General features: G+C 42.3%; 7 protein-coding genes, 2 long non-coding RNA genes and 1 other non-coding gene across 20 annotated transcripts in view; 7 read left to right on the top strand and 3 right to left on the bottom strand.

Annotated features, from left to right (window-relative positions):
- Positions 1–17,742: 17,742 nt before the first annotated feature.
- Positions 17,743–28,294, bottom strand: LOC100305285 (programmed cell death 6). Its single transcript, NM_001165190.1, is given in 6 exon segments — positions 17,743–18,420; positions 20,939–21,048; positions 21,564–21,722; positions 22,834–22,878; positions 25,627–25,688; positions 28,129–28,294. Coding segments are annotated over 6 exon segments (591 nt in total). The 5' UTR covers positions 28,245–28,294; the 3' UTR covers positions 17,743–18,321.
- A 4,322-nt stretch (positions 28,295–32,616) lies between these two features.
- On the top strand, positions 32,617–38,651 carry LOC110535238. Its single transcript, XR_005034551.1, has 8 exons — positions 32,617–32,871; positions 33,085–33,163; positions 33,240–33,297; positions 34,872–35,051; positions 35,751–35,802; positions 36,661–36,778; positions 37,349–37,424; positions 37,740–38,651. It is a non-coding gene; the product is annotated as an uncharacterized LOC110535238 (long non-coding RNA).
- Positions 38,652–44,776: 6,125 nt separating this feature from the next.
- Positions 44,777–47,795, top strand: si:ch211-196f5.2 (uncharacterized protein LOC556372 homolog). The gene is made up of 3 exons (XM_036934810.1): positions 44,777–45,294; positions 46,160–46,392; positions 47,448–47,795. Exons 1-3 carry the CDS (start codon positions 45,080–45,082, stop codon positions 47,528–47,530), a joined length of 531 nt encoding a protein of 176 aa, XP_036790705.1. The 5' UTR covers positions 44,777–45,079; the 3' UTR covers positions 47,531–47,795.
- A 2,571-nt stretch (positions 47,796–50,366) lies between these two features.
- On the bottom strand, positions 50,367–68,401 carry LOC110535237 (importin-4). 2 transcript variants are annotated; one of them, XM_036934807.1, is made up of 29 exons: positions 68,258–68,401; positions 62,117–62,203; positions 61,884–61,963; positions 61,690–61,731; positions 61,359–61,488; positions 60,995–61,174; positions 60,823–60,888; positions 60,457–60,558; positions 60,259–60,342; positions 59,808–59,963; positions 59,632–59,685; positions 59,305–59,414; positions 58,673–58,911; positions 58,309–58,419; positions 57,961–58,074; positions 57,583–57,706; positions 57,310–57,421; positions 56,942–57,060; positions 56,669–56,746; positions 55,409–55,466; positions 55,174–55,279; positions 53,397–53,590; positions 52,632–52,682; positions 52,420–52,545; positions 51,929–52,155; positions 51,611–51,743; positions 51,204–51,308; positions 51,032–51,101; positions 50,367–50,919 (listed from the first exon to the last, which is right to left on the bottom strand). In XM_036934807.1, the coding sequence occupies exons 1-29, from the start codon at positions 68,327–68,329 to the stop codon at positions 50,789–50,791; spliced, it is 3,261 nt and encodes a 1,086-aa protein (XP_036790702.1). In that variant the 5' UTR covers positions 68,330–68,401; the 3' UTR covers positions 50,367–50,788. The 2 variants fall into 2 exon arrangements, with proteins under 2 accessions (XP_036790702.1, XP_036790704.1); XM_036934809.1 differs by lacking the exon at positions 68,258–68,401 and adding an exon at positions 62,493–62,910.
- Positions 56,462–56,599, bottom strand: LOC118937475. The gene has a single exon (XR_005034814.1). It is a non-coding gene; the product is annotated as a small nucleolar RNA SNORA8 (small nucleolar RNA).
- Positions 67,379–70,432, top strand: LOC110535236 (homeobox protein Hox-B3-like). 2 transcript variants are annotated; one of them, XM_021620115.2, is made up of 4 exons: positions 67,379–67,965; positions 68,504–68,853; positions 68,972–69,088; positions 69,359–70,432. In XM_021620115.2, the coding sequence occupies exons 1-4, from the start codon at positions 67,629–67,631 to the stop codon at positions 69,554–69,556; spliced, it is 1,002 nt and encodes a 333-aa protein (XP_021475790.1). In that variant the 5' UTR covers positions 67,379–67,628; the 3' UTR covers positions 69,557–70,432. The 2 variants fall into 2 exon arrangements, with proteins under 2 accessions (XP_021475790.1, XP_021475789.1); XM_021620114.2 differs by having other exon boundaries at positions 67,384–68,007.
- A 6,780-nt stretch (positions 70,433–77,212) lies between these two features.
- Positions 77,213–82,423, top strand: LOC110535235 (flap endonuclease 1). Of its 2 annotated transcripts, none has more exons than XM_021620112.2 (12): positions 77,213–77,318; positions 77,563–77,657; positions 77,769–77,871; positions 78,044–78,146; positions 78,404–78,467; positions 78,581–78,690; positions 79,997–80,133; positions 80,330–80,396; positions 80,543–80,674; positions 80,880–81,031; positions 81,866–81,980; positions 82,175–82,423. In XM_021620112.2, the coding sequence occupies exons 2-12, from the start codon at positions 77,576–77,578 to the stop codon at positions 82,250–82,252; spliced, it is 1,143 nt and encodes a 380-aa protein (XP_021475787.1). In that variant the 5' UTR covers positions 77,213–77,318; positions 77,563–77,575; the 3' UTR covers positions 82,253–82,423. The 2 variants fall into 2 exon arrangements, with proteins under 2 accessions (XP_021475787.1, XP_021475788.1); XM_021620113.2 differs by having other exon boundaries at positions 77,217–77,329.
- Positions 82,424–86,567: 4,144 nt separating this feature from the next.
- LOC110535233 (B-cell receptor CD22) lies at positions 86,568–100,116 on the top strand. 6 transcript variants are annotated; one of them, XM_021620111.2, is made up of 8 exons: positions 86,568–86,719; positions 87,629–87,703; positions 87,985–88,368; positions 88,498–88,803; positions 88,939–89,205; positions 89,935–90,046; positions 90,160–90,217; positions 90,572–91,440. In XM_021620111.2, the coding sequence occupies exons 2-8, from the start codon at positions 87,655–87,657 to the stop codon at positions 90,827–90,829; spliced, it is 1,434 nt and encodes a 477-aa protein (XP_021475786.2). In that variant the 5' UTR covers positions 86,568–86,719; positions 87,629–87,654; the 3' UTR covers positions 90,830–91,440. The 6 variants fall into 6 exon arrangements, with proteins under 6 accessions (XP_021475786.2, XP_036790689.1, XP_036790688.1 ...); XM_036934794.1 differs by lacking the exons at positions 87,985–88,368; positions 88,498–88,803; positions 88,939–89,205; ... (1 more) ...; positions 90,160–90,217; positions 90,572–91,440 and adding exons at positions 96,675–97,058; positions 97,186–97,491; positions 97,627–97,890; ... (1 more) ...; positions 98,842–98,899; positions 99,244–100,116 and having other exon boundaries at positions 86,571–86,719; XM_036934793.1 differs by lacking the exons at positions 88,498–88,803; positions 88,939–89,205; positions 89,935–90,046; positions 90,160–90,217; positions 90,572–91,440 and adding exons at positions 97,186–97,491; positions 97,627–97,890; positions 98,617–98,728; positions 98,842–98,899; positions 99,244–100,116 and having other exon boundaries at positions 86,575–86,719.
- Positions 100,117–103,150: 3,034 nt separating this feature from the next.
- Positions 103,151–107,952, top strand: LOC110535234. The gene is made up of 3 exons (XR_005034550.1): positions 103,151–103,259; positions 107,389–107,686; positions 107,823–107,952. It is a non-coding gene; the product is annotated as an uncharacterized LOC110535234 (long non-coding RNA).
- Positions 107,953–108,540: 588 nt separating this feature from the next.
- LOC110535230 (B-cell receptor CD22) overlaps positions 108,541–129,616 on the top strand; it is a 23,341-nt gene continuing 2,265 nt past the window's right edge. Inside the window, exons 1-8 of one of the 3 annotated variants that reach the window (XM_036934806.1) lie at positions 108,546–108,831; positions 109,739–109,813; positions 110,110–110,496; positions 110,625–110,930; positions 111,067–111,333; positions 111,755–111,848; positions 111,957–112,026; positions 112,178–112,909. In XM_036934806.1, coding sequence (XP_036790701.1) covers positions 109,765–109,813; positions 110,110–110,496; positions 110,625–110,930; positions 111,067–111,333; positions 111,755–111,848; positions 111,957–112,026; positions 112,178–112,237 — 1,233 coding nt within the window. In that variant the 5' untranslated portion in view covers positions 108,546–108,831; positions 109,739–109,764 and the 3' untranslated portion in view covers positions 112,238–112,909. Of the gene's footprint in view, positions 108,832–109,503; positions 109,814–110,109; positions 110,497–110,624; positions 110,931–111,066; positions 111,334–111,754; positions 111,849–111,956; positions 112,027–112,177; positions 112,910–129,415 lie in introns of those variants that run through there. The other 2 variants (XM_036934804.1, XM_036934805.1) reach the window with 2 other exon arrangements.

Raw genomic sequence — 129,616 nt, 5'->3', positions numbered from 1 at the left:
CTCAACTCCAGCCACTTTAATAATGGGAATTGATGGGAAATTATGTAAAATATATCACTAGCCACTTTAAACAATGCTACCTAATATAATGTTTACATACCCTACATTATTCATCTCATATGTATATGTATATACTGTACTCTATATCATCTACTGCATCTTTATGTAATACATGTATCACTAGCCACTTTAACTATGCCACTTTGTTTACATACTCATCTCATATGTATATACTGTACTCAATACCATCTACTGTATCTTGCCTATGCCGCTCTGTACCATCACTCATTCATATATCTTTATGTACATATTCTTTATCACCTTACACTTGTGTCTATAAGGTAGTAGTTTTGGAATTGTTAGTTAGATTACTTGTTATTACTGCATTGTCGGAACTAGAAGCACAAGCATTTCGCTACACTCGCATTAACATCTGCTAACCATGTGTATGTGACAAATAAAATTTGATTTTATTTGATTTGAAATGATGTCAATTTTCCTATCAGAAGCTTCTAAAGCCATGCTATAATTTTCTGGAATTTTCCAAGCTGTTTAAAGGCTTGTTTAAAGTCAACTTAGTGTATGTAAACAATTGTTGGAAAAATTACTTGTGTCATGCACAAAGTAGATGTCCTAATCGACTTGCCAAAACTATAGTTTGTTAACAAGAAATTTGTGGAGTGGTTGAAAAACGAGTTTTAATGACTCCAATCTAAGTGTATGTAAATTTCCGACTTCAACTGTAGGTGGTGGTTCTCTCCCTGACTATCAGCCTTATCCTATGCATTGCAGGGGCAGTGCATGAGACTGTAACAGTTGCATCTTCTATCCAATGGCTGTGGTTTGTGATACACTGAGTATGAATGCTCTACATCAGATGCAGCCTACTATAACCCACTCTTCGAGTGTTCTATGCAGAGGGAGGTAGTTAGTCACTCAGAGCTCCATTTCGTCACAGCGGAGAGACAAGAGTTATATCAACCATGAGTGATAGGAGCTCTCTAAGCAAACATGACACTTTAGTGCCAAACTGAAGAGTGAAAACCCCAAAGACTTTCAATATAATTGTATGTAGTAACAATAACTACTCAACAAGTGCATGATGATGGATGACTAACTTAGAAACAACTGCTTTTCCTTAAATGCCGCTATACTGGGGAGATGGGCCACTACTATGTACGTAGAATTTGTATCTATGTTGGTCAGAACAATGGCCAGTAAAACAGTGAAGTATTGAACTCTATGAAACAACTTGAGCAGAGTAGACTGATTGTTTCCAGTCTGAACTGAGCTGTACTGGCCATACAGTGAAGTATTGAACTCTATGAAACAACTTGAGCAGAGTAGACTGATTGTTTCCAGTCTGAACTGAGCTGTACTGGCCATACAGTGAAGTATTGAACTCTATGAAACAACTTGAGCAGAGTAGACTGATTGTTTCCAGTCTGAACTGAGCTGTACTGGCCATACAGTGAAGTATTGAACTCTATGAAACAACTTGAGCAGAGTAGACTGATTGTTTCCAGTCTGAACTGAGCTGTACTGGCCATACAGTGAAGTATTGAACTCTATGAAACAACTTGAGCAGAGTAGACTGATTGTTTCCAGTCTGAACTGAGCTGTACTGGCCATACAGTGAAGTATTGAACTCTATGAAACAACTTGAGCAGAGTAGACTGATTGTTTCCAGTCTGAACTGAGCTGTACTGGCCATACAGTGAAGTATTGAACTCTATGAAACAACTTGAGCAGAGTAGACTGATTGTTTCCAGTCTGAACTGAGCTGTACTGGCCATACAGTGAAGTATTGAACTCTATGAAACAACTTGAGCAGAGTAGACTGATTGTTTCCAGTCTGAACTGAGCTGTACTGGCCATACAGTGAAGTATTGAACTCTATGAAACAACTTGAGCAGAGTAGACTGATTGTTTCCAGTCTGAACTGAGCTGTACTGGCCATACAGGCATCTGCACCACTTCAAAGCAAAGCTGTCCATAATGGACTCTCATGAGGCTTAATGCGATTAACTTCGATGCAGATTCGAGATTTCCAGCCATATCCGGACGAGCTGATACGCAGATGAGAACGCGAACTTAAAAGGCGGTTTGACTTTCAAACACTCCCCGACACTCTCCAACTTGGAGAAATATGTTGGGCTTTTCCCAGCACATCATATAAATGTGATGATGTTTTTTGGGGGTGTTTTGTGACTTCATTGTTTGATGAAGGCCTTCCTATAGGCTCTGAAGAAAGCAAAGGACGTCCGGAGAGCTAGTTTAACTCACAGCCAGTGAACCACAGAGACACACAGTGATGCAGGTGCCTCTCTAGCCACTAAAGCCAGATCCTCCAGTCTTAGGGCTTGGATGTAATCTCTCTCTGCTCTCTCTTCAGACTTCTGGGGGCAGGTCCAGTCCAGTATCACACAGTCTCTGGCAGCCGCCTCTCTCCCTACCACCCCAATCCATCTTATTAATTGGGTCTTTGAGCATTTCCGGAGCCAAGGTCCAGAGGTTCTCCACACCATGGTCCAATGACACCCAGGATGTCAGAACTGGACAGCGGCCGTTAAGGTTCTGCATAGGACTCCCTATAGTTAGTTGGACTAACTGTGCCATTCCCACTGCTTAGAGGAGCAGGTGTTCAGCCATGCAGCTTCACCCAGAGGGTTCTGATACTCATGTCATCATTGGCATGTCATCAATAAAAACAAAAAAGTAATTGTAGAATTGTTTGAATGGGCCAACCTGATGTCAGCTTTGTACTCTAAACATGTGGGCTATCCTATGATCCCTCCTTTGGCCTCCTCATATTTCCGCACAAGGCGGGGGCTCGGATGAGTGATGTGACAGGAAGCTGTCACTCACTTGTGGCTTCCATTAGGCCACATCACATAGACATGGTAGGATTTTAGTTTTTCATTCAAACCACCATGGATTCCCTCAGGCTGCTGTTCCCATGTGTTTCTCCACCAAAAAACGCTTACAGATTGTTCTCATCAAAACTGAAGAGATACAGGAAACCTACCTACCAGAGAGATCTGAAAATAAAACTTGACTCCAGAGGAGTAGCGTTACTTTTGATGACAAGCACCTTCCTGACGCACACTCCAGGCAAAAGGAACACGACGTGCTGTACACAGCTGATAAATGGGTATGGTCTGTTGGTTGGGATGAGAACGGATCAGTCAAAATAACAATTACAGTGCTAAACTCACATCCCATGGTAAAATGAGCCACAGTGGCCAAACTAAGCTGAGGAAACGACTGAAAATGTGTTGCCAAACAACCCAGGGGTTTGTGGAATGAGGCATAGCCAACATGAAGAGGTGGCTGAACATAAGCAGCAGGCAGGAAATGTACCTCCGCTGCCAACGGTGTCAAAACCTTTCAACACTCACTGTAACGATTGTCTTCCTCTTCTGATGAGGAATAGGATGGATCAGACCAATGCGCAGCGTGGTAAGTGTTCATGGTGTATTTATTAAACCGAACACAAAAATAACCAAGGAGAAACCACGACAAAAACGAAACAGTTCTGTAAGGTGCAACAAAAACACCATACAGAAAATAACTACCCACAACCCATAGTGGGAAAACAGGCTGCCTAAGTATGGTTCTCATTCAGAGACAACGATTGCCAGCTGCCTCTGATTGGGAACCATACCAGGCCAAACACATAGAAATAGAAAACATAGAACACAAAACATAGAATGCCCACCCCAACTCACGCCCTGACCAAACTAAAATAGAGACATAAAAAGGAACTAAGGTCAGGACGTGACACTCACATGCTCCACTCTGGGCTGCTAAAGGAGATCTGAGGTAGACGCTTAGTCATTCCCCTTTCAGCAATACAATTATTTCAGATCAATGCAGATGAAGGATAGTAGACAATGTAAGGAGCTTGTTGAAGCCACTTAAGACAACTGAGATGTATCTCTCACGGACTCAGCAGGAGTCAGAGGGGGTGACGAAGGCGAGACGCGGTGGCCATGCCCCTGTTACCAGACAGTCTGGAGGGTGGCCATGGCGCGAGTCAGACAAGGGCACTGCCAGGATACTCTGTTAAGTTACAGAACCGCAATGATAAGCCCTGTTTAGAGAAAAGAGACCCAGGATCTACCCGCTGCCAGTAATTATAGTACAGCCGGTACTATTTATAAACATAGAGGTCCTATTTTTTGCCCCGGAGGCAGACTCGTGTGGAGACGGTAGATGCTACATTAGTTTCCTCTCCTTCTGGTCGTCGGGGAGTGCAGCATGTACGGGCAATGCTTTTAAAGGCCACGGTCATTGCTGCTATGGCAGAGTTACGCGAAATCCAAACAGGAGAAAGCTAAAGTGACAGCGGCTTGTAAGGCTACGTAGCTGTGAAACAGGCACTTTGTAACGATATGGACTTCCGCTGGTTGGGTGACGGCTGCAGCCTTACAAGATTGCATGTCACACACTAGGTAATAATGGGAGGTGGACAGGTTCAGGAAGGTGGCCCCTGGTCATCTAGTAGGTGGAATGCACATACTATCTCTGCGTTAGAAGACCCCATGACAGGTCAGCCAACAGAGCCAGCTCCAGCCCTCCAGTCCCAGCGTAGCCCCTGACCGCTGCTACAGTACCTTTTAAATAGATTTTTATTTGGATTTCATGTAATGGACATACACAAAATAGTCCACATTTGTGAAGTGAAGAAAAAAAAAATGTGGTGCGTGCACATGTATTCACCCCCTTTGCTATGAACCCCCTAAATAAGATATATTGCAACCAATTACCTTCAGAAGTCACATAATTAGTTAAATAAAGTCCACCTGTGTGCAATCTAAGTGTCACATGATCTCAGTATATATATGCCTGTTCTGAAAGGCCCCAGAGTCTGCAACATCACTGAGCAAGGGGCACCACCAAGCAAACGGCACTATGAAGACCAAGGAGCTCTCCAAACAGGTCAGGGACAAAGTTGTGGAGAAGTACAGATCAGGGTTGGGTTATAAAAAAATATCAGAAACTTTGAACATCCCACGAAGCACCACTAAATCCATTATTAAAAAATGGAAAGAATATGGCACCACAACAAACCTGCCAAGAGAGGGCCGCCCACCAAAACTCACAGACCAGGCAAGGAGAGCATTAATCAGAGAGGCAACAAGCTCCACAGCGGAGATTGGAGTATCTGTCCATAGGACCACTTTAAGCCGTACACTCCACAGAGCTGGGCTTTACAGAAGTGGCCAGAAAAAAGCTATTGCTTAAATAAAAAAATAAGCAAACACATTTGGTGTTCACCAAAAGGCATGTGGGAGACTCCCCAAACATATGGAAGAGGGTACTCTGGTCAGATGAGACTAAAATGTAGCTTTTTGGCCATCAAGGAAAACGCTTTGTCTGGCGCAAACCCAACACCTCTCATCATCCTGAGAACACCATCCCACCAGCATGGTGGTGGCAGCATCATGCTGTGGGGATGTTTTTCATCTGCAGGGACTGGGAAACTGCTCAGAATTGAAGGAATGATGGACAGAGCTAAATACAGGGAAATTCTTGAGGGAAACCTGTTTTAGTCTTCCATAGATTTGAGACTGGGATGGAGGTTCACCTTCCAGTAGGACAATGACCCTAAGCATACTGCTAAAGCAACACTTGAGTGGTTTAAGGGAAAACATTTTAAATGTCTTGGAATGGCCTAGTCAAAGCCCAGACCTCAATCCAATTGAGAATCTGTAGTATGACTTAAAGATTGCTGTACACCAGCAGAACCCATCCAACTTGAAGGAGCTGGAGCAGTTTTCCCTTGAAGAATGGGCAAAAATCCTAGCGGCTAGATGTGCCAAGCTTATAGAGACATACCCCAAGAGACTTGCAGCTGTAATTGCTGCAAAAGGTGGGTCTACAAAGTATTGACTTTGGGGGGGGGGGGGGGGGGGGGTAGTTTGTTAGTTTCAAAATAACAAATATTTTGCATCTTCAAAGTGGTAGGCTTGTTGTGTAAATGAAATGATACCAACCCCTAAAAATCCATTTTAATTCCAGGCAAAAAAATAGGAAAAATGCCAAAGGGGGTGAATACTTACGCAATCCACTGTATCAACGGCTTGGACAGCATCAGCCGGGAGGGACCCCGGAGAAGGACACGACACACCCACCCTGAGTGAGGCATGAAAGAAAAAAACTCACTAAACAAGGTTGCAACAAAACTTCCTGCACAAACATACGCCTACAACAAGGAAGGACCTTGGCATTTAAAAAAAAATATACAACCTTGAGAAAGACTGGTATTAGAGATTAGAGATGATACATTGTATGAAAGACAAACCACTGATGCATGTACATACAGAGGGGTCAATAATGACAAACAGATGCATTGAAGGGTTGTATGTTATCAGTCAACACTGATAGCATGTGAGGCTGATGTAAAGCCGGATACGTTTTTATTTAGATGCACGTAGCATAGGAGTAGGACTTTTGGAAACATCTTGCTCCAATCTCACGGAGGCAGTGTGATAGACCAGCTCTTTCAGATTGTAACCAGCACAGAAATTCCCTCCTGGAAGAGACCACAAAATGACAAAGTATAGCAGCTGGCAACTGAAAAGGAAGGGAAAATGACGAGGATAGTTTTTTATTTATTTAAGAGGCAGGGCCGCAGAACTGGAAGGAGGAACTCTGGCTTGCTGGCACACAAATGTTTTTCTGCTCTTGGAGTGGGTTCAGTCTCTCTCTACTACACAATGCTCTCATTAAATGGTAGAATAACGCACCCTGACCTAAGCCCCTTCCGTTGGATTAATTTGGTAATTACAACATTACCCATGAGCCCTACAAACACTATGTCACAGACGCTGAGGAGGAGGGCTGTGAAACGGTGTGGCCTCTCTCTTTCTGACTGTAATGAGATTAAGGATGAGAAAAGCAATACTACCATCTGTACATGTCACGCCCTGGCCAGAGAGGCTTTTTATTCTCTATTTTGGTTAGGCCAGGGTGTGACTAGGGTGGGCATTCTATGTCCTTTTTTCTATGTGTTGTATTTCTATGTCTTGGCCTGGTATGGTTCTCAATCGGGGACAGCTGTCTATCGTTGTCTCTGATTGAGAACCATACTTAGGTACCCTTTTCCCCCACCTGTTTTGTGGGAAGTTAACTTTGTAGTTGTTCAGGGCACATAGCCCAAAGCTTCACGGTTGTTTTTTTTTTGTTGGCGTCATTTTTAAATAAAGTTAAAATGTATGCTTCCCATGCTGCACCTTGGTCCAGTCCTTCAGCCAGCCGTGACAGTTCAAGGCTGTATCTGTGTGATTATGTCTTGGAGCCTCCTGGGTTTGAATGAAGCTGAATGACGACATATTGTAAAAAGACTTACATCTCAGGAGACATACGGTAATATTACTGTTTTTAAAACTGAACACCTTATTGTGACTTCATGATGAGTTTAAAGGCCGACTCAGAGAAACAAGCTGGAATCAATGTTCAAATTGAGCACACAGGTCTCTTTAGTTGTTTTTAAAAAGCACTTACAAATACATGTATTACTAATTTACAAATGGGAAAACCTGTGAGAAAGTTGAAGGTACATGGCCATACCTCATGGCTCCAGTCGACTACATTTTATCATACAGTACCAGTCAAAGGTTTGGCCTACTCATTCAAGGGTTTTTCTTTATTTTTACTATTTTCTACATTGTATAATAGTGTAGACATCAAAACTATGAAATAACACACATAGAATCATGTAATAACCAAAAAAGTGTTCAACAAATTAAAATATATTTTATTGAGATTCTTTAAAGTAGCCACCCTTTGCCTTCATGAGAGCTTTGCACACTCTTGAAATTCTCTCAACCAGCTTCATGAGGTAGTCACGTGGAATACATTTCAATTAACAGGTGTGCCTTGTTAAAAGTTAATTTGTGGAATTTCTTTCCTTTTTAATGCGTTTGAGCCAATCAGTTATGTTGTGACAAGGTACGCGTGGTATACAGAAGATAGCCCTGTTTGGTAAAAGACCAAGTCCATATTATGGCAAGAGCAGCTCAAATAAGAAAAGACAAACGACAGTCCATCGTTACATGAAGGTCAGTCAATCTGAAACATTTCAAGAACTTTGAAAGTTTCTTCAAGTGCAGTCGTAAAAACCATCAAGCTCTATGAAGAAACTGGCTCTCATGAGGACCACCACAGGAAAGGAAGACCCAGAGTTACCTCCCCTGCAGAGGATAAGTTCAGAGTTAACTGCACCTCAGATTGCAGCCCAAATAAATGCTTCACAGAATCCAAGTAACAGACATCTCAAATGTTCAGAGGGGACTTCATGAATTAGGTCTTCATGGACGAATTGCTGCAAAGAAACCACTACTAAAGCACACTAATAAGAAGAAAGGACTTGCTTGGGACAAGAAACATGAGCAATGGACATTAGACTGGTGGAGTCCAAATTTGAGATTTTTGGTTCCAACTGCCTTGTCTTTGTGATAAGCAGAGTAGGTGACAGGAAGATCTCTGCATGTGTTGTTCCCACCGTGAAGCATGGAGGTGGTGGTGTTATGGTGTGGGGGTGCTTTGCTGGTGACGCGGTCTGTGACTTATTTAGAATTCAAGGCACACTTAACCAGCATGGCTGCCACAGCATTCTGCAGCGATACACCATCCCATCTTGTTTGCGATTAGTGGGACTATCATTTGTTTTTCAACAGGACAATGACCCAAAACACACCTCCAGGCTGTGTAAGGGCTATTTGACCAAGGAGAGTGATGGAGTGCTGCATCAGATCTGGAATCCAAAAATCACCAAACCTCAACCCAATCGAGATGGTTTGGAATGAGTTGGACCGAAGAGTGAAGGAAGAGCAGCCAATAAGTGCTCAAGACTGTTGGAAAAGCATTCCAGGTGAAGCTGGTTGAGAGAATGCCAAGAGTGTGCAAAGCTGTCAAGGCAAAGGGTGGCTACGTAGAATTCTATAATACATTTTGATTTTTTTAACACTTTTTGGGTTACTACATGATTCCATATGTGTTATGTCATAGTTTGTCTTCACTATTATTCTACAATGTAGAAAACAGTAAAAATAAAAAGAGAACCCACTGAATGAGTAGGTGTCCAAACTTTTGACTGGTACTGTATGTTCTTTACTATGGGGATAATAAGGCCTCATTGAAAGTGCTACAAAAGTGACCTTAGCAGTTATTTAAACTGTTAGCAAACCTTCAGATTCCCCCATCCCCTTACCACAAAAACATAGAAATACGATTTCCGCAACAACATTTTTGCCTTTAATTTTTTTTTAAATAGCCACTCTACCATAATGGTGTGATTGGTTGAGTGATGCAGAGATGGTTGTCCTTCTGGAAGGTTCTCCCATCTCCACAGAGGAACTCTGGAGCTCTGTCAGTGACCATCTGGTTCTTGGTCACCTCCCTGACCAAGGCCCTTCTCCCCCGATTTCTCAGTTTGGCCGGGTGGTTCTAGTTAGTCTTGGTGGTTCCAAACATTTTCCATTTAAGAATGATGGAGCCCACTGTGTTCTTGATGACCTTCAATGCTGAGGAATTGCGTTGGTACCCTTCCCCAGATCTGTGCCTCGACACATTCCTGTCTCCGAGCTCTATGGACAATTCCTTCAACCTCATGGCTTGGTTTTTGCTCTGACATGCACTGTCAACTGTTAGGCCTTATATAGACAGGTGTGTGCCTTTCCAAATCATGTCCAATCAAATGACTCCAGGTTGTGGAACCGCCAATGGAAACAGGATGCACCTGAGCTCAATTTTGAATCTCATAGGAAAGGGTTTGAATACTTAGTAAAAAATTTAGTTTTTTATATATATATATATACACACGCATTTGCAAACACTTCAAAAACCTGTTTTTGCTTTGTCATTATGGGATATTGTGTGTAGATTGAGGATAACAGTTCATTTAGTCCATTTCAGAAAGGTTGTAACTGTCACGATTGTTAGAAGCACACTCGGACCAACGTGCAGCGTGATCTGGTTTCCACATCTTTATTTAGAAATCAGTGAACCACACAACAAAACAATAAAGACTAAACGAAACGTGACAATGACGTGCTAACATGCAACTACACAAACAATATCCCACAAAACACAGGTGGAAAAAATGCTACTTAAATATAATCTCCAATTAGAGACAACGATAGCCAGCTGCCTCTAATTGGGAATCATACCAAACAACCACATAGAACAACTAAACTAGAACCCCACATAGAAAATAATAACTAGAAAACCCCCCAGTCGCGCCCTGATCTACTATTCCATAGAAAAACAAAGGCCGGTCAGGGTGAGACAGTAACAAAATGTGGAAAAAGTGAAGGGGTCGGAATACTTTCTGAATGCACTGTAATTACTACATTTCATGGAAAGTACTGAAACAATTCTCCCAAAATGGAGATGAAAATTATTACGTTTTGGACAAAAATTTTACAAAATGGCTTCCTTATGGCTGTGTAATTTTGGGGCGGCAGGTAGTCTAGTGGTTAGAGCATTGGGCCAGTAACCGAAAAGTTGCTAGATCGAATCCCTGAACTGAGAAGATAAACATCTGTCACTCTTCCCCTGAACAAGGCAGTTAACCCACTGTTCCTAGGCTGTCAGTTAATTAAGAACAAATTCTTATGTACAATAACTTGCCTAGTTTAATAAAGGATAAATAAAAGTTAGTATTTCAGTCTGTACATGTCTAGCTGTCATCTCCACAAGTAGAGGGATTACGAATCATATGTGGTCAGCAATGAAGGAATCCCAGTGCACATTGCCAGATATGTCCTGTACACTGGTCAAAGGCAACCCATTTACACACACACACAGTTTTCAGTTCAGTGTTGAAGCGAGCAACATTAAGCAGCCTGCATTTGGCCGGGATCCAGCTTTGAAGTGTAGAACCATTCAAGTAAAGCCTTTCGGGACAATGCTACACTCTAAGATAGAGGGGGAGAGTTAATCCAGGTCGAACAAATTATTTCAATTGAGGGAGTTCATTTGGAAGGGGAGAGATGATTATTTGGAGAGGTATTAGGAAGTGGGTATAATTCTCGCCCCCTGGTTGACATAGCGCAGAGCCCTGGAAGCTGTGAACATATGTTAATACAGGCCGTGCAGAGGCCTGCCACGGCTGGCACTCAGGACCCTGGTGAAGCCCATCTTCCGGACGCTGTTAAATGAGGGCTAATTAGACCGTGTGAGAGGGGGATACAGAGGAGGAGGAATGGAGAATGTGTTTTCCACTCTAATCTTCTAGTGCCCGCAGTCAGCCCGGCGAAACGCTTCAAAGAGTGTTTGATCTCTCGCCTCAGCTGATTGGGCCCCTGTGTTTCTTTCTACATGCATAATTAAGAATCTAAATAATTGCTGACTGGTTTAGTGTGTTATGGGGAGCCTACCCCCATAATTATATTCTGATGAAATTAAAAGGATATCATGTTGAAGGTGTGATTATCAACACCTTGCTTGGGAGGAATAAGATATATAAGGTTGAAGTTGGAAGTTTACATACACTTAGATTGGAGTCATTATAACTCGCTTTTCAACCACTCCACAAATGTCTCGTTAACAAACTATAGTTTTGGAAAGTCGGTAGGACATCTACTTTGTGCCTGACATAAGTCATTTTTCCAACAATTGTTAACAGACTGTAATTCACAGTATCACAATTCCAGTGGGTCAGAAGTTTACATACACTAAGTTGACTGTGCCTTTAAACAGCTTGGAAAATTCTAGAAAATGATGCCATTGTTTTAGAAGCTTCTGATAGGCTAATTGACCATTTGAGTCAATTGGAGGTGTACCTGTGGATGTATTTCAAGGCCTTCCTTCAAACTCAGTGCCTCTTTGCTTGACATCATGGGAAAATAAAAAAAAATCAGCCAAGACCTCAGGAAAAACAATTGTAGACCTCCACAAGTCTGGTTCATCCTTGGGAGCAATTTCCAAACGCCTGAAGGTACCACGTTCATCTGTACAAACAAAGGTAAGTATGAACACCATGGGATCACGTCAAGAAGGAGACGCGTTGTGTCTCCTAGAGAAGAACGTACTTTCGGTGCGAAAAGTGCAAATCAATCCCAGAACAACATCAAAGGACCTTGTGAAGATGCTGGAGGGAACATATTCACAAGTATCTATGTCCACAGTAAAACGAGTCCTATATCGACATAATCTGAAAGACCGCTCAGCAAGGAAGAAGCCACTGCTCCAAAACCGCCATTAAAAAAAAAACAACTACAGTTTCCAACTGCACATGGGGACAAAGATCGTACTTTTTGGAGAAATGTCCTCTGGTTTGATGAAACAAAAATATAACTGTTTGGCCATAATGACCATCCTTATGTTTGAAGAAAAGGGGGAGTCTTGCAAGCCGAAGAACACCATCCTAACCTTAAAGCACGGGGGTGGCAACATCATGTTGTGGAGGTGACAACAAACCTGACTCAGTTACACCAGCTCTGTCAGGAGGAATTGGCCAAAATTCACCCAACTTATTGTGGGAAGCTTGTGGAAGGCTACCCAACACGTTTGACCCAAGTTAAACAATTTAAAGGCAATGCTACCAAATACTAATTGAGTGTATGTAAACTTCTGACCCACTGGGAATGTGAAGAAAGAAATAAAAGCTGAGATAAATCATTCTCTCTACTATTATTCTGACATTTCACATTCTTAAAATAAAGTGTTGATCCTAACACAGGGAATTTTTTACTAGGATTAAATGTCAGGAATTGTGAAAAACTGAGTATAAATGTATTTGGCTAAGGTGTATGTAAACTTCCGACTTCAACTGTATATCAAAACCTGAATTATTATTCTGTTGTCAATGACAGTAGAAGAAGCTCCTATCCCACCCCCCTCCTACCACCACCACCCCCCCTATAAAAAATAAAATCAAACATCTGTCACACGCGCCGAACACAACAGGTGTAGAACTTAGCGTGAAATGTTTACTTACAAGCCCTTCATCAATGCAGTTTAAGAAATAGAGTTAAAATATTTACTAAATAAACTCAAGTAAAAAATTATCAAAAGTAACATAATAAAATAATAACGAGGCTATATACAGGGGGTACCAATACCGAGTCAATGTGCGGGGGTACAGGTTAGTCGAGGTAATTTCTACATATAGGTAGGGGTAAAGTGACTATGCATAGATAATAAACAGCGAGTAGCAGCAGTCTAAAAACAAATAGGGGGGGGTCAATTGAATAATTGTTCAGCAGGCTTATGGATTGGGGGTAGAAGCTGTTAAGGAGCATTTTGGTCCTATACTTGGCGTGCCAGTACCGCTTGCCGTGCGGTAGCAGAGAGAACAGTCTATGACTTGGGTGACTAGAGTCTTTGACAATTTTTTGGGCTTTCCTCTGACACTGCCTAGTATATAAGTCTTGGATGGCAGGAAGCTTGGCCCTAGTGATGTACTGGGCCGTACTACCCTCTGTAGCACCTTAGGGTCAGATGCCGAGCAGTTGCCATACCAGGCGATGATGCATCTGGTCAGGATGCTCTCGATGGTGCAGCTGTAGAACTTTTTGAGGATATGGGGACCCATGCCAAATCTTTTCAGTCTCCTGAGGGAGAAAAGGTGTTGTCGTACCCTCTTCATGACTGTCTTGGTGTGTTTGGACCATGACAGTTCATTAGTGATGTGGACAATTGGAGAGTGACCATTGCCTCCCTGCTAATTTGCTGTCTACTGTTCTGTATGTCTTGGATAGAGTGACGCTGTCTACTGGTTTGCATGTCTGAGAGAGTGATGCTGTCTACTGGTTTGTATGTCTGAGAGAGTGATGCTGTCTACTGTTTTGTATGTCTGAGAAAAAGTGATGCTGTCTACTGTTCTGTATGTCTGGGAAAGAGTGATGAATGTCATGTTTTGTATGTATAACTGTAGGGGAGCTGTGGAAAGACAACACATCATCAGGTGTTGTCATAGGCTGTTTACACAGGAAGCCCAATTACGATATTGTTCCCACTAATTGGTCTTTTGAGCAATTAGATCAGATTACTGACCTGCTGACCCTTTGTCAGAATTAGTTGATCTCCTGTCTGTAGTCTCCTGTCTGTGCAGGGTCCAGGGTGTCTCACTGTTGCCATGGAGCACCGCTACAGTCAGGTTGGGGTCGCTGTCAAATCAAAATCAAATCAAATCAAATGTATTTATATAGCCCTTCGTACATCAGCTGATATCTCAAAGTGCTGTACAGAAACCCAGCCTAAAACCCCAAACAGCAAGCAATGCAGGTGTAGAAGCACGGTGGCTAGGAAAAACTCCCTAGAAAGGCCAAAACCTAGGAAGAAACCTAGAGAGGAACCAGGCTATGTGGGGTGGCCAGTCCTCTTCTGGCTGTGCCGGGTGGAGATTATAACAAAACATGGTCAAGATGTTCAAATGTTCATAAATGACCAGCATGGTCGAATAATAATAAGGCAGAACAGTTGAAACTGGAGCAGCAGCACAGCCAGGTGGACTGGGGACAGCAAGGAGTCATCATGTCAGGTATTCCTGGGGCATGGTCCTAGGGCTCAGGTCCTCCGAGAGAGAGAAAGAAAGAGAGAATTAGAGAGAGCATATGTGGGATGGCCAGTCCTCTTCTGGCTGTGCCGGGTGGAGATTATAACAGAACATGGTCAAGATGTTCAAATGTTCATAAATGACCAGCATGGTCGAATAATAATAAGGCAGAACAGTTGAAACTGGAGCAGCAGCACAGCCAGGTGGACTGGGGACAGCAAGGAGTCATCATGTCAGGTAGTCCTGGGGCATGGTCCTAGGGCTCAGGTCCTCCGAGAGAGAGAAGGAGAGAATTAGAGAACGCACACTTAGATTCACACAGGACACCAAATAGGACAGGAGAAGTACTCCAGATATAACAAACTGACCCTAGCCCCCCGACACATAAACTACTGTCGAAGGCCGTCAGCTCGTCCCGCAGTGTTACGGGCCGGTCGATCGCCACGGTGACCACTGAACCCCTCCACCATCACAGTCCACCCGGCCACTGCACAACAATTGGAGAGAGACTACAGCACATAGAAAGAAATGGCCCCCAAAACTGTACCTGGGACAGATCATGGCTTGTGACAAAGAGAGTACAGTTGACATGACATGTTTATGGTCTGAACAAGGATCAGTAAGGCAGCTGCATCCAAAAGTGATGGGAGATCCTACATCACCCCAGCCATCCTATAATCATAACCTCAACAGTTAGCCAGCAGCATACCACCCTGCATCCAACTGCTGGCTTACTTCTAAAGCTAAGCAGGGTTGGTCTGTGGAGGGGAGACCAGGTGGTGTTGGGAGGCAGGTTGGGAGGCCCCCTTTCCTCTGGTCTAAAAAAAAAAAAATATCCCAATGCCCCAGGGCAGTGATTGGGGACATTGCCCTGTGTAGGGTGCTGTCTTTCAGATGGGACGTTAAACTAGTGTCCTGACTCTCTGTGGTCACTAAAGATCCCATGGCACTTATTGTAAGAGAGGGGTGTTAACTCCAATGTCCTGGCTAAACTCCCAATCTGGCCTTCATACCATCACAGTCACCTAATCATCCCCAGTTTACAATTGGCTCATTCATCCCCCTCCTCTCCCCTGTAACTATTCCCCAGGTTGTTGCTGTAAATGAGAATGTGTTCTCAGTCAACTAAACCTGGTAAAATAAAAAAAGTTTATGAGCCAAAACACATTTCCACATAATACAATCATGTAGTGTTGTATAAGATTTGAAGTAGTGTAGTCTGTTGTTGTTCAATATTGACTGCAATTTCATAATCCAACTCAAGGGAAGTCAGGGTCAGTAAATTGAGTGCAGAACTCAACACACAAACGCACATGTTGTGATCCATAGGATGTCTAAAATATTATACTAGGCTCCTTAGTCAAACAAACATGCCAAACATGCCACTGCCCCATGTCATCTGGTCTGAAAGCAAGTCGTTGCTGCCCTCTTCTGCCAGAGACATGTCATTGCATATATGAGACAGCTGTGTTGTCCAACGTAGCCAACCTACCTTTCTCTGATTCCTCGCCGGCTGAAGTGTCTCAGAAGACTTCAGAAGACTTCTTGCCGAGTAACCAGCCTAGGGCAGTAGCAGCTTGACAACTCGGATTTCTAGCTAGGTAATAAAACACCATGGCCTCTGACGGGCCATAGATGTGTATTTATTTTACCTTTATTTAACTAGGCAAGTCAGTTAAGAACATATAGAACATGTCATTTTCAATGACAGCCTAGTGGTTTAACTGCCTTGTTCAGGTGCAGAACGACATTTGTAGTTTGTCAGCTTGGTGATTCGATCCAGCAACCTTTTTGTCACTAGTCCAACACTAGGCTACCTGCCGCCCCAAATGTGCTTGATAAGCAAAAATGTGAACTCAAACTGCTGAGCTCACAGAAACTAAATTAATTTAAAGTTAATGTTCTTGTGCATATCTACAAACAAAATACATTAAAATGGCAAACTTTCAAATGTTTACTAACAATGTGCAACACCTCGCAAGTTCCCCCGGAAACTTTGCAAACGTGGAAGGAAGATCCTGTACATAATGGGAGCATGCACTGGTGTAAATACACCAAAGCAGACGGGAGAGGGCAAATCGCGCCATTTCTTGCACTGCAGTGCACATCGCTGTACAGAGGTTCATTTTCTGGAGAAGTGCTTAACCACACGTTAGAAGTACCTTTGGTTTAACCACCTATAGAGTACCACAATACCCATAAAACCTAGCAGTCAAACAGGGAAATGGTTCCAATTGTTGTTCCACCATTCATTTCTCCCATAGGGGATTTTAGAAGCACTTAAAATAAGGGCTTTGTTTCATGTAAGCTTGCCCTGGTGTGATGCTTTGATAACCTTCTAAATCTCTCTCGGACAAGGTAACTTTTATCAATGTACTTATCCCCAACAAATGAAATGCTAATTAGCTGCTAATGTGGCTATCATAAAGAACTACAAATGTATTTGTTTTTTTTATTTAACTAGCCAAGTCCGTTAAGAACAAATTATTTTTTACAATGACTGCCTACCCCGGTCAAACCCTAACCTGGATGACGCTGAGCCAATTGTGCGCTGCCCTATGGGACTCCCAATCACAGCCGGATGTGATTCAACCTGGATGCCTCTTGCGCTGAGATGCAGTGCCTTAGACCGCTGCGCCACTCGGGAGCCCATGATGATGATGATCTGGACGAGACTGCCAAATCTAGACAAAGGTAAGAATCTGTGGATTAACTATCTAATGTTAACTAAATGTAGTAATTAATAAATTGTCAAAATGTACCTGTTTCTTAAAATCCCTATGGGGAAAAATGAATGGTGGAAAAACAATTGGAACCATTTCCCTGTTTTACCATTAGGTTTTATGGCTATTACAACACCTCCACTGTGGGGCTCTACTCCTCTCGGACTAAATCTACCTCTTCACAAATCTTTCAAAGGTTTGTACCATACGATAAATCGTGACAATTTTATCTATGCATCGTATAATATGCCATTTAGCACTGGCTTTCATCCAAAGAAACTTAGGCATGCATATATTTAACATATTGTATGGGTGGTCCCGGGAATCAAACTCACTATCCTGGCGTTGCAAGCACCACGCTCTGCTAACCGAGCTACAGAGGACGACATTGACCGTCTTCCGTCCATAAATCGTATACAGTAATAAGTTACACTGTTGCCTCAACAGCAAAACTGTTTAGTCTTTGTCCACCACACATTCAATTCAGAGCTCACAACTATTTTTTCAGGTTTCTTTTTTAACAAAAGATGTTAATCTTGCATTTATACAGTTTAAGGCATCATGCACACACACAAAAAAAGCGATACAAAAGCATACGCTTATTTTACCTAAAATCCTAATAGGCTCTAACTTTTTTTTTAAATGCATTTGTTGATTAAAAATAAGACTATAGAAATATGGCGTTGGCTGGCATGTCAGTGAATCTAAAAGCAGGCTTTGTGCCCCACCATAACCTGCTGTCACAGTGTTTGTAAACATGGCTTCAGCAAAATAGATCTGAGATAGAGGGCATGCTTTGAACATTGGCAGAAGTCCCCCGGAAGCATGCAGTTATTTGTCCTAAATGATATGTACAATGCAGGTTTACCTTAACACAGATATTCAGGCCTTTACCATTATCAAGATAAGATTCAGATATTAAAACAAACATTATGAACAATGACAGACAGTACGTAATGTTGTTATATCCTAACCCAGAGTCCCAGTCCACTTGTGTTTTGGTCATCTTTATCCAGGAAGACATGTTGTGGAGGTGGGAAGGATTTGGCTTTGGCACAATTGTGTCCAGTTCTGCTCTTGTCTTTACTATACAACGTTGAACACCATGGATAGATACTGTTCATAGGAAACCTGGATCCAGCCGTCTTGGTCCGTGTCGTACCTCCTGAACACGTCGGTCAACCTCTGAAAGGGACAAATGAAAAATAATAATACAAAAATAAGTAATTGAAGATAATATTAGAGTGGATCTAGAGAGACGAAGATCTTGACTTAAAACATACTAGCCAGTACAGATGCCATTTATGTTAATAAACCTTGTTGTTTGAAAAGAGTCTCTAAAATGTAATGTACATAAATGAAAAGATGCCATGTTGAACCAACCCAAAGTCCAATCTCAATATGGGCTGTATATACTGGGCTAACAATGTAGGCTACACAACCAGCGCTACATTCTACAGCGCTACACAACCAGCGGTACATTCTACAGCGCTACATTCTACAGCGCTACACAACCAGCGGTACATTCTACAGCGCTACACAACCAGTGGTACATTCTACAGCGCTACACAACCAGCGGTACATTCTACAGCGCTACACAACCAGCGCTACATTCTACAGCGCTACACAACCAGCGGTACATTCTACAGCGCTACATTCTACAGCGCTACACAACCAGCGGTACATTCTACAGCGCTACACAACCAGCGGTACATTCTACAGCGCCACACAACCAGCGGTACATTCTACAGCGCCACACAACCAGCGGTACATTCTACAGCGCCACACAACCAGCGGTACATTCTACAGCGCTACACAACCAGCGGTACATTCTACAGCGCTACACAACCAGCGGTACATTCTACAGCGCTACACAACCAGCGGTACATTCTACAGCGCTACACAACCAGCGGTACATTCTACAGCGCTACACAACCAGCGGTACATTCTACAGCGCTACATTCTACAGCGCTACACAACCAGCGGTACATTCTACAGCGCTACACAACCAGCGGTACATTCTACAGCACTACACAACCAGCGGTACATTCTACAGCACTACACAACCAGCGGTACATTCTACAGCGCTACACAACCAGCGGTACATTCTACAGCGCTACACAACCAGTGGTACATTCTACAGCGCTACACAACCAGTGGTACATTCTACAGCACCACACAACCAGCGGTACATTCTACAGCGCTACACAACCAGCGGTACATTCTACAGCGCTACACAACCAGTGGTACATTCTACAGCGCTACACAACCAGCGGTACATTCTACAGCGCTACACAACCAGCGGTACATTCTACAGCGCTACACAACCAGCGGTACATTCTACAGCGCTACATTCTACAGCGCTACACAACCAGCGGTACATTCTACAGCGCTACATTCTACAGCGCTACACAACCAGCGGTACATTCTACAGCGCTACATTCTACAGCGCTACACAACCAGCGGTACATTCTACAGCGCTACACAACCAGCGGTACATTCTACAGCACTACACAACCAGCGGTACATTCTACAGCACTACACAACCAGCGGTACATTCTACAGTGCTACACAACCAGCGGTACATTCTACAGCGCTACACAACCAGCGGTACATTCTATACAGCGCTACACAACCAGTGGTACATTCTACAGCACCACACAACCAGCGGTACATTCTACAGCGCTACACAACCAGCGGTACATTCTACAGCGCTACACAACCAGTGGTACATTCTACAGCACTACACAACCAGCGGTACATTCTACAGCGCTACACAACCAGTGGTACATTCTACAGCGCTACATTCTACAGCGCTACACAACCAGCGGTACATTCTACAGCGCTACACAACCAGTGGTACATTCTACAGCGCTACATTCTACAGCGCTACACAACCAGCGGTACATTCTACAGCGCTACACAACCAGCGGTACATTCTACAGCGCTACACAACCAGCGGTACATTCTACAGCGCTACACAACCAGCGGTACATTCTACAGCGCTACACAACCAGCGGTACATTCTACAGCGCTACACTCTACAGCGCTACACAACCAGCGGTACATTCTACAGCGCTACACAACCAGCGGTACATTCTACAGCGCTACACAACCAGCGGTACATTCTACAGCGCTACACAACCAGCGGTACATTCTACAGCGCTACACAACCAGCGGTACATTCTACAGCGCTACACAACCAGCGGTACATTCTACAGCGCTACACAACCAGCTGTACATTCTACAGCGCTACACAACCAGCGCTACATTCTACAGCACCACACAACCAGCGGTACATTCTACAGCGCTACACAACCAGCGCTATGTGCACAGTAGAGCCATTAAAACGGTACATTCTACAGCACCACACAACCAGCGGTACATTCTACAGCGCTACATTCTACAGCGCTACACAACCAGCGCTATGTGCACAGTGGAGCCATTAAAACGGTACATTCTACAGCGCTACACAACCAGTGGTACATTCTACAGCACTACATTCTACAGCGCTACACAACCAGCGCTATGTGCACAGTGGAGCCATTAAAACGGTACATTCTACAGCGCTACACAACCAGTGGTACATTCTACAGCACTACACAACGAGCGGTACATTCTACAGCACTACACAACCAGCGGTACATTCTACAGCGCTACACAACCAGTGGTATGTGCACCGTAGGCCCATTAAAACGGTTACCTGTAGAACAATACAACACTGGATGAAGTCATCGAAGGCCACTTGTCCCTTCCTCTGCCTGTCAAACTTCTCTATGAGAGTATTGTAGAACTGGTCTGAGAGACGATACCCTGGGAGGAGAACAGAGAACAGTCAACATCACAGAAACACATCCTTGTTCAACACCCCTTACCCAATGTGTAACATCCATAGGGCTTTATCCTGCTCATTTCACAAAGGACAAAGCACTACTTTGTTTTAATAATACAAGGACAACAAAAAAAAATAACAATGCATGACTATATCTACACCACAGGTTGGTTGGCTTCTTAATTAGGGAGGACAGGCTTGTGGTAATGGCTGGAGCAGAAGCCGTGGGATGATATCAAATACATGAAACCCATGGTTTCCATGTGATGATACCCTTCTATTCTCTCCGTTCCAGACATTTTTATGAGCCGTTCTCCCCTCAGCAGCCTCCACTGATCTACACAAGCATTTAGGCAAATACAGTAGCTTTATCCAGGCTCATGCATGTTGACTTTACGGACGTGCATTAGAATATCGGGGCTGACCTTGCGAACCACATACATGCAACGGTTGGCCCTCCATCAGTATGGTCAAATAGGGAAAGCATACTGCTCACCGAATCCAGTCAGTGCCTGCTTCAGCTCGTTCTTGTCGATGAAGCCCGAGTTGTCTCTGTCGTAGGTGCGGAAGATGTTCTGCCAGTCCGTGATGTACTTCCACACGCCCGCAAACTCATTGAAGTTCACCCCTCCTTTGTTCTCCCTGTCAAACATGGCTGTGAAAGGGAAGCCAATAGAGGACACATGAGTGAGAGCAAGTAGGGGGGGTCTGTTCAGTACGGTGCAACAATGTAAAATAACACTGACAGAAATGGACTTTGTAGAATAGGTGTGGTTTTTTTTTCTGTCTTATCGAATCAGGCACCATTTCTATCTAAAACATCCTGAATAGGTCTAGACCCCTGAGAACTACAACTAAGAAGAAAGAGCAGCTGGGAAGTGTAGTTCAATGCTGGAACACTGACTAACACAATGGGCTAAGGTCTTGCATCATGTGTTATGACACAGAGGTAAAGAAATCTTGCCTGTTTGAACTCTCCCCTGTGGTTCTATCCAATTACATCCTAATAAAGAGCTTCATCACAAGGAAGGTCTGGATGGCCAATCGAATACAACAGATTTACACAGTAGGCTCCAGTACAGTGGGAAGCAATGGGGGATTATTGTGAGCTTTAAAATAACTTAATAGAAAACTAGTTGTATTTTCTTTGATAGAGATAGATATATATATATATATATATATATATATATATATATATATATATATATATATATATATATATATATATATATATATATCATTCACATTCCACTACACTTCTCAGACTCCAGAATGATCCAGTTGGTGAAGGTGTAATTAAGTTTGTTAACCAATCAAAAAGGTCAGTGGGTGATTATACACAGATATGCCTTTTGAGACAAACAAACACCTCTTGTTTGTGGGAAGGAAATACTCCCTTTTGCTGATAGCTGCATGCACAGGAGGTTGGTGGCACCTTAATTGGGGAGGATGGGCTCGTGGTAATGGCTGGAGCAGAATGGTATCAAAGACAAACACAGGGTTTCCATGGTTTCCATGTATTTGATGCCATTCCATTCACTCCGTTCCCGCCATTATTATGAACCATTCTCCCCCCAGCAGCCTCCACCGACTGCATGCTCCCAATTAACTGGGGAGCCGGGTTGAAACATGTCACTGCACACAAACGTTAAGGTTTGTTGGTTGCTATGGAAAAAAACATCAACAATGCTAGTACGACAGGACAATATAGGCTTGTCGTTGTGCAAGTTTGTTTGTGTGTCAAGGGTCAATGAGAGACTACTCACATATGATTGATCGGACCGTCACTGGGTTGAATGGGGTCCATGTACCTAGAGAGAGAAGATAAGATAGTGGCTTTAATGTCCTCATTTGTTTCACCTAACAGTTAAATCGTACAGGATGACTGCCAGGTTAATAGCTTGAGACTTCAATGAACCAGGCCATTCATAACAGAACAACCAGAAGAGGGAATTAGGCCAAGTGTTAGTGGTGGAGAACTCTGGTGGCTTAAGCAACCGTTATGTTCTTATCTTGGGTATGCTTTGGGTAACGGCAGAACTGCTACCCCGGAGAAAGTGCTGGAGATTTATCAGGGTTCCCTAATGCTTGCTGACTCACCCTCACTGCTCAGAGAGAGAGAGAGAGAGAGAGAGGAAAGATCATCCCGGTTCCTCACCAGGACAAGCCAAAGAGTTCGCAGCTTTTAAATAGTTTAAAGAGAGAGAAAGCTTTGCAGTGAAGTAAACTGAAGTAGTCTGGAGTAGTCTGGTAATACAGCTGGACTGGGTCAGGGCTGGGACCACTCTGGTAATACAGCTTGGGTTGGACTGGTTCTGGACTGGTTTTACAGCTGGGTGGGACAAAGATTCCTCTGTGCAGTACACACACTGGGCCTTCTCACTGTGTTGCCCAGTGCTTTTTTTTTTTTTAAACATACTCTCACTTACTAGGCAGGCTAAAAAACAGCATGTGCAAGGTTGAGCTCGACCTTGAGACAGACAAATCACCCCATCTCCTCTCCGACACCTAGTGGAGGCAGAGTGCTGAGCACGGAGCCACAGAAGCCAGGCAATCTGCCCCTAGACAAACATTTCATTAGTCATTCAGCAGATGCTCTTATCCAGAACGACTTACATTAGTGAGTACATACATTTATCCTACTCTTTCATACTGGTCCCCCGTGGGAATCGAACCCACAACCCTGGCATTGCGTGCGCCATGCTCTACCAATTGAGCCACATGGGACCTAGCCTAATTGGGCATGTTTCCTGTCAAAGCCAGACATGTTTGTTCTGTGTTATTATTCAGTCTGTTCATGGGGCGATTCAGGACGAGTAAATGCAGGAGATAGTTATTAGTAGATGGTCTAGATTTTCTTGGCACGTAGGTAGACCTCCCATTCAAAACTACGCAGCACAGTGAATGCAATGCTGCCGATTTCAGTAACTACTAGAGTGGTGGGCTCCGAAACCCAAAAATTTATCAAAGAACATAAATATCAGTCTGGGTACATTTTGGCAGGTGCTTTGTGCAGACAGAGCAGGTGCTTTGTGCAGACAGAGCAGGTGCTTTGTGCAGACAGAGCAGGTGCTTTGTGCAGACAGAGCAGGTGCTTTGTGCAGACAGAGCAGGTGCTTTGTGCAGACAGAGCAGGTGCTTTGTGCAGACAGAGCAGGTGCTTGGTGCAGACAGAGCAGGTGCTTGGTGCAGACAGAGCAGGTGCTTGGTGCAGACAGAGCAGGTGCTTGGTGCAGACAGAGCAGGTGCTTGGTGCAGACAGAGCAGGTGCTTGGTGCAGACAGAGCAGGTGCTTTGTGCAGACAGAGCAGGTGCTTTGTGCAGACAGAGCAGGTGCTTTGTGCAGACAGAGCAGGTGCTTGGTGCAGACAGAGCAGGTGGTAAGAGGATCGGTAAATATGAAGACCTAGCTAAAAGGCCCCGGCACCTAGAAAAAAAATCCCTTTATTGAAAGACTGGTGATGTACAGCGGGGTGGCCATCACTTTCTCATCACGGAGTTGCACTGAGAAGATTAGAGGAAACAAGGGGGAAGGAGACGATGAGAGTGGGGAGAGACGCCAAGAGAGGAGGATCGATGAGAAGAAAGGAAAGGAGGAAGATGAGCGGAAACAAGTGAAGACGAGGGGGAAGGGGATGATGAGAATTCGGGAGAGGAGTCGAAAGAGGGGAGGATCGATAAGAGAAGAGGTGAAAAGAGCAGTTTTACAAGAAGAAAAGAGAATGAGGAAGAGAACAGTGAGGTTTGGGTGAGGGTCAGATTGACAGTGAGGATCTGAGTGAATATCAGAGTGACAGTGACAACACCATGGGCATGGTCAGTGAAGCGCATGGCCGAGGACAGGGCACAGCTTGCATTCAGTCAGCAGCTTGGTTAGTCACACACAGTCTCACTGGCACAGCCTCATCATGACACAGACCTACTAAATGAACTGGACTGACTATGTGTGTGTGTGAACACAGTTCCCGTCTGCCTTCCACGCGGCCTAGTCATCAGTATTCTGAACCAGGGCTACTGCCAGACAACAGCTTCTTTCATCGCTCCTGACTATTTTTCAGTGTCCAAAAACAGTCAGAAGAATATCCATTCAATCCTTTTCAAAGTCCTCGATCGATTCAAAATGTTGAGGTTCGGAATAAATTCTTATTATTAACATGGTCTCAAAGTTTGCTTTGTTGGAACAAGTGCCCAAAGGTAAACCCGATGTTCAGTCACGTCACTGACTCAATCCTGAGCATCTCGCCATTCAGCCTGGTGGGAAGATTGTCATGTTGCACTCATGGCGTTGGCTAAGCCACTCCTCTCTGTCATATCTCCACAACAAGAGGGTGCCGAGTTGATTATCAGGTGGTAGCCGTCGTCAGACACTTCCTGCCTCATACAGGAAGTACTCTCCCTGTGTCATCAGATGACCTTTTCCCCTGATAGGTCAGCCATTTTGAGGTAAAAACAAAACATTTGTGTGCAGACCACCAACTTTCCTTACCTCTCAGTCCTTTAACCAGGTGTTGAAATGAGAGAAGGAAGCAGTGTTGAGGTCGAGAGGAGAAAGAACGTACCGTTTGATAAGGCCTGCTGCAGCTCTGTGTCTGATATCACGGCGCTCCTGTCCTTGTCCACTCTGGGGGGAAACAAGACAAACGGTATTAACACACAGTAGAGCCCTGTTGAAACCCTACAGCCACGCTGTAAGCCCCTTGTCAGAATCTCAACACTCCATTCAATGAAAGTGTGTGTGGGCTGATCTCGGGACGGGAGGGACGACGGCTTATCGGGGATGGTGACGAGTGTCGTTTTACAGGGACGCCCGTGCCACCATCACAGATCAGTGAAAAGTGAAACCAAAAATAACCAACAGCATACAAACAGCGTGATGATGCGAGTTACTAGTGCTATACTCCTGTGTGATGTAATAGCCAGACTGTTGGCAAGAGGGCTATTATGGTCTGTTTGTGCAGTCTTGCCAGCAATGTTTGGCATGACAACAAGCATAGGAGTTGGGTACAGTGCAGCATAAACAGATCTGGGATCAGGCTAGCTATTATATTTTGCGTGCAATGCCAAAGAAAGGAGGCTTTTCCATTGAGGGAAAATAGATGAGATGCAATGAAGGTTTTCGTTTTGAATTTACAATAGACACAGATATCGTATTCTATTGTAGAATCTCAGAACCCAGAACCCAGCGCTATCTGTCACAGAAGTGTTGCATCACAAACTAATTAGCCTAATTTGTAAAATCATGTTCCAATTGAACAGTATAAGAATGGTACAAGCGTTCTATTTCGACGTGAGAGATGTTTTGTGGGTTGAACATTAACAGAAATAAGAGGCTTTGCCTTCCAGTTCTGGAATAACCTTCTCCTCTGTGAAATGAAGGGCAATCATCCCATCCTGAAATGACTCACATAGCAACCTCTCAAACCCAACAACACGCCAACTAAACCTCAGTCTTTGCATAGCAAGACGGGACAAAACCTGTTTCCACGAAGGCACACTTTTTGACTTCCTACAGACTGTAAGATGATAAAGGTTGGTCAGAGGGGGTACCTAATATTAAACACTTTTAGAGTAGGGTCTGTGCTGTGTCCAACTACACACGGTCTACGTCTTGTTATTCCTCTCTCTACCTCAGGTTAACTTACCTCACTGGATTTTACATAACATGAGATGAAGTGCGAGAGCATCATTACGATTCCTTTTCCTGGCCTGAAGCGGAAGTTGGAACCATCTGGCCATTTGCCGAATGGTGTTCAGAACAGATCCTTAAAATGATCTGTACACAGCACAGCAGCCATTGGAATCTTAACATTTCCCCAATTTTCCTATGAAGCGATTCAAGTTATGACAGGCCTGGCAGAACATAGTCTTCCAATCAAATGGTTTAGCAGTTTATGCCATGCTGGCTCATGGTGGGGGGGGGGGGGGGGAAGGAGTAGCCCTTCTGAATAGGAGACCGGTTTTCAGCCAACATGACCCTAAACCATTGCTTATTCACTAACGGCAGACAGTGAAAGTAATTGTTTGTATCGTCACAGAGATGTTGACCTGGGCCTCGATCCTAGACTGATCCTTTGCTGTTCTATTCGAGGCTGTCTTTGTGGCCCACATTTTTAACATGCCAGTGTGACGGAATCTGATGATCCTATAGGTGGAGAGTGGAAAAGGAACATTCTTTGACACATGCCAAACAGAAATGCTATGAAAGGACCAAGTTGCTAGTGACTCATGCATTTACACTTTGACCACTCAAGTCATATGACCCAGGGAGGGAGTTCCAGGATGGGGAGTGTGTGGTGGAATACAGATAACGAGAACTAGGTCTTATCTGGCTGTTATAAATTATTCAACAAGGTGTTTCAGGTCTTGCGTGCCTCCAGCATTTTAATGTTGAGAGAAAGCAAAACCACCATGGGTCCTCTGCAGTATTACATAACTCAATACTACCACCAGGGAGGGACAAGAGCAACTTCCTATTTTTCTACTACAACCTTATGCCAGCTCTTTCCAGTTATTACTGTATGTAAATTGTCAAGCGCGCTCTTTTGTCAGTTCTTGTAAAATAACGTTCCCTCAAAGCTATTCTCATTGGATAACTGCCCGACAAAATAGAAACCGATAGTAAATTATTCGATTATTTTAATGTGATGCCATTGCCTAAATCAACTCCAAGAAGTCCATTGAACAACATTATGGCCTTGTATGTGTGTCAAGAAAATGTCATAATGCTATTGAGTAAAATAGGAAGTGAGGAAAAAAAACGTACTTATGAGAGACAAATGACAGGCAAAATAAATCCCAATAATATAGAGCCAAATGACAGGCAAAATAAATCCCAATAATATGTAGATTTTTTGCAAATAAAAAAAAAATTAAATTAAAACCAGTCTGTCAAATACATGTCCTCGTGGAACCATGGTTGTAATATGAAAACAATAACTTTGTATGCGAACCGAACATAAATTGTGCTATTATTATCTCTGCCAATTATGCGCCGTGGCAGCAGTTTTCAAAATGAAGCTCAAACCAAAGCGGATAGCCACGAAAGACGTGTTTTCCCTCACCTCTGAAATATATTCCAAAGAAAACCTTGATCCGGTCCCGGCGCTGCGTTGTTGTATTGTTGTTGTTGTTGTTGTTGTGGAGCTCCTCTATACGGACTACCGGAATTATATGCCATTTTAAAACGTTTATAATTTGTGCTACACTACCCTATACTCGTTTTAATCTGACACTGACGTTCGGTCGTCACGAGTTACCACAGCCACCAAGTCTTAACTATGGCTAAACCCCGCCCATTTCTACAATTTATCTTCTTAAAATTGGAATTTAAACCTAACCTTAACCACACTACTAACCTTATGCATAACCCTAAGCATAAATTAAGACCAAAAAGCACATGTTGGTTTTCATGACATTTTACAATAGAGCCAATTTTGACTTTGTGGCTGTGGTAACTAGTGACAACCTGACATTCCTCGCGCAGAGGCGTTGCAAGTAACCACTTCCCATAAGGAACGTGGACACGCCATAGAGCTCCATCCTGAGTGGGTTACTCGGAAATTACTCTACTTTGAAACGTTTTGATTGGTCTTCTGCCCGGCCCAGTGATTTACCAATGAGGGAGTTCGATTAAGCTCAACCGCGGTGGGTACACTGGTCCCGTGACGTCAATGGGTAAAAGCGGAGTTTTTACTCCCAATTACGGAAGGTTGTGATACAGCCTGGAATTGAACCAGGGTCTGTAGTGACGCCTCCTCTAGCACTGAAATCCAGTGCCTTAGACCGTTGCACCACTCGGGAGCCCTAGCCCCAGATAAAATATTTTTATCAAAATAAATCACTTTTGCATGTGAAAACAAAATTAATGCACATTAATCCACGTGTAACCAACATCACTTTTGTTTTGAGCCAACTTCGCTGGGGCACCTGGCTCACGCGCGGAAGGCAATCCAGTTCCACAACAAATGCAAACACTTTTGCTGTATGAATTTCAAAATCCCTTTTTGCTGGAGAAGCACAAAAAGTAAAACACCATGATGTTTTAAACTTTGACAAATCTTTTTAACACCAAGAACAAAAGTAAAGTCATCTGAAAGTAGCGACATAATTAAACGTTTAAGGTTTAAATGATTTCCAATATGATAAATATGATTTTCACTTCTAAGAACTAAAACAGCTGTTTACATCCAAATGCTGTTGACCTGTATTTGCTTTTATGTATTTGCAATCACTCTCCGTGATTGGTCAAAAGCCTAAACGTTGTCAGTCTAAGTTTGGTGCGAATTTCGGTCATGCTCAATGCTGCTCTCTGTGGAGAATCTGAAGCTAGCAGCTGACAATTACCCTTTTCTTGATCTAGCTAGCTAATCAAGATCTGTTTACGTTCTATACGCAAGTTCTAGACACCAAACTAAGAAAAAAAATCTGCAAGAATTGAGGAAATATGTTTTACTATCCAAACAGTCTTCCGAGGCACACTAGCGGCTTTTCCACTATTTGGAGAGTAGTGGGCTAGCTCAGCTAGGCTAACATTCTCTTTGGCAGTGTTTAATATTTTGTATCTTGTCAATCTCAGTCAATGTAATGTGTGTATTGGTCATCATCATCATCAGAGGCTTTCAATTTAGACAAATTCTGGTATTTATTATCATGCTGTTTGACAGCAACCAAAGGGATCAGGATAACATGCAGAGAGCTTCTGAGGGGCAACGTTGGGCAGACATGGTGACAACCAGTAAAAATATTTTTTCTCTAGTGAGTCGTGCACAAAGGATTTACTCCAGATACCCGACCAGGCCCAAATCCCTGTCATTCCCATTAAGAGAAGACGCCGATACAGGGGACGCATGTCCGGGTGCCTTGTGAGAATTTCTCGGCCAGTGAGTAACCTGCCTCTACCATCCATCCTATTGGCCAACGTGCAATCATTGGAGAATAAACTGGATGAGGTCCATTAAAGATGATCCTACCAATGGGACATTAAAAACTGTAATATCTTGTGTTTCACCGAGTCGTGGCTGAACGACGACATGGATAATATACAGTTGGCTGGGTTTTCTGTGCATCGACAAGACAGAACAGCTGCCTCCAGTAAGACAAGGGGTGGCAGTCTGTGTCTGTTTGTCAATAACAGCTGGTGCGCAAAATGTAATATTAAGGAAGTCTCAAGGTTTTGCTAGCCTTGGGTAGAGTATCTCAAGATAAGCTGTAGACCACACTATTTACCAAGAGAGTTTTCATCTATAGTTTTCGTAGCTGTCCATTTACCACCACAAACCGATGCTGGAACTAAGACGGTACTCAATGAGCTGTAAAAAGCCATAAGCAAACAAGAAAATGTTCATCCAGAGACGGCGCTCCTAGTGGCCGGGGACTTTAATGCGGGGAAACTTAAACCCGTTTTACCTAATTTCTTCCAGCATGTTACATGTGCAACAAGAGGAGAAAAAAACTCTAGACCACCTTTACTCCACACACAGACATGCATACAAAGCTCTCCCTCACCCTCCATTTGGAAAATCTGACCATAATTATATCCTCCATATTCCTGCTTACAAGCAAAAACTAAAGCAGGAAGTACCAGTGACTCAATCAATACAGAAGTGGTCAGATGACACAGATGCTAAGCTACAGGGCTGTTTTACTAGCACAGACTGGAATATGTTCAGGACTCATCCAATGGCATTGAGGAGTCACTGGCTTCATCAATAAGTGCATCGATGATGTCATCCCCACGGTAACCGTATGTACATACCCCACCCAGAAGCCATGGATTACAGGCAACATCCACACTGAGCTAAAGGGTAGAGCTGACGCTTTCAAGGAGAGGGACTCTAACCCGGACGCTTATTAGAAATCCCAGGATGCCCTCAGACGAACCATCAAACAGCCAAAGCGTAAATACAGGACTAAGATTGAATCCTATTACACCAGCTCCGATGCTCGTCGGATGTGGCAAGGCTTGTAAACTATTACGGACTACAAAGGGAAGCCCAGCCGCGAGCTGGCCAGTTACACAAGCCTACCAGACGAGCAAAATGACTTCTATGTGCACTTCGAGACAAGAAACACTGATGCATGCATACCGCCCCAACAGATCCACAGATGAAGCAATCTCAATCGCACTCGACACTGCCCTTTCCCACATAGAGAAAAGGAACACCTACATGAGAATGCTGTTCATTAACTACAGCTCATTATTCAACACCATCATGCTCTCAAAGCTTATAGTGCTCTCAAAGACCCTGGGACTAAACACCTCCCTCTGCAACTGGATTCTGGACTTCCTGACGGGCCACCTCCAGGTGGTAAGGGTAGGCAACAACACATCTGCCACGCTGATCCTTAACACGGGGACCCTCAGGGGTGTGTGTTTGGTCCCCTCCTGTACTCCCTGTTCACCTACGACTGCGTGGCCAAGCACAAGTTTTCCGACAACACAAAGGTGGTTGGCCTGATCACCGACATAGATGAGACAACCTATAGGGAGGAGGTCAGAGACCTGGAAGTGTGGTGCCAGGACAACAACCTCTCCCTCAACGCGATCAAGACAAAGGAGATGATTGTGGACTACTGGAAAAGGAGGGCTGAGCACACCCCCATTCTCATCGATGGGGCTGTAGTGGAGCAAGTTGAGAGCTTCAAGTTCCTCGGTGTTCACATCACCAACAAACTATCATGGTCCAAACGAGGTTTGGAAACACTTCCGGTAAATTTCCTGAATTTTCCGGAAATTTTCCATGGTAAGTTAAGCCTGCTTAAATTCATCAAAAAAAGTTAGCTAAAAGCAGCGAACCTTTTTTTGTGGGATACACATAAGGCAATTCTAGGTCTTGTGGCATATTTTGGTTAAACTATCCCCAATTCAATGGAATTGCAACCCTCTGCATGCACAGTGCATTCTTCCATCACATGTACAGCTGATTCTCAAGACACTAATGAGATGCTATTGAGCCCACACTACTACACTTTCTGAGCCAAGGACTACATGCTTTCTGATACGTTTTGATTACAGTACTGGGTGGGGTGAATATATTTTATATGACATACATATTTTTTTTGTTAACTAGTAAATAGTAGCCTACATCAGTGTGTTTTAAATCATTTCTAACTTGTTAACAATTTCTGCTAGCAAGTTTTTGCTACCATGTGGGTTTTAGCTTGCTTGAGCCTGCTAACTGAAGAGTGTTAATTCACCTGTTTTCATACGTTTCATTTTAAAACATTTATATTACAAAGGAGTTGTTTAATCTAACTGCTTAACCATTTATCTGTACATGGAATTGCGTACGGCCCAGTACATCACTGGGGTCAAACTTCCTGCCATCCAGGACCTCTATACCAGGCGGTGTCAGAAGAAGGCCCTAAAAATTGCCAAGGACTCCAGTCACCCTAGTCATAGACTGTTCTCTCTGCTACCACACGGCAAGCAGCACTGGAGCGCCAAGTCTAGGTCTAAAAGGCTTCTTAACAGCTTCTACCCCCAAGCCATAAGACTGCTGAACAGCTAATCAAATGGCTACCCAGACTATTTACATTGACCCCCTCGCCTTTTTTTACGCTGCTTCTATTCACTGTTTATTATCTATTATCTATGCCTCCATACAACCGCAGTTAATTCCGTTGTACACAAAGCTTTTTTCACGACACACTTTGAACTTTACCTACCCTCTTTGAATCACCTCTGTTTTCCTCTCTCTCTCTCTCTCTCTCTCTCTCTCTCTCTCTCTCTAGTAGGTTTAAAATCCTCTCCTGATGCCATTACCCTCAAAGAGAAGGAGAATCTTGTCATCAGTGCTGTAGAGGTGACCTCACTAATTTGTTTAAACCTAGAAAGGCTATATTTCTAAAGAAACCACATTTGGGATTAGACTAACTGAGAATGGTACTCACTTTGCCTAATAAGAGACATTCAACCACGTGAACACATACCAAGCCAACTGTGTGAAACCAAAAGGATCTTTCCTGAGCTTTCAGTCATTCATTATTAACTTCCTCTCCATCTCCCTCACCATCAGTTTGAAGAAGCTGGGCTTCCTTGAGCCACAGGCAAAGAGATTGACATGCTTTTGGAGCAGCAGGACCAATTCCATGATGGTGAGAGAAGATACTTTACAAGTGTTGGAACAGGACAGTCCCTGTTCTCACTGCCTTGTCTGTGCCTCTTCTTCAGCCTCAGGTGTTGATAAACCTCCCTACCCAGAAATTCCTCTACAGCTCACCATCTGGCTGTGAGTATTATAGCTCCTCTCTACAGTGCCCCCTCTGGATGTGAGTATTATTGCTCCTCTCTACAGCGCCCCCTGTGGCTGTGAGTATTATAGCTCCTCTCTACAGCGCCCCCTGTGGCTGTGAGTATTATAGCTCCTCTCTACAGCGCCCCCTCTGGATGTGAGTATTATAGCTCCTCTCTACAGTGCCCCCTCTGGATGTGAGTATTATAGCTCCTCTCTACAGCGCCCCCTGTGGCTGTGAGTATTATAGCTCCTCTCTACAGCGCCCCCTCTGGATGTGAGTATTATAGCTCTTCTCTACAGCACCCCCTGTGGCTGTGAGTATTATAGCTCCTCTCTACAGCACCCAATCTGAATGTGAGTATTATAGCTCCTCTACAGCGCCCCCTCTGGCTGTGAGTATTATAGCTCCTCTCTACAGTGCCCCCTCTGGATGTGAGTATTATAGCTCCTCTCTACAGCGCCCCCTGTGGCTGTGAGTATTATAGCTCCTCTCTACAGCGCCCCCTCTGGATGTGAGTATTATAGCTCTTCTCTACAGCACCCCCTGTGGCTGTGAGTATTATAGCTCCTCTCTACAGCCCCCAATCTGGATGTGAGTATTATAGCTCCTCGACAGCGCCCCCTCTGGCTGTGAGTATTATAGCTCCTCTCTACAGCACCCCCTCTGGCTGTGAGTATTATAGCTCCTCTCTACAGCACCCAATCTGAATGTGAGTATTATAGCTCCTCGACAGCGCCCCCTGTGGCTGTGAGTATTATAGCTCCTCTCTACAGCACCCCCTCTGGCTGTGAGTATTATAGCTCCTCTCTACAGCACCCAATCTGGATGTGAGTACTATAGCTCCTCTCTACAGCGCCCCCTGTGGCTGTGAGTATTATAGCTCCTCTCTACAGCACCCAATCTGGATGTGAGTACTATAGCTCCTCTGCAGATAGTAGTAATACTGTAATATGCTTTAATTCTAAGCAGCTCATAGTTCTTATATCGTAGTATTGTATGTGTACTCCACGTGGGAATCAAACCCATAACCCTGTTGTTGTCAGCACCGTGCTCCACGTGGGAATCAAACCCATAAGCCTGATGTTGTCAGCACCGTGCTCCACGTGGGAATCAAACCCATAACCCTGTTGTTGTCAGCACCGTGCTCCACGTGGGAATCAAACCCATAAGCCTGATGTTGTCAGCACCGTGCTCCACGTGGGAATCAAACCCATAACCCTGTTGTTGTCAGCACCGTGCTCGACGTGGGAATCAAACCCATAACCCTGATGTTGTCAGCACCGTGCTCCACGTGGGAATCAAACCCATAACCCTGTTGTTGTCAGCACCGTGCTCGACGTGGGAATCAAACCCATAACCCTGATGTTGTCAGCACCGTGCTCCACGTGGGAATCAAACCCATAACCCTGATGTTGTCAGCACCGTACTCCACGTGGGAATCAAACCCATAACCCTGATGTTGTCAGCACCGTGCTCCAACCAACTGAGCCACCTCAGAACTGCCACACCGTGAGCATGATGAAGATATCACAGTGAGTCTTTTTTCTAACTATTTGCCCCAACGCAGCTCTCCTGTACCCTGACCTCTTGTCGCTACGGAAACAGTGCGCTGCCCTCACAATGCTCTGCCCTCACAATGCTCACTCGCTCTGGGGAGAGACGCAGAGGGGAGGAGACGGAGGAGGAGGGAAGCTCCGAGCTGGACAGAGAGATGGAGAGGAAGAAGAGGGACTCTGGCATGCAAGAGGTGAACAGGTCTATATTTGCTATGTAACTTTCTGCATTAGTTTTCATTCTGGTTATCAATTGATGAACAATAAAACAATTGAAGCTGTAACATATTCCGTGTCCTTTATAAACAAATGAGGTCATTTGACACCGTGTTCTCTATATTACCAATGCCACCAGGGGACACTTGTGCAGGAAATTTGTAAACATTAGTTTACATAATAAAGACTTGACGGGGAATTCTAACGTACCCAAGGGAGGAGTTGAACAGAAGGACAAGGCATACTGATAATGTTCATATAGCTCCAGCCTGGTCTCATTGACTAGACGTAACATAGTAATTGAACATCCGGGACACGCAAAAAGTATATGTTATCGGGGTGGATGAGTGGGCGTATAACGTGAACGTCTAGCAACCCAAAGGTTGTGTGTTCAAATCTCATCATTGACAACTTTAGCATTTTAGCTAATTAGCAACTACTTATCATGTTAGCTAACCCTAACCATAACAATTCATAAAATATTGTACGAATTGCAATTTGTAACATATCATAGGAAATGGATGATGGACATCCACAAATTAATACATACCATACGAAACGTAAAACAATTTATAGTCTGGAATAACAGCATCTAGTCTACACTGCTTAGTTTGTCATACTGACACTGTAGATGTCTAAAGTCTAGATTAAATGTATTTTCTCTCCTGTATCCCCAGATCCCAGGACAGTTGCTGGAGTCAGCAGCAGCCCCTCCATCTGAAGCATCAGGTCGGACATTGTTTCACTGTCACAGTTACTTCAAATTCTACTTCCAATGACACCCACGGAACTAGAATTAGATTATATTTCTAGAATGACACCCACGGAACTAGAATTAGATTTGATTTCTAGAATGACACCAACAGAACTAGAATTAGATTTGATTTCTAGAATGACACCAACAGAACTAGAATTAGATTTGATTTCTAGAATGACACCAACAGAACTAGAAAAAGATTTGATTTCTAGAATGACACCAACAGAACTAGAATTAGATTTGATTTCTAGAATGACACCAACAGAACTAGAAAAAGATTTGATTCCTAGAATGACACCAAGAGAACTAGAATTAGATTCGATTTCTAGAATACCAGCAACAGAACTAGAATTAGATTTGATTTCTAGAATGACACCAACAGAACTAGAACTAGATTTGATTTCTAGAATGACACCAACAGAACTAGAACTAGATTTCTATGATGACACCAACAGAACTAGAATTAGATTTGATTTCTAGAATGACACCAACAGAACTAGAATTAGATTTGATTTCTAGAATGACACCAACAGAACTAGAAGTAGATTTCTATGATGACACCATTGAATCTGTCATGTGTTCTCTGTTTTCAACGGAGGTTCTTCTGGATGCGTCCCAAAGAGGACAGATCCCTAGAGCAGATGTCTCCCGTGAGCAAACTGAGGAATAGAGAGAAAGAGAGAAACGGATGCTGGGAATCTCGCCCTAGATCAAAGCAGAGACACGGAAAGAGGGACAGAAAGTGGCAGGAAGAGAAGAAGATATATTTGTATAACTGTTTGCAGTAGTAGTTGTCTTGGTTAGATATCTCAGTGTCTGCTCTTTTCAAGTCTCCCATGGAAGAAGCCCCAGTTCACGTGGAGGCTATAGTGGAGGAACATGTGGTTCTACCAGACAGAGAAGAGGAGACTGACTAGAGAGGTCACTGCTGAGGGGCTGTTGAGGAAGGTGTTTATAATTACCCCTCTAGTCACTGAATTACCATCTGTTCTATATCTATCTCTCACCCATCACTGTACTGCTCCATCTATTCTATATCTATCTCACCCATTACTGTACTGCTCCATCTATTCTATATCTATCTCTCCCATTACTGTACTGCTCCATCTATTCTATATCTATCTCACCCATTAATGTACTGCTCCGTCTATTCTATATCTATCTCACCCATTAATGTACTGCTCCGTCTATTCTATATCTATCTCTCACCCATTACTGTACTGCTCCATCTATTCTATATCTATCTCACCCATTACTGTACTGCTCCATCTATTCTATATCTATCTCTCCCATTACTGTACTGCTCCATCTATTCTATATCTATCTCTCCCATTACTGTACTGCTCCGTCTATTCTATATCTATCTCTCCCATTACTGTATTGCTCCATCTATTCTAACTCACCCATTACTCTATGCTCTTTATATTCTATCTAACTGGAACAGTCTAGGCAGTGTTTTAGACATGGCTATCATTCCCTCTCTGCAGCTTTCAGTGTGGTGTCCTCGTTCCTCCTTAGGTTTGGCAAGGTCACCTTCTACTCTCTACTGCCCCTGGAGGCAGTACTGCAGCTCACATGCTCTCCAAACTGCTAGGTGAGAGCTGACAGAGGGAACAAAGAAAAAAAATTGATATTGCATTCCAATATTGTTTTACTTCACTAACAAACATGCATGCGTTTTGTGTGTGTTGTATTGTGACATATGTGTGTGTGCGTGTGTTGTATTGTGACATATGTGTGTGTGTGCGTGTGCGTGTGTTGTATTGTGACATATGTGTGCATGTGTTGTATTGTGACGTGTGTGCGTGTGTTATATTGTGACGTGTGTGCGTGTGTTGTATTGTGCGTGTGTTGTACATGTGTGTGCGTGTGTTGTATTGTGACATGTGTGTGTGTGGTGTTTGTCCAGAGCTGGTGTCTGCTAGGGAGCTGGCTGTACATCAGGCTGAATCCTACAGCCCCATTACCATCATCCCCGGACCATTCAGCACCGTGCACACCTGAGGAACACAGAGGATGTCCACACACACACACACACACACACACACACACACACACACACACACACACGGGATGTGTGCGGCCGTACTTTTAAAACTAATAATGTTCATTCATGTCCCAAATTTCATTCCTGTGAGATCATCACCTCAAACTGTTTTGTAGCACACGAGTCCTCTTGACTTTTGTAAACATTTTTGTAAAACATTTAGTGAAGCCTTTTTATAACAAGTGAAATTACTGAGTTATTATTGAAAGTTAGTTATTCATATTTTTATTTTTTTTATTCAAAGTTGGTATTTATATTATTAAATCTGTTGAGGAGTGTATTTATTATTAATATATTTAATATGATGTATTTAGCAGGGGATATATTTTATTCAAATTTATTTGTCAACTGTCATGAAAGTTGATATTGTTGACAGCAACGTTTTTGGTGAACTTTTCTCAGATGTCTTTTCTATCTTATTGTGGTATGATGTTACTGTCACGTTCTGACCTTTATTTCCTTTGTTTTGTCGTTATTTAGTATGGTCAGGGCGTGAGTTGGGTGGGCAGTCTATGTTTGTTTTTCTATGATTTTGGGATTTCTATGTTTCGGCCTAGTATGGTTCTCAATCAGAGGCAGGTGTCATTAGTTGTCTCTGATTGAGAATCATACTTAGGTAGCCTGGGTTTCACTGTTTGTTTGTGGGTGATTGTCTATGTTAGTTGCTTGTGTCAGCACAGTGCTTATGATAGCATCACGGTCGTTATTTGTTTATTGTTTTTGTACCGTTTTCTTCGTGCTTTGCGTCATCTATTAAATTACGCATTCACACCACGCTGCGCTTTGGTCCGCTTCATACCACGATCGTGACAGTTACTCTGTTCTTACGGTGAAGCATTTATGAGTATCTTATGTCAAGTGTTATTGAAGTGTTGTGGTTTTCAGGTTGACTTGGCACATCTAAAGCCTTTTCTTTTGGGGTGTTGTTATAGGCCACCAAGTGTTAACAGTCAGTAACTAAATAATATGTGTGAAATGCTTGATAGTGTATGTGATGTAAACAAAGAGGTCTACTTTCTTGGGGACCTGAATATTAATTGGTTTTCATCAAGTTGTCCGCTCAAGAGGAAGCTTCTCACTGTAACCAGTGCCTGCAATCTGGTTCAGGTTACTAATCAACCTACCAGGGTGTTTACAAACCCTACAGGAACAAGATCATCCACATGTATCAATCGCATTTTTAGTAATTCTATAGAACTTTGTTCTAAAGCTGTAACCCATTGGATGCAGTGATCTCAATATAGTGTCTATATCCAGGAAAACCAAAGTTCCAACAGCTGGGCCTAAAATAGTGTATAAGAGATCATACAAAAATATATTGCTGTGACTCTTATGTGGATGATGTTAAAAATGGTTGTTGGTCTGATGTGGTTAATGAGGAGCATCCAGACGCAGCACTTGATGAATTTATGACATTGCTTCTACCAATAATTGATAAACATGCACCTGTTAAGAAACTGACTGTTAGAACTGTTAAGGCTCCATAGATTGATGAGGAATTTGAAAACTGTATGGTTGAAAGAGATGGGGCAAATGGAGTGGCTAATAAGTCTGTCTGGCTGACTTACTGCAAATTGAGAAATGATGCGACTAAACTCAATAAAAAGAAGAAAATGTATTATGAAGCCAAGATCAATGATATAAAGAATGATGGAATAAAAATGTGAGGACTTTAAATGAAATTATTGGCAGAAAGACAACTTCAACTCCATCTTTCCTCGAATCAGCTTATTCATCACAACACCATTCGATGTTGCCAATTATTTGAATTATTATTTAATTGGCAAACTTAGGCAGGAAATGCCAACCACGAACAGTGAGCAATTGTAATCATGCATAAAAAAATAATGAAAGAAAAGCCTTGCATGTTTGAATTTTGTAAAGTTAGTGTGGGAGAGGTGGAAAAATGATTGTTATCGATCAATAATCACAAACCTCCTGGCATTGACAACTTAGATGGAAAGCTACTGAGGATGGTAGCTGACTCTATAGCCACTCCTACTGAGGATGGTAGCTGACTCTATAGCCACTCCTACTGAGGATGGTAGCTGACTCTATAGCCACTCCAATCTGTTATCTTTAATCTGAGCCTTGAGGAAAGTATTTGTCCTCAGGCCTGGAGGACAAAGACTTCAAACAGCAAGCAATGCAGGTGTAGAAGCAGGGTGGCTAGGAAAAACTCCCTAGAAAGGCCAAAACCTAGGAAGAAACCTAGAAAGGAACCAGGCTATGTGGGGTGGCCAGTCCTCTTCTGGCTGTGCCGGGTGGAGATTATAACAGAACATGGCCAAGATGTTCAAATGTTCATAAATGACCAGCATGGTCAAATAATAATAATCACAGGCAGAACAGTTTAAACTGGAGCAGCAGCACGGCCAGGTGGACTGGGGACAGCAAGGAGTCATCATGTCAGGTAGTCCTGAGGCATGGTCCTAGGGCTCAGGTTCCCCGAGAGAGAGAAAGAAAGAGAGAAAGAGAGAATTAGAGAGAGCATACTTAAATTCACACAGGACACCGGATAGGACAGGAGAAGTACTCCAGATATAACAAACTGACCCTAGCCCCCGACACATAAACTACTGCAGCATAAATACTGGAGGCTGAGACAGGAGGGGTCAGGAGACACTGTGGCCCCATCCGAGGACACCCCCGGACAGGGCCAAACAGGAAGGATATAACCCCACCCACTTTGCCAAAGCACAGCCCCCACACCACTAGAGGGATATCTTCAACCACCAACTTACCATCCTGAGACAATGCCGAGTATAGCCCACAAAGATCTCAGCCACGGCACAACCCAAGGGGGGGGCGCCAACCCAGACAGGAAGATCACATCAGTGACTCAACCCACTCAAGTGACGCACCCCTCCTAGGGATGGTATGAAAGAGCCCTAGTAAGCCAGTGACTCAGCCCCTGTAATAGGGTTAGAGGCAGAGAATCCCAGTGGAAAGAGGGGAACCGGCCAGGCAGAGACAGCAAGGGTTATCACTCAATTTTGCAACGCCATACCCTGTGGACAGCGCTTAATTGGAGCCAGTTTCCTCCTCCAATAGGACAATGACCCAAAGCACAGCTCCAAACTATGCAATAACTATTTAGGGAAGAAGCAGTCAGCTGGTATTCTGCCTATAATGGAGTGGCCAGCACAGTCACTGGATCTCAACCCTATTGAGCTGTTGTGGGAGCAGTTTGACCATATGGTATGTAAGAAGTGCCCATCAAGCCAATCCGACTTGTGGGAGGTGCTTCAGGAAGCATGGGGTGAAATCTCTTCAGATTACCTCAACAAATTGACAACTAGAATGCCAAAGGTCTGCAATTGCTGCAAATGGGGCGGCAGCGTAGCCTAGTGTTTAGAGCGTTAGACTAGTAACCGAAAGGTTGCAAAATCAAATCCGTCATTCTGCCCCTGAACAAGGCAGTTAACCCACTGTTCCTAGGCTGTCATTGAAAATAAGAATTTGTTCTTAACTGACTTGCCTGGTTAAATAAATGGAGGATTCTTTGACGAAAGCAAAGTTTGAAGGACACAATTATTATTTCAATTAAAAAATATATTTAGAACCTTGTCAACGTCTTGACTATATTTCCTATTCATTTTGCAGCTCATTTCATGTATGATTTAATGGAAAACAAGGACATTTCTAAGTGATCCCAAACTTTTGAATGGTGTCATGGCTTTTCAAACTCAGCTATGAATCCATGATAGGGCAATCTATCTAATTGAACTCAAAGGGGTTTCTTTAACCGAAGCTTCTCTAATGTCAAACATGTAAAGTGTGGTGTACCGCAGGGCAGCTCCCTAGGCCCTCTTTTCTATTTTTACAAATGGTCTGCCACTGGCATTAAAACACAGCATGTGTGTCCATGTATGCTGATGATTCAACCATATACGCATCAGCAACCACAGCTAATGAAGTCACTGAAACCCTTAATGAGTTGCAGTCTGTTTTGGAATGGGTGGCCAGTAGTAAACTGGTGTGGCTGTTAAACAAGTTGAGGAGACTAAATTACTTGGCGTTACCTTAGATTGTAAACTGTCATGGTCAAAACATATAGATTCAATGGTTGTAAAGATGGGGAGAGGTCTGTCCTAATAAAGATGTTTTTTTTGACATCACACTCCAAAAAGCTAGTTCTGCAGGCTCTAGTTTAGTCTAATCTTGATTATTGTCCAGTCGTGTGGTCCAGTGCTGCAAGGATAGACCTAGTTAAGCTGCAGCTGGCCCAGAACAGAGTGGCATGTTCTGCTCTTCATTATGACCAGAGGGCTAATATTAATACTATGCCAGTCTCTCTTGGCTAAGAGTTGAGGAGAGACTGACTGCATCATTTCTTCTTTTTATAAGAAACATTAATGTGTTGAAAATACCAAATTGTTTGCATAGCCAACTTACACACAGCTCTGACCCACACACTTATCTCATCAGACATGCCACCAGGGGCTTTTGCAACAGCTAATGAGGATCCTAATATAATACCAAATATCACTATTTTTTAATAAGCCCCAGGAATCTACAAAATGTAGTTCTATCTGGAGCCATGATTGATACCATTGTTTTCCATTCATTTGGGATCTACTGAAGAGATTGTATTGTTGAACGTGGACTCATCCACACCTGAGCTATGAAAACATGAACATCTGACTAACTTTGATTTTGGGGCTGAACAATCCCTTTAGTTTGCTTTACTGTAGAGTACAATTTAGGAATAGTCTGCAAGGGGACAGTAGGGGGCAGTTGAGGACTAGTAGCTAGTCAGTCTCAGCCATTTAACAGCAGAGATCTATTCTGGACTATGACCTCGTCCCGCTCCTATCTCCCCTTGACGTCATTGTGTCTGGCTGGCAGAAAAATCACATCTGATCTCATGGCATAATTACTCAATACAATTCAACTTGTGGGCAGAAGGAGAGGGGTCTGTGCAGCCTGTATCACACAGCCCAAATGTAGCAGCGGGCTGCAATAAACAAAAGCAAACGAGGCAGAGGTCACTGCTGTGGTACATGGAGTGATGGTGACAGCCTGTTTCTCTGTTGAATGCAGACCAGCCCTGGGGACAAAATGGAAGTGTGACCGAGTGCCCCGGAGAGAGAAGACATATTTCATGTTCTAACCTAGCACTGAACTGGCAGAGAGCTGACATTACCAGTGTAATCTAGCACTGAACGGGCAGAGAGCTGACATTACCAATGTAATCTAGCACTGAACGGGCAGAGAGCTGACATTACCAGTGTAATCTAGCACTGAACTGGCAGAGAGATGACATTACCAGTGTAATCTAGCACTGAACTGGCAGAGAGATGACATTACCAGTGTAATCTAGCACTGAACTGGCAGAGAGCTGACATTACCAGTGTAATCTAGCACTGAACTGGCAGAGAGCTGACATTACCAGTGTAATCTAGCACTGAACGGGCAGAGAGCTGACATTACCAGTGTAATCTAGCACTGAACTGGCAGAGAGATGACATTACCAGTGTAATCTAGCACTGAACTGGCAGAGAGATGACATTACCAGTGTAATCTAGCACTGAACTGGCAGAGAGCTGACATTACCAGTGTAATCTAGCACTGAACTGGCAGAGAGCTGACATTACCAGTGTAATCTAGCACTGAACTGGCAGAGAGCTGACATTACCAGTGTAATCTAGCATTGAACTGGCAGAGAGCTGACATTACCAGTGTAAATCCATCAGCCAAGAGAATAATTGGTCTATTTTACTAGCCTTTTTAGGTCATTTTCAATTTACTTTCCACATCCTGCTAAGGCCAAAAGGTGGAGGTCACCAAAGATCATGGTATATACTGACTTCACCTCTTCCTCTCTGATGTCACTGTGCAATGTGTGACCACTGACCACTGACCAGTACACAACGTGAAAATCAACAACCCTCTGCTATTGTCATTTCACAGAGGGGACTGAACGCATCACAAAATGATCGCTAAAATGTCTTGGCATTGGAAAATAATCGTATATCCATATAGAGTTTATATTGGCTTGTTGGTGTGGTATCTAGGTGATAGAATTTGTTGTGAAACCCTGGTATGTCGCATGGGCCAGTCAGCATGTGTGTTAGTGGAAAAGGAACTCCCCCTTCCCTGGGGAGTGACCACACACAATTATGGAACATGCACACAACACACACAGTTATGGAACATGCACACAACACACAGGCATGCAACCACACGTGCCACACATTCCTGCACACAGGAGAGACTTGTAAGGGTTATTGGGCAAACAGTTGTTTTTTTTAACGCTTACAAATGTGACACCGCACTGCCAATGTTCCGTAAATCGATCACGGCTCATACACACCTGTCACACTGCCAGAGACAATCAGTTACAGTCCAAATATTTACAAGAGGTCAGCCAAAAAGTCCCCCACTGCATATATCACAAATAAGCTATGTCTAATTATTGATAAACATAAATCTGCCAAAAGTGAATTGTAAAATGAAATGTGTGGTAATGTGCACTTTTGACCCTACAGAACAGGTTTGCCCATCAATTTGACATGCAAATAGGATCACCAGGTGTTCACACACACCTGAGAAACCATTCTGAACAGTGCAGACTTTGTATTTTTGACATTAAACACTAACCGTGGATACATTGGCAGTGCTATGATTCCTGAATTGATAGAGCACACACACACACACACACACACACACACACACACACACACACAGACACACACACACACACACACACACACACACACACACACACACACACACACACACACACACACACACACACAAATACAAAGACAGAGGATAATCCCCTGGCAATAAAAACAACATGTCAGTCCATCAGCCAGCCCCTGACGGACTAATAAACCTCACACCTGACCGTCACATTACACACATTCACCCCGACCGTTTAAATCCTCAGGAGGGAGAGAACAAGCCTGCATACAGCACCACACCCACCTTCAGTCTCGACCACTCTGCTCAGAGAGGAAGGAAAAGGACCTGCTTTCGTTCTGAACCATTCACTTGGACTTAGTATCACAGACAAGCCTTTCTATTCTTCTGACCAAAGCAACTGTAGAAGTAACGGAAGACGACAACTGTCTACTGGATAGATACTGAGAAGTCAAATCAGAAACAAACCACAATAACAGAAAGACGGGAAAGTAGCCGTCCCATTTTAGATAGTGGTGTTTTTTTCAGTCAGGCTGGCCAAAGACACTGACATGGCAGAAGAGACAAATCACACCTCGGAGGCCCAGGAGACACAGACCAACGGAGAACAACACAGCCCAAAAGATTCCCCTATCCTGGGGAACATGGTACGCACCGAGCTGGAATGGGACGTGCCCATGAGTGTCCCTTTGCCCATCGAGGTCATCAGTGCTGACCAGCCTTTCCCGTTCCTGGACACGACCCTGGCAGATCTGGGCATCGAAGAGTGAGTCCACCAGTGGCAGGTTTGAGTGTGTGTGTTGTTGTCTACATAACCAGTGGCAGGTTTGAGTGTGTTGTTGTCTACATGACCAGTGGCAGGTTTGAGTGTGTGTGTTGTTGTCTACATAACCAGTGACAGGTTTGAGTGTGTGTTGTTGTCTACATAACCAGTGGCAGGTTTGAGTGTGTGTGTTGTTGTCTACATGACCAGTGGCAGGTTTGAGTGTGTGTGTTGTTGTCTACATAACCAGTGGCAGGTTTGAGTGTGTGTGTTGTCTACATGACCAGTGGCAGGTGTGTGTGTGTTGTTGTCTACATGACCAGTGGCAGGTTTGAGTGTGTGTGTTGTTGTCTACATAACCAGTGGCAGGTTTGAGTGTGTGTGTTGTTGTCTACATAACCAGTGACAGGTTTGAGTGTGTGTTGTTGTCTACATAACCAGTGGCAGGTTTGAGTGTGTGTGTTGTTGTCTACATGACCAGTGGCAGGCTTGAGTGTGTGTGTTGTTGTCTACATGACCAGTGACAGGTTTGAGTGTGTTGTTGTTGTCCACATGACCAGTGGCAGGTTTGAGTGTGTGTGTTGTTGTCTACATGAGCAGTGTCAGGTGTGTGTGTGTTGTTGTCTACATGACCAGTGGCAGGTTTGAGTGTGTTGTTGTCTACATGACCAGTCAGATGATCAGTATGTACTCCCAAGTGTTGCAGGACATTTGCTGCCACATAATGCACAACATGCTGTACATGGACTATGTTGACATGATGATGGATGTTTTCCGTCCATCTACATAGTTTGTATCAGATGTGTGTCGATGTTGATCGGTCAGGGTGAAGTCAGGTTCTGGTCTGAATTGTGAATTGTGTGCTCAGATCCGCAGTGAAGGAGCGGGTGGTGTGGGTGGACACCAAGCGGACGCAGGTGAAGAGCAAGTCAGGCAAACTGAAGGAGAAGGAAATCACCATCTTGGAGGTACGGGTCAAGGCTCAGATCCCCGGAGACAAGAAGACCCAGGAGGTACTCTACAGCACCGAGTCCCACACAGACCGCTCCTTCTGTCGGACCGGAGTGGACATCCTGCCCTGGAAGAGTCGCACACAGACAGGTCTGGGACACACACGTCACTCTCCACACTATATGTTGTCAACAGCTATACAGTTGGATGGGTGTGAGCAAAATTGTGATAGCTCTATGTAGTCTTCATGGAGCTTTTGCCGTATTGCTTTGCACCAATCCAGTTCCTTCCGATGTGTAAACACTGACGGAATAGGGAATAGGGCATGAGGTAAGGATTTGGTTTGGGACCAGACATAGGCCTAGCCTGGTTGTCAGTCTTTTTAGCTACATTCCACTCTTTGTACTCTGTGTTTAGCACATGACATAGTGGAATGTTAGATAAACAGACTGACAACCAGGCTAGTGTAACAGTTGAACTTTAGTCCGTCTCCTCGCCCCTACGCGGACTCGAACCAGGGACCCCCTGCACACATAGACAACTGACACCCACAAAGCATCGTTACCCATCGCTCCACATAAGCCACGGGCCTTGCAGAGCAAGGGGAACAACTACTTCAAGGTCTCAGAGAGAGTGATGTCACTGATTGAAATGCTATTAGCGCGCACCACCGCTAACTAGCTAGCCATTTCACATCGGTTACACTAGCATAGGCCTAGACTTTATTGGCAAACTGAAGGCACCTCCTGTGTTCTCAATATGAATGTCTCAATTTATCAATGCCAATGCCACCCATCCCCTTGCCCTGGTCACGGACCTGACAAATGTTCAGCTGCCGAGTTCTCAAGGTGCTGTGGATTTAGCCATGCACCAGGCGGCAGTGACAGGAATCCAAGATGAGATCATGCTGCATGCCATTGCATCATTAATAATCCACCCAGATATCTCACACTTTGCCCCTCTGGTCTATACAACTTCAGAATGGTGTTCGGTCAGCGGCCATGTGTGGTACTTGGCCCACTTAGCATAGACTTTACTTCATCGACTGTGGTTTCCTATTTGATACGACCTCACATACTTAACCCTAGTACCACATTCCCGAGATGGCAAAGCAAATTCCTCAAGCTGACACTCATTCTGCTCATGGAAATGTTTTGATGTATTGGCATCCCTGCATTGAATGAAGTCTTTTGGGCCTTTTTCAGAGGAGAACGGCTTCCAGCCAGTAGAGATGACCGTGGCCTTGGACATCGAGTCACAGCCCAAACAGGAGATTCGTGAGGTGTGAGGGAACTCTCAGGATCATCGCCAGAAGAAGCTATAACTTAATGATCAGTGCAATTAAACATGGATCAGCCACTAGGGCTTTGAATCGTATAAACATTTAAGCAAAAAAAAAAAAAAAAAAAGACAAAAGCAAAGTTGACCTGTAAAGCTATCTATGAAATGTGGCAAAAGGTCGCAAAGTTCAAGGGGGCCGAATACTTTCGCAAGGCACTGTAGAAACAGAAAACATAGACTGCCCACACAACTCACGCCCTGACCACACTAAATCTGAACCCCTGAAAATGTTGCTGCTTAAAGCAAGTTTGCTGCAATTCTACAGATTCTTTCATAGGGTGGAGAGAAATGTTTGCAGTTTTTAATGAGATCTGAGTGAGACTAACAAAATTCAAAATGTGGGCCCCCCAGATAGTAATTCGACCATGTGTACTACAAGTTTAGATAGCTGGCCGGCTAGATTAAGTTACCAATCTTAAACATTTTAGCTGATATGGGCTAATTGACTGACTATTAGTGTCTGATATATGAGGGAAAACTGTAGATGCACAACTACATTTCAAAATTGCACCTTGCTTATTCTACTATTTAAACTCACAAAAGTAAGTGGAGATCCCAACTGAGGAAATTGAGCCGAGAGCTTCAAAAGGGGGCATGTGGTCCGCCAGTTGCACATCCCTGATCTAAATCCTGCCTTATATATATATTTCTTTCCAAGTATTTGTTGTAATATTATTTCATGAACTTTGTTTGCTATGTAATATTTGGCATCTCTATAGACTTGGTTTGTCTAGCTATTGCTTGTTATTCAGTGTCTTGCAAAAGTATTCATCCCCTTGGCATTTTTCCTATTTTGTTGCCTTACAACCTGGAATTAAAATATATTTTTTCGGGGGAGGGGGGGGGGGGGGGGGGGGGGATTTGTATCATATTATTTAAAAAACATGCCTACCACTTTGAAAATGCAAATAATTTTTTATTGTGAAACAAACAAGAAATAAGACAAAAAAAGAGAACTTGAGCGTGCATAATTATTGACCCCCCCCAAGTTAATACTTTGTAGAGCCACCTTTTGCAGCAATTACAGCTGCACGTCTCTTGGGGTATGTCTCTATAAGCTTGGCACATCAAGCCACTGGGATTTTTGCCCATTCTTCAAGGCAAAACTGCTCCAGCTCCTTCAAGTTGGATGGGTTCTTTAAGCATTAAGTCATACCACAGATTCTCAATTGGATAGAGGTCTGGGCTTTGACTAGGCCATTCCAAGACATTTAAAATGTTTCCCCTTAAAAACACTTGAGTGTTGCTTAGGAGTATGCTTAGGGTCATTGTCCTACTGGAAGGTGAACCTCCGTCCCAGTCTCAAATCTCTGGAAGACAAACTGGTTTCCCTCAAGAATTTCCCTGTATTTAGCACCAGCCATCATTCCTTCAATTCTGACCAGTTTCCCAGTCCCTGCTGATGAAACACATCCCCACAGCATGATGCTGCCACCACCATGCTTCACTGTGGGGATAGGGTTCTCGGGGTGAGAGGTGTTGGGTTTGCACCAGACTTAAGTGTTTTCCTTGATGGCCAAAAAGTTCAATTTTAGTCTCATCTGACCAGAGTACCTTCTTCCATATGTTTGGGGAGTCTCCCACATGCCTTTTGGCAAACACCAAACATGTTTGCTTATTTTTTTCTGGCCACTCTTCCATAAAGCCCAGCTCTGTGGAGTGTACGGCTTAAATTGGTCCTATGGAAAGATAACCCTTTAAGGAGCTGCAAATCTCCACAGCTGAGGTATCTTTGGTCTGTTTGTTGCCTCTCTGATTAATGCTCTCCTCGCCTGGTCTGTGAGTTTTGGTGGGCGGCCCTCTCTTGGCAGGTTTGTTGTGGTGCCATATTCTTTAAATTTTTAAATAATGGATTTAATGGTTCTTCGTAGGATGTTCAAAGTTTCGGATATTCTTTTATAACCCAACCCTGATCTGTACTTCTCCACAACTTTGTCCCTGACCTGTTTGGAGAGCTCCTTGGTCTTCATAGTGCTGCTTGCTTAGTGGTGTTGCAGACTCTGGGGCCTTTCAGAACAGGTGTATATATACTGAGATCATGTGACACTTAAACTCCACCTGTGTGCAATCTAACTAATTATGTGACTTCTGAAGGTAATTGGTTACACCAGATCTTATTTAGGGGCTTCATAGCAAAGGGGGTGAATACATGTGCACGCACCACTTTTCAGTTTACATTTTTTTTAAATTTCACTTCACCCATTTGGACTATTCTGTGTACGTCCATTACACAAAATCTAAATAAAAATCTACTTAAATTACAGGTTGTAATGCAACAAAATAGGAATAACGCCAAAGGGGGTGAATACTTTTGCAAGGCACTGTATATACACATATAAGATGGATTTGAGTAGGTGATGTAACTAGTAGTTACTGATTGTGGGCTGAAAGCTGTTGACAGAATAAAAGAGAATGAATAAAACAAATACAAAAAATGGGAAGACATGTTAGTAGATGTGATCGCTGAACCCAGCAGAAGCTATTAGATAAGTGTGTTGAGTGTTTATCTATCAGCAAGCATATGATGCCAATTGTATCCGATGTAAATAAAATATAACAAAAATTGCCATTATAATCCTGTCATTTAGGCACAAAAGAAGAACTGGAATCTCCACACGAGTGCATTGTGGTAGATTGGTCCGATTCACAAAACCACCTTACTAAGCATGATGGGGAGCGCTCTGAATGAGGGACAGTGGAGAGAGAAACAATGGTACAGAGGGGGGGGAAAGGGGCTTGACAACACGTGAGGGGAAAGGCAGAGAACAGTGCGTGACACTGACAAGTCTGAGAAAAAGGAATTTATCATGAATTCAGTTCATTGCTTCACACTCAATACTAGTCAAGCCAGTTGAACAAATGTGTGGTAAAAGGGGGACAGCAGAAAATAGATGGAGGTTCTCAGTTACAACAAGGTTAAACCAGTATCAGACTAAAAATAAACAAACAAAAACATACTAGTAACACACAAAAAATGAAATAACTTCTAAAAAGCACAGACAATATAAATTAAAAAGTGAGAACTATGAACAGAACCTCTGAATAATGATAGAATCCTAATAGTAGAATGGTTCAAGTGCAGGAGTTTGCAGGTTTACCCAATTTGAACGTGTTCCAACTACTGTCCCACTTGTCATATGTAGTAACACAAATCCTACAATTCGCTGGCTTTGACTGGCATGGAATAGCTGGTTGACGTGGTGTGCTAGGATTGGCTAACGGCCCCTGTCAGCTTCATCTTCTGCTCAGCGGGAAGTGACTTCATGGCGACCTCGAATTCCTTGGAGTGACGCTGAGCGACGTCTCGGAGCAGCATGACCAGTGTGTTCTGGGTTTCTGGAAGACAAAGACCTACGTTGTTAATACATTGTTAGAACGTTGTTATCCACATAAGACAACATTTCTACACAACAAGGTGAGGAAACCTGTCAGGATTTAAAGCTCTCGCCTGTGTCAAGATCCTTGGTTCCCAGGACGTGGCTGGAAGCAGATACTATTGGCTTAATTTGACTCAGGACCTGAGGAGACAACATAAATATTAATATACAAACAGATGGGTATGTAACAGCACAATCAGATTAGTCAACATGATGGAAGAACGCCACTGAAGATCAGCGTACCAGTGCAGGGTTCTGAGAGTAGAGCATGGCCAAGCAGCTGTACACAGTCTTATTCTCCTCCATGTCTTCCTTCAGAGGGAGGCGAGCCAGGAGGGCAGGGAACACCTATGACAGGCAGAGTTAGCTAAGTGAGCATCACTGAGTAACAATCAGTTCATCAACTCATGCGTCTGTATGTCAAAAAGCATGTGGAAAACACGTACATTGTAAATCTAATGTACAGCATTTGGGACATTAAAGAACTGGAGACAAGGCTACAGACACAGGTCGCAGATATTCTCAAGAGGGTCCCAATCCTAACATCAGAGCCACTCAAACTTCTACACAAATCTTTGAGTCATGCACAAACCTCAAGGTAGGCAGTGGCCCGGTATTACATCCCATGAATGAACGTGCATATACAGTACCTGTTCCAGAGGGACACCCTCCATGTTGCTCATGATCATCCTGCAGAGGGCAGCACACAGGTTGTCAATCACCCTCCTGTCCTGTTCTTTGGACAGCAGGTTGGAGAAGAGGGACAGCATCATGGGGTAGTCTCTGGGAGGGACAGGAGTTGAGGAAAATACCCTGGTCTTCTGGGACAGGTCAGTAACATAGTAATAGAATCTACTGATCTGGTCAGGGCTGGTCAATGTGTCTAGCTTCTCATCAGAACCATAGCACGGTTATCAGTGATCCATCCTGAACACGCACACATACACTTCATTATTATTGAGGGATACTGTGCGACGAGGGGTCCAGCAGCCTGGGCCAGTGCTCCCAGTGCGAACACGCTGTTGTTGCGAACCTCACTGTCGCTGTCTCTCACCCCAGCCACTAGGACAGGCAGCAGCTTATTGGACAGTTTGCCGGCACAGGCCCTGCCCCCAGATACGTTGACGAGGGATTGCAGGATCTCTCCGAGCGTGCCCACGGAGAATGAACGGTCGGCCACTGTGTAAGACAACTTCTACAGAGGAGGAGGAATAAATCCACTCATTCAATACATATAACTACATTTAACTACATCTCTAAATAAAAGGTTTATTCTTTCTGTGCTTATGGCGACTTTTTTTGCAAACTCAAAATAAAACTTTAATTGAGGAAATTGTAAAATTTCAACCAAAAATGAACTAGGAATTAGGTCTATTTATCTCTATATTGATGGCTTGTCAACTAGAGTAAATGACTTGTGTTAAGGGAGAAAAGGTGTGGTGATGGTTGTGTTACTCACAGCCTTGTTCATGATGAGCGGCAGCAGCTCGTTGAGATAGGGCTGGAAGGTCTCCGCTGGGACGGCAGAGGCTAGCAAGGGGATCCCCTCGCCGGCAAACTCCTGCAGCATGGCATCATACTCCGCCTAGAACGTTCACATCATACACCTGAAAGTACAGCCAATCCTGCCGGTGATGGACAGAGTGGTAAAAGAAAGAGAGGAAGTCTCACCTGCTGCTCGTCATCATCTGCCTCGTCTCCTCCTCCGTCCTGACAGACAGTCTGTAGAGAGACGGGGGGGGGGGGGGGTCAATGGCTTATCAGAATGTTTTCCTATTTTACTGTAGACATTTTAGGCTAACGCACTATAGTCCACTGGAACATAAACAGATAAAAATACACCTTATGGAACAGTGGGGACTGTGAAGAGACACACAGACACATGCACGATTTCATACACACTCCACACACACATGGATTCTGTGTTGTAGATATGTGGTAGGACAGTAGTGGCCTGACGGAACACAATGTGTTGTGAAATCTAATGTTATTTTAATTGCATATAACTGCCTTAATTTAGCTGGACACCAGGAAGAGTAGCTGCTGCCTTGGCAGGAACTAATGGGGATCCTTAATAAACCCCAGGAAGAGTAGCTGCTGCCTTGGCAGGAACTAATGGGGATCCTTAATAAACCCCAGGAAGAGTAGCTGCTGCCTTGGCAGGAACTAATGGGGATCCATAATAAACCCCAGGAAGAGTAGCTGCTGCCTTGGCAGGAACTAATGGGGATCCTTAATAAACCCCAGGAAGAGTAGCTGCTGCCTTGGCAGGAACTAATGGGGATCCTTAATAAACCCCAGGAAGAGTAGCTGCTGTCTTGACAGGAACTAATGGGGATCCTTAATAAATACAAACACATATCCTGATTTCAGATATCCTAAATGAATTAATCTGGGAAACCCAGCTCAGGCCCAGCTTGGTTGGTCTGGGCTCACCCTCTTCTTGAGCACGTCTCGGATGGCCTGGCTGATCTCCTGCAGGCGCCCGGGGCTCTGCAGTGCCTCCCCCTGGCAGGCCTTCAGCACAGCGTTCATGGCCTCCAGCACGCCCATCACCACATGGCGCTCACGCTCACTATGGACCGCCTCCAGGAAGCTTGGCAGCACCACCCCCAGCAGCTTCTGCAGGGCTGGACGGAGGAAGAGAAGCATAACTCCATTTTTTGTTTCAGAGAGGTAGAAAGAGAGAGAGGTATAAAGAGAAAGAAAGGTATAGATAGAGAGGAATAGAGAGAGAGGTATAAATAGTAAGGTAGAGCGAGAGAGGTATAAAAAATAAAAATAAATATTGGTCACATATACGTGTTTAGCAGAGAGGTATAAAGAGAGAGGAATAGAGATATATAAGAGAAGAGAAAGAGCAAGAGAGGTATAGATAAACACACACAGTATCAGTCAAAAGTTTGGACACCTACTCAAGGGTTTTTCTTCATTTTTACTATTTTCTACATTGTACAATAATAACAAAGACATCAAAACTATGAAATAACACATGGAATCATGTAGTAAAAAAAAAAAAAAAATGTGCCTTGATGACAGCTGTGCACTCTCTTGGCATTCTCTCAACCAGCTTCACCTGGAATGCTTTTCCAACAGTCTTGAAGGAGTTCCCACATATGCCGAGCGCTTTCCCTTCACTCGGTCCAACTCATCCCAAACCATCTCAATTGGGTTGAGATCAGGTGATTGTAGAGGCCAGGTCATCTGGTGCAGCACTCCATCACTCTCTTTCTTGGTCAAATAGCCCTTACACAGCCTGGAGGTGTGTTGGTCATTGTCCTGTTGGAAAACAAATAATAGTCCCACTAAGCGCAAACCATATGGGATGGAGTATCGCTGCAGAATGCTGTGATAACCATGCTGCTTAAGTGTGCCTCGAAATTCTTAATAAATCACTGACCCCGTCACCAGCAAAGCACCCCCGCACCATCACACCTCCATGCTTCACGGTGGGAACTACACATGCGGAGATCATCCGTTCACCTACGCTGTGTCTCACAAAGACAACGTGGTTGGCACCGAAAACCTCAAATTTGGAATCAGACCAAAGGACAGATTTCCATCCGTTGCCTTTTAGTGGTGGTTTCTTTGCAGCAATTTGACCATGAAGGCCTGATTCACGCAGTCTCCTCTGAACAGTTGATGTTGAGATGTGTTACTTGAACTCTGTGAAGAATTTATTTGGGCTGCAATTTCTGAGGCTGGTAACTAACGAACGTATCCTCTGCATTAGAGGTAACTCTGGGTCTTCCTTTCCTGTGGCGGTCGTCATGAGAACCAGTTTCATCATAACGCTTGATGGTTTTTACGACTGCGCTTGAAGAAACTTTCAAAGTCCTTGAAATTTTCCGGATTGACTGACCTTCGTGTCTTAGAAGGAAAGAAATGCCACAAATGAACTTTTAACAAGGCGCAGCTGTTAATTGAAATGCATGAAGCTGGTTGAGAGAATGCCAAGAGTGTGCAAAGCTGTCATCAAGGGTGGCTACTTAGAAGAATCTAAAATATATTTTGATTTGTTTAACACTTTTTTGGTTACTACATGATTCCATATGTGTTATTTCATAGTTTTGATGTCTTCACTATTATTCTACAATGTAGAAAATAGTAAAAAATAAAGAAAAAGCCCTGAATTAGTAGGTGTGTCCAAATGTTTGACTGGTACTGTATGTGATGTGCGCTGAGAGAGAGAGTGCGAGCAAGAGAGAGATACCCTGGTGGTCGGCCTCAGTGGGATTCTCCTGCCACACTTTGTGCTGAGCTCGGCAGAACTGGCCCATGGCCACGAAGGCAGCCCTGCGCACATCCTCGTGGGGAAACTGAGGGGAGGGGGACACAGAATGCATGGTCAGAGAAACAAATGCTAACCCCCATACACACTGACCGAATGCCCTTCATGGCTCATTACACAGAAGGAGGGGGTGGATGAGCAGTGCTACAGTGCTTACATCACGCAGCTCATAGACCTGCTGAAAGCTGGACTCCAGGAAAGGCTGGAAGGCAGCACTGAAGGGGTGAACAGGAAAGAAAAGGACATCAGTAACTAATGGACTTGACGCTGTCCCAGTGCTCAAAGTGCTAACATTGTATATGAGGGGAAATACACTACATGACCAAAAGTATGTGGACACCCACTCATCGAACAGGTCAGGTACAGGCCAGCCAAGTTCTTCCACACCAATCTTGACAAACCATTTCTGTATGGACCTGGCTTTGTGCACGGGGGTATTGTCATGCTGAAACAGAAAAGGGCCTTACCCAAACTGTTGCCACAAAGTTGGAAGCAAAGAATCGTCTAGAATATCATTGTATGCTGTAGCGTTAAGATTTCCCTTCACTGGAACTAAGCGGCCTAGCCCGAACCACGAAAACAGTCCCAGACCATTATTCCTCCACAGTTGGCACTATGCATTGGGGCAGGTAGCGTTCTCCTGGCATCCGCCAAACCCAGATTTGTCCGTCGGACTGCCAGAACCAATTTCATGAAGCTCCCGACGAACAGTTTTTGTGCTGATGTTGCTTCTAGAGGCAGTTTGGAACTCGGTAGTGAATGTTGCAACTGACAGATGATTTTTTACACGGTGCGTTCTTCAGCACTCGGCGGTCCCGTTCTGTGAGCTTGTGTGGCCTACCACTTCACGGCTGAGCCGTTGTTGCTCCTAGACATTTTCACTTCACAATAACAGCACTTACAGTTAACATGGAAGCTCTAGCAGGGCAGAAATATGACAAACTGACTTGTTGGAAAAGTGGCATTCTATGATGGTGTCACGTTGAAAGTCACTGAGTTCTTCAGTAAGGCCATTCTACTGCCAATGTTTGTCTATGGAGATTTCATGGCTGTGTACTAGATTTTATACACCTGTTTGTGGCTGAAATAGCCAAATCCACTAAGTTGAAGGGGTGTCCACATACTTTTGTATATATAGTGTATATATAGCATAAGAATGAATATATAACCTTTTTTAAATTTTATTCAACAGAACATTTCAGTTGCTGGGAAGTGAAACGATTGTATACCAGGTTTCCCAGCACAGAGAGGAATGGAGACCAACAATGCCAGATGTCGAATTGCTCATGCACTGACTAATGAACAGTGGAACCAGAGTAGTGGCTGGCTGCTGATACCATGCAGTCCTGAATGAATATAGAGCCTTAATGGTCTGTGACAACCACCACCAAAGATGTCTATGCTCTCGAGTCTTTACCCGGTGTTGAAGGCAATCTCTCCCAGGGCGTCACAGGTGTCCTCCTTCTCATCAATGTAGGCGTTTTCTACACTGAACCTGGGGAATGAAGTGAGAGCACAGAGGTTAGGATGGGGGACGGAGAGGTCCCTCTGCCTAGCTCAGTGCCAGGGAAAACAATGGTTACCATTGACATCTTTTATGAGAGCTGCCTTGAAAGGCTGCTTTAGGGAGCCTTTGCATTGTGTATGAACATCAAACATCACAAGATCATCATCAACATCTCAGACATACCCGGCGATGTCTGGGTCCACGTTGTCAGTCCCCTCCTCGTCCAAAATGGTGTCTCCCTGAGCCTCGTCGTCATCATCGTCATCCAGCAGGACAAACGTCTTGTCCTCCTCAAGGTGAGCCTGATCATGGAGAAAAGAAAGAGTTCAGAGGATAAATTCTTCCAGACATGATGGATGTGCATATCATGATACCAGGATCAACTCCATTTCAATTCAGTCCATTGAAAATGTCATTACGTATCTATGTGGACTTTTCATTCATGCATTTCATGTCACGTCCTGAATTGGCTGAGTTGAAATGGAATACACCGCCACGTCCTGAGTGGTGTGAATAGGAAGGGTTTGGAGCCATAAAGCCCATTGACTGACCGTGACTCCCTCTGTGGACTTGAGAGACAGAAGCATGATGGTGGTGATGGCAGTGAGGTGTGGGTTCAGACAGTCTGGACTCACTGTGGACACAGCCGAAAACAGGCTGTACCTGCACACACCGAGAGAAAGGCAGAGAGTTGGGCGATATACAAACTAATCTACAAGTCAGAAAACAGCCATGCACTCTGAAAGCCCACCCCAAAAAAGGTTGGCAGGACTTCTACTAGAGAGTAGCAGTATCTGGCACACAAACTCCCGTTAACTACGTACGTGCAGCGGCGCAGGTCTGGGTCATCGATAGCGTTGGTGAGATTGAGTCCCAGCTGAACACACTCTGCAGCCAGGGGGCTGAACACCTCCTTACCTATGGTGCGGGCCAGCACTGACAGAGTATCTGAAAGGACAATGTATACCCATCAATCCCCATTCACAGGTGACTCATAGTTCATTCATCTTGTTTACACAAGACGGGTTCCGGTAGCTCAGTTAGTTGGAGCATAGTGCTATGAAATATAAGAGTTTAAAGTTAGAAACCTACCGGGGCCACATATAGTAGACTGTCAAGTCTAAGCTGTCAGTCATATTGACTAAAAGTGTCTGCTGAACGACCACATCAAACTGACTAAGCCTTAGAGATAGTTAACCTACCCAGAGCCTGTGTCTGCAGAGACCTCATCTCATCCCTGGTGTCAGTGAGGAAGCCCTTCAGACTCTCAATGACAGGCAGGAAGTAAGGAACTAGCTTCTCTTTGGCTGCATTGGCTGAAAGGAAGAGAGCAGTTAACACAGTTAGAGATGTACACACCACTTGCATCTCAACAGTCTCAAGTGGCTTCCTCTACTACTGTCCTCTCCATCTGCACTGATCTGAAAACAGTTTTTAAAACAACTGGGACTACCTTTTAGCTTTCAGACCAGTGTGGATGAAGGAAGACACAAGCGCTACATTATTGAGATGTAACATGCTCTATTGAAAGGCCTTTTGCTGGGTGTTACCTATAGCTCCTATAGCACTGACAGCCAGCTCTTTGAGCTTCAGGTTCTCTGCGTTGCTGAGGGCAGACATGGTCTCCATCAGGGTGGGCAGGTAGGGCTCAATCTCTGAACCTGATAGGGGATGGAACACCGTTAGTGAAAATATCAGCACAGAACAGAGATGATGACAAATTCAACCTCATCTTATTTGTACATTGAAAGTAGTCTGGGGACGAGACTAAAAAACAAGAGAGTCATCGACTGAATATTTGTTTACCTAGCTACAGTTTAGCATTTTATTATCTGAGTATAGAACAGAACAGAATCAAATAATAACAAGAGAGATGGTTATGGATCAGGATAAGGTGAATGGGAGGATCCTCACCCAGGTTTTCCAGGAAGTTCTCCAGGGCGTAGAAGGCCTTGGTGACGTGTCCGATCTTGGCCTGGTTCAGAGCAGACATGTAGCCCAGCAACAGTGGCATCAGCTCAGCACAGTACTTACTGACCTCAGGCTGCAGGTGCTCAGAAAACTGTCCCAGGGCAAAGAGGCCGGCGCTGCGGACCACTTGGTTACTGTCTGACAGACTCTGGCACACCGTCTGCAACATGGACGACAGCATCCTGACAGACAGAGTGGGATTAGCAGGAAAAATACAATCTCTCCATTTGAATAAGAGGAAAAATAAAAACCATGACTGTGGTTTATATCTACATTTAAAAAAAAAAAAAGTTGTACCTTTATTTAACTAGGCAAGTCAGTTAAGAACAAATTCTTATTTACAATGACGGCCTAGGAACAGTGGGTTAACTGCCTGTTCAGGGGCAGAATGAAAGATTTGGTACCTTGTCAGCTCAGGGATTTGAACTTACAACCTTCCGGTTACTAGTCCAACACTCTAACCACTAGGCTACCCTGCCACACATTGCCAAATGTAAACCTTTAAAAAAAACTAATTTTTTTTGACACGGAGCCACTAAATAGACATCAGAAACAGCATTGCTCAGGGGACTCACTTGGTCCTTATGTGGTCGGCACAGCCCTCGGCCAGCACTGCCAGACACATCAGGCCAGCTTTCCTCTCATAGGGGTTATCACTGGCCAGACATGCTTGAGTCAGCGGCATCTGATGGACACACCATGGGTCAGACATACATACTTACTAAAACCATATGTACTTCTATGCATGGAAATTGGTGTACCTCTCAGTACAAGACCGCAAATTAGTTTTAAATACTGATGCTACAATCCTACCGCTATGTCACAGAGATGATAATAATATGAATTGAAATGACTGATTGGCAGGCAAATGATGTATGAAGCAAGTGAGTGTGTTCACTAACCAGTTGGTGGAATAGTTTCTCAGGGGGCATGTGAAGAGCCATGGTGTCAATAACCTGCAAACAAAAATACATTCTATTTCAAACACGCTCTCCGAAAAAACATCACCTGTTTTCTGTGCATGATATATTTTCTGTGCATTATATACACAGTTCAACAACAGAGAAGGGAAGTTTACCTGAGCAGCAAAGTGTTTGGGACTCTCGTTGTCAGTGTCGTCCTCATTGCTGTTCTCCTCGTCCTCAGGGTCCTCCTCCCCAGGTGGTGGCGCTGCACTAAGCACGGGGAACACCGTCTGCAGGATGGGATTGAGCAGCTTCTGCTTTAACACTGTCTGAAGGGGAGAGAGAGAACAACCCAGCATACATCACTTGACAAGCTCCACATATTTTAACTGACAAAAGGAGAAAGGCTCATCTCTATGGTTTAGTGGCTTCCTCTCCTTCTCTGAAAACACAGGCTAGGGAATTTGCATTCACCTGTCCATTTATTTAGTGAGATGGGGAAAGGAGACAAGGGATGACGCCACTTGAGAGCGACTATTGACATATACCTCAGTTTAAGGACAAGAGGGCTCACTGGAGGGTGAATCTAGGCCAGGGCATCCATTTTATAACTGGTGACTTTACCTTGCTCTTGAGACGAATGAGAAAAGCAATGCAGGACAGAGCCTTCACACGCAGGGAGTCAGTCAGTGTAGTGTCTGCACTGACCTGAGACACACATACACACATTTCATTGTCAATAAGACAAACCATCACTTTTCCTACAATGGCATGTAAGCAAAAAGTCATTAGAAATATTTTTTAGAAGCTCCTTGTTCTCACCTCCAAGCAGAAGTGGACAATTTCAGTGATGTGTGGGACCATGATGGACACCTCACTCTCCATCAGCTCATCGAACACCTCCATGGCCTCACTGGCCTGATCCTGGTCAACACATAGAAACAGTCTAATAACACCTCACTGGCCTGATCCTGGTCAACACATAGAAACAGTCTAATAACACCTCACTGGCCTGATCCTGGTCAACACATAGAAACAGTCTAATAACACCACCATGGCCTCACTGGCCTGATCAACACATACAATAACTCAATCAAGGGACAATAGTGTTTTTCAACAGTCATCCCTGAAGACTGGTGCAGTCACCAGTGGTGCTAGTGGGGGCTGACATAATGAACTATTCCCTACCTGGTCTGCCTTGATGAGGTGTCTGAGAGCAATGATCAGTGTTGGGATGAGGGAGCGCATTAGGTTCTGAAAGACAAGACATTTCATTTCAACACAGCAACGAAGGAAACTGGTAGACTAAAACCTCTGTTCACTCCAAAAGGACATCAAATAGATAAGATTGTGGCCTCACCATCTCTTCTGTGCCAGTGTAGGCAGTCATAGCGGTGAGGGTGAGGATGCTGTAGTACATGGCTGTGGGGTTGTCCAGGTCTTGCAGCACGGTGCCAAACAGCTGCAGCAGTTGGCGATAGTGGGGCTTGAAGGGCTCCGGATTGGACTCCACCACTTTGCTGAGCAAGAGTAGACCCACCTGAGGGAGACATTTTGATCAATGCATATTCTGACCAATCAGTGAGCAACCATCAAAAGCGCCGGTCAAATCCATGTAAAGCCCAACCTCTCGATGTTCACGTTGTCAGGACAAGCCAACTGAAGCCTACCTTTTATATACAAAGATGTTGCAGTTTTTTTGTTCTATCTAAAGTAGCTGATACCTGTCTGTCCATTGGGTTGTTGCTCTTGGTGGACTGGTTGAGGAGTGTGAATAGAGCAGGCCAGCGGTCTGGCGTCTCGTGTTTGACCATCACTGCGCTGAGCTGCGAGAGGGAGTGGCGTACTGTGTGTCTGGAAACAGAGACAGGGGTTATTGTCAAGTTCAAATGTAACAAGTTTCATCGGTGTGTATGGATGAGTTAGTGGTTACGGTCCGATATAGGTTATAGCTATCTGTTTGATAATCCATTGATATTCTAATAAATCGCGTTTTCCACCTCAAAATAAAATATGTGACAGTGTGTTTTTATGTAAAGGATAAAATATGCTTACTCTGTCTCCTGCTGGAAGGCTTGCAGGACCACTGCTTTCAAACTATGAAGCAAAAAAAAAAAAAAAAACATATCAAATACAATAGAAATGTTTAAAAAATAATGCTCAGTGGGAATTCATTCAACAGTCCAAATACAGAGGACTTGAAAATGACTGATTGGGGGGGGGGGATTGGACAACAAAGGGCAGCCAACCTCTCTCTGTGATCAGGGCCAATCTTCTTCCAATGCTTCTTCACTCTCATCCGCAACATTACTGCAGCTGACTGGCGGATCTGATGAGAAGGGGGAGCAACAATTAATTCACTGATGAGAGTCAGCGATAAGCCGCACAAAGATAACAACTCATGCAAGGCCCTGGGTTCAACACATCTGGTATCTTCACACAGATGATAGGTGTTAGTGTAACCCATGTGTCACCTACATACCTGTGAGTTCTGGGACCCGGTCATGACAGCACACAACGCTGGGATGATGGCTGGGTCTTTAAAAGCCAGCTTCAGCTGGGCGGTGGCCTGTAGGAGGATTTTTTTTTGGATATGGTTGAATACTGACTGAAATATAGTAAGCTAGCCAGCCAGCTAAAACGTTAGTGAACTGTCAAGTTTATAAAGTGAGACAGACCATGTAGGAAAATAATTGTGTGTTAGCCACACTCGTTCGTGACATAATTTGGCTTGCTAATAGTTGTCCATTTTTATAACTAAACGTTAACAGTTTGATAGCCCGTTGGTGCTTGTTATCAAAGCATGCCAGGGTAAGTGTCAACCACAATTTCATAGGCTAAATCAGGAGAGTCTTTACCTGCTGAATAATCGCATTGTCAGGCTGCGTGAGCTGTAAGAGAATCTGCTCTAGTTCCCCAGACATCTTGGCTCTTCCAAAATCTCAGTGTTTCTGAGATGTTATTATTCAAAATGATGCGCAAACTGTCACGCTAAAACATGACCCTTTGACAGGCATAAACTGGGAGAACGGTCTGAATGGTCAAAGTATAGCCAGTTTGCTAACTCGACTAATATGTCAACAAATTATCTGTAGCTAGTTAACAACTCTGCTAGCTATTAGCGTATCAAAACATATCTATGGATACATTTTCTCCTCCGCCGATTTATAGGAACCCCAAAATAGGCGACGGTTGGGTTTCGAATCCCAGTCTGGTTCGTTCTATCACAATGCCACGCGGCACAGAACCAACTCAGGGAGTGTTCCACGTGAACAGGCTCGTTAAAGGGCCACATTCTGGAACGCCGTTTTGGGTAAAAAAAAATAAAAAAAGATACAAGTCAAATAACACTATTTGACGTGTCAAATAAGCTTGTTGACCACCCAGGACTTGAATATGACTGCACGTCACATAATTTAACGAATTCATACATTTAAAAAAAATTTTTTAATAGTTATTACACATTGATTACACTATCACTCGTATTTAATATGTCACAACGATTCATCGATACGTATGCTAAAGTTGAATCGAGCACCTACAGTGCTGGTCATAAAAAGAGCTAGCTAGCTCATGGATGCAAACAATGTTCATCCCCAAAAGCATAGCAAAAACGACAATCTGTTTCAGTAGCTATATAGTTAGCTAGCTAACTATATAGCTAGGGGTCATCTAAAATAACCCTAATTTATAAGACAGTTCTTATTTGATTAGACCCATCTATGTGAAGCTAGCCACAATAAGGATTAACCACAATAGTGGACTTTGCAGTTAGCCTTCAAAATAAAATTATGTCATTGGCAAATAAAATACAAATAGTAGAATTATGCCATAATTGAATAGATCATGCTAAACGAGGTTGGAGTATTATATAAAATCAACAAAAAACTATTTGACAAAAATCTTTTGAAATCACACTGGATTTATTACACGTTAGAATTGCATTGGGGCCATACTTATTTCACTGCACAGCCTTACCTATGGATTGTATATCAATGACATGGGGTATCAGTCTACTCAGTGACACCCAGAGAACATTACTGTCGTAGCTCTTATTGTGGGACTCTGGAAAAAACTGTGAATTGAGAAACATTTAATGTCAACCTATGTGTATTAAACACTATTCCAGGGTAAAAACAATACTGTGACGATGTTTTGGAGTCTGATAACTCTGGAGAGGACATTGGGAAAATATTTATTGGGTATTGAGTAGACTGATACCCCATTTTATTGATCCTCAACCCTTAGGTAAAGCTGTACAGTGCAATATGAACGTCAATACACACAATAGGCTGACTGGGGAAGTGATTTCACAGTCACAGTCCTGCAATAAGAGCTACAACACTAATATTTGCGTAAACTCTTCACAGTTGTGTTCTGTGGGTGTCACCAAGTAGGCTGATACCCCATTTCATTGCTTCACATTCCAACCTTGTTTAACCTTATCTAGTCTAAATATGGCATGATTCCACCAATGGTTATCTTCTGCATCACTTTCAAATTGGTGCTTTTATTTTGAAGGCAAACCGCAAATTCCACCATTGTGCCTAATCCTTATTGTGGCTAGCTTCACAACCCGGTCCCGGTCCTAGCTGGCTGCTTATAACGTTAACTTTGGGCAACAGGGTTTAGTAGCTGGCTAGCTATTTATTTTCATAAATAAAGACCCAAACGGTGTTCCATACCACATTGAAATACATCAGCTTTACAAGTGTAGAGCGCCTGTTTTGGGGCGAAAATGATCAATATTGTTAGTGAACAAACTACCGTAGAATATTCTCGCATGAGTGCGTGTCTAATTCTACACGTTTTCAAGTTGTAAAAACGTTGTTGTAGTTGAGCATGTCTCAATTGACATGCATAGTAGTATGAGGTGACAATTCGCACCTTTTAATAAAGGTCACAAAAGAGGGAGTACCTCGTCTCACACTGACACTAAAGAAATCGATTATCGAAAAAAACAACCCCCCCCCCCCCCCCAACAAGCCTCCCACCACACCCATCTCCAAAACACACACCCCACACCTATCACCCCCCTCTGCCCAGGTAAAGATCAGTAGCTATGCCAATAGTCCCATAGTCTCAACATGATCACATATTCTCACCTCTAACTGAACAATTACAATTGCAATGCAGCCACGGAGGTAGACTAAAAACAAGCATTTGAATGGTAATTCTTGGGCCAGTTTGGTCCAGTATGTGAAAGCATTGCTAACAGGTGCTGACTATACACAGCATTTACATGTCCAGCCATTGTAGCCAATTGTAATGTCACATAAGGTGCCTGGATACAGCCTTTAGCCGTAGTATATACCACAAACCCCCGAGTTGCCTTACTGCTATTATAAACTGATTACCAAAGTAATTAGAAACAGTAAACATGTACCTGTGGTATAAGGTGCTATACACCATGGCTTTCAGCCATTTTTTTCATTTCATAGGCAGACATGTTTGGAGAACCTGGCAACTGTTAATAGCTCTACACTGAACCACACGGAATGCTTCGACCAGGATTTTTGGTAATGTCATTTTGTTGCCTGATCTGTCACTCTTGCAAAGGGGAAACAAGGCCTGGTTGTACAAATAAAGCATGTCTTATCAGAGCAAACACTGACTCGATACTTGGTTTTAGGTTGGACCTCGACAACTTGTGCGGTATTAAGAGGGCAGCAGGTGCTGCAATATTCCAATTATTTCAGAGTGGAAAGGTAGGCTAGGATTTCAGCAGCCATTTGCATTCTTGGCTGATTTGTATTTATCCCAAAGCGGTCCATGTAAAGTAAATGGAGACTAACTGTACTACAGCTGCATATTATTCACTCTATCTAGATCAGTAAGTCATTTTTAAAGTGTTAAGTTGTAATAGAAATATGTCTTTATTGAAAAGATTGTATTGACATTGGACCCAAAAATCAGTCGATGTCGACTACAGTACACAATATTGCCATAAACCCCCGAATTGCCTTATTGCTATTATAAACTGGTTACAAAAGTAATTAGAAACAGTAAACAAGTACCTGTGGTATAAGGTGTGATATACGACAGCTTTCAGCCAATCAGCATTCAGGGCTCCAACAACCCGGTTTATAATAAGTATATCTCCCTTCATTGGTGCAGCAAAACCAAACGTTCACACAATCCGATTTGAACCTTTTAACAATCAAATAAAGTTCTACCCACAAACTGCTGATAATTGATTGGCTTCAGTCACATTTGCCATAACATGCAGTTACATTTGTCTGTGTTGTTTTGGGCATCTACAAAGGATGCTAAATTAAAGTAAAATTAAAATAGCCCTATGATTTATATACTAAATGCATTTAGAATAAAAAAGCATTTAGGATACATCTTCTATTCACTTGCCCCCCCGCCAACAAGCCTCCCACCACACCCATCCCCCAAAACACACACCCCACACCTATCACACCCCACACCTATCACCTCCCTCTTCTCATTATCACATATTCTCACCACTAACTGAACAATTACAATTGCAATGCAGCCACGGAGGTAGACTAAAAACAAGCATTTGAATGGTAATTCTTGGGCCAGTTTGGTCCAGTATGTGAAAGCATTGCTACCAGGTGCTTGACTATACACAGCATTTACATGTCCAGCCATTGTAGCCAATTGTCTCCAAGTTGAACTACAAAAATCTGTATTTGAGAAGGGATAAAGGCTCAGGTAGAAAGTGATCAGTGTGTTTTGAGTTGTGCTAACTGCATTGTCAACAGCATGCTGTGAGAAACATATAGATTCATGCTTCAATTTCCACTTTTAAGCCAAATAACACAGATGCATATAGATTAAATAATGGAGTGATAATCACATCTAACCAGGTGGAGTTGTCCCCTGACCCAGGTCTATGTCCTATGTCTGGGCAAAACTAGGGAGAATAAAACATAGTCTTTAGGCTACATACTAGTCAACACATTTCTGCAGATTAAATAAATACATCTACAGCATTTCTACCACCATTGCTACACACATTTCTGTAGCCTTTCTCTACAATTCAAGCATAATGCACCACCAGCAGCCTTGATCACATTAACTGTTGAGGTCACTATTGCCTTGAGGCTACCTCCACAACAATGGGACAGCTCTGAAGAGACACTTTATGGCAGGGATGTGAGAGTATGAACATTCTGATCCAAGCCGGAAATGTAAACATGTTTGACATGTGTTATAAATTAGGCTTACACATAGAATTGATATGACTCTATGATTGAAATTTCAAATATAGAGCTAACAAATTAAAATATAAGAGAAGCAGACTGAGCAGAAAACTGTACTCATTAAACTTCAACACATTAATCAAAGGTTGTCTTTTCAAAGTGAAGAGAGGATAACATATGGGATACACGTACAGTTGCAAATATTACAAAATACTGTGACCATTAAGTGTCCACTCATTGTGTTACTTCCAATTAAAGAAACTTTTAAACTCATATGTTTTAAAATATAAAATAGTGATGATTTAATGGATATCTGATATATATGTTGGACAATGACTAATAAATTGCACCAAAATAAATCAAAAATTAAATAGTTTTTCTGAGAAAAAAATGTTGTTTTTTGCTGCTTATTTTGCTTCCTAGAATTACTAGTTCAAGAAATACATTAAAACTTGTGATTAAATTACAAAAATGTAATTTCTCCTGAACAGACCTTTCAAGGGGCGCGGCCTCAATACCGATACCTGAATGGAAGACTTGATGATTGGCTGAGACCTGACCCACACCTTGCCCTATAAACAATGACCCCCAGATTCGATGGACAGTATAATATTTTTCGAAGCAGGGGAAAGCGATATTACTACTACAACTTCGGTGTTTTCCAGCAGTCGGTAGTTAGTTGATGCTAGCTAGCTACACCAAGAAGCGTTCAAACGTCTGGAAGGTTGGCTACAGCATCCTTACTTTAGGGGGTCTTTTTGGGCATCATTGAAAAGTTTGGACATTTCTTGCTTGCAAAGAAGAGGGACTGTGGAAGCGATGGCAGATTGGAAGCTACCAGTGAGCTACAATCCATCCTACCATGCTTTTGCCTATGGTCTCATGTACCAAACAGGGCCTGAGCAAAATCATCCCAACTTCTCCGGCTGGGCAGAGGCCGTGTACAACTCTGGGGTCAGCGGCGGCTACCACCAGCAAGCTCAGCATCAATCCCCACCCAGGAATCCCGAACACAACATTGGTAATGGCAATTCCCACTACCCAGGCCCTGTCATGTATCTCGGCGACCCTCAGAGCCATACTCCGAGTGGAGGCCTTTTCATTCACCACAACCGGACTCCGTTTGATCAACCGCCGAAGGAGATCGAGCAGCCAGGTAACTACACTCAAAGAGATCCAGTGTTGCACAGATCACCAGGTAAATAACGTTAGCTAGCCATTTAGTTGTTTTGCGCAATATGGTTGAGAGCAGGTCTCTTACCGTGTATATACGGCCTACAGTACTCTAGGTAGTTTGTGCTGCATTGCTTGTTGTTTGGGGTTTTAGACTGGGTTTCTGTACAGCACTTTGAGATATCAGCTGATGTAAGAAGGGCTTTATAAATTTGATTTTGAATTGTCTATGAAGCAGACTGTTAGGTCGACATAGTGGTAGTTATTATACTTGCATTTGCTGGGTCTCTGGCGAAAGTTGCGATCTCCCTCTCAAACAAGGTCCAGGTGTTAGTGTCCGACGCCATCTTGCTAACTACATGTTTGTGCTTGTGAACCGCCAAAAGTGTCCACTCTTAACCTTTAGTCAGACTGCATGGACAATGGCGCCACCCGGTGGAACTGTTCAAATTCAACCAAGCCAAAATGCAGACTTTATGTACCGACAAGTGTAAATAACTTTCTCCTATTTTCTCGCGCAGATTCTTGGACTTCGGAGAAAATCTATCCCCAAACCAACCCTGCCACCTGGGTGAAAAGGGAGTTGGAAGAGGAGATGGAAAGTGGAAGCCCAAATGGTAGTGAGCTTGTCTCTAGCTCCTATCCAGAGAACACAAGCGTACAAATTCTGGGGAGTGAGGACAACGCCCCACCGTCTTTGCCCTTGCCTCTCCCAGAGAAAGCGGACAAGGACACCCCCAAACAAAAAGCTCGGACTGCTTTTTCAACAGGCCAGATGGATGCCCTGACCCATCGGTTTAACATGCAGAGGTACCTCTCCCCTGCTGAGATGAAGGCCCTGGCTGGACTGACGGGGCTAACTTACAAACAGGTGAGTTGATTGATTAGCCTACTGTTATGAGCGTAACCCACTCTTCACCATTGTGTCAAATCATACATTTAGCTGGTATTTACTTCAAATGTTGACTAATTATATGCATGTCTTGTAGGTAAAAACTTGGTTCCAGAATCGCAGGATGAAACTGAAAAGGCACCAGAAAGACAACGGTTGGGAATCTGCTGGGTATCCAAACCCTGGCTACCCTAACATGCCACCACGCCCTCAGGTGAGCACAATTATAATGCTGTGTAAAACTGCACAACAGACATGTTCTTTTCCTAGTTGATATGTTTGGTTATGTTGTACAATACTACATTTATCTTAAACTACAGTTATTGCTCCAGTAGTTGTCTAGCTTGTGCCCCCTGTTGGTTGGTAACAGGGGCAATAGGCTTGGACATAGTGTCTTTAAAGGCAGGGTGAAATATCTCTACACACATCAGTGCTTTAGCTTCATGCTGACTGTATGGTGATATTAACCACCATCTCTTTCTAGTTTCAGGGAGAAGCCCAAACACAGATTCTGGATCATCACTCCAACACTCAACAGTTCCAAGAGGCCATGTTCAAGAAGAGCCCCCAGCAGAACCTGCCTTACTACACAGGTGGATACCCTCAGCCATCCTCCTCTCCCTCCCAGGCCCCTGCGAGGCCCCTGGGCAACTGGCCCCTGCCACCAGCCATGAACCACTAATGGCTTCTACAGCACAGTAAGGGGCTACAACATGGACAGTGTAAAACACGACTCCAGCATCAGGTGACGACAGGAGCCCTACTCAACCCAACAGCTCCATGCGCCCCTGTTTCACAATGCTAGCCAATAATCCACAGGGGAATGTCTCAGTGGTAAATCGACTGTTATTTTTTCTAAATGTGTGGTTTGTTTGGAAGGATTAAGGTTGAGATTCAGACACAGGTTATTCTCAAATAATGCAGTGTTGGCTAATTATATCAATCCATCTTAATAATTTGTAGGTCTGTTTGGACTTTTATCCCTTATTCATATGTTTTATCTCATTGTTGCCTTATTTTTAAAAAATACCTTTCCAGAGTATTTAATATCGTTGAAGAGTTCATTGCTCCTTTTGCTTTTTTACACTCAACTCTGACAAAGTTTTTCACTGTCTGTGTTGGAAGAAGTGGCAGGCTATTTTTTTTTTTTTTTAAGCCATCACTTTTATTTAATTTTTTTTAATTTTTTTTAAGCTACACATCTGAACGTGTGACCTTTCTCTTTTTTACTTTTTTGAATTTTACCCCTTTTCTCCCATATTTTTACAAGTTATGCTTTGTTTTTGTTTTTTGGATCATAAACCCTGTTGGTTTACAGTCCACCTGTAATGAAATGATGTGGCCATGTTGGTGGGATTTACTTGTCTTTGTCTTTACACGGGGCAGTTTTCTTTCATAGGCAGACTTGTTTGGAGAACCCACCAACTGTTAAAAGCTCTACACGGAACGCTTCGACCAGGATTGTTGGTAATGTCATCTTGTTGCCTGATCTGTCACTCTTGCAAAGGGGGAACAATGACTGGTTGTACAAATAAAGCATGTCTTATCAGAGCAAACACTGACTCGATACTTGGTTTGTGTGTGTGTGTGTATATATCTCGTATTACTCGCTATATCTATCTCATTGTAATAGAACTGATCCTTCTGCCAAACCGCAAGCCTGCGTCACACTGACACATTCACGTCATACACTTTCATCCCCTTCTAGAGCCATTAACATAATTCCATGCATCCCCTTTCAGCCTTTGTGGCAGCCTGTCTGACATCTATATTTATTTTCCCCCCGCAGGAGGTCTGTACACAGCCCTCTTAGTCATTTCCAAATGCGTCTTTCCCCACTTCCTTGAGGCGATCATTGGCCTGTATGTGATTGGCTAAGCAAACACCCTTTTCACTTTGTTATTATTTGTTATAAATATTTATTATTTTATTGTGTTACTTTAGTTCATTTGGTCAAATTTTTGTTAACTCTTTCTTGAACTGCACTGTTGGTTAAGGGTTTGTAAGTAAACATTTCACGGTAAGATCTACACTTGTTGTATTCGGTGCATGTGACAAATAAAGTTTGGTTTGATTTAGCGGATGAAGTAGGTGAGCACCACCGAGATGCAGGCGCATAACAAGAGGATGATGCTACACAGGGTGTAATGCTCGCAGCCCCACATGGTGGCGAATACGTAGTACAGCTCCACTGAGATGGCACTGAGGGAGGTTAGGGCAATACGTCAGAGATACAGAATATACACTCTTTATGTTTGGGTGTTGTTCAGCGCTCTGTGACAAATTACTTTGAGCTAGCTACTAAAATCCCGATCAGAAATAGATTGCCCTGACATAGAGAAAGGGGGAGGGAGAGAAATTATTAGAAACAAGGCTATACACAATAGATGTATTGTCTGGGTGTTTTTCAGCGTTCTGTGAAAAATTACTGAGCTACTAAAAGGCCAGACCACAAATAAAATGTGATCGATTCGTTTTATACATAACAAGGGAGCTGGAGGAGGGATGGAAGGTTAGGTGGCAGGAAGGGAGGGAGTGAATGAAGGAAGGATGAAAAGGGTGGTAGCAAGGAGAGATGGGTAGAGAGAGGGAAGAAGGGAGAGAAGAGGAGGGAGGGAGGGGGAAGAGGGCAGAGTCAGGTGCAAGCAGAGATGGAGAGCAGAGAGAGGCTTTAGGTTAATTGAAACTGAACAGTTCAAGACACTAGACACATCCTGCTGAAAATACACACATACTGTGTACATTTTTTATTGTAATTGAAACTCTACAAGAATTGACAAAAATACATGAAATGTACAATATATGGAACATTTACGAAATGTATGGCATGATTCATAAAATCAAATCGATCCCGTCACCTGAGAAGAGTCAGGAGGAAATTCCAGGCCCTGGCCATGTATCTGTGTGTAGAGGAGGATGTTCCAGACCAGGCTCTGGCCATGTATCTGTGTGTAGAGGAGGATGTTCCAGACCAGGCCCTGGCCATGTATCTGTGTGTAGAGGAGGATGTTCCAGACCAGGCCCTGGCCATGTATCTGTGTGTAGAGGAGGATGTTCCAGACCAGGCCCTGGCCATGTATCTGTGTGTTGAGGAGGATATTCCAGACCAGGCTCTGGCCATGTATCTGTGTGTAGAGGAGGATGTTCCAGACCAGGCGCTGGCCATGTATCTGTGTGTAGAGGAGGATGTTCCAGACCAGGCGCTGGCCATGTATCTGTGTGTAGAGGAGGATATTCCAGACCAGGCTCTGGCCATGTATCTGTGTGTAGAGGAGGATATCCCAGACCAGGCTCTGGCCATGTATCTGTGTGTAGAGGAGGATATTCCAGACCAGGCTCTGGCCATGTATCTGTGTGTAGAGGAGGATATTCCAGACCAGGTTCTGGCCATGTATCTGTGTGTAGAGAGTATATTCCAGACCAGGCTCTGGCCATGTATCTGTGTGTAGAAGCTACAGGAGCAGTATCCTGGCACACAACTCGGCAATGCGTACAGCATGATGGCCGCCGAGTTGATAGCACCATGACGATGCACGTTAAACATTCCCTGCAGCGCCCTGATGATCCCTACAGCAACAACAGAAAACCCAAACATATGGCAGCAGATCCACAAGGTCTGCCATGAGAGGTGACTGTATAGTTTCCTTAAGGAAAAGAACCTTTAGTAAATCCGCTTACTCTGTGAGAGCTTCCCATGTCTGGAATACACTGCCATCAGACATACATAACTACACCACATATATCACACTTTCACAAAATGCTTGAAGACATGTCTAAAGGTCAATCAGATTTGTGAACATAATCTCTAGCTGTGTAAGGACCAACTTTGTTGGTTTCGGGATCCCCTTGCTTATAGCTCACTTTAGCCCATGTCACCTGTGGTATGAGACACAGGACCAATGTGCAATAGCCTATCATCCTGCAGACTTCTTGCTGTGTAGGATGCCCCATTTCAGCCATTACGAGCCCTGTTGAAAATTAATAGAGTTTCAATTTATTAAGAATACAGTACCGCAAGAGTTGAACAGGTCAAGGGTCAAAAATACTAGAAGCATATTCAGGGATTACAGCACACTATTGCAAAACATTAGCATTTCACCATAAGTAAATATACCCAATTTGTGGGAAGTTTATGGAAGGCTACCTGACAGTTTGACCCAAGTTAAACAATTTAAAGGCAATGCTGCCAAATACTAATTGCGTGTATGTAAACTTCTGACCCACTGGGAATGTGATGAAATAAATAAAAGTTGAAATGAATAATTCTCTCTACTATTGTTCTGACATTTCACATTCTTAAAATAAAGTGCTGATCCTAACTAACTCAAACTTACTTTGAATAAATATCAGGAATTGTGAAAAACTGAGTTTAAATGTATTTGGCTAAGATGTATGTAAACTTCCCACTTCAACTGTACATCGAGGAACTAGCTATCTAGTGCATCAACTAGCTCTAGAACGTACTTATTTTTACGCTACCAAACCTGTCTCTCTTCTGGATTCCTCAGATTCCAGGCCCAATAATACTTACTCGACTCCTCTCTCCTCCTCACCGTTGTCCTGCGGGGATTAATCTAAACATTGGTAAAAAAAAATTATTTTGGTTCGATTGTGCTACTTCCATTATATAGGAATCCAGATATGTCTCATACTTTTAAAGACACATGAATCGAAGGAGACCGAAACCTCACCTTAAAAAATACAAATAACGACGGCTGACTTTTTCGGAGTGGGCGGGGTGAAGAAGCAAAAAACACAACTCCAATACAGAGTTTCAAAACTTGTCCTTGCCACCTCGTTAATCTATCTTCAAAGGATTATTCATTAACCCCTCATATTTGACCATTTAAATAATATATCATATTTTGAGTGTGCATATTCACTGTTGTAATGTGTACTGAGCTATAATAAGAACCGTCCTGTGTTTATTTTTTAATTATTTTTAATTTTATCCTTTTTTTTTTTTTAAGTTTTTTTAAATTAACAGTAACATACAAAACATAACAGCCAGAGTGATTCCACAAAGAAATGAGAAAAAAACGAATCCACATATCAATTCAAATACAGACATGTAGCGAATACATTTTTTTACATTTTGTTTTGTATACGTTTTAATGACTCTAAATAGTACTCCACATCAGATCTAAAAAAAAAATAGAAAATTGGCTTTTTCTTCATAAATTTTGATTTGTGTAAGAAAGAGATTTATGACATACGTTCAATTGTGAAATCAGTGTAGTAGAATAATATGTCAAACTTAGAAATGTCAATGGTTGTATGCAATTTGAGGCCAAGATATAGTTTTACATCAGTCCAGAACAATTCACTATATAAACAATGACAGAATAAGTGTTCAATAGATTCCGTTTCTAGTTTAAAAAAAACTGCATTCACTGGTAACATCAGGTATATACTTAGAAATCAATTACTCGGATAGAATCTATGGATAATCTGAAAGGAGATCTCCTTTACTTTATTGGTCACCATAAATGTGTGTGGAGTGAGCCAAGCACGGCTCCAGTTTACATCAAACGATGAAGGCTAACAAAATATCGCAGAGGGAATAGACTTCCTATAGAAAATATCCCTTAATAAACAATTGTTGAATTTCGTATCGAGTAGACCAATGCCATTTACCTGGATATCACCTACAATCGGAGATATTCCTAAATATACATTATTCTGAATAAACGTTTTTTTTTTATCCCACTAGGTATAGCTTTAATAGCAGTGTCATATTCCTCGCTTAAAACCTCAAAGTTGTATCTTTCCATAAATTATCTCCACGTAAATAGGTTCCCACTAATATTAACTAATTGTCTGGACAAGGATAATGTTTTTCGAGAACCATTTATGGTAAAATAACATGTTTTTTTCTATGTAATATCTACCCATTGTTCCATATAAAACATGTATGAGGTGAAAAGTTGTGTTTATAGAACAACGCCGAGCACATTAAAGCCTGCTTGTGAAAAGCTGCCAGTTTCACAGGAAGTTTACCAACAATATATGGACATTGTAGTAAAAAAAATGAAGCTCTTCGAACTTCTGAAAAACAAAATGAGGTATAATATTCCAGAAACTATGAGGATTTTTTAATGTACCTTTTAATCCAATTGATTTTTGATATCTGATTGAATAGAGTGAAGTCTAAGACATTTAGACCGCCGTCACAAACCCTGTTGGTGATAACATCTCTTTTTTTTTAATCTTATGTGGCTTGTTTTTCCATATGAAGATGTACAATAGCCTATCTAAGATACAGCAAGTGGATTTGGGAATGTCAATAGATTATTTTTTTTTAAAGATAGGATGCACGAGATAGCCCCTCAGCTTTGGATAAAAGCACCCTTCCTTGAAGAGTTAAATCCCTCCCTAACCATGAGATTTTTTTTGACAGATTCAGTTAGAAGGTTCAAATTAAGATCATTCACAACCTTCAGATTTTTGGTGATCTTTACAGCGAGGTAGGTTACAGTATCTTTTTCAGAGATGTTACATTCTGCTGGATTGAAAGCTCCTTTCAGAACAAACATCTCACATTTGGAAAGATTTAATACCAAACCTGAGATTTTGGAGAACTGCTTCACGATATCCAATGCTAATCTAGCTTGTGACACATTTTTCAAAAAAGTGAGGTTATCAATTATCATGATTTAAGAGATCCTTGTGTGGTTTAGGTATAAGAGTAATAACCCCTTGCTTCAAAGAGGCAGGTAGTTCTCCCTTCTTTAAAGCCTCCTTAAAGGTTTCAAGTAAAAATGGTGCTCTTTCTTCAGAGAAGGTTCAGAGGTTAATCCATCACAACCTGGAGATCTGTTATTTTTTTAACTGAGCAATCCCGTACTGGATGTCCATGATGGATAAATCTTGTCAACAAGACCGATTGAATTCTTCACTAACCGAATTAACCTTCTCTATAGAATCAAGGAGATCCTTAGAGTCACCCAAATTGCTATCTAAGGAGTAAAGATTCTCATACAATTTAGTGGTAAAGTCTGATAACAACTCTCTATCCTCAGTGCTAACCCCATTAATCTTAAATTTCCGAAGTATGTTGAGTTCCCCTCTCCTCTTTTCCAAATTAAAAAAAAGTATCTACTGTTCTTTTCACCTTTTTCAAGCCATTGTTTTCTGGATCTTATGAAAGCTCCTCTAGCCTTTTCCTCATTCAATGTATCTAGTTGATTCTGTAAATCATTCAATTTAGCTTTCTCGTTAAGATCAAGATGCTCAATCTCTGTGATATCCGCATTTGTCTTAGAGAGTTCAGCTACCTCACATCTCCTTCTTAAAGCAAGCCGTTTTCCATAAGTAATACAGGCTGAGCGGATTTTAAATTTCAGCAGTTCCCAATATTGACCAAATTCTGCATTAGATGTAGCTAAAATCCAGTAAACAGAAATTAGAATCTTAATCACATTTTTTTAATCATCATGCAATAACAATGAGTTATTTAATTTCCAATAACCACCCGAGTATTTCTTACCATCATTGCTGCACATTCTTACAGTCAACCATTTGACTTTATGATCCGTCAGGACTGCAGGCAATATTTTTACCTCTACAGTGTTGGGCTCAAGACTAGAGGTTATCACCCACAAATCAATTCTTGATTGTAGAGAACAATCTCTATTACTTCATGTGTATCGTCTCTCTCCAGGGTTTTTAACTCTCCATATGTCAATTAAGTCCGGGTTTTGACAGAAATTTACGAACTTGTTCACACCAATGTTAGGCCTATGAGGCAATCAATCAGTCTCATTAGAATAAACCATATTAAAATCTCAACCAGCTATAATCTGACTGGACAGATATTTTCTCAAAATACTTTTAAGAGTTTCTTCAATTTCCTCTAGAAGTAAGTTATTTGGAGGACTAGAACATCCTATACATATACATTACACAACACAAATAATCTGTCCATGTGGTTGATGACCGCTACTAGCCAATGTCCATTGGAATCCATTTGAGTAAACAAAACAATATATTTGGAATTGTGTGCTAAAATTGCAATCCCAGTTGAATGATTAGTCCCGTGGGCCCAAAAATTACAATGCCCCACTGATTTTTCCAATAATTATAGTCCTCTTTGCATTAATGTGTTTTTTGAACGAATACAAGATCTGCGTTGCAGTCCTTGACAAAACAAACAAAAATGCTTTTCTCTTCACGGGTGTTTATTAAATAACTGATATTACTCTCGAATGGATTGCCCTTAATCTCGCTAACCAATCAAATATGATTATTAACTTTCTGTCAAAGACACAGGCATCTTAATCGGTTATCGGTCAATCGATGAAGGCTTGTTTAATGGCGTTGTACCCGAAACGATTCGAACACTCGACTTGTAATGCCTGGATTTGGATTTCGCGCGAAATTGAGGCATTGTCTTCACGCCCGAAGCAGTGGACTCCGGGAAAGTATCACGACTAGAACATTCGGTGAGTCGCAAGTAAACAACGTTTTGTTCGCATGTTAGTCATTATACGTCGGTAGTTGATTAACGTCTAATATTGCATAACATATCTACATTAAAATAGCATCATGCAGCACCAAGTCAAATATCATAATTGAGCGCGAGGAGGACACTAGCAGTCTTTCATGTACATAATGCATAGCTAGCTAGTTGCTAACGTTAGCTAATTTGCTCTCAGTCAGCTAACTATCGCATTCATTGTTTTGCAGAGCACATTCCACCATGGGAATTCACGGGCTTGCAAAGTTGATTGCAGACCAGGCACCATCTGCTATAAAAGAACAAGACATCAAGAACTACTTTGGTAACCACCTAACATTACTGTTCTTTTTTTGTTGTTGCCGTCCAAGCTTTTTCGTCATGCAGGGGTGTATCACGCCATTGCAATGTTGTCTTGTTCTCTTGACTACTTTAGGGCGGAAGATCGCAATAGACGCCTCCATGTGTATGTATCAGTTCCTTGTCGCTGTCAGACAGGATGGTAATGTGCTACAAAACGAGGATGGAGAGACCACAAGGTAGCTAACTAGCTACATGTTCCCGCATGCCTTTAGAGCTACTCGTGCATGTGTGAGATATAACGTTAATAATAGTGAATTAATATGCTGTATATATTCTTCTAACCCATTCTAATGTGATATTTTCAAGTTTCAAGTCAGTTTTGTCACGTGAATTTTCTTGCATCCTCAGCCATCTCATGGGCATGTTTTACCGGACTATCCGCATGCTGGAGCACGGCATCAAGCCTGTCTATGTGTTTGATGGCAAGCCCCCACAGCTGAAGTCAGGAGAGGTGAGACAGGCTGAGGTCACATTAGCCTCTGAGTCAGTGTGGACTGGACAAGCCTCCACTGTTAACTTTTAGATAAAAACACATTTTTCTAACAGTCCCTTTACAATGTAGAATAAACTTCATTTTAACTTAACTCTGCATCAATGAGAGTATGATGAAAGGTTAGTCTACATGCATTTACTCAAATATTGAACAATCTAACTCGCTTGCTTGCTCGCTCTCTCTCTGTCTCTCGCTCTTTCTCTCTCTGGTTCTAGCTGGAGAAGAGAGGAGAGAGGAGGGCTGAGGCTGAGAAACTGCTGGCCCAGGCACAGGAAGCAGGTAGAGCAAGTCCCCCACTGCAAACTGACATTGATTTACTTCATGTTTGCATGCCAACAGAAATTAAGCCATGGAATTGTGTAGTGACAACCTATTTTCCTATTCACCACTAGGGGAGCAGGAGAACATTGATAAGTTCAGTAAACGTCTGGTGAAAGTCACCCGGCAACACAACGATGAATGCAAGAAGCTGCTCACCCTGATGGGGGTGCCATACATCGAGGTTTGTCTAAATCTCTGTTTAGTTATTTTCCTTAGCCAATCATAAACAGTTGAATGTTATGTGAATGTAGTTAGGTAACCACCTAACATTACTGTTATTTTTTTTTTGTTGCCCAGAAATATTTTTTTTCTGTCGAGCATATGCCGTCTTGGTGAACTAATCCATTGCGGAATCCTAGACTAAAAGCCAATTTATGCTTGATCTGAAAATGTGGTGGAGGGTGTGACGCAACTGTGGAGCCTCCACAGACATGCAGAGGCCAAATCAAACTCTGTGCTGCAATGCCATGCGCCTCCCAAATGTTGTAACAATGCGGAGGGCTCTGTATAGCTCCGCATTGACATGATTGGTTGACGGATTGGCTGACGGTGAGGGCGGTACATCCTGTTTAAACACACTCACTTCCTTGACAACTTCCTTCACAACAGCAATGTTCTGACTTTTGCAGAGGCCGTATCACAGTAAAGGTGCAGACATCAGATTGACCATGTGGCACCCAGATGCACAATGTACTTCTGTCTCCAGAATGTGCTCTCTCCTGCCAATTTGTGCACATTCATTGTTTCATAACTGCATTGTGTGAATTGTTTGCATTTGATTGTTAGTGTTTGATTGCTAGTTTGTTTATTCCCCGTTACATATATCAAATCAAAGTTTGTCACGTGCGCCGGATACAACAGTGAAATGCTTACTTACAGGCTCTAACCAAAAGTGCAAAAAAGGTATTAGGTGAACAATAGGTAGGTAAAGAAATAAAACAGTAAAAAGACAGGCTATATACAGTAGCGATGCTATATACAGAAGAGAGGCGACATACAGACTTCGCTGGAAGTGAGGTTAGTCAGGCTGATTGAGGTAGTATGTACGTGTAGATATGGTTATCACCAGTTACATTTACTGTTACTTCCTATAATTTTTAATCTACAGTGTTTGTTTGGTTACGGTCATTTCTGTTTAATGCATTCAATATATTATTATTCATTCTCGTTGTCAGTGGACACATTGTTTGCACAGTGGACAACCTATGCAACACTTGTGACAAACAATTAAAGGTTTATGTCATTCCTTTTTAAGTGTTTTGTCAATTCAATTTAGTCATTGTCTTTTTGTTTGGAGCGTTTCTGTCAATGTTGAGTAAGGACGTGCACCTGATTACGCTTAGAAGTAGGCCTATAGGCTACCTGGCTTGCGACCATATGTCGGCATAAATGTGCCCATTTGGGGGGGTCTGATAGTATTTCTGTTTTGGCTAGTTCATTTGTTCTGTTTTGATAGTGAAGATACAATCTCCCATCTCACCATCTAGGCTCCGTGTGAGGCTGAGGCGAGCTGCGCTGCTCTGGTTAAGGCTGGGAAGGTGTTTGCCACTGCAACAGAGGATATGGACGGTCTGACTTTTGGAACAGGGGTCCTACTAAGGCACCTCACTGCCAGCGAAGCCAAGTACTACTGCACTTCCTATACTACCTTAATCATTACCTATCTTTTCATCCCATTATACAGTATTTGCAGCATCACAGCCATACAGTTTGTGGTCCTATTTTAACAGTAAAAAAAGCGGTGTATGTTATTGTATTTGATGTGTGTTAGATATTCATATTTTTTTTCGTTTTATAACATTTATGTTCCTCTATCCTAGAAAGCTTCCTATCCAGGAGTTCCTGTTCAGTCGCCTTCTGCAGGACATTAATCTGACCCATGAGCAGGTATCTCCAGACATACCCGTCTTCTGTTGTCAAGAACTGTCAGTATAATGTCATGTTGTGACATCAGACCATGACCTTTTTTGTTTGTAACTGTGTAGTCCTCTACCTCCGCCACTCACTCTTCCCCTCTCTCGCCTCTGTCTCAGTTCATAGACCTGTGCATACTGCTGGGCTGTGACTACTGTGGTACTATCAAGGGAATCGGGCCCAAGAGAGCCATTGACTTGATCAGACAACACGGCTCCATCGAGGAGATTCTGGAGAACATCGACCCGTCTGTGAGTACTGCTCTACTGACTGTCCCTAGCTAAGTAGTGTTCATTGTATTACATTCTCCATTGTCTCCATTGCTCCTCTTCAGCGCAGAAATTCAGGACACTCCCACATTACTAACAGTCTTTAGTTTAAGTTCAAAACAACGATGCAGCAGTTCTCCCTGTCCCAGAAGTCAGTCTGAGTGTCTGTCTCCTTGGCCCCTTGCAGAAGCACCCTGCCCCAGAGGACTGGCTGTATAAGGAAGCCAGAGGGCTGTTCCTGCAGCCTGACGTGGTGGACTGCTCCACCGTAGACCTCAAGTGGAGCGAGCCTAACGAGGATGCCCTCATCCAGTTCATGTGTGCAGAGAAACAGTTCAGGTGACTGATAGTCTGAGCAATGAACATTATTGGCCCCTTAAAAAATATATATATATATATATGTTTTTACATGGCATAAAAGTAACACCTGTGTCAAACAGAACTTTAATACTCTTTACCTAATGATTTATGTGAGTTTAGAATGGCAGGGGCGAGTCCTAAATTCTCCCATTTGATGTCATTGCATGACTAAGGGGAAATTCAACTAAAGTGGAAGTTGGGATTTGCCCCAAATGGTGTAAATAGTGGAATATATGCTTCAGTCACACTTCTGTGTTCTAAATCAGTCAATTATTCTAAGTGGTGCAGTGCTTGTAGACCTCTGCTGCTTTTTCACTGTTTTAAATGTTAACACTTACATTTGAGCAGACACTATTATCCAGAGGGACTTACAGGAGCAGTTAGGGTTAAGAGCCTTGCTCAAGGACACATCGACAGATTTTTCACCTAGTTGGCTCAGGGATTCGAACCAGTGACCTTTCGGTTATTGGCCCAGCGCTCTTAACCGCTAGGCTACCTGCCACACCAATTTCACACCACATCCACATGTTATGCCGTGGTTGGTATTTTGTATTTCTATTTATTATGGATCCCCTTAAGCTACTCTTCCTGGGGTCCAAACACACCAAAGCACCCACATTATATATAAAACCAAAGAAAACGGTGAACTACGTTTGTACTGAATGAATTAAGATTAAACAGTACATCATATAACATCTCTACACCACCACACGTTCAATACAACAATATCACATTGTGAATCTATGCATGCATGTGTGAGTGATGAATTTTGACTCATCCTTTCAGGTGTGTGTGTGTGTGATGTGTTTTCAGTGAGGACCGCATCAAGAACGGCTGTAAGAAGATTCTGAAGAGCCGACAGGGCAGCACACAGGGACGACTGGACACCTTCTTCACTATCACCGGGTCTCTGTCATCAAAACGCAAGGTGCTTAGGTCACTACATCACATACTTGACAGCATGGCACACAGAGGGAGAGAAGTGGAGCTAGAACCCTGAACAATCTAAATGGTTGACAATTTGTTCTATTACAGATTGTCTTGAGAGAGAAACAACAACATGAAGCCTCTTGACCATACTGTATCCATGTTAAAATGATCCTCTACTTCCTCCTTGTTTAGGAACCTGAGACAAAGGGATCCAACAAGAAGAAACAGAAGACCGGTGCAACCTCAGGCAAATTTAAGAAGGGCAAATAGACTACAAACAGGAAGTGAAGCAAGTATAGCAGAAGTTAGTGCAGGAGTGTATGAATCACTTAGCTACAATTACTTACTACAATTATAGTGCGTCTGATCAAGTGTTTTTCATGTTGAACTAGGCAAGTTTTATGAATGTTTATTCTTTTGAATAAAATATAGAAAAATGGATTTCGGCTTGAATTTGAGTTCTTATTATTTTTATAACAAATTAAATGGAACATGCATTCCCATTCAAGTCAAGAGCTAGGGGAGAGGGAGATGCCTCTTGCTGAAGCTTTGTTGCATTATCAATATGACAAACAAAATGTGCTGGAGTATAGAGTCATTAGAAAGGGGAAATGTTTTTATAGCACATTCATTTCCATTCTTGTGTAGACTTTAAAAGAATCATGTTAAATTAATACGGTCTCTTTTTTTATATATATATACAGTGCCTTGCGAAAGTATTCGGCCCCCTTGAACTTTGCGACCTTTTGCCACATTTCAGGCTTCAAACATAAAGGTATAAAACTGTATTTTTTGGTGAAGAATCAACAACAAGTGGGACACAATCATGAAGTGGAATGACATTTATTGGATATTTCAAACTTTTTTAACAAATCAAAAACTGAAAAATTGGGCGTGCAAAATTATTCAGCCCCCTTAAGTTAATACTTTGTAGCGCCACCTTTTGCTGCGATTACAGCTGTAAGTCGCTTGGGGTATGTCTCTCAGTTTTGCACATCGAGAGACTGACATTTTTTCCCATTCCTCCTTGCAAAACAGCTCGAGCTCAGTGAGGTTGGATGGAGAGCATTTGTGAACAGCAGTTTTCAGTTCTTTCCACAGATTCTCGATTGGATTCAGGTCTGGACTTTGACTTGGTCATTCTAACACCTGGATATGTTTATTTTTGAACCATTCCATTGTAGATTTTGCTTTATGTTTTGGATCATTGTCTTGTTGGAAGATAAATCTCCGTCCCAGTCTCAGGTCTTTTGCAGACTCCATCAGGTTTTCTTCCAGAATGGTCCTGTATTTGGCTCCATCCATCTTCCCATCAATTTTAACCATCTTCCCTGTCCCTGCTGAAGAAAAGCAGGCCCAAACCATGATGCTGCCACCACCATGTTTGACAGTGGGGATGGTGTGTTCAGCTGTGTTGCTTTTACGCCAAACATAACGTTTTGCATTGTTGCCAAAAAGTTCAATTTTGGTTTCATCTGACCAGAGCACCTTCTTCCACATGTTTGGTGTGTCTCCCAGGTGGCTTGTGGCAAACTTTAAACAACACTTTTTATGGATATCTTTAAGAAATGGCTTTCTTCTTGCCACTCTTCCATAAAGGCCAGATTTGTGCAATATACGACTGATTGTTGTCCTATGGACAGAGTCTCCCACCTCAGCTGTAGATCTCTGCAGTTCATCCAGAGTGATCATGGGCCTCTTTGCTGCATCTCTGATCAGTCTTCTCCTTGTATGAGCTGAAAGTTTAGAGGGACGGCCAGGTCTCCTTCCATTTCAATATTATCGCTTGCACAGTGCTCCTTGGGATGTTTAAAGCTTGGGAAATCTTTTTGTATCCAAATCCGGCTTTAAACTTCTTCACAACAGTATCTCGAACCTGCCTGGTGTGTTCCTTGTTCTTCATGATGCTCTCTGCGCTTTTAACGGACCTCTGAGACTATCACAGTGCAGGTGCATTTATACGGAGACTTGATTACACACAGGTGGATTGTATTTATCATCATTAGTCATTTAGGTCAACATTGGATCATTCAGAGATCCTCACTGAACTTCTGGAGAGAGTTTGCTGCACTGAAAGTAAAGGGGCTGAATAATTTTGCACGCCCAATTTTTCAGTTTTTGATTTGTTAAAAAAGTTTGAAATATCCAATAAATGTCGTTCCACTTCATGATTGTGTCCCACTTGTTGTTGATTCTTCACAAAAAAAATACAGTTTTATATCTTTATGTTTGAAGCCTGAAATGTGGCAAAAGGTCGCAAAGTTCAAGGGGGCCGAATACTTTCGCAAGGCACTGTATATATATATATATATACACACAGTGCATTCAGAAAGTATTCAGACCCCTTGACTTTTTCCACATTTTGTTACATTATAGCCTTATTCTAAAATGGATTAAATGCTTTTTTCCCCTCATCAATCTACACACAGTACCCATAATGACAAAGCAAAAACCAGGTTTTTAGAAATGTTTGCATATTTATAAACAGAAATACCTTATGTAAATAAGTATTCAGACTGTTTGCTATGAGACTCGAAATTGAGGTGCATCCTGTTTCCATTGATCATCCTTGAGATGTTACTACAACTTGATTGGAGTCCACCTGTGGTAAATTCAACTGATTGGACATGATTTGGAAAGGCACACACCTGTCTATATAAGGTCCCACAGTTGACAGTGCATGTCAAAGCCAACACCAAGCCGTGAGGTTGAAGTAATTGTCCGTAGAGCGTCGAGACAGGATTGTGTCAAGGCACAGATCTGGGGAAGGTTACCCAGACATGTCTGCAGCCTTGAAGTTCCCCATGAACACATTGGCCTCCATTGGATGTCTTTCAGGGGCAGGGAGACTGGTCTGGATCGAGGGAAAGATGAACAGAACAAAGTAAAAGACATCCTTGACTCAAACCTGGTCAGGACCTCAGACTGGGGCAAAGGTTCACTTTCCAACAGAACGACCCTAAGCACACAGCCAAGACAAGGCAGGAGTGGCTGTTGGACAAGTCTCTGAAGGTCCTTGAGTGGCCCAGCCAGAGCCCAGACTTGAACCTGATCTAACATCTATGGAGAGACCTGAAAATAGCTGTGCAGTGATGCTCCCCATCCAACCTGACAGAGCTTGAAAGGGTCTGCAGAGAAGAATGGGAGAAACTCCCCAAATACAGGTGTATCAAGCTTGTAGCGTCATACCCAAGAAGACTGGAGCTGTAATCACTGCTAAAGGTGCTTCAACAAAGTACTCTGCAATTCAGCACTCTTATTACCCTCCTCCTTGGTCAAATAGCCCTGACACAGTCTGGAGGTGTGTTGAGTCATTGTCCTGTAGGAAAACATGATGGGATGGCGTATCGCTGCACAATGCTGTGGTAGCCATGCTGGTTAAGTGTGCCTTGCATTCTAAATCATTGACAGTGTCACCAGCAAAGCACCATCACAACTCATCCTCCATGCTTCACGGTTGGAACCGAACATGGAGAGATCTTTTGTTCACCTACTCTGCGTCTCACAAAGACATGGCATTTGGAACCAAAAATCTTACATTTTTACTCCAGGCCAAAGGACAGATTTCCCCCAGTCTCATGTCCATAACGTGTGTTTCTTTGGAAGTAATTCGACCATGAAGGCCTGATTCACACAGTCCCCTCTGAACAGTTGATGTTGAGATGTGTCTGTTACTTGAACTCTGTGAAGCATTTATTTGGGCTGCGATTTCTGAGGCTGGTAACTAATGAACTTATCCTCTGTAGCAGAGGTAACTCTGGGTCTTCCTTTCCTGTGGTGGTTGTCATGACAGCCAGTTTCATCGTTGATCATTTGAGACTGCACTTGAACGTTCAAAGTTCTTGACATTTTCCACATTGACTGACCTTCATGTCTGAAAGTAATGGACTGTCATTTCTCTTTGCTTATTTTAGCTTTTCTTGCCATAATATGGGCTCCCGAGTGGTGCAGTGGTCTTAGGCACTGCATCTCAGTGCAAGAGGCGTCAGTCATTACAGTCCCTGGTTTGATTCCAGGCTGTTTCACGTCTGGCCGTAATTATGTAGGCGCACAATTGGCCCAGCTTTGGCCGGGGTAGGCAGTCATTGTAAATAATAGTTTGTTCTTAACTGACTTGCCTAGTTAAATAAAGGTTCAATTTAAAATTGGAAGAAAAGAAAATGATGGGCTTAGCCCTATTTGGTGAAAGACCATCTTCTGTATACCATCCCTACCTTGTCACAACACAACTGATTGGCTGAAACGCATTAAGAAGGAAAGAAATTCCACAAATTAACTTTTAACAAGGCACACCTGTTAATTGAAATGGATTCCAGGTGACTACCTCATGAAGCTGGTTGAGAGAATACCAAGAGTGCAAGGCTGTCATCAAGGCAAAGGGTGGCTAATTTGAAGAATCTCAAATATAAAATATATTTTGATTTGTTTAACACTTTTGGTTAGTACATGATTCCATATGTGTTATTTCATAATTTTGATGTTTTCACTATTCTACAATGTAGACAATAGTAAAAGAGAGAATCCTTGAGTAGGTGTGTCTAAACTTTTGACTGTATATAATTAGTAGAAAATTATACTTCTTGCTTTTGAAAATGCAAATAATTTTGTTCACTTATAAGGAATAGGAAGTACATCACATGCCATTGTCCAACTTGAATTGCAACACTTCAGTTTGTCAGAACTCACTATGGGTGTGATATCATCTCCTTTTCTGTGATCGCTTTTCAAGATCGTAAGGCAAGTGTCGACTTCTTCACTATCTTTTCAATTTAATGTTAAGAATCACTGAACTGTTATGACTGGTAATGATTTGAAATGCTGCTGCTGTTGGTTCATGTTATAGCTTCACAACTGAAAGCCATACACTGCGTTCAGAAAGTATTCAGACCCCTTTCCTTTTTCCACATTTTGTTACTTTAGTCTCATTGTAAAATGCATTAAATTATTTTTCCTTATCAATCCACACACAATACCCCATAATGACAAATCATTTCTAAAAAATGGTTTTTGTTTTTGTTATTATGGGGTATTGTGTGTAGATTGAGGGGAGACGACAATTTCATCCATTTTAAACAACATAACAACGAGGGGAGAAAAGTCAAGAGGTCTGAATCATTTCCGAATGCACTGTACGCATTAAGGTTCAATGTAATACATTTGAGTAATTTAGCAGAGACACTCTTATCCAGAACGACATACAGTTGGTGCATTCATCTTATGATAGTCAGGTGATAGTCAGGTACATACATTCATAGTAAGTACACTCAAGCAGGTATCAGTCAGAGCTAGTGTGTGTGTGTGTGTGTGTGTGTGGGGTGGGGGGTCAAGTGCGGATGTTAGTTCACAAAAGGCCTTTTTGAGGTCAGGCTGTGAAAGGGGGGAGGGGGGGGGGGTGCTGTGGGATTATTTAAAATGCCCTGAAGGGGTAGGGTTTCTGATGTTTTCGCAAGATGGGCAGGTAGCTTCAGGGGGAAGCTGGTTCCAGCATTGGGGTGCCAGGACAGAAAAGGGCTTGGACAGCCTGAGCGGCAGCTGCCCTCCTGTAGGGGTGGGAGAATGGAGTGCTCAGGTGTTGGGTTTGAGCCTGAAGGTAAGGAGGGGCAGTGTGTTGAGTTACTAAATGTGTGTATGTTTGTACTGTTTCAGGTGATCAGTAGTGTGTGAGTTCTCACATGGCTTGTCCTGAGAACATGTTTTTTCTCATTGTCCTCTTTATATCAGGTGAGTCTTACACACAACGACAACTAGTTATGAAAGTACAAGGGATGATGTTTCATACTATGAGCTGTATTCCCATCTGTCTCAATGTATAGAAAAGCAGAGTTTAATAGTCTGGATTCAAACATTGTGCTCCAGATATGTTCATGGTCCAGTTTAGGGCATGGAGTCGTGACATCAGGAATCACCTGTACATTGAAATGAGTTCATATTTTTTGCTGCAGAGAGAGTGACTGTACTGAAAAGATCATATTACATCCCTGATGTTGTACTTTATGTTGCAGGTGTTCTGGCCTGCTTTGGTCGAAGAGATTTGATCGCCACAATGCCAGATGGACTGGATGTAGTGACTGGCTCCTGTATGCAAATCCCATGTTCATTTGATATTCCTGACCCACAGAAAACATTTAACAGCGCAATACTACTCTCTGGATTGTGGATTAAAGAAAACCCAAACTTTGGTGAGCGTCCGGACAGAGTGATATTTAACAGTAGCGAGATGTTCAACAGATATCAAGGGAAGATAACTGGAAACATGTCCCAGAAGAACTGCACCACAGTCTTCTTCAATGTCACCACCAGTTACTCTGATATATACTTCTTCAGGATTGAGAGTCAACCATACCGTGCAACAGACACTGAAAAGTCTGTTAAAATAGTTGTCAGTGGTAAGAGACAATTTATCTTTTAACCAACAATTTTTTTCCAGTTTAGATTCCTTGCATCAAAGATAAGAGTTGAACAAGTGGACAGTTTAACTGTTAGTGTAAAATATATTTATCTACAATGTATTACAGATTTGCCTTCCAGTCCTATCATTACTGTCTCAGGTGAGGTGAAGGAAAGGACCCCGGTCAGTTTGAACTGCTCTGCTGTCGCTCCCTGTCCTGAACACCCCCCTGAGCTGACATGGACTCTCCCAACACAGTTTACATCTAAGAACCAACTGCAGGAGAATCCAGACCGAACCAATTCAGTTCTCTCCACGGTGACCTTCACTCCATCATACCTTCATCATGAGAAGAACATCACTTGTACTGCAGTCTACCCAGTAGGGACAAGCAACAAGACAGCTGAACATAACATGATGCTTAACGTTTCATGTAAGATTTAGTAACCGGTTCCTGTAGAATAGATCATTCTATCATGTTTCACTGATGATTGTAATATAGTGGTTTTAAAGAGACTATTCAATATACCATATCCAGATACATTCTAAATGAACCCCTCTCCCCCAGTCTCTCCTAAGGACACATTGGCCTCCATCAGTCCAGATGATTCAGTATCAGTGGGCAGCTGTGTTAATCTGACCTGCAGCAGTACTGCCAACCCTCCTGTGACAAACTTCACCTGGTTCCAGATCAGTGGGGGTAAAACAACACAGGTTGCATCTGGACAGAGTTACACCCTCAATGTGACTGCTGGTGATGGAGGACTGTACTACTGTGAAGGAAGAAATAGTCACGGCTGTGGGAAGTCGAATGAAGTGCAGCTGGCTATAAAAGGTAAAATGGGCACGTAGGGCACAATCGTAGGTTAGATATACAATATATATTCAAAAGTATGTGGACACCCCTTCAAATGCGTGGATTCAGCTATTAAATCCTCACATGTTTTGCTGACATGTGTTTAAAATCGAGCACACAGCCATGCAATCTCTGTAGACAAACATTGGCAGTAGGACTGCAACATTCACTACCGAGTTCCAAACTGCCTTTGGAAGCAACGGCAGCACAATAACTGTTTTTTGAGGGGTTCATGAAATGGGTTTCCATGGCTGAACAGCCGCACACAAGCCTAAGATCACTATGCACAGTTCCAAGAATCAGCTGCAGTGGTGTTAAGCTCACTGCCATTGGACTCTGGAGAAGTGGAAATCCGTTCTCTGGCGTGTTGAAAATACGATTCAACATCTGGCAGTCCGGTGGACAAATCTGGGTTTTGACAGATTCCAGGAGAACATTACCTGCCCCAATGCATAGTGCCAACTGTAAAGTTTGGTGGATGAGGAATAATGGTCTGGGGCTGTTTTTCATGGTTTGGGCTGGGCCCCTTAGTTCCAGTGAAGGGAATTCTTAACGCTACAGCATACAATGACATTCTATATTCCATATTAATGCCCATGATTTTGGAATGAGATGTTCGACGAGCAGGTGTCCACATACTTTTGGTCATGTAGTGTACTTGAGAGATCTTTTTGTGAGAATTGACCATAATATGTGCTGTATTTTCAGGGCAAGAAGAGCCAAAAACCTCAGGGGTTGGTTTCTGGTTTCTGATTTCTGGGGTTGCAGCAGGAACTCTGGGGGCCATTTTGCTTATCAGCCTGATCAGTCTTTTTGTATGGTAAGAACTATTCCTGGCATCAACGCAAAACAATTGTATTTCTGCTGTGTTTGTGCTTTTGCATATGGAAACCCTCTCAGTGCATTCAGAATACCTTTCTAAATGTCTTCCAGGAGGAGAAACTCGAGGCTCCACGATGGACTTGAAAGGACAGACAATTCACAGGGACAGGTGGGAATAAGGCTTAACTTACAAAACCATCTACAAAGTGTGTCTAAGGAAGTACTGAATTAATGCTGAAACTATTTAAAGCCATGAGGTTAACATCATGTCAGAGGAAGTTTAGGGGGAGATAACCACACCGAAAGCAATGCCACATCCTGTAAGAACATGAAATAATAACAGAATAGTTGTTGGACTTTGACAGTGTTTTGTTTAGATTGGAGCTCATTTGTTGACAAAATGAAATTCTTTACTCCTGTCAGCATCCACTCAGTATGTGTTGTGTAACCTGCTGAACTTAGTTTTAGACATTACTGAGCTTAAAACTTTACACCAGTTCCTCTCTCTGTGTTCTCTCCACAGAACTCCCCGGTTGGGACAGTGTGTACTAACCAGGCCACAGCCGGAGAGGAACCAGAGGAACTTGCAGAATACCAGCCTGAAGAGATCCACTATGGTGAAATAGACTTCTCCAAACTACAGACCAAAGAGACCCCAGCTGCAGCCCAGGACAGGGTCCAGGGACAGGAGAGTGAGTACGCTGAAGTCAAAGTGAACAGAAGAGTGGCTCAGGAACCCCATCTTAACTACCTAGATGGGCTTTATGCACAAGTGAATTAACAAGGTGGAGGTTAAGTATTTTGGCAATTGGGTATTAAGTGTTTTTATGTACAGTATTATCATTGTGTATTAGTTTCTATTGGTACTTTTGTTACATTTATAATTGTGTGCTCTTAGATTATCTGCATATTTGTAAAATTTGCTGGGATGAAAAGTGTTTAACTGTTACTATAGTGTTGATATGATGATGCAGGCTACTCTTTATTTTTGACCATTTATTTTGAGTGTTGAGTTCACAGAGCATCTGTTTAATGGGTTCCAGTATAGAGGAACTGCTGAGTTCAACTAGCTCACTGAAGGCAGTTTAAGACCATATAAAGTCAATGATGACTGAGGAGAGAAGACACAGTTAGTTGGAGAGACAGTGGTCTGATACAAGACAGGAAGTTGGTGCAGTAAGTCGACATGATGGCAGAATGGTGTTAACATCTACTAGTCACTGTTTCTCTTATTATTTTGTGCCGTTCCCAGAATAACAATAATATCTATTTTCAGTTTATATATATTTAGAAGTAATTGTTTCAGTTTTTCTGTTGAGTGTTAAATCGAAGAAACAATTGAGACTGAATTTCAGGTTGTTTATTAATTGCCCTGCAATAAACCTTTACATTCAATTCCCATGAAATATTTTGGTGTTATTGGTCCAACATTTAACATCTCATTAAAATGGATTCTATTGAGATGTTCACTGTTCTACACACAATGTGGAATTATGTTTTTAGACATAAAAATGAAAAGCTGAAAGTCAATATGTGTTCAACACCTTTTCTATGGCAAGCCTAAATAAGTTCGGGAGTAAAGATTTACTTAACTTGTCACATGAGTTGCATGGATTCACTCTGTGTGCAATACTAGTGTTTAACATGATTTTTAAATGACTACCTCGTCTCTGTACCCCACACATACAATTATCTGTAAGATCCCTCAGTCAAGCAGCAACTTTCAATCCAGCTTTTCCATTGCCTCACAAAGAAAGGCACCTGTTTCTAGATGGTTAAAAATAAAATAAATCTGACATTGAAAACCCCTTTGAGCGTAGTGAGTTTATTAATTACACTTTGGATGGTTTATCAATACACCCAATCACTACAAAGATACAGGCGTCCTTCTTAACTCAGTCGCCGGAGAGGAAAAATACTGCACAGGGATTTCACCCACAGGAGGTTGGTGGCACATTATTTGGGGAGAACGTACTCGTGGTAATGACTGGAGCAGAACAGGTGGAATGGTACCAAATACATCCAACACGTTTTCCATGTGTTTGATTCCATTCCATTTGCTCCGTTCCAGACATTATTATGAGTTGTCTTCCCCTCAGCAGCCTCCACAGATTTCACCATAAGGCCAATGGTGACTTTAAAACAGTTACATAGTTTAATGGCTGTGATTGTGAGAAAATTGAGGATGGATCAACAACATGTTAGTTACTCCGTAATCCAAACCTAAATGAGAGACTGAAATGATGGAAACGTACCGAATAAAAAATATTCCTAAACATGCATTCTGTTTGCAATTAGTCACTAATGTAAAACTGCAAAACATTTGGATAAGAAATTCACTCTATGTCCAACATATCGTTGAGTACCACACTTCATCTTTTCAAGCATGGTGATGGCTGCAATATGTTATGGGTATGCTTGTCATCAAGTGTTCTAGGATAATAATAAATGGAATATAGCTAAGCAAAGGCAAAACTAGAGAAAAACCTGATTTAGACTTCTTTTCAAAAGACACTGGGACACAAATTCACTTTTCAGCAGGTCAATAACCTAAAACAAAAAGCCAAATATACACCAGAGTTGCTTACTATGACAATATTGTATGTTCCTAATTGTCCAAGTTACAGTTTTGATCGGCTTGAAAATCTATGGCACCCCTTGAAAATGGCTGTCTAGCAATGATCAACAACCAATTTGAAAGAGCTTGAAGAATTTAAAAAAAGAATAATGTGCAAATATTGTAGATTCCAGGTGTGCAAAGCTCTTATAGACTTACCCAGAAAGACTCACAGCTGTAATCACTGCCAGAGGTGATTCTAATGTAACAGTTTCACTTCCGTCCCTCTCCTCGCCTCTATTTGGGCTTGAATGAAGGACCCTCTTTCAACAACTGCTTCCCAAGAAGCATCGTTAGCCATCGCTCCACAAAAGCCACGTTCCCTGCAGAGCAAGGGGAACAACTACTTCAAGGTCTCAGATTGAAATGCTGTTAGCACACACCACGCTAACTAGCTAGCCATGTCACATCGGTTACACTCACCCCCCTTTTGACCTCCTCCTTTTCCGCAGCAACCAGTGATCCGGGTCATCTGCATCAATGTAACAGTATAACCAGCCATCAAGGACACCACGTGGTGTCAGAGGAAGGCCCTAAAATGTGTATATGATTTATTTTTAATGACAGATACTTTGTTTAATTCTATTTAATTTTGTACCAATTTTTCCCCCCAATTTTGTGGTATCCAATTGGTAGTAACAGTCTTGTCTCATCGCTGTCCCTTACGGACACAGGGGATGCAAAGGTTGTGCGTCCTTCGAAACACAACCCAACCAAGCTGCACTGCTTCTTGACACAATGCCTGCTTAACCTGGAAGCCATCCACAACAATGTGTCAGAGGAAACAACATACACCTGGCGACGTGTCAGCGTGCACCTGGCCCGCCCCATGAGTCGTTAGAGCGCGATGGGACAAGGACATCCCTGTGGGTCAAACCCTCCCCTAACCCAGACGACGCTGGGCCATTTGACACCCCCCCCCTTTTATGCTGTTGTTTATTATCTATGCCTAGTCACTTTACCCCTACCTCCTTGTACATATTACCTCAATTACCTGGACTACCCTGTAACCTGTACCATATTCTCCCCCCTGAAATCATGTTACAGGAAGGGCAAATAGATAAATATGCTGAACATTATATGAATCACTCTAAACTGAATCTGAACTTTATTCTTCTTAAATATCCCCATTACATGTCTATTTTCATGTGTGTATAGTTGGGAGTTATTATGTCATTTTGTTTTGAGTGTTGTTCAAGAGACACAAATGAGGCTGCATTTGAGGTTGTTCATTAATTGCACTGTAATAAAAACCCACCTGCTGGGTAAAGTACGTCCTCAGCTCCTGGGTCTCCTTCTCCCAGAAGGCCTTGGGCAGGTCCAAGAGGGTTTTGCATAGAAGGGATCCATCCTTCTGTCAAAATGGACTTTTCCTCGCAAATGTAGGAGAACTTGTGCAGCAGGTTGGGAGAATTAACGTAGCAGGTTAGGATAATTAGATTAAGGTATGAAAAAGGATTAGGGTTAGCTAAAATAATACATAAAATCAACTTAAGAACCTCAATTTGACAAAAGCTGTATCCCATCTAGACATGACCGTCGGGGAGGTACACCTTGCCCTGAAGGTTGATGGCTCCCTCCTGTGGCTCCCAGCCCACCATGCTCTTCCTGGCAGATAGAAGTGATGTAATGAAAGAGGAAGTGGGTGCAGGAGAAATGTAGAAGTGTGTGATAATCCATCAGCTACAATTACAGTTACTCTGTTTCAGACAAACGTCTGTTTTTCATTCTGAAAGATAATGTGAGAACCGGGTATCTTTTACTGAACTCAAATTTAACTTATCAAGTTTGATGGATTTTGGTTTATGATTTAGCTACATAAAAAAAATAATCTCACACAAATTCCCATTCAAGCCTGTGAGATAGAGGAGAGGGAGAAGGTTATATTGCAGCACGTTTCCATTGTTGTATCAAGGGCGAACTTGACTACTTGGGGGCCTGTAACAAAATGCTGTAAAGGGGTCCCCTTCCCCTAAAAGGGTTATTTACCCACCACACATACATTAACTGCAATGAATATTATTATCCCACAATGAAAAATATATTGTGTATAAGTGCTTCATTTCTGGCAGTAATGAAATGTATAGGCTATATAATGCTGTTGAGTCAGTGGCTGACACACACTTTGTGTGTAGAATCAGTCAGTGGGCAGCTGGGGTCCATTTCATTTGAAACTGGTGAAACATGGATCAGGCCAACTCTGCAATGTTTCAAGTAACTGAGACTAATTGTTCTGGAGTAGAAGGTTCAATAGAAAATTACAATGTTCTAAATGCTTAAATTAGCATACCATGTTTTCACAACTGATGTTGACACCCATCACATAGACTATTCAACATCCTGTCATATAAATGCACTTATTAGGAAGTACGTCACTGATGAGATGTGAGATGTGCCACATGAATTTCAGCACTTTAGTTAGTCAGAACACACTATGTGTGTGTGACAGTCTCTCCTGTGGACTGTTTACATCAGTGTAAGGCAAGTGTCAACTACTACTATCTTATCTTTATATTTTAATGTTCAAACTAAATTAAGGAAATTAATTACAAGTAATGAAATTCAAAATGTTCAATATGCGGCTGTTAGTTCATGAAGAACTGAAGAACCTATGTGACTATGGACTAAAGCTTCAATGTGATACAGTGTGTGTCATGTGAGCTACTCTACCAGGAAGTGAATGTTTGTACTGTTTCAGGTGATCAGTAGTGTGTGAGTTCTCACATGACTTGTCCTGAGAACATGTTTTTTCTCATTGGTCTCTTTATATCAGATGAGTCTTCCACACAACAACAACTAGTTATGAATCAGACATAAAGGATTAACCAGAAATCATGATATGTGATGGGATGCGCTATATTCCAGCTTTTTAATTCTGTAGTAAAGTGTAAAGTTAATTCCTGATTAGTGCAGTTTAATAGTCTGGATTTAAACTGTGCCGTGAAAAGGTTTTTCCCCCTTTCAAATGTTTCTACTTTTGCTTGTTTTTGAAAGTAAATGTTTGATATTATATCAGATATTCAATCTAAAGTTAATATTAGATAAATGGAACCTGAAAGAACAAATAACACAACAATTACAATCTCATTTCATTTATTTCATTAACAAAGTTATGCAACACCCAATGCCCCTGTGTGAAAAAGTGATTGTCCCCTAACACTCAATTACTTGTTGTGCCTCCTTTAGCTACAATGACTCCATACACTTCCCATACACTTCCCATACACTTCCCATACACTTCCCATACACAACCATTCACAACCATACACAACCATACACTTCCCATACACTTCCCATACACAAACATACACTTCTCATACACTTCCCATACACAACCATACACTTCCCATACACTTCCCATACACAACCATACACTTCTCATACACTTCCCATACACAACCATACACTTCCCATACACTTCCCATACACAACCATACACTTCCCATACACAACCATAAACTTCCTGTAGTTGTTGATCAGTCTTTCACATCGCTGTGTAGGAATTTCGGACCACTCTCCCATATAGAACTGCTTTTTAACTCAGCGACATTTGTGGGTTTTCAAGCATGAACTGTCACAATGTCTCACTCAAATTGTTCCTCATAGTTTCTCATAGTTGGGGGCAAAGGAAAATAGGAAAAAGGAAAAACTCTGACTCAAAGATGAAGCAGCTATTGGATAATACCAATTTAGTGAGTTTCAAGATGCAATCATTGGCTGGAAAAACGCTAGGGTCTCTCTACTGAAGGAAGTGTTGCAGGTCACAAAATATAATTTAAAAGTCTGCATTAAGGTGTCTGTAATAGAATATACTTGTCTAAAATGAATATAGACATTAATACATGCGTTTCTATATCTTCCAACATCTGTTTTACACTGGAGGAGGAGTAACAAGATGGCTGTGCAGTTGCCTCCAAACAGAGGCCCCTGTCAGTCATCTAGGGTACATATCATTGGACTGAACTGATAAAACATCAGAACATCCCTGATGTTGTACTTTATATTACAGGTGTTTTGGCCTGTTTTGGTCAACGAGATTTGATCGTCACAATGCCAGATAGACTGGATGTACTGACTGGCTCCTGTGTGCAAATCCAATGTTCATTTGATGTTCCTGACCCAAAGAATACATTTAACAGCACAATACTACCCTCTGGAGTGTGGATTAAAGAAAACTCAAACTTTGGTAATCATCCGGACAGAGTGATATTTAACAGTAGTAAGACAGTCAACAGATATCAAGGGAAGATAACTGGAAACATGTCCCAGAAGAACTGCACCACAGTCTTCTTCAATGCAACCACCAGTTACTCTGATAAATACTACTTCAGGATTGAGAGTCGACCATTCCGTGCAACAGATCCTGATAAGTCTGTTAAAATAGTTGTCAGTGGTAAGAGACAATTTATCTTTAAAACCATTTTTTTCCCAGTTTAGATTCCTTGCATCAAAGATAAGAGTAGAACAAGTGGACAGTTTAACTGTTAGTGTGAAATAGATTTATCTACAATGTATTACAGATTTGCCTTCCAGTCCCATCATTACTGTCTCAGGTGAGGTGAAGGAAGGGACCCCTGTCATTTTGAACTGCTCTGCTGTCGCTCCCTGTCCCGAACACCCCCCTGAGCTGACATGGACTCTCCCAACACAGTTCACAACTGAGAACCAACTGCATAAGAATCCAGACCATACCAAATCAGTTCTCTCCACGGTGACCTTCACTCCGTCATATCTTCATCATGAGAAGAACATCACTTGTACTGCAGTCTACCCAGTAGGGACAAGCAACAAGACAGCTGAACATACCAAGATGCTTAACGTTTCATGTAAGATTTAGTCACAGGTTCCTGTAGAATAGATCATTCTATCATGTTTCACTGATGATTGTAATATTGTGGTTTTAAAGAGACTATTCAATATACCATATCCAGATACATTCTAAATGAACCCCTCTCCCTCAGTCTCTCCTAAGGACACCTCGGCCTTCATCAGTCCAGCTGATCCAGTATTAGTGGGCAGCTGTGTTAATCTGACCTGCAGCAGTACAGCCAACCCTCCTGTGACAAACTTCACCTGGTTCCAGATCAGTGGGGGTGAAACAACACAGGTAGCATCTGGACAGAGTTACTTCCTCAATGTGACTGTAGATGGAGGACTGTACTTCTGTGAAGGAAGAAATAGTCACGGCTGTGGGAAGTCGAATGAAGTGCAGCTGGCTATAAAAGGTAAAATGGGCACGTAGGGCACAATCGTAGGTTAGATATACAATATATATTCAAAAGTATGTGGACACCCCTTCAAATGCGTGGATTCAGTTATTAAAGCCTCACATGTTGCTGACAGGTGTTTAAAATCGAGCACACAGCTATGCAATCTCCGTAGACAAACATCGGCAGTAGGATGGCAAATTCACTACCGAGTTCCAAACTGCCTTTGGAAGCAATGGCAGCACCAGAACTGTTTGATGAGGGCTTCATGAAATGGGTTTCCATGGCAGAACAGCCACACACAAGCCAAAGATCACTATGTGCAGTGCCAAGAATCAGCTGCAGTGGTGTAAAGCTCACTGCCATTGGACTCTGGAGAAGTGGAAATCCGTTCTCTGGCGTGTTGAATATACGATTCACCATCTGGCAGTCCGGCGGATGAATCTGGGTTTTGATGGATTCCAGGTGAACACTACCTGCACCAAAGCATAGTGCCAACTGTAAAGTTTGGTGGATGAGGAATAATGGTCTGGGGCTGTTTTTCATGGTTTGGGCTGGGCCCCTTAGTTCCAGTGAAGGGAATTATTGACGCTACAGCATACAATGACATTCTATATTCCATATTAATGCCCATGATTTTGGAATGAGATGTTTGACGAGCAGGTGTCCACATACTTTTGGTCAGGTAGTGTACTTGAGAGATCTTTTTGTGAGAATTGACCATAATATGTGTTGTATTTTCAGGGCAAGAAGAGTCAAAAACCTCAGGGGTTGGTTTCTGGTTTCTGGTTTCTGGGGTTGCAGCAGGAACTCTGGGGGCCATTTTGCTTATCAGCCTGATCAGCCTTTTTGTATGGTAAGAACTATTCCTGGCATCAACGCAAAACAACTTTATTTCTGCTGTGTTTGTGCTTTAGCAAATGAAATCCCTCTCAGTGCATCCAGAATACCTTTCTAAATGTCTTCCAGGAGGAGAAACTCGAGGCTCCACGATGGACTTGAAAGGACAGACAGTCCACAGGGACAGGTGGGAATAAGGCTCAACTTACAAAACCATCAACAAAGTGTATCTAAGGAAGTACTGAATTAATGCTGAAACTATTTAAAGCCATGAGGTTAACATAGTTTCAGAGCAAGTTTAGGGGGAGATGACCATATCGAAAGCAATGCCACATCCTGTAATGACATGGAATGATAACAGAATGGCTGTTGGACTTTGACAGTGTTCACTGTCTTTACACCTGTCAGTTGAATTGACATTTTCATTGACATCCCCTCAGTGTGTGTTGTGTAACCTGCTGACCTTAGAGTTTTACACATTACTGAGCTTAGAGCTTTACACATGTTCCTCTCTCTGTGTTCTCTCCACAGAACTCCCCGGTTGGGACAGTGTGTACTAACCAGGCCACAGCCGGAGAGGAACCAGAGGAACCTGCAGAAGACCAGCCTGAAGAGATCCAATACGGTGACATAGACTTCTCCAAACTACAGACCAAAGAGACCCCAGCTGCAGCCCAGGACAGGGTCCAGGGACAGGAGAGTGAGTACGCTGAAGTCAATGTGACTGGGAGAGGGGCTCAGGAACCACCTCTTAACAACCTAGATGGGCTTTATGCACAAGTGAATAAAATAAGTAAGTGCTTGTTAATTATTTTTCCAATGGGTAGTAAGTGTTTTTATGTACAGTATTATCATTGTGTATCTGTTTTCTATTGGCACTTGTGTTACATTCATAATTGTGTGCTCTTTGATTATCTGCATATTTGTAGAATTTGCTGGGATGAAAAGTGTTTAACTGTTACTATAGTGTTGATATGATGATGTAGGCTACTCTTTATTTTGGACCATTTATTTTGAGTGTTGAGTTCACAGAGCATCTGTTTAATGGGTTCCAGTATAGAGGAACTGCTGAGTTCAACTAGCTCACTGAATGCAGTTTAAGACCATATAAAGTCAATGATGACTGAGGAGAGAAGACACAGTTAGTTGGAGAGACAGTGGTCTGATACAAGACAGGAAGTTGGGTGCAGTAAGTCGACATGATGGCAGAATGGTATTAACATCTACTAGTCACTGTTTATCTTCATATTTTGTGCAGTTGCCAGAATAACAATTTTATCTATTTTCAGTTTATATCTATTTAGAATTTATAGTTTCAGTTTTTATGTTGAGTGTTAAACAACATAATTAATTGAGGCTGAATTTAAGGTTGTTGATTAATTGCACTGCAATAAAAACCTTTACATTTAATTTCCATGAAATCTTTTGGTGTTATTGGTTCCTCTGCAACTGGATCCTGGACTTCTTGATGGGCCGCTCCCCAGGTGGTAAGGGTAGGAAACAACACATCTGCCTCTCTGATACTCAACACGGGGGTCCTTCAAGGGTGTGTGCTTAGTCCGCTCCTGTACTCCCTGTTCACCCATAACCGTGTGGCCAAGCACGACTCCTACACCATCATTAGCTTTGCAGACGAGACAACAGTGGTAGGCCTGATCACCAACAAAAATGAGACAGCCTATAGGGAGGAGGTCAGAGACCTGGCAGGGTGGTGACAGTATAACAACCTTTCACTCAAAGTGATCAAGACAAAGGAAGAGATGATCGTGGACTACAGGAAATGGAGGGCTGAGCACGCCCCCATTCTCATTGATGTGGCTGTAGTGGAGCAGGTTGAGAGCTTCAAGCTCCTTGGTGTCCACATCACCAACAAACTATCATTGTCCAAACACACCAAGACAGTCGTGAAGAGGGCACAACAACACCTATACCCCCTCAGGAGACTGAAAAGATTTGGACTGGGTCCTCAGATCCTCAAAAGGTTATACAGATGTATCGTGTCATTTTATTGTAATTAAGAATATAATATGTTTCTAAACACATTCATGTGGATGCTACCATGATTACGTATAGTCCTGGATGAATAGTGAATAATTATGAGTGAGAAACATCATACCCCCCCACCCCCCCAAATTGCTAACCTCCCTGTCATTGCAGAGGTGAGAGGTTAGCATGTCTTGGGGGTATGATATTTGTGCGTCTGTGAACAAAAGAGAAGAGATATCATTGATAAAGTCAATCATGAATCAATCAGGTTTAATACAAATTGCAACAGGTAGTCAACATCCATCATAGAAGCAGAGACAATGTCTTACTGGCCTCTTGGAGACAGTCCCTTTATTTCCTAATCAGACCAACAAATGTTCTGTAAACACCAGCCTCTTGGAGACAGTCCCTTTATTTCCTAACCAGACCAGCACATGTTCTGTAAACACCAGCCTTGGAGACAGTCCCTTTATTTCCTAATCAGACCAACACATGTTCTGTAAACACCAGCCTCTTGGAGACAGTCCCTTTATTTCCTAATCAGACCAACACATGTTCTGTAAACACCAGCCTCTTGGAGACAGTCCCTTTATTTCCTAATCAGACCAACACATGTTCTGTAAACACCAGCCTCTTGGAGACAGTCCCTTTATTTCCTAATCAGACCAACACATGTTCTGTAGACAGTCAAAACAAAAGGCAGTGGCTTTTTTAAAGTCAAAACAAAAGGCAGTGGCTTTTTTAACTACTACAGAATCAGTGTTTAACAGAATACAACAATAATCAGTATATCCTTCCTCCAGTCTGGCATCAATCACTATAATCAGTTATGAGTTTAATCCACAACATACAGCATTGAGTGTAGTGACCATCAACCCAAGTGTTACAAACAGCACACTGGAAATCATGTAACAGAAAGGTCAAATATATGAATATGTTGAACATGATATGAATCACTCTAAACTGAATCTGAACTTTATTCATCTTAAATATCCCCATTACATGTCTATGTTCATGTGTGTATTGTTGGGAGTTATTATGTTGTTTTATTTTTAGGGTTGTTCAAGAGACACAAATGAGGCTGCATTTGAGGTTGTTCATTAATTGCACTGTAATAAAAACCCACCTGCTGGGTAAAGTACGTCCTCAGCTCCTGAGACTCCTTCTCCCAGAAGGCCTTGGGCAAGTCCAAGAGGGTTTTGTGTAGAAGGGATACAGCTTTTTGTCAAAATGAACTTTTCCTAGCAAATGTAGGAGAACTTGTGCAGCAGGTTGGGAGAATTAACGTAGCAGGTTAGGATAATTAGATTAAGGTAAGAAAAAGGGTTAGGGTTAGCTAAACTAAAACATAAAATCAACTTAAGAACCTCAATTTGACAAAAGCTGTATCCCATCTAGACATGACCGTCGGGGAGGTACACCTTGCCCTGAAGGTTGATGGCTCCCTCCTGTGTCTCCTAGCCCACCATGCTCTTCCTGGCAGATAGAAGTGATGTAATGAAAGAGGAAGTGGGTGCAGGAGAAATGTAGAAGTGTGTGATAATCCATCAGCTACAATTACAGTTACTCTGTTTCAGACAAACGTCTGTTTTTCATGCTGAAAGATAATGTCAGAACCGGGTATCTTTTACTGAACTCAAATTTAACTTATCAAGTTTGATGGATTTTGGTTTATGATTTCGCTACATAAAAAAAATAATCTCACACAAATTCCCATTCAAGCCTGTGAGATAGAGGAGAGGCAGATGGTTGTATTGCAGCACGTTTCCATTGTTGTATCAAGGGCGAACTTGACTACTTAGGGACCTGTAACAAAATGCTGTAAAGGGGTCCCCTTCCCCTAAAAGGGTTATTTACCCACCACACATACATTAACTGCAATGAATATTATTATCCCACAATGAAAAATATATTGTGTATAAGTGTTTCATTTTGGGCAGTAATGAAATGTATAGGCCATATAATGCTGTTGAGTCAGTGGCTAACACACACTTTGTGTGTAGAATCAGTCAGTGGGCAGCTGAGGCTCATTTCATTTGAAACTGATGAAACATGGATCAGGCCAACTCTGCAATGTTTCAAGTAACTGAGACTAATTGTTCTGGAGTAGAAGGTTCATTAGAAAATTACAATGTTCTAAATGCTTAAATTAGCATACCATGTTTTCACAACTGATGTTGACACCCAGCACATAGACTATTCAACATCCTGTCATATAAATGCACTTATTAGGAAGTACGTCACTGCTGAGATGTGAGATGTGCCACATGAATTTCTTCTTACTGTTGTAAGGCAAGTGTCAACAACTTCACATCTTATCTCTATATTTTAGTAATGAGATTCAAAATGTTTAATGTGCGGCTGTTAGTTCATGTATTAGCTTCACAACTGAAGAACCTATGTGACTATGGACTAAAGTTTCAATGTGATACAATATGTGTCATGTGACCTACTCTACCAGGAAGTGAATGTTTGACCTGTTTCAGGTGATCAGTGTTGTGTGAGTTCTCACATGGCTTGTTGTGAGAACATGTTTTTTCTCATTGGCCTCTTTCTGTCAGGTGAGTCTTCCACTCAACAACAATTAGTTATGAATCAGACATAAAGGAATAACCAGAATTCATGATATTTTATGGGAGATGTGATATACTGGCTTTTTAATTGTGTAGAAAAGTATACAGTTCCTTCCTGATTAGTGTATTTTAACAGTCTGGATTCAAACAGTCCTGTGAAAATGTATTTTGCATATTTTTGATACTGAATGTTTTCAGTTATTCAATCAAAAGCTGATATTAGATAAATGGAAACTGAGTGAACAAATAACACAACATTTACATACTTATTTCATTCATTTCTTAAACAAAGTTATGCAACACCCAATGCCCCTGTGTGAAAAGTAATTGCTCCCTTATACTCAATAACTGGTTGTGCCTCCTTCAGCTGAAATGAAAACCAACTATACATTTCCTGTAGTTGTTGATCAGTCTCTCATGTTGCTGTGGAGGAATTTTGTCCCAATCTCCCATGTAGAACTGCTATAACTAAGCGACATTTGTGGGTTTTCAAGCATGAACTGTCACAATGTTTCATTTGGGATTAGGTCTGGACTTTGACTAGGCCATTCCAAAACTTTACATTTGGTACATTAAATACATTTTGATGTATTCCTGATTGTGTGTTTTGGAATGGTGACATAACCAGTTATTGAGTATAAGGTGGGAATTACTTTTCCACACAGGGGCGTGGGTGTTGCATAACTTTGTTAATGAAATATATTAAATAACTATAACTGTTTTTTTTGTTATTTGTAAACTCAAGTTCCCTTTATCTAATATTAGGTTTTGGATGAAGATCTGATAACAGTAAAAAAGAAGCAAAATAGAGAACCAGAAAGGGGGAAAACCTTTTCATGTCATTGTATGTTCATGTGAAACCGACGTCAGTGTTTGGTTAACAGTATACCTTCCACCACTGTCCCTGTCCCCATACCGGGCTCAAACTAGTGGTCATCTGCTCACAAACACACGTCACCTCACTCCTTGACAACACACCAACCAATTGAAAAATCACCTGTACATTGAAATAAATTCATATTAATGTTATTGGGAGAGACTGTACCAATGATGTGTATAAACCCTGGATCTCTAATGCTATATAACGGCCAATGAGAGACTATGAAACCACCGGTCTCTATATATGGTACTCCCCAGAAGAAGCAGTCCTCCATAATAATTAATGGAATTCTACAGTATTTAAATCAAATGTTTCAAGGACTATATTACATGTATTTCAGTATTTTGTTGTAGAAGGGACAGTAAAGTTAGTACTCTATAAATAAAATACTTTATCATCTTCACATGTTTATTTATTGTATTTGTTATGTTCAGGTGATATAAAAAGCATTATCTGGAGCACACCCAGAGAAAATGACTTAGTGTAGAGGTGCTGACTAACGGTGAATACACTGTAAGCTATAAAAACAAAGAGAGTTGAACACTCTCTATATATATATATAAACTCCCAGTCATTTATTGGGTAAAACTCCAACGTTTCGGCATCACTGTTCCTTCTTCAGGGTAAAGTCATGAATGTTTGAACCAGGTTATGTAGATAAACAGTGCAATTAGTGCAACCAATAACAATAGTGAGGGGTGTGTCATAATTATGAGGTTAATTAGAGTGAATTGAGTGAAACTGTTAAAAGACAATAGTTTACATCATATTGAATATATTAGCCTATTGTTATCATTAACATTAGAATAAGATAAACTCTAGAAAGAATACAAAATATTAGCCTATTGTTATCCTTAAAATTAGCATAAGATTAGCATCAACACACATTATTGTTTAATTTAATTTCAAATGTATTTAGTTGTTTTCAATTTCATAAAATGTTGTTACATGTAATCTTTTGGTTCATCAATAATGCACAATAAGCATCATCAACAGGGGAACATATTGGTTGTACGCTGATAAACTGTAGAAAGAATACATTCATTTAAAAGACTTCATCAAACGAATAGTTCATAAGAAGGGCCTGAGATCAAAGTCAATATTAAGACAGTAGGGGTAAATGTTTTATATACCTCCTCTCCTTGGTAGGCCAACATACTCAATGTGTGTGTATATGCGTGTGTTTTTGAGTGAGGAGATGGGATGGTTAGCTTCAACAAAGTGAGCTGCTACTGGATAGTCAGTGTTATTACACCTGATTGAGCTGCGGTGGTTGTCACACCCTGACCTTCGAGAGCTTTTTATGTCTCTATTTTGGTTTTGTCAGGGTGTGATTTGGGTGGGCATTCTATGTTCCTTTCTCTATGTTTTGTATTTCTTTGTTTTGGCCAGGTATGGTTCTCAATTAGGGACAGCTGACTATCGTTTTCTCTGATTGGGAACCATACTTAGGTAGCTTTTTCCCACCTATGTTTTGTGGGTAGTTGTTTTCTGTTTAGTGTTTTCTGCACCTGACAGGACTGTTTCAGTTTGCACTTTGGTCTTTTTGTGTCAGTGTTCAGTTAAATAAAGGTCATGAACTCTTACCACGCTGCTCTTTGGTCCGATTCCTCCTCATCAGACGACGACACACGTGACAGTGGTCAGCTATGCATTGTTTTAATTGTCTTTTCGGTTGTCCTACGTAGGCTTTTCCACATGAACATGTGATGAGACAGATTACTCCCCTTTCCTTGCAAGAGATGATACCCCTAACAGGGATGTTTCCGCCTGTATGTGGGTGTCTGAAGAAGGATGTTTGTGTAGTGCTATTGCACTGTGAGCATGAGCCACATTGGTATTTCCAATTTGGATTGTGTGTCAAGAGTGTCTGAGTGGGTTCAGGGGGCAGGTCAGATTCACTAAACTATCCTCAATATTGTGACCACACTTATAGACCACCAGTGAGGGATCCTTGAAGAGGTTTGCCATTCTATAGTCTGACTGCAGAATATGCCAGTGCTTTTTCAGGATTGCTTTCATTTTCTCTGAACACTTGGTTTACTTAGTGCAACAGACGTTGTTTTTCTTCTTTGGTTTAGTTTTTAGCAATTCTTCTTGTGATTTTTGAGATATTTTCATCACTACAGCATCAATAGTTTTTTCCATGTAGCCTCTGAATTTAAATGTATTTTTCATTTTCTTAGCATTGCTGTCAAAGTCTGACTATTGGACACAGATTTGTTTAACCCTGCATAACTGGCTATATGGTAGACCATTCCTGAGGGGAAGGGGATGCATACTATCCCCACGTAGCAGGGTATTGAGGTCTGTTGACTTTGTGTACAAGTCTGTATGTTATACATCATTCTCGTTGATGATCCATAAGTCCAGGTAGTTAATTTTTCTCTCAACAGTGAACAGTGAATTTGAGATATTCAGAGCCCTCGTTTAGCAGAGTTTGGAATTAATTTTGTTCCTGCTGACTTCCTTCCCAGAGCAAAAAGACATAATCTATGTATCTCTTCCATGAGAGGATTTTAGAAAGTAGGGAGTGTCTCTGTTTTGTGAGTGGTTCCTCAAATTGTTCCACATACATTTTCTCATAGTTGGGGGCAAAGGAAAATAGGAAAAAGGAAAAACTCTGACTCAAAGATGAAGCAGCTATTGGATAATACCATTTGAATGAGTTTCAAGATGCAATCATTGGCTGGAGAAACGCTAGGGTCTCTCTACTGAAGGAAGTGTTGCAGGTCACAAAATATAATTTAAAAGTCTGCATTAAGGTGTCTGTAATAGAATATACTAGTCTAAAACAAATATAGACATTAATAAATGCGTTTCTATATCTTCCAACATCTGTTTTACACTGGAGGAGGAGTAACAAGATGGCTGTGCAGTGGCTTCCAAACAGCGGCCCCTGTCAGTCATCTAGGGTTAATACACATCATTGGACTGAATTGAAAAAACATCAGAACCTCCCTGATGTTGTATTTTATGTAGCAGGTGTTTTGGCCCGCTTTGGTCAACGAGATTTGTCAACCAGTTACACTAATAAATACTACTTCACGATTGAGTCAACCATTCCGTGCAACAGACAATAAAACGTATGTTAATATAGTTGTCAGGGGTAAGAGACAATTGAACTTTTAACCCTCTATTTTTTCCAGTTTAGATTCCTTGCATCAAAGGTAAGAGTAGAACAAGTGGACAGTTTAACTATTAGTGTAAAATATATTTATCTGCAATGTATTACAGATTTGCCTTCCAGTCCCATCCTTAGGTGAGGTGAAGGAAGGGACCCCTGTCAGTTTGAACTGCTCTGCTGTCACTCCCTGTCCCGAACACCCCCCTGAGCTGACATGGACTCTCGCAAAACAGTTCACAACTGAGAACCAACTGCAGGAGAATCCAGACCAAACCATATCAGTTCTCTCCACGGTGACCTTCACTCCATCATATCTTCATCATGAGATGAACATCACTTGTACTGCAGTCTACCCAGTAGGGACACGCAACAAGACAGCTGAACATACCATGATGCTTAACGTTTCATGTAAGATTTAGTCACCGGTTCCTGAAGAATAGATCATTCTATCATGTTTTCACTGATGATTGTAATAGAGTGGTTTTGATGAGACTATTCAATATACCATATCCAGATACATTCTAAATTAACCCCTCTCCCTCAGTCTCTCCTAAGGACACCTCGGCCTCCATCAGTCCAGCTGATCAAGTATTAGTGGGCAGCTGTGTTAATCTGACCTGCAGCAGTACAGCCAACCCTCCTGTGACAACCTTCATCTGGTTCCAGATCTGTGGTAATAAACCAATACAGGTAGCATCTGGACAGAGTTACACCCTCAATGTGACTGGTGATGGAGGACTGTACTTCTGTGAAGCAAGAAATAATAATAAATGCATCTCAGTGCAAGAGGCGTCACTACAGTCCCTGGTTTGATTCCAGGCTGTTTCAAGTCCGGCCGTGATCGGGAGTCTCATATGGCGGCGCACAATTGGCCCAGCTTTGGCCGGGGTAGGCAGTCATTGTAAATAATAGTTTGTTCTTAACTGACTTGCCAAGTTAAATAAAGGTTTAATTTAAAATTGGAAGAAAAGAAAATGATGGGCTTAGCCCTATTTGGTGAAAGACCATCTTCTGTATACCATCCCTACCTTGTCACAACACAACAGATTGGCTGAAACGCATTAAGAAGGAAAGAAATTCCACAAATTAACTTTTAACAAGGCACACCTGTTAATTGAAATTCATTCCAGGTGACTACCTCATGAAGCTGGTTGAGAGAATACCAAGAGTATGCAAGGCTGTCATCAAGGCAAAGGGTGGCTAATTTGAAGAATCTCAAATATAACATATATTTTGATTTGTTTAACACTTTTGGTTACTACATGATTCCATATGTGTTATTTCATAATTTTGATGTTTTCACTATTCTACAGTGTAGACAATAGTAAAAGAGAGAATCCTTGAGTAGGTGTGTCTAAACTTTTGACTGTATATAATTAGTAGAAAATTATACTTCTTGCTTTTGAAAATGCAAATAATTTTGTTCACTTATAAGGAATAGGAAGTACATCACATGCCATTGTCCAACTTGAATTGCAACACTTCAGTTTGTCAGAACTCACTATGGGTGTGATATCATCTCCTTTTCTGTGATCGCTTTTCAAGATCTTAAGGCAAGTGTCGACTTCTTCACTATCTTTTCATTTTAATGTTAAGACTCACTGAACTGTTATGACTGGTAATGATTTGAAATGCTGCTGCTGTTGGTTCATGTTATAGCTTTACAACTGAAAGCCATACACTGCATTCAGAAAGTATTCAGACCCCTTTCCTTTTTCCACATTTTGTTACTTTAGTCTTATTGTAAAATGCATTAAATTATTTTTCCTTATCAATCCACACACAATACCCCATAATGACAAATCATTTCTAATTTTTTTTTTATTATTATAGGGTATTGTGTGTAGATTGAAGGGCGACAACAATTTCATCCATTTTAAACAACATAACAACGAGGGGAGAAAAGTCAAGAGGTCTGAATCATTTCCGAATGCACTGTACGCATTAAGGTTCAATGTAATACATTTGAGTAATTTAGCAGAGACACTCTTATCCAGAACGACATACAGTTGGTGCATTCATCTTATGATAGTCAGGTGAGACAACCGCATTACATTCATAGTAAGTACACTCAAGCAGGTATCAGCAAAGTCAGAGCTAGTGTGTGTGTGTGTGTGTGGGGGGGGGGGGGGGGGTGTCAAGTGCGGATGTTAGTTCACAAAAGGCCTTTTGAGGTCAGGCTGTGAAAGGGGGGAGGGGGGGGGGGGTGCTGTGGGATTATTTAAAATGCCCTGAAGGGGTAGGGTTTCTGATGTTTTCGCAAGATGGGCAGGTAGCTTCAGGGGGAAGCTGGTTCCAGCATTGGGGTGCCAGGACAGAAAAGAGCTTGGACAGCCTGAGCGGCAGCTGCCCTCCTGTAGGGGTGGGAGAATGGAGTGCTCGGGTGTTGGGTTTGAGCCTGAAGGTAAGGAAGGGCAGTGTGTTGAGTTACTAAATGTGTGTATGTTTGTACTGTTTCAGGTGATCGGTAGTGTGTGAGTTCTCACATGGCTTGTTCTGAGAACATGTTTTTTCTCATTGTCCTCTTTATATCAGGTGAGTCTTACACACAACGATAACTAGTTATGAATCAGACAGAGGAATAAGTACAAGGGATGATGTTTCATACTATGAGCTGTATTCCCATCTGTCTCAATGTATAGAAAAGCAGAGTTTAATAGTCTGGATTCAAACATTGTGCTCCACATATGTTCATGATCCAGTTTAGGGCATGGAGTCGTGACATAAGGAATCACCTGTACATTGAAATGAGTATATATTTTTTGCTGCAGAGAGAGTGAATGTACTGAAAAGATCATATTACCTCCCTGATGTTGTCCTTCATGTTGCAGGTGTTTTGGTCAGTTTTGGTCAACGAAATTTGATCGCCACAATGCCAGATAGACTGGATGTACTGACGGGCTCCTGTGTGCAAATCCCATGTTCATTTGATATTCCTGACCAACATAAGGATACATTTAACAGCACAATACTAACCTCTGGAGTGTGGATAAAAGGAAACCAATACTTTGGTGAGCGTCCGGACAGAGTGATATTTAACAGTAGTGAGACGGTCAACAGATATCAAGGGACGATAACTGGAAACATGTCCCAGAAGAACTGCACCACAGTCTTCTTCAATGTAACCACCAGTTACTCTGATAAATACTACTTCAGGATTGAGAGTAAACCATTCCGTGGAACAGACACTGAAAAGTCTGTTAATATAGTTGTCAGGGGTAAGAGACAATTTAACTGTTTACCAACTATTTTTCCCAGTTTAGATTCCTTGCATCAAAGATAAGATTAGAACACGTGGACAGTTTAACTATTAGAGTAAAATATATTTATCTACAATGTATTACAGATTTTCCTTCCAGTCCCATCATTACGGTCTCAGGTGAGGTGAAGGAAGGGACCCCTGTCAGCTTGAACTGCTCTGCTGTCGCTCCCTGTCCCGAACACCCCCCTGAGCTGACATGGACTCTCCCAACACAGTTCACAACTGAGAACCAACTGCAGGAGAATCCAGACCAAACCAAATCAGTTCTCTCCACGGTGACCTTCACTCCGTCATATCTTCATCATGAGAAGAACATCACTTGTACCTCAGTCTACCCAGTAGGGACAAGCAACAAGAGAGCTGAACATAACATGATGCTTAACGTTTCATGTAAGATTTAGTCACAGGTTCCTGAAGAATAGATCATTCTATCATGTTTTCACTGATGATTGTAATAGAGTGGGTTTGATGAGACTATTCAATATACCATATCCAGATACATTCTAAATGAACCCCTCTCCCTCAGTCTCTCCTAAGGACACCTCGGCCTCCATCAGTCCAGCTGATTCAGTATTAGTGGGCAGCTGTGTTAATCTGACCTGCAGCAGTACAGCCAACCCTCCTGTGACAAACTTCACCTGGTTCCAGATCAGTGAGGGTAAAACAACTCAGGTTGCATCTGGACAGAGTTACACCCTCAATGTGACTGTTGGTGATGGAGGACTGTACTACTGTGAAGCAAGAAATAGTCACGGCTGTGGGAAGTCAAAGAAAGTGCAGCTGGCTATTAAAGGTAGAAGCATTGGCACATTCAATACGACACAACATTAAGAATATTATAGATATAGATAGATGTAGAAGAGATATACTTCCTCATGCTTAGAAGTTAATTGCATTGTGGGAAACACAAATAAGCTTTGTGATTTGCATATATTCAACAGAATCCTGCACTAAAACATGGTTATATTAATGGTATTACACTTATCATGCAGCCTTATTTTGTCCAGCTAATAGACTCACCACCAATGGAACAACATAACGGAGGAAACGTTCAAGTCCTTTTACTGCAGGATTATTTCACTGCAACAATACTGGATAAATTAAGATCTTACATCTGTACATCTACAGTATGTGTATAATTTGTAATATTAGACAATGTGCAAAATGTTTCCTCTTTTTGGAACAGATGGCTATAATGTGTGTTTTATTTACAGGGCATGAAGAGCCTGTTAACCCAAAGGTTTTTGAGATTGTAGGAAAAACCTTGGGGTTGATTTTCCTTTTCAGCCTGATCGTATTCTCTGCATGGTAAAAAGATATTCCCAGCCTCAATTTTTACATATTTATCATGCTGATTGTGCTTTTGTTTTTGAAAACCTAAATGAATGTCAAAATACCTTTATTCTTGTCTTCCAGGAGGAGGAGAACATCGAGACTCACTACTGGGTTTGACATGACAGACCGTTCACAGGGACTGGTGGGAATGGTAGAATTACCTTTTAAAACCCATCTAGAATGTGTGTTTCAGGAAGAATTGAATGAATACTGTGTTGTGTAACCAACTGTAACTATGAAGTCATTATTCTTCTGAAGTGTCGGTCCTGACAACTGTTCCTTTCTCTGTGTTCTCTCCACAGAACTCCCCGGTTGGGACAGTGTGCTCTAACCAGGCCACGGCCGGTAGAGGGAACCAGTAACCACCACTTAACAACTTAGATGGTCTTTAAGCACAAGCCAATAAAAGAGGTGCATGTTAATTATTTTTCCAATGGGTATTAAGTGTTTTTATGTACAGTATTGTCATTGTGTATTAGTTTTAAATGTATACTTTTGTTACATTTATAATTGTGTACTCTTTGATTATCTGCATATTTGTAGAATTTTCTGGGATGAAAAGTGTTTAACTGTTACTATAGTGTTGATATGATGATGTAGGCTACTCTTTATTTTGGACCATTTATTTTGAGTGTTGAGTTCACAGAGCATCTGTTTAATGGGTTCCAGTATAGAGGAACTGCTGAGTTCAACTAGCTCACTGAAGGCTGTTTAAGACCATATAAAGTCAATGATGACTGAGGAGAGAAGACACAGTTAGTTGGAGAGACAGTGGTCTGATACAAGACAGGAAGTTGGTGCAGTAAGTCGACATGATGACGTCTACTAGTTACTGTTTATCTTCCTCTTTTGTGCAGTTGCCAGAATAACAATTGTATCTATTTTCAGTTTATATCTATTTAGAAGTTATTGTCAGTTTTTATGTTGAGTGTTAAATCGAAGAAACAATTGAGACTGAATTTCAGGTTGTTTATTAATTGCCCTGCAATAAACCTTTACATTCAATGTCCATGAAATATTTTGGTCTTATTGGTCCAACATTTAACATCTCATTAAAATGGATTCTATTGAGATTTTGTGTCACTGTTCTACACACAATGTGGAATTATGTTTTTAGACATAAAATGAAAAGCTGAAAGTCAATATGTATTCAATACCTTTTCCATGTCAAGCCTAAATGAGTTCAGGAGTGAAGATTTCCTTAACTTGTGAGAATGAGTTGCATGGATTCACTTAGTGTGCAATACTAGTGTTTAACATGATTTTTAAATGACTACCTCTTCTCTGTACCCCACACATACAATTTTCTGTAAGATCCCTCAGTCAAGCAGCAACTTTCAAACAGATATAAACAGCTTTTCCATTGCCTCACAAAGAAGGGCACCTGTTGGTAGATGGGTAAAAAGAAAAGATATCTGACCTTGAAAACCCCTTTGAGTGTAGTGAGTTTATTAATTACACTTTGGATGGTTTATCAATACACCCAATCACTACCAAGATACAGGCGTCCTTCATAACTCAGCCGCCGGAGAGGAAAAACACTGCACAGGGATTTCACCCACAGGAGGTTGGTGGCACATTATTTGGGGAGAACGTACTCGTGGTAATGGCTGGAGCAGAACAGGTGGAATGGTACCAAATTCATCCAACACGGTTTCCATGCGTTTGATTCCATTCCATTTGCTCCGTTCCAGACATTATGAGTTGTCTTCCCCTCAGCAGCCTCCACTGATTTCACCATAAGGCCAATGGTGACTTTAAAACAGTTACATAGTTTAACGGCTGTGATTGGAGAAAACTGAGGATGGATCAACATTGTACTTACTCCATAATACTAACTTAAATGACAAAGTGAAAAGAAGGAAACAGAATAAAAATATTCCAAAACATGCATTCTGTTTGCAATAAGGCACTAAAGTAAATCTGCAAAACATTTGGCAAAGAAATTCACTCTATGTCCAACACAACATATCACTGAGTACACTCTTCATATTTTCAAGCATGGTGATGGCTGCAATATGTTATGGGTATGCTTGTCATCAAGTGTTTTAGGATGAAAATAAATGGAATAGAGCAAAGCACAGGCAAAACTAGAGAAAATCCTGATTTAGACTTCTTTTCAAAAGACACTGGGACACAAATTCACTTTTCAGCAGGTCAACAACCTAAAACAAAAAGCCAAATATATACCAGAGTTACTTACTATGACAATATTGAATGTTCCTAATTGTCCAAGTTACAGTTTTGATCAGCTTGAAAATCTATAGCACAACTTGAAAATGGCTGTCAAGCAATGATCAACAACCAATTTGAAAGAGCTTGAAGAATTTAAAAAAATAATAATGTGCAAATATTGTTCATTCCAGGTGTGCAAAGCTCTTATAGACTTACCCAGAAAGACTCACAGCTGTAATCACTGCCAGAGGTGATTCTAATGTAACAGTTTCATTTCCGTCCCTCTCCTCGCCTCTATTTGGGCTCGAACGAAGGACCCTGTGCACACATCAACAACTGCCTCGCACGAAGCATCGCTCCACAAAAGCCATGGCCCCTGCAGAGCAAGGAGAACAACTACTTCAAGGTCTCAGAGCGAGTGACCTTACAGATTGAAACGCTATTAGTACGCACCCCGCTAACTAGCCAGCCATGTCACATCGGTTACACTCACCCCCCTTTTGACGACCTCCTTTTCCGCAGCAACCAGTGATCTGGGTCAACGGGTCAACAGCATCAATGTAACAGTATAGCTTCAGTCTCTCTCCTCGCCCCTTCCTGGGCTCGAACCAGGGACCCTCTGCACACATCAAAATCTGACACCCACGAAGCGTTGTTACCCATCACGCCACAAAAGCTACAGCCCTTGCAAGATTGAATCCTACTAAGATTGAATCCTACTACACCTGCTCCGACGCTCGTCGAATGTGGCAGGGCTTGCTAACTATTATGGACTACAAAAGGATTCCACAGGTCAACATTCACAAGGTCGCAGGGCCAGATGAATTACCAGGATGTGTACTCTGAGCATGCGCTGACCAACTGGCAAGTGTCTTCACTGACATTTTCAACCTGTCCCTGACTGAGTCTGTAATACCAACATGTTTCAAGCAGACCACCGTATTCCCTGTGCACAAGAACACCAAGGCAACCTGCCTAAATGACTACCGACCCGTAGTACTCATGTCTGTAGCCAGGCTGGTCATGGCTCACATCAACACCATAATCCCAGAAACACTAGATCCACTCCAATTTGCATAATACCCCAACAGATCCACAGATGACGCAATCTCTATTGCATTCAAAAATGCCCTTTCCTACTCGAACAACAGGAACACCTACGTGAGAATGCTGTTCATTGACTACAGCTCAGCGTTCAACATCGTAGTGCCCTCAAAGCTCATCACTAAGCTAAGGACCCTGGGACTAAATACCTCCCCCCGCAACTGGATCCTGGACTTCCTGATGAGCCGCACCCCAGGTGGTAAGTGTAGGCAAAAACACATCTGCCCTCTGATACTCAACACGAGGGTTCCTCAGGGATCCGTGCTTAATCCGCTACTGTACTCCCTGTTCACCCATGACTGAGCGACTCCAACACCATCATTAAGTTTGCAGATGACACAACAGTCGCCTGGAGTCGCCTGATCACCAACAAAAAATGAGGCAGCCTGTAGGGAGGAGGTCAAAAACCTGGCAGTGTGGTGCCAGGACAACAACCTCCCCCTCAACGTGATTACGACAAAGGACATGATCGTGGACTACAGGAAAAGGAGAGCCGAGCGGGGCTGTAGTGGAGCAGGTTGAGAGCTTCAAGTTCCTTGGTCTCCACATCACCAACAATCTATCATTATCCAAACACACCAAGACAGTCATGAAGACGACACAACAACACCTCTTCCCCCTCAGGAGACTGAAAAGATTTGGCATGGGTCCTCCAACCGCAAGGCGCTACAGGAGGTTGTGTGTATGGCCCGGTACATCACTGGGGCCAAGCTTCCAGCCATCAAGGACCTCTACACCACGTGGTGTCAGAGGAAGGCCCTAAAATGTATATATTATTTATTTTTTAATGATAGATACTTTTTAAAATTCTATTGAATTTTTACCACTTTTTTCAATTTTGTGGTATCCAATTGGTAGTTACAGTCTTGTCTCATCGCTGCAACTCCCTTACGGACTTAGGAGATGCAAAGGTTGTGCGTCCTTCGAAACACAACCCAACCAAGCTGCACTGCTTCATGACGCAATGCCTGCTTAACCTGGAAGCCATCCACAACAATGTGTCAGAGGAAACAACATACACCTGGCGACGTGTCAGCGTGCACCTGGCCCGCCCCATGAGTCGTTAGAGCGCGATGGGACAAGGACATCCCTGCGGGTCAAACCCTCCCCTAACCCAGACGACGCTGGGCCAATTGACACTGTACCATATTCTCCCTTTTATGCTGTTGTTTATTATCTATGCCTAGTCACTTTACCCCTACCTCCTTGTACATATTACCTCAATTACCTGGACTACCCTGTAACCTGTACCATATTCTCCCCCCTGAAATCATGTTACAGGAAGGGCAAATAGATAAATATGCTGAACATGATATGAATCACTCTAAACTGAATCTGAACTTTATTCTTCTTAAATATCCCCATTACATGTCTATTTTCATGTGTGTATTGTTGTGAGTTATTATGTCTGCTTTTGTTTTGAGTGTTGATCAAGAGACACAAATGAGGCTGCATTTGAGGTTGTTCATTAATTGCACTGCTGGGTAAAGTTCGTCCTCAGCTCCTGGGTCTCCTTCTCCCAGAAGGCCTTGGGCAGGTCCAAGAGGGTTTTGAATAGAAGGGATACATCCTTCCGTCAAAATTGACTTTTCCTCGCAAATGTAGGAGAACTTGTGCAGCAGGTTGGGAGAATTAACGTAGCAGGTTAGGATAATTAGATTAAGGTAAGAAAAAGGATTAGGGTTAGCTAAAATAATACATAAAATCAACTTAAGAACCTCAATTTGACAAAAGCTGTATCCCATCTAGACATGACCGTCGGGGAGGTACACCTTGCCCTGAAGGTTGATGGCTCCCTCCTGTGGCTCCCAGCCCACCATGCTCTTCTTGGCAGATAGAAGTGATGTAATGAAAGAGGAAGTTGGTGCAGGAGAAATGTGGAAGTGTGTGATAATCCATCAGCTACAATTACAGTTACTCTGTTTCAGACAAACGTCTGTTTTTCATGCTGAAAGATAATGTGAGATCCGGGTATCTTTTACTGAACTCAAATTTAACTAAGCAAGTTGGATGGATTTTGGTTTATGATTTACCCATATTTAAAAAAAAATCAAGCCTGTGAGATAGAGGAGAGGGAGAAGGTTATATTGCAGCACGTTTCCATTGTTGTATCAAGGGCGAACTTGACTACTTGGGGGCCTGTAACAAAATGCTGTAAAGGGGTCCCCTTCCCCTAAAAGGGTTATTTACCCACCACACATACATTAACTGCAATGAATATTATTATCCCACAATGAAAAATATATTGTATATAAGTGTTTCATTTTTGGCAGTAATGAAATGTATAGGCCATATTAAGCTGTTGAGTCAGTGGCTAACACACACTTTGTGTTTAGAATCAGTCAGTGGGCAGCTGGGGTCCATTTCATTTGAAACTGGTGAAACATGGATCAGGTCAACTCTGCAATGTTTCAAGTAACTGAGACTAATTGTTCTGGAGTAGAATGTTCATTAGAAAATTACAATGTTCTCAACACTTAATATAGCATACAATGTTTTCACAACTGATGTTGACACCCATCACATAGACTATTCAACATCCTGTCATATAAATGCACTTATTAGGAAGTACGTCACTGATGAGATGTGAGATGTGCCACATGAATTTCAGCACTTTGGTTTGTCAGAACACACTATGTGTGTGTGACAGTCTCTCCTGTGGACCGTTTACATCAGTGTAAGGCAAGTGTCAACTACTTCACTATCTTATCTTTATATTTTAATGTTCAAACTAAAGCTTCAATATGATATTCACCTGGTCAGTCTATGTCATGGAAAGAGCAGTAAGATACAGCTGAACTGATTCTGATCTGTCACCTAATACCTACTCATATATCCATTGATAGTGAGTGGAAGCCTGATCTACATGCAGACACGTCATTTAATTGTAATTTCATACATTTTATCCAGAAATAGGCAAAGCAGTTTCCACATAACTGCAATGAGCTTGTTAGTCCCTTTTTTGTCAGCCCCACCATATCCCCATTCCCACCATATAGCAGCATCAGCCTAGTATAATGTCCAATAGTCAATACTTTCTCTCTTCTCTCTCTGAATCATCTGGTCCCTCCACCTCTCAATTCCTGACCCTGTCCTCCAGAGCCTTCAGCTCTCCCTCTACCTGTTGAGGGAAGTGGCTCTCACCTAACAGGTAAAGTACACCCTCAGCTCCTGGGTCTCCTTCTCCCAGAAGACCTTGTGCAGGTCAAAGAGGGTTTTGTCTAGAAGGTTACAGCTTTAAAAATAAATAAATAATAAAAAACGTTTTCTAGCAAGTTTAGAAGAATTTATGCAACAGATTAGGATAATTAACATAGCAGGTTATGATAATTAGATTCAAGTACAGAAAAGGGGTTGAGATTAGATAAAATGCTAAAATTATTCAACTTTTGACGTAAATTTGACAAAAGCTTTATCCCACCTAGACTTGACCGTCGAAGATGGCGCCAATTTCCACCTTGCCTCTCAAGCACTGCAGGTCGCTGGCTCTCTCCTGTGGTACCCGTGGACTCTCTTTTCACGTCACTTCAATAAGAAGTTATTTTGGTAGCAGGTAAGGTGCAGGGCCGAACTACTGAACGGTCCCATAAAGCATATGATAGCAAAATGTGTTGAATAGTAGGAAATGAGTTTTAACACTGCAACACTTTGTCTCAAGTGTGAACACAAGCATGATGAGCTATAAAACACCAAAATCAATATCTGCTTCATGGCAAAAAGTGTAGAATTTCAGGAAGTTAGCTTTAAAACTGACAAAATGTGTAGAATAGCGTTATAAAAATGTTTCTCTCTGCACCGAGGCAAAATGTGTTGCAGAAAGTACAATGGCAAGAAAAAGTATGGGAACCCTTTGGAATTACATGGATTTCTGCAGAAATTGGTCATAAAATGTGATCTTCATCTGAGTCACAACAATAGACACACACAGTGTGCTTAAATTAGTAACACACAAATTATTATATTTTCCTTGTCTTTATTGAATACATCATTTAAAAATGCATAGTGTAGACTGGAAAAGGTAAGGCTAATGACTTCTCCAAAAGCTAATTGGAGTCAGGAGTCAGCTAACCTGGAGTCCAATCAATGAGATTGGTGGTGTTGGTGAGAGTTGCCCTGCCCTATACAGAACACTCACAACATTTGAGTTTGATAATCACAAGAAGCATTGCCTGATTTGAACCATACTTTGAACAAAAGAGATCTCAGAAGACCTAAGATTAAGAATTGTTGACTTGCATAAATCTGGGAATGGTTACAAAAGTATCTCTAAAAGCCTGGATGTTCATTAGTCCAAGGTAAGACAAATTGTCTATAAAGGGAGAAAGTTCAGCACTGTTGCTACTCTCCCTAGGACTGGCCTTCCTGCAAAGATGACTGTAAGAGCACAGCGCAGAATGCTCAATGAGGTTAAGAAGAATCCTAGAGTGTATGCCAAAGACTTACAGCAATCTCTGGGACATGCTAACATCTCTGTTGACGAGTCTACAATACTTAAAACACTGAACAAAAATGGTGTTCATGGGAGGACACCACAGAAGAAGTCACTGCTCTCCAAAAAAAAAAACATTGCTGCACGTCTAAAGTTCACAAAAGAGCACCTGGATGTTTCACAGCGCTACTGTCAAAATATTTTGTGGACGGATTAAAATTAAGTTGAGTTGTTTGGAAGGAACACACAATACTGTGTGGAGAAATAAAGGCACAGCACACCAACATCAAAACCTCATCCCAACTGTTGTCACGCCCTGGTCTAAGTATTTTGTGTTTTCTTTATTATTTTGGTCAGGCCAGGGTGTGACATTGGTTTATTATGTGGTGTGTTTTGTCTTGGGGTTTTTGTAGGTATTGGGATTGTGGTTTAGTGGGGTTATCTAGTATAGTCTATGGCTGTCTGGAGTGGTTCTCAATCAGAGGCAGGTGTTTATCGTTGTCTCTGATTGGGAACCATATTTAGGCAGCCATATTCTTTGAGTGTTTCGTGGGTGATTGTTCCTGTGTTACTTTGCACCAGTATAGGCTGGTTCTTGTTTTTGTGTTACGTTTCTTGTTTTTGTGTTACGTTTCTTGTTTTTGTGTTACGTTTCTTGTTTTTGTATTGTTCGTGTTTATTCGTTATTAAACATGTATGAAAATTACCACGCTGCATTTTGGTCCGATCCTTGCTACACCTCCTCTTCAGAGGAGGAGATAACAACTGTAAATTATGGTGGAGGGAGCATCATGGTTTGAGTCTGCTTTGCTTCCACAGGGCCTGGACAGCTTGCCGGAAAAATGAATTCCCAAGTTTATCAATACCTAATGCAGCAGAATGTAAGGCTATCTGTCTGCCAATTGAAGGTCAACAGAAGTTGGGTGATGCAACAGGACAACAACCCAAAACACAGAAGTAAATCAACAACAGAATGGCTTCAACAGAAGAAAATACGCCTTCTGGAGTGACCCAGTCAGAGTCCTGACCTCAACCCGATTGCGATGCAGTGGCATGACCTCGAGAGCAGTTCACACCAGACATCACAAGAATATTGCTGAACTGAAACAGTTCAGTAGTACAGAAAACGTTTGGTTGAGGTTATTGCTTCCAAAGGAGGGTAAACCAGTTGTAAAATCCAAAGGTTCACTAACTTTTCCCACCCTGCACTGTGAATGTTTACTCGTGTGTTCAATAAAGACGTGAAAACGTATAATTGTTTGTGTGTTAGTTTAAGCAGACTGTGTTTGTCTATTGTTGTGGCTTAGATGAAGATCAGATTAAATTGTATGACCAATTTAAGCAGGTAATTCCAAAGGGTTCACATTTTCTTGCCACTGTAAACTCAGGGTACCAAATGCTGTCTTCCAACCCTAGATAGGAGAGCATTTTCTTAACCATATCCCTTTTACCAAACCTATTTTTATTTATGTATTTAACCTTTATATAATCAAAGTGGAGTGAAAAGAGTGTCTCTGTCAAGTTCTGACCTTTATTTCCTTTGTTTTGTATTCATTATTTAGTATGGTCAGGGCGTGAGTTGGGGTGGGCAGTCTGTTTGATTTTCTATGATTTGGGGATTTCTATGTTTCGGCCTAGTATGGTTCTCAATCAGAGGCAGGTGTCATTAGTTGTCTCTGATTGAGAATCATACTTAGGGGGCCTGGGTTGCACTGTTTGTTTGTGGGTGATTGTCTATGTTAGTTGCTTGTGTCAGCACAGTCCTTATGATAGCTTCACGGTCTTTATTTGTTTATTGTTTTTGTCTTCAGTGTTCAGTTCTTTAATTAAACATTCATCATGAACACATACCACGCCGCAATTTGGTCCTCTGCTCCTTCTCGCCTCTCCTCTTCAGATGAAGAGGATGAAGATCGTGACAGAATCACCCACCTTCCAAGGACCAAGCGGCGTGGTAAAAGACAGCGACGACAGCAGCAGCAGCAACAACGGCGGCCAGCATCACAGGACTCCTGGACATGGGAGGAGATATTGAACAGAGATGGACCCTGGGCACAGGCTAGGGAATATCGCCGCCCCAAAGCAGAGCTGGAGGCAGCGATATGAGGCAGCACGGCAGTGCGACAGGTACGAGAGGCAGCCCCAAAAAATGTTTTGGCGGAGGCACACGAGGTGTGGAGCTAAGCCAGGTAGCAGACCTGAGCTCACTCCTCGTGCTTATTATAAGCAGCGCGTTACTGGTCAGGCACCGTGTTATGCGGTTAAGCGCACGGTGTCGCCAGTACGTGCCCATAGCCCGGTGCGCTATAGGGCAGCCCCCCGAGAGTGTCATGTGAGTGTGGGCATCCAGCCAGGGCGTATGGTGCCTGCTCAGCGTGTCTGGTCGCCGGTACGCCGTTTCGGGCCAGGGTATCCTGCACCAGCTCTGCGTGCTGTGTCTCCGGGGCGCTGGGAGGGTGCAGTGCGTCCTATGCCTGCGCTCCGCTCGTGCCGGGCAAATGTGGGAGAGGTGCGGGTAGTAGGCACTAGATCTCCCTTGCTTACCCACAGCCCGGTTCAACCTGTGCCTGCACTCTGGAGGGTCCGGGCTAGAGCAGTGATCCAGCCTGGGGGAGTGGTGCAAAGGCTGCGCACCAGAACTCCAGTGCTCCCCCATAGCCCGGTCCTTCAGGTGCCTCCTCCTAACACCAGGCCTCCTGGAGGTCTCCCCAGCCTGGTGGGTTCTGTGGCAGCCCCACGCACCAGGCTGTCTCTCTGTCTCCTCTCTACAGGTGGTCCGGCGCTGCCGGAGTCTCCCGCCTGTCCGGAGCTGCCGGAGTCTCCCGCCTGTCCGGAGCTGCCGGAGTCTCCCGCCTGTCCGGCGCTGCCGGAGTCTCCCGCCTGTCCGGAGCTGCCGGAGTCTCCCGCCTGTCCGGCGCTGCCGGAGTCTCCCGCCTGTCCGGCGCTGCCGGAGTCTCCCGCCTGTCCGGCGCTGCCGGAGTCTCCCGCCTGTCCGGCGCTGCCGGAGTCTCCCGCCTGTCCGGCGCTGCCGGAGTCTCCCGCCTGTCCTTTATTTGTTTATTGTTTTTGTCTTCAGTGTTCAGTTATTTAATTAAACATTCATCATGAACACATACCACGCCGCATTTTGGTCCTCTGATCCTTCTCGCCTCTCCTCTTCACATGAGGAGGAAGATTGTGACAGCCTGTGGCATCCAGCCCACCAGGCTCCTCTTTGCAAATAGACTTCAAAGAGGAGGTTGGTGTAGGAGAAGTTGAGAGGTGTGTGAGAATCACTCAGATACAATTACAGTTACTCTGTTTCATACCAAGTCTGTTTTTCATGTTGAAACATAATGTGACAACCATATGTTTTGCATCGAACTCAAATATAACTTTTACTTTTTTGTCTTCAGTCAAATGGATAGTGGAGTTTGGTTCATGATTTAACTATATTTTTAAATCCCACACACATTCCTATTCAAGCCTGGCAAGAATCGACTTCTTCACAGTATCTTAAATATGAGTAATGAGATTCAATATGTTCAAAGTACTGCTGTTTGTTCATGTATTAGCTTCACAACGGAAAGACAGTGTATTTGATATGGGGATGGTTCAATGCAATGTGTTGTGAGTTCAGCTACTCTACCAGTAAGTGTATGTTTGTATTGTTTCAAGGAATCAGTAGTGTGTTCTCACATGGCTTGTTCTGGGAACATGTTTTTTCTCCTAGGGCTCTTTATGTCAGGTGAGTCTTCCACACAGCAACAGCAACAACTAGTTATGAATCAGACAGGAATAAGCACAAGTGATGATATTTCATAGTGTGACCTATATTCCCGTCTGTCTCAATGTATAGAAAAGTGTACAGATAATTCCTGATAAGTAGAGTTTAATAGTCTGGATTCAAACATTCTGTGCTCCAGATATGTGCATGATCCAGTTTAGGGCATGGAGTTGTGACATCAGGACTCCACCTTCCGGCGCCGACAGAGATGGCCGCCTCGCTTCGCGTTCCTAGGAAACTATGCAGTATTTTGTTTTTTTACAGGTTATTTCTTACATTGGTACCCCAGGTAATCTTAGGTTTCATTACATACAGTCGGGAGGAACTACTGAATATAAGAGCAACGTCAACTCACCATTACGACCAGGAATATGCCTTTCGCAAAGTGGATCCTGTGTTCTGCCTTCCACCCAGGACAACGGATCGGATCCCAGCTGGCGACCCAAAACAACGACGTCGTAAAAGAGGCAAACGAAGCGGTCTTCTGGTCAGGCTCCGGAGACGGGCACATCGCGCACCACTCCCTAGCATACTCCCAGTCTCTTGACAACAAGGTTGATGAAATCCAAGCAAGGGTAGCATTCCAGAGAGACATCAGAGACTGTAACGTTCTTTGCTTCACGGAAACATGGCTCAATCGAGAGATGCTATCAGAGTCGGTGCAGCCAGCTGGTTTCTTCACGCATCGCACCGACAGAAACAAGCATCTTTCTGGTAAGAAGGGCGGGGGTGTATGCCTTATGATTAACGAGACGTGGTGTGATCATAACAACATACAGGAACTCAAGTCATTCTGTTCACTTGACTTAGAATTCCTCACAATCAAATGTCGACCGCATTATCTACCAAGGGAATTCTCTTATATTATAATCACAGCTGTATATATTCCCCTCCAAGCAGACACATCGATGGCCCTGAACAAACTTTATTTGACTCTATGCAAACTGGAAACCACATATCCTGAGGCTGCATTGTTGGTTAAGGGCTTGTAAGTAATCATTTCACGGTAAGGTCTACACTTGTTCTATTCAACGATTATGATTTAACTCGTTTAAAAGAAACATCACACACATGTTCCCATTGAAGCCTGGGAGACCACCTGTTGGGGGAGGTCGGCTCCCACCTGCTGGGTAAAGTACACCCTCAGTTCCTGGGTCTCCTTTTCCCAGAAGGCCTTTGGGAAGGTTGAGGGTTTTGTCTAGAAGGGATACAGCTTTTGTCAAAATTGAGTTTTCTAGCAAGTTTGGGAGAATTTTGGCAACAGGTTAGGAGAATTAACATAGCAGGTTATGAAAATTAAATTAAAGTACGAAAAAGGGTTAGGATTAGCTAAAATGCTGTAATAATTATACTTTTCACATCATTTTGACAAAAGCTTAATCCCATCTAGACTTGACCACCGAAGAGGGCACCCATGTCCTCCTTGCCGTCCAGGACCTGCTGGTGGCTGGCTCCCTCCTGTGTCTCCCGCGACATTCTTTTCACGGCACTTCAATAAGAAGCGACTTTGGAAGCAGGTCAGCAGCAGGGATTACTGAACGGCCCCAGATAGCATATGATAGCAAAATGTGTAGAACTGATTGTAGCGTTAAAACTGCAACCTTTTATATCAGCCTCATGAAAAAATGTGAACACAAGCATGAGGTGCTATAAAACAGCAACAATATAAATAATAATTTTCTCTGCACCATGGCAGAACGTGTTGAAATGAAGGAAAGTAAGCTCAGGGTCCCAAATGCCCTCATCCAACCCTGGTTAGGAGAGCATTTTCCCTAAACCTGACTATTTAACCTGACCTTAACCTCAGGCTTTTAACATGCTACGATAATTCTCCTAACCTGCTACATAAATTCTCATAAACTGCTATGAAAAAGTCAATTCCGTATCAAAGTGGAGTGAAAAGAGTGTCTCTGTGGCATCCAGCCCACCAGGCTCCTCTTTGCAAATATACTTTTTTTTTTTCAAGAGGAAGTTGGTGTCGGAGAATTTGAGAGGTGTGTGAGAATCACTCAGATACAATTACAGTCACTCTGTTTCATACCAAGTCTGTTTTTCATGTTGAAACATAATGTGACAACCATATGTTTTGTATCAAACTCGAATTTAACAAATTTAACTCTTGAATAAATGAATAGTGGATTTTGGTTCATGATTTAACTATATGTTAAAATCCCACACACATTCCCATTCAGGCCTGGGAGATAGAGGATAGGAGATGGTTATAATGATGAAAGTTTAATTTGTTCTATTTAACAATGAGTCGGGGGCGGACATAGTGATTTGGGGGCCAGTTTCAAAATACTGCTGACCTGTCCTACCCCGAGAAAGGGACAATAAATACTGAAGAATTGTTTGATAATCATTTCTCATACAGTTATTAGGAAGTACGTCACAGTTGAGATGTGAGATATGCCACATGAATTTCATCACTTTAGTTTGTCAGACCTCACTATGTGTGTAACAGTTTCTGCTGTAGACAGTTTACGTTACCGTCTAAGGCAAGTATCGACTTCTTCACTATATTTTCTGTTCATTTTAATGTTCAAAATAAATGAAAGGAGATTAATTCTGAGTAATGAGATTCAATATGTTCTAATGTACTGCTGTTTGTTCATGTATTAGCTTCACAACTGAAGGACATCGTGTATTTGATATGGGGATGGTTTAATGTGTTGTGTGAGTTAAGTTACTCCACCAGGAAGTGTATGTTTGTACTGTTTCAGGTGATCAGTGGTGTGTGAGTTCTCACATGGCTTGTCCTGAGAACATGTTTTTTCTCATTGGTCTCTTTATATCAGGTGAGTCTTCCACACAACAACAACTAGTTATGAATCAGACATAAAGGAATAACCACAAGACATTATATTTTATGGGATGCGCTATATTCCAGCTTTTTAATTGTGTAGAAAAGTGTAAAGTTAATTCCTGATTAGTATATTTTAATAGTCTGGATTTAAACTGCTGTGTATCTCATGTAGACTTGATTGTGTGTTTTGAAATGGTGGCACAACCAGTCATTGAGAGTAAGGGAGAAATTACTTTTTCACACAGAGGAATTGGGTGATGTATAATTTTGTTAATGAAATACATTAATAACTATAACAAAATGTGTTATTTGGTAACTCAAGTTCCCTTTATCTAATATTAGGTTTTTGGTTGAAGATCTGATAACATTCAGTGTTAAAAAAAGAGCAAAAATAGAGAACCAGAAAGGGGGTCAATTCTGTTTAGTTTCACTGTATGTTCATGTGAAACCGAGGTCAGTATTCGGCTAACAGAATAGCTTCCACCACTGTCCCTGTCACCATACCGGGCTAAAACCAGATTAGCATCAACATACATTATTCTTTTAATTTCACATATATTTCATTGTTTCCAATTTCATTAAATGTTATAAAATTGTAATCTTTTGGTTCATCCATAATGCATAATAAGCATCATCAACAGGGGGATGATGCTTATTGGTTTTACCATGATAAGATGTAGAAAGAATAGATTCATTTATAAGACTTCTTAATAAAAATAATTGTTCATAAGAAGGGCCTGAGATGAAAGTCAATATTCTGACCACTAGGGGTCAATGTTTTAAATAGGAACTCCAGTAGGCCTCCCTCTGTAGTAGTAGGATCTCCATGTTACCTCCTCTCCTTGGTAGAGCAACATGCTCAATAGCTGTGTATTTGAGGGAGGAGATGGGATGGTTAGCTTCAACAAAGTGAGCTGCTACTAGATAATCAGTGTTCTTACAGCTATGCATTGTTTTAAATGTTTTTTTGTTTGTAATGAGTTGGCTTCCACATGAACATGTGATGAGATAGATTACTCCCTTTATCATGCAAGAGATGATACCCCTAACAGGGATTTTTCCACCTGTATGTGTGTGTCTGAAGAAGGATGTTTTTGTAGTGCTATTGCACTGTGAGCATGATCCACATTTGTAGATCCCATTTGGAATGGGTGTCAAGACTGTCTGAGTGGGCTCAGGGGGCAGGTCAGATCTCACTAAGCTATCCACAATATTGTGACCACGCTTATAGACCACCAGTGAGGGTTCCTTGAAAATGTGTACAATTTTCTTGTCTGATTGCAAAATATGCCAGTGCTTTTCAGGATTGCTTTCATTTTCTCTGAACACTTGGTTTACTTATTGCAAAAGACTATTGCGTTGTTTTTCTTCTTTGGTTTACTTTTTAGCAATTCCTCTCATGTTTTTTTAGATATTTTCAGCATCGCAGGATCAAGAATTTCTTCCTTCTAGCCTCTGATTTTGAAATGATTTGTCATTTTCTTGGCTTTGCTGTCAAAATCTGACTGTTGGCAACAGATTCATTTAACCCTGCTTAACTGGCTATATGGTAGACCATTCCTGAGGGGAAGGGGATACATTATATCCCCACGTAGCAGGTTATTGAGGTTTGTTGGCCTTGTTTACAAGTCTGTATGTAATGCATCATTCTCTTTGATGATCCATAAGTCCAGGTAGTTAATTTTTCTCTCAACAGTGAACAGTGAATTTGAGCTATTCAGAGCTCTCGTTTAGCAGAGTTTGGAATTAATTTAGTTCCTGCTGACTTCCTCCCCAGAGCGCAAAGACATCATCCATGTATCTCTTCCATAGGAGGATTTTAGAAAATAGGGGGTGTCTCTATGTTTTGTAAATGAGTGCTTCCTCAAATTGTACCACATACAGGTTCACATAGTTGGGGGAAAAGGGGGAGCCCATGGCTACACCCCGAATTTAAATGATGAAGTCTGACTCAAAGATGAATTAGTTATTGGATAATACCAATTTAGTGAGTTTCAAGATGCAATCATTGGCTGGAGAAACGGTAGGGTCTCTCTGCTGAAGGAAGTGTTGCAGGTCACAAAATATAATTTAAAAGTCTGCATTAAGGTGTCTGTAATAGAATATACTTGTCTAAAACAAATGTAGACATTAATAAATGCATTTCTATATCTTCCAACATCTGTTTTACACTGGAGGGTGAGTAACAAGATGGCTGTGCAGTGGCTTCCAAACAGAGGCCTCTGTCAGTCATCTAGGGTTAATACATATCATTAGACTGAACTGATAATATATCAGAACCTCCCTGATGTTGTCCTTCATGTTGCAGGTGTTTTGACCTTTTTTGGTCGACGAGATTTGATCACCACAATGCCAGATAGACTGCATGGACTGACTGGCTCCTGTGTGCAAATCCCATGTTCATTTGATGTTCCTGAACAACATAAGAATACATTTAAAGCCACAATACCAACCTTTGGAGTGTGGATAAAAACACATCCAGATGTTCATCAGTATCCTGGAAATGTGATTTTTCACAGTAATGGGAAAGTCAACAGATATCAAGGGAAGATAACTGGAAACATGTCCCAGAATAACTGCACCACAGTCTTCTTCAATGTCACCACCAGTTACACTAATAGATACTACTTCAGGATTGACGGTCAACCATACCGTGCAACAGATCCTGATAAGTATGTTGAAATAGTTGTCAGGGGTAAGATACAATTGACCTGTTTACCAATTATTTTTTCCAGTTTAGAATCCTTGCATCATAAGAGTAGAACAAGTGGACAGTTTAACTATTAGTGTAAAATATATTTATCTACAATGTATTACAGATTTTCCTTCCAGTCCCATCATTACTGTCTCAGGTGAGGTGAAGGACGGGAACCCTGTCAGCTTGAACTGCTCTGCTGTCGCACCCTGTCCAGAACACCCCCCCGAGCTGACATGGACTCTCCCAACACAGTTTACATCTGACAACCAACTGCAGGAGAATTCAGACCAAACCAATTCAGTTCTCTCCACGGTGACCTTCACTCCATCATATCTTCATCATGAGAAGAACATCACTTGTACTGCAGTCTACCCAGTAGGGACAAGCAACAAGACAGCTGAACATAACATGATGCTTAACGTTTCATGTAAGATTTAGTCACCGGTTCCTGTAGAATAGATCATTCTATCATGTTTCACTGATGATTGTAATATAGTGGTTTTAAAGAGACTATTCAATATACCATATCCAGATACATTGTAAATGAACCCCTCTCCCTCAGTCTCTCCTAAGGACACCTTGGCCTCCATCAGTCCGGCTGATCCAGTATTAGTGGGCAGCTGTGTTAATCTGACCTGCAGCAGTACAGCCAACCCTCCTGTGACAAACTTCACCTGGTTCCAGATCAGTGGAGATAAACCAACACAGGTAGCATCTGGACAGAGTTACACCCTCAATGTGACTGTAGATGGAGGACTGTACT

This window comes from Oncorhynchus mykiss, chromosome 11, assembly GCF_013265735.2.
Source record: "Oncorhynchus mykiss isolate Arlee chromosome 11, USDA_OmykA_1.1, whole genome shotgun sequence".
Taxonomy (NCBI): Eukaryota; Metazoa; Chordata; class Actinopteri; order Salmoniformes; family Salmonidae; genus Oncorhynchus; species Oncorhynchus mykiss.
This window is presented reverse-complemented; position numbering and strand designations above follow the sequence as displayed.

What these genes read in the sequence shown, in the direction of transcription:
- si:ch211-196f5.2 (XM_036934810.1), top strand. Translation starts at nt 45,080, where the DNA reads ATGGCAGAAGAGACAAATCACACCTCGGAGGCCCAGGAGACACAGACC. An exon ending in GCAGATCTGGGCATCGAAGA is followed by an intron (nt 45,295 to 46,159) that starts GTGAGTCCACCA and finishes TTGTGTGCTCAG; the next exon opens with ATCCGCAGTGAAGGAGCGGG. An exon ending in GAAGAGTCGCACACAGACAG is followed by an intron (nt 46,393 to 47,447) that starts GTCTGGGACACA and finishes GGCCTTTTTCAG; the next exon opens with AGGAGAACGGCTTCCAGCCA.
- LOC110535236 (XM_021620114.2), top strand. Translation starts at nt 67,629, where the DNA reads ATGGCAGATTGGAAGCTACCAGTGAGCTACAATCCATCCTACCATGCT. An exon ending in AGTGTTGCACAGATCACCAG is followed by an intron (nt 68,008 to 68,503) that starts GTAAATAACGTT and finishes TTTCTCGCGCAG; the next exon opens with ATTCTTGGACTTCGGAGAAA. An exon ending in CGGGGCTAACTTACAAACAG is followed by an intron (nt 68,854 to 68,971) that starts GTGAGTTGATTG and finishes CATGTCTTGTAG; the next exon opens with GTAAAAACTTGGTTCCAGAA.
- LOC110535237 (XM_036934807.1), bottom strand. Translation starts at nt 68,329, where the DNA reads ATGGCGTCGGACACTAACACCTGGACCTTGTTTGAGAGGGAGATCGCA. An exon ending in GCCTTCCAGCAGGAGACAGA is followed by an intron (nt 61,489 to 61,689) that starts GTAAGCATATTT and finishes CTCTGTTTCCAG; the next exon opens with ACACACAGTACGCCACTCCC. An exon ending in ACACTGGCACAGAAGAGATG is followed by an intron (nt 60,889 to 60,994) that starts GTGAGGCCACAA and finishes CTTGTCTTTCAG; the next exon opens with AACCTAATGCGCTCCCTCAT.
- LOC110535235 (XM_021620112.2), top strand. Translation starts at nt 77,576, where the DNA reads ATGGGAATTCACGGGCTTGCAAAGTTGATTGCAGACCAGGCACCATCT. An exon ending in AGACATCAAGAACTACTTTG is followed by an intron (nt 77,658 to 77,768) that starts GTAACCACCTAA and finishes TGACTACTTTAG; the next exon opens with GGCGGAAGATCGCAATAGAC. An exon ending in CTCTGTCATCAAAACGCAAG is followed by an intron (nt 81,981 to 82,174) that starts GTGCTTAGGTCA and finishes CTCCTTGTTTAG; the next exon opens with GAACCTGAGACAAAGGGATC.
- LOC110535233 (XM_036934791.1), top strand. Translation starts at nt 87,655, where the DNA reads ATGGCTTGTCCTGAGAACATGTTTTTTCTCATTGTCCTCTTTATATCA. An exon ending in CATGATGCTTAACGTTTCAT is followed by an intron (nt 88,804 to 88,938) that starts GTAAGATTTAGT and finishes CCTCTCCCCCAG; the next exon opens with TCTCTCCTAAGGACACATTG. An exon ending in AGTGCAGCTGGCTATAAAAG is followed by an intron (nt 89,206 to 89,934) that starts GTAAAATGGGCA and finishes CTGTATTTTCAG; the next exon opens with GGCAAGAAGAGCCAAAAACC.